This window comes from Jatropha curcas, chromosome 5 (assembly GCF_041381405.1).
Source record: "Jatropha curcas cultivar XTBG-Jc1 chromosome 5, XTBG_Jcur_1.0, whole genome shotgun sequence".
Taxonomy (NCBI): domain Eukaryota; kingdom Viridiplantae; phylum Streptophyta; class Magnoliopsida; order Malpighiales; family Euphorbiaceae; genus Jatropha; species Jatropha curcas.
In genome coordinates this window covers 19227102-19332723 of record NC_143155.1, presented here as the reverse complement: position 1 = coordinate 19332723, position 105622 = coordinate 19227102, and the positions used below count along the sequence as shown (strand labels likewise).

General features: G+C 30.8%; 9 protein-coding genes and 1 long non-coding RNA gene across 23 annotated transcripts; 4 read left to right on the top strand and 6 right to left on the bottom strand.

The window, feature by feature from the left end:
- Positions 1-12836: 12836 nt before the first annotated feature.
- Positions 12837-17979, bottom strand: LOC105639137 (cyclic nucleotide-gated ion channel 1). Of its 5 annotated transcripts, XM_020681327.3 has the most exons (10): positions 17544-17979; positions 17350-17412; positions 15836-16079; positions 15539-15676; positions 15099-15311; positions 14716-15002; positions 14488-14602; positions 13860-14096; positions 13434-13783; positions 12837-13140 (listed from the first exon to the last, which is right to left on the bottom strand). In XM_020681327.3, exons 2-10 carry the CDS (start codon positions 17373-17375, stop codon positions 13044-13046), a joined length of 1707 nt encoding a protein of 568 aa, XP_020536986.1. In that variant the 5' UTR covers positions 17376-17412; positions 17544-17979; the 3' UTR covers positions 12837-13043. The 5 variants fall into 5 exon arrangements, with proteins under 5 accessions (XP_020536986.1, XP_020536985.1, XP_012078487.1 ...); XM_020681326.3 differs by having other exon boundaries at positions 15539-16084; XM_012223097.4 differs by having other exon boundaries at positions 15539-16079.
- An 8218-nt stretch (positions 17980-26197) lies between these two features.
- Positions 26198-34880, top strand: KP1 (kinesin-like protein 1). The gene is made up of 18 exons (XM_089721849.1): positions 26198-26358; positions 26624-26789; positions 28555-28718; positions 28821-28964; positions 29049-29408; positions 30074-30142; positions 30266-30490; positions 30694-30775; positions 30867-30962; positions 31075-31254; positions 31377-31483; positions 32051-32229; positions 32320-32484; positions 32610-32863; positions 33029-33192; positions 33281-33475; positions 33594-34306; positions 34401-34880. Exons 2-18 carry the CDS (start codon positions 26636-26638, stop codon positions 34543-34545), a joined length of 3396 nt encoding a protein of 1131 aa, XP_089577975.1. The 5' UTR covers positions 26198-26358; positions 26624-26635; the 3' UTR covers positions 34546-34880.
- A 1170-nt stretch (positions 34881-36050) lies between these two features.
- On the top strand, positions 36051-37065 carry LOC105639169 (kinesin-like protein (DUF868)). The gene has a single exon (XM_012223142.4). The coding sequence runs from the start codon at positions 36065-36067 to the stop codon at positions 36986-36988; it is 924 nt and encodes a 307-aa protein (XP_012078532.1). The 5' UTR covers positions 36051-36064; the 3' UTR covers positions 36989-37065.
- Positions 37066-37741: 676 nt separating this feature from the next.
- LOC149496332 (uncharacterized) lies at positions 37742-39305 on the bottom strand. Its single transcript, XR_016320820.1, has 2 exons — positions 38719-39305; positions 37742-37913 (listed from the first exon to the last, which is right to left on the bottom strand). It is a non-coding gene; the product is annotated as an uncharacterized LOC149496332 (long non-coding RNA).
- Positions 39306-39593: 288 nt separating this feature from the next.
- Positions 39594-48723, bottom strand: DPB2 (DNA polymerase epsilon subunit B2). Of its 3 annotated transcripts, none has more exons than XM_012223094.4 (14): positions 48556-48720; positions 47162-47374; positions 46824-47016; positions 46246-46399; positions 46006-46137; positions 44982-45059; positions 41893-41997; positions 41684-41764; positions 41450-41580; positions 41257-41351; positions 41069-41168; positions 40669-40783; positions 40458-40568; positions 39594-40043 (listed from the first exon to the last, which is right to left on the bottom strand). In XM_012223094.4, the coding sequence occupies exons 2-14, from the start codon at positions 47325-47327 to the stop codon at positions 39903-39905; spliced, it is 1602 nt and encodes a 533-aa protein (XP_012078484.1). In that variant the 5' UTR covers positions 47328-47374; positions 48556-48720; the 3' UTR covers positions 39594-39902. The 3 variants fall into 3 exon arrangements, with proteins under 3 accessions (XP_012078484.1, XP_037492818.1, XP_089578037.1); XM_037636890.2 differs by lacking the exon at positions 48556-48720 and adding an exon at positions 47526-47619; XM_089721911.1 differs by lacking the exon at positions 39594-40043 and having other exon boundaries at positions 41082-41168; positions 48556-48723.
- Positions 48724-50964: 2241 nt separating this feature from the next.
- LOC105639134 (regulatory protein RecX family protein) lies at positions 50965-59498 on the top strand. Of its 2 annotated transcripts, none has more exons than XM_012223088.4 (6): positions 50965-51193; positions 51549-51781; positions 53048-53228; positions 55907-55999; positions 56169-56256; positions 58404-59498. In XM_012223088.4, the coding sequence occupies exons 1-6, from the start codon at positions 51120-51122 to the stop codon at positions 58680-58682; spliced, it is 948 nt and encodes a 315-aa protein (XP_012078478.1). In that variant the 5' UTR covers positions 50965-51119; the 3' UTR covers positions 58683-59498. The 2 variants fall into 2 exon arrangements, with proteins under 2 accessions (XP_012078478.1, XP_012078480.1); XM_012223090.4 differs by having other exon boundaries at positions 50970-51193; positions 53057-53228.
- Positions 59499-60439: 941 nt separating this feature from the next.
- On the bottom strand, positions 60440-64129 carry LOC105639133 (LRR receptor-like serine/threonine-protein kinase RGI3). The gene is made up of 2 exons (XM_012223087.4): positions 61163-64129; positions 60440-61072 (listed from the first exon to the last, which is right to left on the bottom strand). Exons 1-2 carry the CDS (start codon positions 63990-63992, stop codon positions 60582-60584), a joined length of 3321 nt encoding a protein of 1106 aa, XP_012078477.1. The 5' UTR covers positions 63993-64129; the 3' UTR covers positions 60440-60581.
- A 16215-nt stretch (positions 64130-80344) lies between these two features.
- Positions 80345-87913, bottom strand: LOC105639132 (Got1/Sft2-like vescicle transport protein family). Of its 6 annotated transcripts, none has more exons than XM_089721946.1 (6): positions 87591-87913; positions 86541-86627; positions 86037-86443; positions 82367-82634; positions 82132-82236; positions 80345-80881 (listed from the first exon to the last, which is right to left on the bottom strand). In XM_089721946.1, exons 3-6 carry the CDS (start codon positions 86231-86233, stop codon positions 80771-80773), a joined length of 681 nt encoding a protein of 226 aa, XP_089578072.1. In that variant the 5' UTR covers positions 86234-86443; positions 86541-86627; positions 87591-87913; the 3' UTR covers positions 80345-80770. The 6 variants fall into 6 exon arrangements, with proteins under 6 accessions (XP_089578072.1, XP_089578071.1, XP_089578070.1 ...); XM_089721945.1 differs by having other exon boundaries at positions 86037-86427; XM_089721944.1 differs by having other exon boundaries at positions 86037-86377.
- Positions 87914-92720: 4807 nt separating this feature from the next.
- Positions 92721-95943, top strand: LOC105639131 (heat shock cognate protein 80). Its single transcript, XM_089722074.1, has 3 exons — positions 92721-92950; positions 93650-93791; positions 93894-95943. Exons 1-3 carry the CDS (start codon positions 92828-92830, stop codon positions 95726-95728), a joined length of 2100 nt encoding a protein of 699 aa, XP_089578200.1. The 5' UTR covers positions 92721-92827; the 3' UTR covers positions 95729-95943.
- Positions 95944-96686: 743 nt separating this feature from the next.
- On the bottom strand, positions 96687-103849 carry LOC105639129 (WW domain-containing protein). 2 transcript variants are annotated; one of them, XM_012223079.4, is made up of 10 exons: positions 103521-103849; positions 102732-102824; positions 102088-102209; positions 100667-101394; positions 99171-100534; positions 98623-98702; positions 98420-98515; positions 98267-98340; positions 97614-97740; positions 96687-97150 (listed from the first exon to the last, which is right to left on the bottom strand). In XM_012223079.4, the coding sequence occupies exons 1-10, from the start codon at positions 103606-103608 to the stop codon at positions 97067-97069; spliced, it is 2856 nt and encodes a 951-aa protein (XP_012078469.1). In that variant the 5' UTR covers positions 103609-103849; the 3' UTR covers positions 96687-97066. The 2 variants fall into 2 exon arrangements, with proteins under 2 accessions (XP_012078469.1, XP_020536973.1); XM_020681314.3 differs by lacking the exons at positions 102732-102824; positions 103521-103849 and adding an exon at positions 102488-102627.
- Between the last annotated feature and the right edge of the window lie 1773 nt (positions 103850-105622).

The following is a 105622-nucleotide window of genomic DNA, read 5'->3' as shown; positions in this document are numbered from 1 at the left end:
TGTTGTTTAAACATTCTAAACTCTCACAAAAACATATGATTGTAAAGTATATTTTACCTATATTATTTTTTGTATACAATAAAATATGTTTGAAAAGTCCCGAGCAAAAAAACATCTCCATCTCAGGCAATAGAATTCCAAAAGAGTATGTACACATCTATAAATTAAACCAAATAATAATATATATAAGAGATAGGAAAAGTTTTTTAGAAATAATAATGGTTGTTTTGAGTCAAAAGAAAAATACATGTTAAAATGTGAAGTTAAAAAAAGGCTATTTATATGCAAAATAGTCAGATATTCTTGCTTGTTTGACAGTATATATATAAGGTTAAATTATTTTTGTTCGTTTAATAGCCTTGTCAGTTCAAAGAATACTCTTTGTAATAAAAGGACCTAAAGAGTGTATTAGAATGATCATATGAATCTCCACCTAAGCTTAAGGATAAATTATTTTTGTGAATATAAATTATAATTTACCTTATCATTGTTTTTAATATACAGCAAAATGTCACGGGCCTAGAGGGAATTTGTCCGTGACAAAAATGTATCTGGGAAGTCATTGGCGTAGTAGATTATTCACATCCAAAAAACTGTTACTCTTCAAAAGTATCTACATTCAAAATGTTTTTTATATTCAAGAAAACTATTAGTTCAAAAGGATTATTAGTTTAAAATTTGAAAGGTGAACATTTTAACAGGGTCTTACATGCAGAAAGTTACTGTGGAAAAGCTGACTTAGCTAATTCCTGAAGTTCTCTGATTGTCTGTTTAACAATGCTAAACATAACACAATAATGATTAAAATTTAGATTTAAATAGTTATATCTAAAGGTTAATTTTAATGAATATAAATAATAAGTTACCTGTATTGTTCTTCAATGTCCTCTCTCTTTCTTTTTGCAGAAATTGATGAGCTGTAAGAAAATTTAGGACAATTGTTGACAATTAGAAATTTTTATTAAGTATGAGGAATTTAATAACAGAGTTTGAATTTACTTGTTTAAGCACTGTTGTTCAGCATCACTTGGCAAATTTTTTTTTTAAAAGATGGAGCTTTTCCAGTAATTGCAGTGAAGTATCTACCATAGGTGAGTCAACTGTTATTGGAGTAGTTGATTTAAACTCATCATCAAAAATTCTATTTACTAACAATTTCAATTTTCTGGAGTTTGCAGCTTTAATGTTGAATAAAACTTGAAAAAAATTTTTAACACCCAATAATGCATTGACTGATGGTGGAAGAACTTCAAGATCTGTATATCCTTGCAACATTGTCAATGCTGAATAGGACTCTCCAATAAGCATTTGTGCTTGTTTTCCAAAGATAATAATTTTCACTTGTCCGGTTTCATCTTCTAGTATGCAACTTATTTTGAACATATAAGCAATATTTTATTACAAATTATAAGAATATAATTAAGCAACAACATTATTATAATTGATTAGCTCATTATTTCGCAATGTTTTATTATAAAAATATAATAGCAATGTTCTTTAAAATTTAATGTTTCAATCAGCAATTTTTTTAGAATTTAATGTTCCAAATAAAAAATCTTTATGCCTCTTTTTTCTTTTACAAAATGTCAAAGAAAGCTAATTTAGAATACAAAACAACATACCCAAAGATAAGTAAAACAACATGCATAATTTTTACTCAGTATTGTATTTACCAATTGATTTATATTATGCTATAATGGAAGTATAAATTAATTTAAAAGTAATAAAATGAATTTCTCACCAAGAAGTTGGCATGTTTGAAAATTCTCCATCTTTATCACACCACCATATATGTTGGACATGCTTTATACCACCATCCATGACTTGTATCAATGTGAATGATTGTTCCTTTACATATAAAAAATTGTATCTATAGTAATAGTAATCATTTGTTTGTATTTTTTTAATAAAATAAATGTAATTACCAAAATTAGAAACTAAATGAGAGTACTAACCTGATGTTTATGAGGATCCATCGACTTGAAATCAGAATTTTTTTTTCTATTCATCATTTTTTGTTCATTTGGATGCACAAGAGTTTTTTTTTATGCAGGTAGTAACTCAATATTTTTTTCTATTTTGTCCAATCTGCATGTGTAATATCTTGAATTTTTATTTTCAAAACTTTTGAATTTTTATTAAATAAAAAATCATAAATTTTGATCGTGTGGGCTGCAAGTATAAAACACTCTCAATTCAAGCCCAAATTGTGAGTTGAGCCCAAGCCCAAAATATATTATTGAAATTTTCGATTTGAGAACACTTAAAACTTTCGAGAAAGGATATGGAACTCTAGCTATTAATATATTATAAATATATATATATATATATGTATGTGCATACTATATAAATTAATTATCCTAAAACCAAATGCCATTACTATTAATATTTTATTATTATTATTATTGAATAAAAATGAGGAAATGTTATGTAACCTAACTGGAATAATTAAAATAAATGAAACCGGACTCAAAAATAAATTGATTTTTGAAAAACACAGAAAAAACCCGAAAACCAAGCGAATCGAGCCAAATTATCAAATTGGGCCAAATCAATTCGGGTCGAACTGGAATGGTCTAGAAGCTCTAGATTTTTCTTTCTTTCCCTTCCTTTTCTTTTCTTCTCCTTCTTTTCCTCCAGCGCGCGCCACAGCCTCTCCTCCATCTCCTTTCCCGTTTTCGGCCATCGTTCAGCGAGAACGAGGTGGCGGTCGACTCGCCTGCCACTGCGGGTCGCGTTTCCAGCCTACGCGGAAAGGGCCTCCATTGACGCGATAGGGGCTCAGATTCTTCGACATCTTCTTTCTCCTTATCTCCGGCGAACCACGCCGTTTCCGACAGCCTCAACGCAAAGGATGAGAAACGGTCAACTCCCCTCACCTGCACGTCGGTTTTACCTCTATCAAATCTGTCGACGAAGCTCGAATGGTGAAACCACCATTAATGGAGGCACCAAGCGGCTGTTGGGCCCATTCCGGCCAAATGGAGGGCCAATCTCGTGCAACCAATGCCAAAAACGGGCTCTTGGCAGAAAAACGAGTCAAATTGTGTAAAGAGTTCTCAGTTTCAAGCAAGCCTGGTTTTCCGGCAACCGTGCACGTTGGCCGGCAGCCGCAGTCCGGTGACCGGCTAGCGAGACTCCGGCGAGGCTCAGAAAGGCAGAATTCTCCTCTCCTCACGTGGATTGTGGATTCGTCGTCCGATTTTCAATCAGTACACTCTAAGACTCAATTCGCAATTTTATAAATTTCGAATTAATAAATTAATGAATTTAATTGAGTATTTAAGTAAATTAAATTGAATATTGTTAAATATATTTTATGAAGATTAGTTATAACTAGAAAGTTGATATCGAAATAAGAATTTTTAGCTAATAATTATGTAAGTTAATTTTAGGAATTTTAATAAATATTGTTAGGAAGAATTATAATTTATGGTATAGACAAGTAATTAGTTATAGTCTCTTCAAAAAAAAAAAAAAAGTAATTAGTTATAGAACAATTAATTATATCATGGGGATATGCTTGTAGGTTAATATAAATTGTTAATTGATTCTAGGATTATTAAATGCTTGTATGTGTGTCCTAGATAATTATCCTTCGAATAGGAGTGAAGGAGTAAATAGTTAGTAACTATTAAGGCAAGTTTTTAGGTAGTGAAGAAAAATAATAAAAACTTAATGATTGATAAAAGAATGTAAATTATTTGATATGCAGAGTATATACGGGTATGAAATGGATTTAATAAATAAATATTTATATGATTGATGAATATGGTTATGGCGGACGGGAATTTAGCTTGATTGAGAATGTACCTGATGGATGGGCTGTGTGTTGATTTGTGCGACATATAAAAATCTGGATAGTCTGGTTTATAGAGGAAATGCTGCCGAATTTTTGGCAAAACGCTTAAATTAGACTAAATAAATAAATAAATAAAGGAACATTATATATATAGTTTAGTTTGATAAGTTAGTTAAGCGACTAATAACCAAAAACTAATAAATGAATGGGAAATACATTTCTTGAATTAGAACTCTTATTTAGAATTTCCTTTTTGTTAGATGCTTATAGAGTTCCAGAATGTGAAGACAAAAGCTGGAAGCGTGCAGTAGCAGAGATAGTGTTAGATAATTCGCATCATTCACTTGCATTTTTGCATTCATGCATGCACGGCTAAATGTTATCATGCATTACTTGGTGAATTACTATACTGTGTTGCACTATTTGTTGCGATAAAAAATTGTTTGATTACCTGTGTTATGATAATATTGTGCCTTGTTTGTGTGGAATTGGGATGAAGTGGGTCACCATGGGACTGTGAGGGCAGTCTACGATACCGTCGGCCATGTATGGGGAGATCGGCGCCCCCGTGTGCATCCGATGATATGATATAGATGATATGAAAAACCCCAGGGTGGCCTCCAATTGGTATGGAAAAGAAAAGAGAGAATGGAAAAACAATGAGAGGGCTGGTCAAGTGAGGATTAGAACGGTCGGGCATGTATGGGGGATCGGCTCCCTAGTGCACACGTTATGAGGGGATGGGCCATGTGGGAGGACAGCTCATCGGGAGTTTCGGTGATGCCACTAACTAATTTCCACGTGATGTGATTATATGAAGATGATATTATTTGCGGTTGCTGCTACATTGTCATTTGCGTGTGAACTGCATGATCATATAAGTAGTCAGAGGACTAAAATGATTTATGTTAGCATATGTGTGATTGTGTGGGGTGAGAGGAATTGGGATGAAGTGGGTCACCATGGGACTGTGAGGGCGGTCTACGATACCGTCGGCCATGTATGGGGAGATCGGCGCCCCCGTGTGCATCTGATGATATGAAAAACCCCAGGGTGGCCTCCAATTGGTATGGAAAAGAAAAGAGAGAATGGAAAAACAATGAGAGGGCTGGTCAAGTGAGGATTAGAACGGTCGGGCATGTATGGGGGATCGGCTCCCTAGTGCACACGTTATGAGGGGATAGGCCATGTGGGAGGACAGCTCATCGGGAGTTTCGGTGATGCCACTAACTAATTTCCACGTGATGTGATTATATGAAGATGATATTATTTGCGGTTGCTGCTACATTGTCATTTGCGTGTGAATTGCATGATCATATAATTAGTCGGAGGACTAAAATGATTTATGTTAGCATATGTGTGATTGTGTGGGGTGAGAGGGCTATTTAACCCTACTCACTGAGTTTGGGGCTCACCTCTACCTACTATTTTTTTTTTTAGGTAATAGGAAGAAAGAAAACTCCTATGGAATTCAACTGAGTTGAGATAATATTTATGAAAAACTGTTAATGATTGTAATAACGATGTAAATGTAAAAGACTGTAAATTATAGAGTTCCGCAATTGTATTTCAAATGGGCTGTAATTGGATAATAGGAGCACATATATTAATATTATGGATTGTATTTCTGATATATTGGAGTAATAAATTATTGGGCCTGAAGCCACATTTATGAATAGAATATGAATTTAACTAATATAGGCTTACTACGGGCTTCGGAGACCTTAAGCCCACCCAGGTCCTAGTGCCAGTCCAGCTTGCGAAAATGGGTGGTGACAGCATATAATACAAAGCATATGTAAAAAATCGAGATATTGTAATTTTTTTTTTCACAAAGAGATCTTATTAGATGATTAGTATGACCTGATCTTTTATTCATTAACTTCTAGAATGTTAGGATTTATGAAATACATCGTTGATGATGAGCTTCCAAGTTATGCTTCTCCTATATTGTATGATAAGTGTTATGAATATATATTTGACGAAGACAGAAAGGGTGTTTCCATATTTAAAAAAATGAGAAGACAAAACTTACTTTGGTACCATCTAGCTACCGTTTCTGCGAAAACGATAATAACAGGTGACGGTATAAACTTTAATTTATCTTCACAAAATTCTCTAGCAAGATCACCCCACAGTGTTACTCGCATTTTTTTTTTCTCTGCAGATAATACAAAACATATGTTTATAAGTTTATACATTTATAAACATAAGTGTATAAGTTTTCAAATAATAATAAAATAAAAGATTTTGATACCTAAGATCTTGAATGATAATATTTGTTAGCACCTCTAGTCTGTCACCAGTATACTTCTGCTCGATGTCTTTTATAGGTGACCAATCAACTCTATCACATCTATAGAAATATATTTATTTAGACAGAATATTTGATTGGAGAATTGTTAATGCATTTATTGAAAATAGTTATTTGTTTATTTACCTATGAGATACTGTTTTTATCAACTTTTTCCTCTAGGTCATCATAATCAATAAAAAAAAAAAAAAACAAATTTATGAAGAGGAATTTCAGGATGGTCATCACTTAGCTTTATGATGTTTTTTCTTCTTCTAGAATTAAAGAGAGAATGTACATATTTATTTCTTCAGTTATCTGATTTGTAGGACAAATAGTTATTTCCTCATAATCTAATTGGAAGCGTTTGTCTAAAATCTCCTTTGCTCATTCATTGGTGCCCCATCCCATATTATAAGAGTAGTTTCTTTTATTAGTTTGGCTAATTTTGTTCCTTTATGTATATCTCAAATTGAATGTTGATAAAATATTAAAGGAATTTTAAAATGTGAATGTGCAGTTCTACCTCCAGGTAATAATAATGAAGCTATTCCTGAAGATGGATGCAATTTTGTAATTTTTTTATATAATTTTCTACTCTTAACAGAAGCAAAATTCATTATCAAAGATCTGGCTTTCCAAAGATGTCTGGAATATACATTATTCATGCCTAAAAATTGCATCACGCTAGCCATGCTTGGCCTAGCTGCAGCTACAACATATGAACACAACAATTCTAATTTCAATACCAATTCAACTTCATGTGTAACAAAGGAGAGGATAATGAAGAATAAAGTGGCTTCGATAATTATATTTATATACTAAAATTTACAAATTGAACAAAACTAATTATTTACATAGTAAAAACAGTTCAGTGGTCAAAACTAATTAATTCTTACTCCTACTAATATCAATTAATTATTTTTTTGATGTAAAAAATATTTCAGAATTACAATAATAAATTCACGCTCAACATTTACACAAAATTTTAATCTTGATATTAAGCTTTAATTTGAATTAAATCAATTTTACAACTCTAAACTCTTAACTTGCACTCAAAAATTATCTTGGAGCATTTATTGAAATTTTGATTTATAATAAGAAAATTTTGAGAAAAAAAAAAAATTTATTTCCCTGTCTGCACCAAGGAGAGAATGTACCGTATCGTTTTCCTTTAAGTGGTTGACAACCTTGTACTTATTTTGCAAGGCATGAGGATTTGGAAGGTACATCTTTTTCTTTCTTTCCTTTTTTTTTTTCCAGTAACGATTTTAAATTTCGATTTGCTTGAAATTTAATCAACATCCATATGTATAGGCCTATTTAGAATTAGATCAAGTGTCGTAATTGATTGTTTGGTTAGTAATTAAATGTTGTCTGATGATAAATTATTTATTATACTAATATAATCTAAGATTATTATCTTTACAATTTGAAATTATGCTATTCTATAGAAATTTATAAAAGTAGGTAAATTTACTATTTAAAATCCCTATATTTTGTTAAAAAATACTAGTACCTCCTTACATTTTTGGAAAATATGTTTTCTCTTATGTTTTGTATTTATGTATTATAATGACCTTCCATCACTGTTTGTTTGTGCTTTTTCAGTTAAACGCGGAGATATATTAGTTAATTTTGCCAAAATATAAGGATAAAATAATATTATTTATAGTACAAATTTTGTTAATTTCGGCAAAAGTAGAAGGGTTGTTCGTCTTATCAAAACACATTAAAAGGGAAAAATATAAAAAATTTATAGAATGACGTACTAGATCAACAAAATCAAATATTAGGAGAAAATTAGTATATTTTCAAAAAATACAAAGACATATTAAGGTATCTTGACAAAATACATAGACGAAATAGTAATTTTTTAAAATTTATTGTTTTGCTTAAAATTTTTAATAATTAATTAAAATGTTAATTTTAATTAAATAGCGAGCTCCATAATATATGGTTTAATTGTATGGCAATAAAAGATATTTTTTAATTAAATATTTTTACAACATTACTAAATTCCATCGTTTTTTTTAACTTAATAGTTCATTAAATAAATAATATAACATGAGCAAATAATGATATGGAATAATTATAGTTTTTAGTGTACGAACTTTTTTGTTTTTTTTTTTTTTCTATTTTAATGTCTGAAAGGAAATCGCTAATAATTGGACACTTAAACTTTTAAAAATTTACAATTAGGTGTCTCTGAGCTGATTAACCAGAAAAGTGATTATTTAACTGTGGAACCTAATTTTTTAACAGGTGTGAGCTGACATGGAGAAAAAAAAAAAAAAAAACTCAAAAAATTGCCGAATAAGCTGAATATGACTGAACATGCTGGGAAATATCATTTTTAACTTTCATTTAGTCCAACAACCGCATCTCCGCTCTCTTGTAGAATCCATAAACGAAAAAATAAACCACGATGAACTGAAAGCAATAGAAGGAGGAGTAAATGATACTTACTTATTGCTGGAAGCTAACAGATCCACACAGGACTGCTGAGGATCTTGCTTTTACTGTTGTTAGATTTTTCTAAACTAGAGGCACATTACAAAATTACTACATGGTTAGTATTTAATTAAACTATCATTAGAATTAACTTAATTGAAGATTAATAATCTCAAAGTGGTAAAGATCGGGAGTCCGATATATCGGAGAGGCATCAATGGCCATCTGTGAGAGAAGGAGGAGTAAATGAAAGAGAGAGACTGTGTATAGGGTTTAAAAGGGATGATGGATGGATGATTGAGGCCTTAGTCACTTGATAAGATTGGGTTAGCGGGCAATAACAAATGAAGGTTAAAAATGACATTTCCTATCGTATTCACATTACATTTGGCTTATTTGGCAATTTTAGAGTTTTTTTTTTTTTTTTTTTTTTTTTTTTATATCAGCTGCGGCGTGTTATCAGGTCTCACGATTGTACAATTATGTTTCCGGTTGGCTAGCTCAGTAGTCAGAAACACTCAATTATAAAATTTTAAAAATTTAAGCACTTAATTGCTATCTGCAATAAATAAAAAATAAAAAATTCAGACACTAAAGATATATGTAGCACAAACCTTATATGTAGCACAAAAACTCTCATATAGAGATTAGAGGAGTAGTAGTTGTTTTGTATGGATGGAGAGTATTTAAAAGTTTTTGAGGATGAAGTAAGATAAAGTGAAGTTAAATTATTAAATTGTTGAGAGTTTAAAACCTTCAAGACTCTCAATTTCTCAAATTGATTTCCCATTTTACCTATATTTATTTTTCAAACATTCCATATTACACTCTTTATATTTCTTTTCGATGGATATTTTTAGTTTAATGTCATTGAAATTTTAGTTTAAGAAGAATTGTTTTAAATAATCTATAAATAAGCACAAAAATGGTAGCAAAATGTGGCAATAATTTATAAATAAATTTCATAAATGAGAACTACTCAATATAAGGAATCAACAAATTACTTTCTTCAATTAATATTAAAAAATAATGTGCACTGCTCTCTCTCTTTCTTTCTTTCTTCATTAAAATTTTCTTTCCTTTTTTCCCCATTGAAACACAAAAATTAAGTATGTAGATATGGGAAGGGACCGATTCTTGTCTTTTGTGATAGCCCCTTCCTCTTATTTCTGATTTTATTGCAAATTTTTATGTTTTTTTATTAATTAAATTACAGATCTATGTCTATTTGGTATAGATCTATGTTATTTATGTTTCTATTATTTTTTGTAATTTATCTCCATCTTGTGTGGAGTATTTTTTTTGTTTTTGCATTTTTTTTTATTATTTTATTTGGACAGATGTATAATTTATTGAGAATTTTTTAAATACATTACAATCTTTGTCTTTTAAAGCTTGACAATGCGAAATGTCTTTCTATTGGATTTAGTGGTTTAAATCTTTTGTGTTCGTCATAAGCAACTAGTTCATGGATAATCAGGCTATGTACAGACGATTCTGAGAGTTTGTCTAGCCAGTCACTTTGAAGATCTTTTTTTTTTTCAAGTTTACTTTTCAATTTTCATTAGAATTTCGTATTAGATCAACGGACAATAATCATTTTAGTTATAATAATTTTGCTCTCTATCTGGTCTTCGAGAGAGGGGACATGTCCTCCATGAATTATTTGTATTAATTTAAAATTTTTAATGAAATTCTAATATATTATATTAAAAAGCGACTCAACACAAGGATTGTATAAAGAGAAAAAGAAAATAAAAAAAATAGAAATTATCCACGGGAGGAAGTACGTTACCAATCCCCAATTCCCAATGTTAGAATTAAAAAATGGATTGGAGGTGAAAAACAAATTATGTTGAAGGTAAAGCAACACTTAATCATTATTTCTCAAATACAACTAATGAAGGAATATATATATATATATATATATATATAACGTCATTACTACTTTGAAGCTGGACATGCTTCTAGTTGCCAACATCACTAGCTCACTCAACTTTTAAATCCTTATGGATCTGAAAATGAAAGAAACATCCATTAAAAAGTTGTTCAACTCATTTTGTGATTTTTTAGATTTACCCTTTGTATTTTGGATTGGGCTTGAATGTTTAATTAATTAGGACCCAATTGATATTATTTTATTAATTAATTAATTAAAAAGAAAAGGATAATAAAAAACGTGAGCTGCAGTTGGAAAAAATGAAAGCACTCCTCAAGGGGTTGTTAAAGTACAAAAGGTGGCGATCAAGGAAGCCAACGACGGAAACGTGTGTCAGTTGATCCTTTTGGTAACTTGATGGAGGTCCATCTAGCCTAACCTTACAAGCTGTCCTAAACATGGGCCTTGGTCTTGATTCCATTAGTGAAATTGATGAAGACACTCCAAGTGAAGATGGGCTTAGTGGAGATGACATGTTCAATCTGAAGCTACAACTCCTTTTGGGGCCATTTGGGTTTCTTCACACCATCATCTTTGAAGACAACAATCAAAGATCATTTGGTTGATCATTGACTTTGCATTTTAGCCCATTTGTGCTATTTTCAACCTTAGTTATGTGTCCTTTGAATTTGTGTCTTTGAAATTGTTTATGTTGTTTTCAACCTTAGTTAGGTGTCCTTTGAAATTATATCCCTTGTTTTCCTTATTTAAAGGGATTTTTGTGTACTTTGAAGGCAGATTTTTGAATAACAAGAAAGTGTTAATTACATTTGGATTTTATTAGTTTTCAAAAACTATTGGGTTTTGTTTATTTCCAAAAACAATCATCTATCTTTGTCATCTTAATCTTCATCATCAGTCACCTTAGCCTTTCATCACGTTTTCAATCAAGTCAGACCCTAGCACGGCTAGGGTGTGCACTGTAGCACGGGCACTGTACCACGAGCGTGCTTTTCTCCACTACAAGAGTCAGACTCTAGCACGACCAAGGCGTGCACTGTAGCACGGGTACTGTAGCACGCGTGTTTCTCCATCAATACCATAGCCTTCCTCCACCACGCCATCATAACTGCTTGTGGAACTTATAAATGGAGCAAGTAAACATGGTAGAAAGACCAACAAAAACAATCAAAATTCTTCGACGAATTCAACCAAACTCTCCAACAAGTCAAGCAATTTAATTTCAAAGCATTGTCTTTATTTTTCTTAAGCATTGTCTATTTACATTTCTTGTAATTACAAGCTCTTTTCAATATGAGCAAGCAATTTATATTTAAAGCAATCAAACTCTCTTTACAATTTCCTTAGTTCAAATTTATTTTAAATTGCACAATCGGTGAAGTGTTTACCGTGGATCCAACCTACGACCTAGAAGTCAGATCAAGTGCGATATTAATTCCAGTTGGTGTACTTCATATACCTGGCACGCCCATAATTAATTCACAAACCAAGTTGTCTGCCAGTGAATTCGTTGCTCTTCTTCGAAAAAAAAAACCAACAAAAGTAAAAAAAAAAAAAAAAAAAAAAAAAAAAAAAAAAGCACCATCAAAAGAGCATAATTCAATTTCATAAGTGAAAAGATTAGAGCATATTTTTTCAATTCAAAAAAAAAAAAAAATTAGTTTTGACTTTAGCGTGTTCTGGAGGAGAAAGAGAGGAAGAAAAAGAGGCAATTTGGCGAAAAAAATTCTCTCTTTATGATTGTATAATTGTACATTTTTTAAAATACAAGGATAAAATAGTTTTTTTAGACGAAATATAATGGTATGATAATAATTTTTGCTATTTTGATTCATCAAATAAAAATTACAAATGTTAAACATTTCAACCTTCAAAATTATTTCATTAAGCATATTAACTTGCAAAATTAAATCAATTAAATATTTATTAAACAGTCTAAAAAATGTGAAAATTATTGTTTTAAAAGTTATAGTAATTACAGAGCAAATAAATATTTTACAATAAAAATCAAAAGCCTCACAAATTATTGTTGTTAATGTGCAAAGACGTACAAAGTTACTAGAATTTATAAATTCAAGTAGACAATAGGTCATCCATGAAGTTTAAGATGTTACAAAATTAAAACAGTAAAACTCAGTGGTGATTCTATGTATTTGCAATTTATATATCTAAAATTTATAAATTCGAGTATACAATAGGTCATCACTTATTTCATAAAATTTTGCAATAAATGGTCCATTATTTTGTATATACAAATGAGTATTCACTTACTATGTAATAGTTGTCACAACTGTGGTTTCAAAGAGTAATAAAAATTTTTTTTTCCGTTTTTACCATTTGTATATGATCAATAATTATTACTTCAATTTAATGATTTTCTTAGAGAATTAGTATTAAAATTAAGGGTGATATAGTGAATTCACTTAATAATTTATTGTAATTTAAACAAATTTAATGTTTTTTTAAGGAATGTAAAATTCTAAATGTGACAAATATTATAGAATAGAAGTAGAATTTCATAAAATTTTGCAATATAGCATGTCAAAAGCTTGGCAAGGTTGCACCCTCACTTCACATTGCATATTTTCTTCTACTTAACATAGAGGTTTAGCTTGCTTCCTCCTACAGTGACGTCGCCAAGCTGCCTGTATGCAGCCTGCTGCCCATGTTCTCCATTGCACAGAAAAATACCTGACAACGAAAGTTCAGATTGTGACAACGAAAAATACTTGTCACATTTGGGCCATTCTAGCTTTGAGAATTATCAACAGAACTTTAGTGTATAAAAATTAAAATTTAGTAATCTTTCACGTCACAAATTAAAAAGTTATATACAATAAAAGATGCTGACCCCTAAATTGAGATAAAATGAACTCTAAATATTCATCATACACAACACTTCAAATTGAAATTTTTTTTAAAAGAGAGTTACAAATTCAGAATTCTTAAAATGACATTAAAAACAAAATATATCAGGAACTGACCTGAATGTGTGTTGGAATTGGGAGGCAACAAATTTCAAGTCTTGAGCTAATAAAGCAAAGGCTTCAACCTCTGACAAAGCCAGCACAGTTCTACTCGAAACATGGAGCTTGGATTTTGATCGAGGATCCAATGCCCATGTAAGAAGCCCCTCTCCATAAAAATCACCAGCCTTTAAATAAACAGCACCATTTGTGGTGACACTCACTAGATCACCGTTCAAGATAAATAGCATCTCATCAACTGCATCCCCCTCGCGAAAAATCAAACTATCCTTTGTATAAAGCACTGGCCTAAGATGATCACATATTGCATCCAACATTTGCTCATCCATTTTTGCAAACTTTGGCACCTAATTATGAAATTCAAGAATAACGAAGCAGAGAGGGAGTAGTGCGTATATTCACAAGGTTAAGGAGAGAACTCACTCTCATGATTAGATCAAAGTAGAGATGGCGATATATGTCCCTCCTGATGTATTTGGGAAGTGCATCGATGATATTTTTTTCATCCACACCTCTTGTTGTCCGCCATTTGTATTGCTCATACGTCCTAATCCTCTCCCTTAGGTCCTCTGGAAGCATACGATGGGACATCCATTGATTTACATCTCTCATTTTAACTCTCATTTCCTCTAGTCTAACTGTAAGGCTTTGCAGATACACCTGTACGATAAGCAAACGATTAACATTATCAATATATCACAAGACATCCCATATATATATAAAAGCAAACAATTCATATATACCTTTATTAAATGTATCGGAGTGCGTGAATATTTTAAAATACATGTCTCGCTTTTATTTCTACAAATATCTAATATCACAAGACTAAACATCTCTCCCACTCTAAAAAATAATTTAAATGCTATATTAACGAACAATATAAAAAATAGCTTTTTGGTCAAAACGTTAGTGGTCGCCGAGTTGCCGCACACAGCTCAAGTGATTGAGAAAAACTCCGGTAAAACATTGAAAATGAGAAAATACTAATAAAAGAAATGGGAGATATAAATGAAAGTAAATTAAGAGAGAATAAAAAGGATCAAAGAATTACCTGAATCATAGTGTTAATAAGCATTGAAATTAAAGCCATTCCTGTAACGGATACGACAAGAGCAAAAAGAATTTCTCCAATATAAGTGCTTGTCTGGAGGTTTTGGCCGAAAGAGCTGTAAAATGACAATAAGAAAATTATTTGGAAATCTCGTGAATGAGTCCTGCTCTGCTCTGCTGAGGGAAAATTAAAAAATTTTGATGGATTAAAATTTATATATCTACAGACCTAAGATTATGCAGACCCCACCAAAAGCAGTAGATGAATTTCTTAGAAAAATTCCATGATCCCACCACACCAGAATCAACAGCATCAGTGAACATTCCAAAGTTGAAGATATTTGAACCAAGCTGGATAGAAGGGCATGAATCTTCCAGAAATGTGCTTAAGGCGTTATTTGCACGGTGGTTTCCACAGTAAAGATCTTTACTATGACACGAAGCGGCTTCGCACGCTCTACGCCAGCAGGTCTCTTCACGTTCTACTGAGAAAAAGTACCAACAGGCTCCAATTACCTAGTGGAATGCCACATTTTTCTTCTATTAATCACAAAATCCACTTTAATAAACAGTTTAAGAAAATGTAAAGTGTAATTAAAAAGTCAAACTCACATGACTAAATAGAACACCCAGAAAGATATTATAACCAATTCCAACCCATCTTCTTTCCATCAACGGGCAAGAGCTTCTACGTAATTCTTTGAACAGAGGGTAGATTCTCATGAATCTTGGCACATACTGGCAAAGAATAACAAACTTCAACAAATCTGTAGCAGCCACTGAAACAGGACCATTCAAGCTGGGAATGACGATTAGAACTACTACCTGACCAATAATAAACAAAATTTTTCCTCAAATTTGCAAACAATATAGCACATATATAGTTATTATTATTATTATTATTATTATTATTATTATTATTACTACTACTAGTTTTTGTTACGACGTGGGTTGCATGTTGTCATTATTTGTTATTTACTTGTTTATGACGTGGACATTGACATGCATGTTTGCATCTGTCAATTAAGTAGCTATAATGAAACTGACTATACCTGAGGAAGTGGAAGAATTGATATGACATCAATGATCAAGTTGGAGGTCAAGTATCTTCTAGCTATAATTACAGGATCTTCAACCACTTTGCCTTTTCCAAATGAGTGAGAAGAAGAGGCAATAAACCCAGTACGAAACTGAAATATCATGCGAAGTGCATAAGACAAATCAAGTAAGGTGCGAAGAACACAAGTTATAGTTCCCAATTTCCTATCCAAATGAAGGCATTTTTGAAACCCATCAATCACTGGAATGTAAAAGAAAAAAGGATCTAAGGATAGTGCAAGAAGACAAACAAGCAAAAATATCATGTTCCATTTCTGGAGAAATGAGCTCTGTGGATCAAGAATCTTCCTTTTAGTGGCTGATTCTTTTGCTGGTATTCTCAACCCTTCAAACCTGTCAGAACCCATTTCCCAACTGTGGATACTATCCGAAATTGCGATTACGGTTTGCTTGTGCTTTCCTGTATAAAAACCAACATCTCTGGAATGTTGTCTTTCTGAACTGTTAGATTTCTCTGAAATCCAGTCTTCCAATCTGAACTAAAAAGAAAAGGGAAAACTTAATTAATACACTAACAATGTTTGCTACATCATAATTAAATCAAATATTATTAGAATGCATTTAAATAAATTACTTAATAATGGTTTACCAAATACATCCTAAAAACATTTTTTAAAACAATTCAACATCATGAACTTGGAATCGATATCACTAATTAGGCTAAAATTGAACCAAGATGCTTTTGTTGTGGAATTCTGGTTATTTTCCGGCAATAAAAACTTCCACATGAAGACGGAACTAGGAATTAAAGTTAGGGAAAGTTAAAAAAAAAAAATTTCAAGAGCTAAGGGGGTAAAATTGAAAACATTTACTATTTTAATTGTGAGTAATAAGGTCTTTGATCCACTTTAATATCAACATTTTATATTTTCACAAAATTAAGAAAAAAATAATTTTCTAAAAATAAATTATAAAATGCCTAAATTACCCTTCTTAAAATTAAAAATTCTCTATTTAATTTTCCTACAAAACAAATGCTAATATCATCTCATATTAAAACACCACATTAGAGTATCACTTCCATTTCATTAGCCAGAGCAACTGCTATCTTTAGATAAGATTTCATATCCTCGTCTGAAGAAACACAGAACAAATCTACACGAGAAGTACAATAGGAAGACATATGCTTGGCCTCATTGGGAATATGAGTGTCCTTTAATGAGCCAGGCAGTGGGTAGAAAATATCTCTAGTATTATGGCTTGGTATACCCATTGTTCGACTTATTAAAGTTAAAATCAATGTGGCTTATGTCGACTAATAGGATGAGGCAGACAATATCTCTAGTAATTAAAAAAACAAATAAAACAACCATGTCCAGAAGGGAAGCTGGACAACATAACTCAAGAAGTTCATAAATGCCGACCGAAATTAGAGGCAAAGAAGCGACCGATTTATGGGGAAAGAAGTGATAAGGAAGGAGAAAGGTGGATAGAGAGAATGGAGCCTAACCTCTAATGACAAAGACAAAAAAGATTAAAGATTTTATTATTGATATCGTTTCGTTTGATTAATTAGTTATCTGTCTTTATATACATATATATATATATATACACTTTTTTTCAAACAAAACCAAGTTGACTAAACCGAGTAAACAACAGAATGCTCATCCCCTTTCAACTAAGTTCATTGATTAGATTAAAACATGAAATGATTAGCGTTGATCTGTGTCGAACTGCACATTCATTGAAACAGTATAATTCACCGCAAACATAATAAAAAATGTTAAATAAGTAAGAAACTAACCTAACAAATTTATTTCCCCTTATCATATTCCTGACTTGGCTTGGTCCAATCCGAATTTCAGACCTGAAAATAGAAAAAAGTATTACATCGTTAAAAGGAAAAATGAAATTATTTGTTTGGTAGGTAAGAAGAGTCGTGAATTTGCTAACAAAAATATAAGAAACATTCCATAACAATTAAAAAAAAAGTCTCACCTCTCGGCAGTCACCACAATAAAAACGGGATTTTTAACTAGTTATCGTCGTCGTTCCCGTCTTCTCTTTGGTGTCTCTCTCTCTCTTTATGCTATTGCGATATTTTCTCAGAAAGCAAACAGAAAGTAAAGAGCAAAACCAACAGAAAAAATGGCAGCTGAGTGCTCTAGAAGCTCTTCATTTTTAGAATAGATGATTAGGGAGAATAAGAGTGTGCCTGTGAGAGAGACAGAGAAAGCAAAATAACGATTAAATGATCTGGAGTGGAAATTTCGTAGAGATGGACTTGCTAGGAAAGAAAGTTTCGGGACAGTGGACAGAGTAGTTAACGGCAGTTATGGTCTTCGCCTCTGAGGAATGAGAGGGGAAAAATATAAGAGCAGAAACGAAAAATGTAACACTTCGTTTGAATAAACTAAAATTGCCGACTGCAAAAGGAAAAGGACAACGCGTTAAGTATTAATATGAGAGAGATGGACAACAGTCAATTTTACCGTTTTTCATTTATTGCGTATTTCACTTTCTAGCTTGTATTGTGTTATTTCAATTACCTTCTTAAAGCTTGGAAGTAATATTGAACTTTTATAATCGAATTTTTTTATTTTAAAGAAGAATATATAGCAGTTAAAGACTAATCTTTTTGAGAAAATTATTTTATTTTTTTAATATATTGAAGACTTTTATGGGCCAAAATAAATAATAATAGAGGGTAAACCTTCCTTGACTCATAAAGTTGGTAAAAATAATTACGGTCGATAATACTCGAAGTCAAGATTTTTCACTTCTTATATAAGTGAGAAGACTAATCAGACCAATACCTGATTTACATTACTATTTTTTCTTTGTTAGCCACTTAGAGAGCTATTTATTATTACCAAACATTCAAATTACTGACTGTATCATTATTTCTTTTTAAAAATTGAGAATGCTTGAGTTTAAAGTTTATTAATTAAAATTTTAACATGTTCTTGCAAAATTTGTACTTATTTATTTTTTATCTTTTTATTATTATACATGTCAAAATTGAGACTTGTGCTTTTTTCCAAATTAATAGAATTCCATAGATCAATTTATAATTGTATCTATTTTCGGTTATTGCAGTTAAATCTCAACTAAAAAGGAATAACTTTTTTAAAAATTGAAATTGAAAGGTTCAAAGTCGACAAACGAAAGATTAGGGATACAATTGACAAAACCCTATAAGTTGAGGGGCTTATTTATGCGCTTTGAAAAAAAAAAGTTCTTGGTTTTGATAGCCATGATAATTATTTATTTGGAAAAATAATTATTTCGTTAGTTTGCCACAATTATCTTAGTCATATCTTTTGTACAAAAATATTTATAATATCCCTAAAGTTTATTTTTATTATTAATGGGTGACCCGTTTATGACAAGAACTCGTTTAACCTTAATCTTAACTCATGTAATTTATGTGTTAGGCGAATCATATTCGCCTGTTATAATCCATTTTGATACCCCTATAAATAGTGCATACCATCCTCATTGCGTGGAAATATTTATCATATCAATATATATTAATTTATTTTCCAAGTGATGACACTTATATCATTAAAATTTATTATATATATATATATATATATATATATATATATATATATATATATATATATATATATATGTGCTTGCATGTAAAAACTAACTTGCTCAATGAGTTTGCATTTGATTGTTCTACTTAATTAGCTGTGATGTGATAATGATTTTCATGTTTGTATAGAAATAGGATGACATGAGTCACCAATGGGTCTATAAGACAGCCTTCGATGTCGCTAGCCATATATGGAAAAATTGGTGTTCCCGAATGCATTCGATGATATAGGACATGAATTATATGTGATAATATACAATAATACAAAATATATAAAAATAATGTTTTAATAAATTAACAAGATAAATTAACAGAATATTAGATTCTTAAATAAACTCCAACTAACAAATCATGTAGGATTACTACAATCCTTACCCTAATATAATTATTCTTACTCCAATGTAAATATCCCGATTTCACCCAAAATAGAGGTTAATACACAATTCTCTCAATACCTAATTTCTGAAAGTATAACAATAAGGAAATTCGATAGTCTCTTGTTAGTAACGGAAGAATAATAGAATACGAAAAAAATACAATGGGTGGGTTGATTAAGTGAGGTTGAGATCGTTGGCATGTATGGGTCATTAGCTCTCTGGTACACACATTATGAGAGGACGGATCATGTGCGAAGACGACTTACCGCGGGTGTCGGTGACACCACATATCAGATCAATTTCCACTAATTTAATTATGTGAAGATGCTATTGTATGTGGTTGCTATTATTGTGCTACATGTATAATAGTGTTCACTTAGTTGCTTTAGGATTTATCTCGTATGAATGTATGAGTAATGTGCTATATATTATTATTTACTGAGTTGTAAAATTTACACCTAATTTTTATTTAAATTTTTCATAAAGTAGATTTTTCCTACTTATCTAGGTATGAGACCAAGCAGAGATTTTCACTCCTTCAACTGTTACTCCCTGATTCTCATTCGATTCCGATGATGGAACCACCACGGCCACCGCAACGGTGGATAAAATAAGAATATCTTGAATTAGGATCACTGAATGTCAAGGACACATAGCGAGTTAGAACAAAGAGACGCTTGGGCAAGAAAGATAAGGTTATGGGACAGGAGCGAGAAATCATAACAGAGTAGAGAAGGAGAGAGTCAGTGAAAGTCTAACTTGACAGGCTAACATAGCAACTTTTTATATTTTCAATGCTCCCTGTCAACTTTCCATCCAACGTCAAATAGATATTGCGACGGATGTCTTTTAGTGTAAATTAAAATTTTTATATTTTTATATAACAAATAGAAAATTTGATATCCCAATATAATAGGAGGTATAATTGAAGTACAAGGACTGAAAATAAGCTCAATTAAGTGTTTACACCTCAACTTCAAATCAAACAAAACGATAGAGTAATAGAATGCAGCCCATTCTTAAATGGGCTTTGAGCAAATCAAATGAATGTGGACTTTTGACCCAATTCATTACACTATTCAATTTTTCAAAATTGTGGTTTGTCAAAACTTCAAGATTGAATCCATTTCAATTAAAATAAATTAAATTGCAAGAAAATATTTTAATTTCTGTTAATAAAAATCTTGTATTAGAATTGGATTTATAATCTCAGAATAATTGTTCAAAATATTTAATTTTGTTAGTTTTAAAGAACAATTCTAAATAATATGAAATAGTTAAAATTGTTCCATTGGAGGTATTTCAATATACTTTCAATTTCATTTACATAATTTCGTCTATCTCAGTGAAATAATGTGAAATAAAATAAAAAGATGTAAAGTTTTAAAATATGTATTTAACAAAAATAGAGAACTTCCAAAATAAATATACTCTTTTTTTTTTTTTTTTTTGAGCATTATTTGCCGTTGGCAATGGCAGCTATGATGTGATGATAAAAGCAGTCAAAAGAATTGATTGTAATACTTTCCCTTCTGAAAGCAAAGCATTGAATTATTATATTATTATTATTATTATTATTATTATTATTATCCTTATTCCTATTAAATAGAAGAATTATTCTCTATAATTTTCTAAACTCATCTTATCACTTCTCCTTCTCTATAGTAAGAAAACCAAAACTTCGTTTTAATGCAGATTAATGGGGAGAGAAATATTGAAATTGGAGTAATTAGCTGCAATAGAGATAATTTAGTGAAATTAAATAATATTTTATTACAAATTAGGTTATTTCATGATTTGTTTAATCATTGTGCGGGTCTGTTCGGCAATTTTAACTGTTCTATTAGTTGTTAGCTATTTTAATAGTTATCAGTTATTTTACTAGTAGTTAGTTGTTATATATTCACTATTAGTGGTTAACTGATTATATAACGGTTTAAAATAAAAGTGTTTGTTACAAATAACTATTTGATTAACTATTTAATATAAAACGATAAAAAAAGGTATGAAAGGGACGAACAAAGTAAAAATGAGTGATGGGTATAAATGTCATAAAAAAACTATAAAACGCTAAACATTAATAAAAAAAATGTTTCATGAAACACTGTCTTGAACTTTAAACCCTAAAATATATATTGTATTACCGAATGTTATGATTAATAAAAATAGTATTTCAACCCTATCAAAATACTAAACACTACTTCAAACGCGGCTACAACCATGATCAAATAATTGTTCTTAAGCAACTAATATTGGATGATGAAGTATAAACATATGAAATTAAATGAATTTAAGTTTTTATCAAAATAGAGAGGGCTAATTGGACTGTAGAAGGTTACATTCGCGCACAAAATAATTTTTAATTAAATTTTAAATGAATTGGGTACAAATGATGTAATTTCAATTTTTTTTTTCTATATGTCAAAATTGAATTAAACTATATAGTAGAAGATAATTCTTTCCATCTCATTTCGAGTTTAAACTTGAAACAAAATGTTATTCTATATAAATCTCAAATCATAGTGTCGTTTTGGGTATTACTTAAACAATTGTCATTCCCAAACTCAAATCAATTAATTTTTAATCTAAAATAGCCAAAATTGGTTACATAGGTATGTTTCCTCCATTAAACTCTATTAAGGACTATATTTAAGGTTATATATAAATCTTTGATTACTCTTTTTCCCATATTATTCAAGGTCTATTCCAAAGTCTAATAAGCCTTTTTTATGTTTAGGTCTAAAGTTCTCCTCAATTAACTTTTATAATTTTCTTTTTTACAAAATTGTTCAATATTATTCTAAAATGTTTAATATTAAATATTACTTATAACTATATTTTCTATTCACTTAACAAATAGATTCTCCTTCTATTTTATTAATTAGAATTTTGAACTTCGATGATATTTCTATTTATAAATTTGAAATCCATGCCTATTATTGAAGTTGAATGATCTACTCTACAATTCTTAGAATTATAACATAAATGCATTGTTTTTCTTTAATATAAATGCATTATTTTCTGAAAAAACATGAGTGAGATTAAGGCCTTATTCGGGAACATCTTTTTAAATAACTTTTAGTATTTTGAAAAAGCTATTTGTTTTAGGGTATGTTTGATAAAATTAACTATTTTAATAGTTGATAGCTGTTTTAGTAGTATTTAGCCGTTAGTTATTTGAGTAGTTTTGCATAAAACGTTAAAAGCTAAACGTTAAATAGGTTAACTTTTTACATATAGCTACCTTAAAATCTAAAAGTTGATTCAAATACTACGTTACCAAACACTATAAAAAATAGCTTTAGTCAAAAACCTGAAAGTTACTTAAAAAACTGTTGTCGAATACAAAGTATTTAGTAACGTATCGTTTGAACTAGTTTTTAGAGATTAAAGTAGCGTTTTATAAAACATCAACTCCTATAACGTTTAACTTTTTGTGTTTTATGAAAAACTATTCAAACAGCTACTAGTCATTTAAATAACTAAACATTACTAAAATAGTTAATAGCTACCAAAACAACTAATTTTATCCAGAGGACTCTAAATCAAGAAAAGAGTATAAGTCATTGAATGTATAAAAAAAAGTGAAAACAATGTTGTTGGCCTTTGACTCTAACTATTTTGACCACCAAATATAGACATGCTTAGAAAAGAAGTCTCCTCTAGAAAATACCCAGCTAATCCAACAAAAGCCACTAAAGCAAACAAAGCAACAGTAGCAACCTTCCCTTTTATGGTCCACTAAATGGGGTACAAAAGAGGCATAAAAAGTTCTATCTCCGCAATCATTTGAATTATGGGATCCAACGTTCCACAATTGAGGGCCGAACTCTCTTTGCCTCTCCTCCATTTCAAAAATATCTAATGTGTTTAGCTTCTTCAACTGAATATATAAATATTAAAAATTTATGACGTAAAAATTCCAATTTAATGCTATTGAAGTCATCTTTCAAAATTAAAAAAAAAAAAAAAATTTCTAGTTTTTTACCCATACATAATACGTTGGAAATTTTCAAGTGACTAATAATTGGAGTCCTTGGTTGTACATTGATGGATTTAAATTTATTCAATATTAGATTATATCATAAAAATTTAATAATATAAAACATGCTCAATTTTGCACACTTTTTAAATTTTCAATAATTATAATTTTTATAATTTAATTCATAAATTACTAGTTTTATTTTAGTAGCATATAACAATTATCCAAGTATATGTCCATAGCTAACATTGTCCCAATAAAATTAAAGGTAAATATAGACATCAAGTTAATTTAAAAAGATTGTATTTCTTTTCGACTTTAAAAAGAGTTATCTGGATTTATTGTTATTCATTTCTTAAAATATTTTATCAGATATAGTTTCGAGTTATTGTTATCATTATTACGGTGATCTTATCTAGCATTTTTTATTATTTAGATAATTATGCAAAAAGAATAGTGCATATTTCCTCTCCAGTAGAAGGAAGAAATTTGAAAGTAATCAGATCGGACTTATAGAAAGACCATGAAGTCGAACAATGGCTATTCATGTTTTTAATTTTTTGTATAAGTGGTTTATTATTAGACTTCCTATACACAAATAAAAAAACACATTTATCTGTATCTCATATTTGTATACAGTTTTCAATTAATAAAATTTCTTTCATTTCTTCTAAAAAAAATTTTGCAAAATTTGTTAATAGGCATTGATTTCTTTAATAGTTATCACTTCTTTAAAATCAATAAAGCAGTGAATCACAAATCAATGATGAGTATTGAGATGAATGGTTCGATAATTTTTTCTCTTAAATGAGATTGAAGATTTAATTCTCATAAATAAAGTAAATATTCGCTACGAGCACTTTATATTTTAGTAAGCTAATCCGATGCGAGCAGAATTTAATCTCAGCCGAGTGAGCTGAGATACTTGATATATATATATATATATATATATATATATGGTTTGAATAGATGCTATCGTTTGATTTGAAATGAAAGTGTATTTAAATATTTGAATTTTGAAAATGAAAACGGACAAGGTTGTTTTTTATTAAATTGAATGAGAATGTGACGTTAAATTTGTGTGGAGAATCTATTGTCGCATCCTACTTGCCATTTTGTTTTTTCATCAAACACTAAGATCCTATATACAGAAACTTAGATTTGGATTTAATTTTTGTTTTCTTAGATTTTTTAGAGGCTAATTAGGATATTAATGGACACATCTTCTTTTAATCATGGCAATTGGCATATACCCAAATCACTCACGGGCCAATAGGACTCGCAAAAAAAATTTATAATTCCGTTAACTCTCAACCATGTCTTTAAAATGTGCTTTTATTTCCTCAAAGAGAGTGTAAGTTTTTTTTTTTTTTTTTTTTTTTTCTCTTTTCACAAAAACAGAACACGTATATAAAATATGTCTTCCATCGAAACTACCATACTTATTTTATCCAAGCACGTTAACTTATACATTTTAAATCAATGCATATTCTCCTATGATTGATGTAGAATCTTGAAAGACAAACTATAAATGAACGAAATTACTCGATGCTCAACTCAAAAGCAATTCATTCAATAAGCTTAATAGGTTAAACACGGGTTCGATTCGAGCATATGAAGGGTGTAATTTTCTTAATTATAAATTATTTGATTGATATAATTTCCGCCTCGAATCATAAAAATGGGTTATGATTTATGACCAAAACACAACCTAATTATCTCCAACATCAATCAGACGGTGTAGATCTACCCAGCACTGTCAATGAATGATCAAAGCTAGGAAAGTGAAATAGTATACATTGTGTTGTGTATATATCATAACGGCCACTTAGGAGAGACACCATTAAACAAAATCATAATCCAAAAACCCTTTATAAAGCACCTCATGCCCAATACCATCATATCTTTGGGACCCACAATACTCCACACTTGGCATTAACTGTTTTGGTCCTCATTGGTTGCCACGTGGCAACCTTTTCAAGTCAAAAAAAGACCCGCTTATACCATACCATTCTATGTTATTTGTTACTTCGTATCCCTCTATTTACATACCCCTCGTTATACCCTTTAAATTAAATAAGAAAAATAAAATGATTTTTAATTTTTTTTATTTATAATAATAATTTTTTTAACCATTTTATATTTCTATTTGTAGTAATTATTGCTATTTATTTCGTTTAGTGAGTAGTAATGAAAGGTAACATAATTAACTGCATTTTAATATTAACATTATAGTAAAAATATACTTAATTGTATTACATTATATTTCCATTCAATAAATAAATTTGATGGGTCGCAAGTAAAATTTTCCTTTTTCATATTTATAGATAATACATTTACTTAGAAAAAATTTTTTGTTATTCATTAGGAGATCTAATGGGCTGGGCACACCGATATAATAGAGTATTACTCCTTATGACTCACCAAATTAGTAAAATTTTTTTTGGTCGAGAGAATTTGAATTCGAGATTCATACTTTTTACACTAATGAGAAGATTAATTAGACCGCAACAGAAAAATAAAATTTTTATTTGGGCAGATAAACTAATAATTAACTACATAATGTATCAAAATAAATTAAATAAAAATTTCTTACACAAACGGTGCTGACATATATTATTTTGTTTGATCTGTAAATAATTTTTGGGTCCAACGCCAAGTAAGCCAGAAGGCATACAAAGGCAATAGCGTTTCAAAATTTGAAGTGTCTTTTCTTCTCTCTCTCTCTCTTTCTGTACGTAGTGATTAGTAAGGCATTTAATAAGGCATAGGGTCTTGTTTATTTTCTTTGATGCTCAGCTCATTCACTGCACACGAGAAGCTTGTTTCCTTCAGCTCTGCCATTTCTGGGTTAGATTTGGATCTGCTCTTTCTTCATTACCATACTATATATTCTCTCTTTATAACCTTCCATTTCTTGCCTCTTTTTGCCTCAAGATTATTTTTGCTTTTTTTCTATTTTCTAAATTTTCTCCTCTCTGCAAGCTTCTTGTCTGTAGAAACATATTTCAATCTTCCTTCTTTCTTTCTTCTTTTTTTTCTTAAGTTTATGTATTATCAGACAGAAACAGGAACCATTACTCTTTTTATGTATTATTAATTTTTGTTTTTGCAGGGTAATTAAGAAATGCCACAAGAAACCAACAACAGTTCATTTTTTACCTCTCCTTGCAAGAACTTGAGAGGACTAAAGTCATTAATTTCTCATAATGAGGCTTCTTCATATAATGAGGAGATCATCAATGACCATGAATTAGCTCAACGAAAAGCTGAAGAAGCAGGTACATACATACCTATGTAGTTAGTATTATTAACTACCTCCTTCTTTAAATCCAATTTCTACTGAACAACATGGGTATAAAATGTAAAAAATTGTATTTAAATTGCATAAGAGGTAAGTTTATAGATTCCATCTTATTCCTACCTTCAATGAATTCAGTGTCCGAAACATCCAAATATGAAATATTTGTAAATCCCACTTTATTCTTATCTTCAATTAATTAATTTAATTTTATTAAAGATAATATTATTGTAGTAGTAATTTTTATTATAAAAGCTCTTCCTCCCATGTCTCTTGGTTTTTACAGGGGTTTATAGGATCTAATGACATTTATTTTTATAAAAAAGCTTTAATGTTTGAACGGTATTTTAATTATTTTTACTTTAAAAAGAAGCGTTGATTTATTAAAGATTGTGCAGTCCATTATGCTGCGCAGACTGCGGGTGAAGGTGAAAAATAACATATTTTGGTGTGGGCTCTCTTTAGAGACGTGGGCCCAATCTAACTAACCCTATTTTACTTTTTTCTTTTAATTTGTTCTAGGGTCTAGCCCAATTGAGGTCCAGATAATCTTTGATTAATATATATATTTTTTAATTTGACTATAATAGGTTTTGGAGTCTGTTATATATGTTTTTGGGAGAAAAAAAAATTCAAATATAGAAATTGAGTGAAATTTTTTTTAAGGAATTGATCATAATCAAATTAATTAAAATAAAGAAATTATGCAGAATTTTATTATATTTTATGTTAGAAATAGATAAAATATTCAAATTGGGAATTTGTAGCCTTATTTAGTAACTTAATTTAATTCATAAAATTTTTATATTCAATCCTTTACATCATATTTGCTTTTAATGATTTTTAATTATTCAAAATATTATTCTATAAAATTAATCTTTCTCTCATTTATATAATTATTAATTGTTCCAAATTTTGATTTTCATTCGAAAGGTCAAACAGTATATATAAAGCTGAATAACCAAGTATATATATATATATATATATATATATATATATATATATATATATATAATTTTTTTCCCTTTTTCTTCAATTTTAATCAATTTTTTTAATTTTTCTTCTATTTTTTAATCAATTCTTTGAAATTGTAATGATATGAGTTATACAGTAGCATTGTTTCTTTTTGTGATTAAAAAAAAATTTGCATTATTATTATTATTATTAAAGGTTAAGAAAACTGAAAACCCTCTCCAATGCCCACATAGAGCGATTGAATTGGTATTTTTCACCAAGAACAGCGCACTTTAGCACCATAGCATTGGTTTCTGAAATGAGTACAATAAATGCGGTGCCTCTTTTTTGATAACCAGTAGGGTCGTTGCCATCATTAATGATTATTATTTTTGGCCTTTTACTTTCAATTTTAATTTTTCATTTACTTCCCTAGACTCTCTATCATAATTGAAATTTGCGTTTCTTTAGGAAAATTATTATATAAATATTTTTTAAATTTACCTATTTATGGTTTTGATTTCGATTTTGGTTCTTATAATTGGGAATATTTAATTCTACTTGCTCTAAATATATTTATCTTCAATACATTATAAATGAATATGTAATTTTTTTAAATAAAATATTCAGAGTTTGGGATTAAAATATACTTATTAGTTAAAATTTTTAAATTTCTTTAAATTACTGGTGAAATGTGTATAAAATTAAGTTCAAAGTTTAAAAATTCCTGTAGTTGGTTGGAATATGGGATTGAAAAAATATATATAATTAAAATCCTTTATGTATTTTAGCATCAAGGAGGTACCAAGCAGCAGAATGGCTAAGGCAGATGGACAAAGGTGCATCAGCTACTTTACCTAAAGAACCATCTGAAGAGGAATTTTGCCTTGCTCTAAGAAATGGTCTTATTCTCTGCAATGTCCTCAATAAAGTCAATCCTGGTGCCGTCCTCAAGGTGCTAAATTGCTTAATTTTAAGGAAAAATCAAATAATCAAATGGAAAAAATTGAAAGAAAGAAGACATTGTTGTCTGATTTTTGGAATTAAAATTGAATAGGTGGTAGAAAATCCAATAATTGCAGTGCAGTCAACAGAAGCAGCAGCACAGTCTGCAATTCAGTATTTTGAAAACATGAGAAACTTTTTGGTGGCTGTTAAAGACATGAAGCTCTTAACCTTTGAAGCATCTGACTTAGAGAAGGTTTCCACCTTTTCTTTTTTTTTTTTTTTTTTTTGCATTTGCAATTATCAATTGTTATTTGATTTCAACATGTTGGATACACAGGGAGGCTCATCAAGTAAGGTTGTGGATTGCATTCTTTGTCTGAAAGGGTATTATGAGTGGAAGGAAGCTGGAGGAATTGGGGTATGGAGATATGGAGGCCTTGTGAAGATTGTTTCTTTTCCAAAGGAGTCTCCATCTTCCATAGTTGGTAGTGAAAGTGCTGATGAATCCTTCGATGAATCCGAATCATCACAATATGAGCAACTGCTAGACTTTCTTCATCTTTCTAATGAGGTTTCAATTGAAGAATCCAGAACTGCTAATGCTTTGGCATTTCTTTTTGATCACTTTGGACTTGGACTCCTACAAGCTTACCTTAAAGAGAGTAATGGGATTGAAGAACTGCCTTTGAATGCAATGGTAGGTAAGATCTATCTGTAGATTTGAATGTGTTATATGTATGTTAATTTCCCATTTTCCAATGTAGGGTAAGTTAAATATTTAAATGTTTTTTCCAAGAACAACTCTTACAGCTAGGGCTGTAAATGAGATAAGCCGCCCGTGAGTTACTTTAGATTCGGCTCAGTGAAAGCTCACTCGAGCTCGTTCGATAAGGTTAGAGCCAAGCTCAAGGTTAGCTTATTAGCTGACGAGAGCCAGTTCTATCGAACCAAGCCGCTAGCTAGCTTTATCGAGCCAAATCTCACGAGCTAGATCAAAAGTCAAATTAAATTAACCCACATTAAAATAACGCCATTTGGTTTGATAGATTTTGAGCTAAGCTCGCTCATTTATGGATATTGAGCCGAGCTAAGCTCGAGCTTGGCTATTTCAAAACGAGCCGAGCTAAGCTCGAGCTTAGATTTTTAGGCTCAAATTAAGTATATCCTTATGGAGCCAAGCTCGAGCTCATCAAAGCTCAGCTAACCCTATTCACAACAATACCAAATCGAATTTTACCAACTTCCTTTGGTAATTGCTTACAAAGGGATAATAAAAGAGCTCAGGAAAGTAGAAACAAATCTTGCCAATAAAATTCTTTTTGTTTTACAGAATCTTATATGATTATGTGGGTGAAATTTCAGGTGATAGATGCTTTACTCAGTAAAGTAGTTAAAGATTTCTCTGCACTACTTGTTTCTCAAGGCACACAGGTAGTATTTTAGAGTGCACATTTGTTTTGCAAGATCAATTTCCCAAAAATTCCAAATTCTTTCACTTTGATTAATGCCTTAATTAAAAAGCAATTTTGGTGTCTTTTTTAACCCTAAATGCAGGTTGGACAGATTTTGAAGAAAATGCTGAAGGGTGATATGGGGTTTCTATCAAAGTCTGAACTTATAGAGGCAATTTCAGAGTATCTTAGGCAAAGATCAAAAATGGTATCAAGTGATTTCTCCAAGTTTTGTGTGTGTGGAGGGAAACAAGAACCTGTTCAGCCTTCTGTTAGTCACTCTTCTGCTCATATAGAAGTAATTGATATTCATCAGAGAGAAGTTGAGGTTTGAATTAAGCTCATTGGAACTTTTCTCTCTTGTTTTATCTTAGTAGATGCAAATCATTTAGTCTATATCTGTTGTTGAATGCATTTCTAATTTCATTGTTCATTGAAAATTGGGTAGAATTGCAAAGTTTGAAAATTGTTGGTGATTAGGCCATTTAGCTAAGAGAATAACTAGTTTGATTATGAAATTATTGTTTTTAGGAGCTAAGAATGTGTTATAAATTGACAAAAAGAGAAGTGAAACAAATGCAAGCAAAGTGGGGAGAAGAACTCAATAGAATTGGTAAGAATATCATATATTGTATTCTAAACTTATTTGTTTTTTTTTTTTTTCCTTAAAGAAAAATAATTACAATTAAATTTTATTGCCTTAGAGCACCACATCAAGGGCCTTGAAGTTGCAAACACTTGTTATCACAAAGTTTTAGAGGAAAATAGGCTACTTTACAATCAAGTCCAAGACCTAAAAGGTAAAATTATTATTATTATGTTTTTTTTTTTTTTTAATTTCATATTTAATTTAACTAGTTCTCTTTCTTTCTTTTTGGTAAGTTAATCACATTTTTATTAATTTGCCACTAGGAACAATTAGGGTTTATTGTAGAGTGAGACCTTTTCTACCGGGGCAATCAAATGGACAGTCCACTGTGGATTACATTGGAGAGAATGGAAATATCATGATTGTCAATCCTCTTAAGCATGGAAAAGATGCAAGAAGAATATTTTCTTTCAACAAAGTGTTTGGAACAACTGTTACTCAAGGTTTCATCTCTTTTAGTAAATGAAAATTCCATTTCAACTATAAAAAGAAAAAAAAATTAACTATTCTTTTAAAATTAATTTGACAATTTCTAAAGAATGATGGCTTTCGTATTTATTTGCAGAGCAAATATATGGTGATACACAGCCATTGATAAGATCTGTTCTTGATGGTTTTAATGTTTGTATCTTTGCATATGGACAAACTGGATCAGGCAAGACATATACAATGGTACACCCTATTTGACTTCTTAACAAGTAATAGTAGTTACTGACATCAATCTAAGAAAAGTAAAATCATATGTTTAAAACATATGATGATTGCCTTGGCAACTTTTGTTGTAAAAATTAGGCATTGAATTGATGGTTCTGGTTCAGTGAACTAGTGTTTCAGGGCCTTCTGAACTTTGAATTGGGATCAAAATCGATCCTTAAGGATTCGATTCTAGTCCTGGTTCAGCTGGTTCAAGGCCGGTTTCAGTCTTAAGTTTTATCAGGCCAATTCTAGTTTGGTTTTAGGTTGTGTTCGGCAACAGCTTTTTAAATAACTTTTAGCTTTTTGATAGCGCTAGCTTTTATAGTGTTTTATTCAGTAACATAGCGTCTGAACTAATTTTTAGGGATTAAAGTAGCGTCTATAAAAGGTTAAGATAGTTTTATAAAAAACTACTAGCTACTCTAAAAACAAAACGCTACTAAAACAATTAATATTTAATAAAACAATTAAATTGCGGAACAAGCACTTAGTCCAAACTTGTTACATAGGATAACAACTAATTCATTATTGAATCTTTGCCAGAGTGGTCCTGATTTGACCACAGAGAATACCTGGGGTGTGAACTACAGAGCGCTTAAGGACTTGTTTCAAATTTCAAAGACAAGGTCAAATGTCATAAAATATGAAGTTGGAGTTCAAATGATTGAAATCTACAATGAACAAGTCAGAGACTTACTAGTCAGTGATGGATCAAACAGAAGATATCCTTTCAGACATTAACATCTTATCTACTTATATAAAAAATTTTAGCTTAATTTCTTTCTTTCTTGACCTTAACAAAATGTATTTACGTTAGATGTTCGCAATAATTCTCAATTGAATGGACTAAATGTGCCTGATGCAAGTTGGGTTCCAGTTTCAAGTACTCAGGATGTTCTTGATCTAATGAGGATTGGCCAAAGAAATCGCGCTGTTGGTGCAACTGCTCTAAATGAACGAAGCAGCCGGTCACATAGGTAAAAGCTTTTCTTTTCGGAAAAACAATTTCAACCTCAATGCCAAACAAACTCAGAAGTTGTTCATTATAGTCATATATTTTGTCGAGTTATATGGTCAGTAAGTGTTCTAGGGTGAATTGCAGTGTTTTGACAGTTCATGTCCATGGAAAAGAGTTAGTCTCTGGATCCATACTTAGAGGTTGCTTGCATTTAGTGGATTTGGCTGGAAGTGAAAGAGTAGATAAATCTGAAGCAGTAGGTGAAAGATTAAGAGAAGCTCAACATATTAACCGGTCTCTCTCAGCACTTGGAGATGTTATTTCTGCTCTTGCACAGAAGAGCGCTCATGTTCCATATCGAAATAGCAAGCTTACACAAGTCCTACAAGATTCTTTAGGTACATATTCGTATACTGAAATTTTCTTTTTCTGTTTTTACTGGCATTTGGTCTGGTCAAAAGGTAAATCATTTCATAAAATGTGGAAAGCAAGACCTTTTACAAACTGGCCTAGTTATTTGGACTGCAAATTCTTGAACTTTTCTCATTTTTTTGGGCATTTAGGTGGACAAGCTAAAACATTGATGTTTGTGCACATAAACCCTGAAGTTAATGCTGTTGGGGAGACTATTAGTACACTCAAATTTGCAGAGAGAGTTGCTTCAATAGAACTTGGAGCAGCTCGATCGAACAAAGAGACTGGCGAAATTCGAGAACTTAAAGAAGAGGTTCATTTTCTTGGCTTTGTATCTACAATTTTTCTTGTTGTTAACTTAATTGCAATCAAAACTCAAAATTCTGACAACTTTTTCACAGATATCAAATCTTAAAGAAATGTTAGAGAAAAAGGAAGCTGAGCTAGAGCAAATAAAAGCAGGAAATTCTAAAACCACAGCAGAATCTCAAAGACCAAGAGCTGTTTCTCCATTTTACATGCCAAGATATGGTACAAGTGCAAATATAAAAACTGAAACATGTCAACGACCAAATGATGAGGTTAAAAACTCCGAGGTAAAAGAAACATGTCTGATGCAAAACTTCATTTTGTTATAATCTTAAATCTTGTTTGGTAGACATGAATTTGAAATATAGAATTTGGCAATAACCTGGTGTTTGCTTTTATTTCCAGCCTAGAAGCTGTTCTTCAGGTAAGCAAAGAAGGTCAAGATTTCCTTCAGCACTCACAGAGAAAGAAACATTAGCAAGAAATGCTTCTGGAATTGAAGAAAGACCAACAAGTTGTTCAAAGCCACGCTCGCCCTCTCCTCCAGTTAAACGGTCACTCTCCTCGGATAGAGGATCAGTAATTAAGAGCAGAGTCAAGGCTGAGACAATGGAGAGTCATTTAGTTGCAAAAGTACCATTTCCTGCTAGAGTACCTGTCAATAAATCCATTCCTGCAATGCCAATAACTCTATCAACTAATGCTAATACACAAGTACCTTACACCAGTCAACGAGACGCCGTGAAGCAGGAAAACATTTCTGATACATTATTGAACCTTCAAAAGATTAGTTCCAGGAAAGTATATCCTGAAAATGAAGAAGACCAATTTAGGCAAGCTCTTAATGTAAGACAGGGCGGTATCAGAAAAAGTAAAATTGAAACTAAGGTTAAGGCAAAGAATCAATTGCCTGGAAAACTTCAGAAATTTGATGTAGGAATTACAACTCTTTCTGTTTCTGATATTGATGCTGTTGAAAAAATTGAAGAGCCAAGAAAGAGTGACTTTTCAGAAACAGAAAATGACCATTTGCTTTCTGAGTCTCCATTACTAGGTGCTTTGAAGGTAAAGAAGGTTCAAAAAAGCTTTTCAAGGAGCTCTCAGAATGTTGAACCGAGGTATGATTCAAATTTATAAACTTTGCTCTTCAAACCCATTTGCAAAGAAGCTTGGAATTCTAACATATAGGCCAATAATTGCAATAATATGCAGAGGAGCCGTGCAAGCTGTGGAGAAACTTGAAAACAAACTTTCAAATAATGCCATTCGGAATGCGAAGGAAAGCGGCAACACATCTATGCCTGAATTCAGGAGAAGCCGATCCACTCCTCGTGGAAAGTTTTTCATCCTGCCTTGAGAATTCATCAAAGTATATATCTACATCTTTCTATATATATATATATATATATATATATATATATATTTATAGCAAAAGATACCCTATAGAGCCATTGATATTATAAAATTTTGTATAGGGAATGTTCTGTTGGTCAAATTCTGATTGCAAACTTCTTTAAGGGGATTTTGATGGTGTTAGTAGCTCTGATTGCCTTTCAATGTTACACTATATGGAAAGTTTTGTGAACTTTGTGTTTAATTTGTCTGTGATTTGCTATAGAGCAAACCAATTATATATAATATACTAACATTTTGCTAATATATTTGACCTGTCGCCTGTGGATGCTCTGATAATTATCCAGGAAGTGTTGCTGATGTATTTATGTTAAATATACTTGAAACACAGATAGATGTAATATATGTTTATAATTTTGACTTCTCAAAGATAGCCCAATTATCGTATCTCCTTTTAACAACACTCTTCAAATTGGTCGAGGAGAGTCAAACTTGAAATCTCCTATTTCCTATATCTTAAAGATTTAGTAAGAAGAGTATTAACCAGACTATACCTATTGATGTCAATGTTTGATGACCAATCATCCTATAAACATTTAAATGCAAGGATTTTTTTTTTTTACTGCTATAAATCTGAATTTCAGGATCTCTAGTGTATAAACATGACATTGAATTTTCTCTGCCACCTCAAAGTACTAGCTTGCCTGCATGGTTTATATATTGACTATAGAAACATGACATTGACTGTGTGTGTGTATATATATATATATACATATATATATGAAATTCTTGTTAAAACAACAAGAGAAATGGATTTATTCAACATTAATATCTGTCCAAATAGTTAGCCTAAAAATCAATTTATCAATGGCATGGATAATATGAAATAAAAAAAAAGTAACTAATAAAATAAATAGTGAAATTATTATACATAAAAAGGTATGACTAAAAGCAAAATATTACCTCAACTAGTTAGTTAGGCTTAGCTAATTAGTTGTTACATAAGACCAATTCAAAGGAGAATTTACCAAAGTCTTGTACTGATTGAAGATGCTCTCAAAGACAAATCAAAGGGTAGTTCCATGACCGTCAAATTTAGCCATCTAACCAGCCTGGTTCTAACTTAATAGCAACTACATGTAGTTAAATTAATTATTTAATTAACAAGTACAAGTAAAATTTCTGTTTCAAACGCCTTTCTGACAGACTTAGTCAGTGCATTTCATGTCAATTTCTCAAAACATCCATTTCTTGGTATTGGATTTTATTTATATGAGTCTCAAATTGACTTGTTTCTCAAAAACCATCTAATTTCCCTTTTCTTTTTCTCTTTTAGTGTATACATTGTCAAGAAATTAATGAGCTTCATTCAGCTTGTGGCATTTTTCAAGAAACATTTGAAGGAGAACTCAGGAGACAGGAGACAGAAACCTTTCCTCTTCATATCCTGCCCTTAAACCCTGATCAATAATTTGAGAGTGCGAACCAGCACCCACTTAACAAGAAGCTTTCTGAACTTGAAAATGCCTAATCACATTCTTGGACTCGACACATTTCACATTCCAAGATTTTCACAATCTGGAGAGAAAGAAAGTGAAGATAATTCAACAAATAGAGCTCCTCATATCTCTGTCACCCATGTCTACGAAGCCATTGTCGCTGGTTTCTCTCGCCATGTAACGGTAACATGGAACAAAACCCTAATGAACTATTCGCTTACAATAAGTGTGGAAAATCTTTCCAATGAAAATCATTATATTTGCAAGATTGATTTAAAGGGTTGGCAATTTTGGGGTAAAAAGGGTTTAAAATCCCTCCTTGTAGATGGAAAAAGAGTAGAAATTTATTGGGATTTCCGGCAAGTTAAATTTTCGAGGAATCCCGAACCTGTCTCAGATTATTATGTGGCATTGGTGTATGGAGAAGAAGTGGTTTTAACATTAGGAGATTTAAAGAAAGATGCCTACAAAAGAACTAAGAGAAAACCATCTTTAGAGGAACCTATCTTGTTATGCAAGAAAGAAAATGTTTATGGCAAGAGAATATTTTGCACCAAAGCAAAGCTAGAAGATGACAAGATAGAACATGATATTGTGATTGAAATGTCATATGGGTTAGATGAACCTGAGCTTTGGATTAGCATTGACAGCTTTGAGGTAATTCGTATTATGAACTTACATTGGAAATTTAGAGGGAATGAGAAAGTGACAATGAGGAATAATTTTGAGGTAGAAATTTTCTGGGATGTGCATGATTGGTTGTATAGTAGCTCTCTATCTACAAGCAGCAACCATGGATTATTCATTTTCAAGCCAATAAATGATAGTATAGACAGAGATGATACCTTCCATGACAAAAATAATGGTCTGAGATATTATGACTCGCCACGGGAGATTTTACCTACTTCAGATTATTTTCATGTTGTTTATGCTTGGAAATTTGAGTAAGGCAAGGTTGGAAAAAATTAGGTTTTATTTTTACCGTCTTATTCTACATTTATCATGTTTGAAATCGACAAGATACACACAGGGAAAATTTTGAACTTCAGGACTCTGTGATTGAGCTAGTTGTACTCTTTTATCCTTTATTATTCAAATTAAAGGCTCTTTCTTCTCATTTCTTTTTCCGTAATTAATGCTTCTGAAACCCTTTTTTTTTTTTTTTTTACTTTTCATTTCTTTTCCTATAAATTAAAGGTTTTTAGTTTTCTAATAATTATCTTGTATTCAGATATTGAATCACTCAAAACTGGGAGAGCTTGTAAGATAATTTTTTTTTTAATAAAAAATAATAAACCAAATAAAATATACTCCATCCATCGTTTGACAAGGCACGCATTATTTTGATATTAATAAAATATTTTCATTTGATAAACAATTATAAAGATAATTATGAAAAAAATAATTATTTAAATATATAAATTTAAAAACCTTAAAAACATTTTAAAATATTCAAAAAAAAAATAACAAGCAAACAAAAAAAAAAAAAAAAAAGGAGGAAATACATCTTATATTAAAGTGTCAATGCTTCATAGCCTTAAGTACAATAAAATTATATCCTAAAATTTTGTACGTGTCACGACCCATTTCCATGGACCGGACCGGCCCTAGGACCTGGGTGGGCTTAAGGCCCCCGAAGCCCGTAGTAAGCCTAACTTATTTAAATCTCACCTTCTATTCATAATTATAGATTCAGGCCCATTAACTCAAAATGCAGTTCATATATTTAATATGGACTTTTACTATTTATTTACAACCCAACTGGAATACAATTGCGGAACTCTACCTTTATATTTACATCGTTATTTCTATCATTAAAAGTCTTCTACAATAAGTGTCTCAACTCCACAAGGCTTTTATTTCTTTCTATTACCTAAAAAAAAAAATAGTAGGCAGGGGTGAGCGCCAAACTCAATGAGTAGGGTTAGATAACCCTCTCACCCCACACAATCACACAGAAGCTAAATATTTTTATCTAGTTACCGTTTAATTATATGATCATGCAGTTTGTCACACAAATGGCAATACAGCAGCAATCACAAGTATCATCACCTTCATATAATCACATCACGTGGAAATTAGTCAGTGGCACCACCTGAAACCCCAACGAGCCGTCCTCACACATGGCTCGCCCTCTCATACATGTGCACCGGGGAGCCGATCCCCCATACGGCCAACTGGTCTAATCCTCACTGACCAGTCCTCTCATTGTTTTTCTATTCTCTCTTTTCTTTTCCATACCCACAGGAGGCAACCCGGTGGTCTCCATCCAATCTAGATCATCAAGTGCTCACAACAGGAGGCCACCCTGCGGGCTACAATCAAATCTAGATTATCAGGTGCGCAACAACAAGAAGCCATCCTGTGGTTTTCCATACAATCCATATCATCAGGTGCACACGGGGGCGCCGATCTCCCATTTTCCCGGCCGACGGTCAATATCATATCATATTCAGGATCCATATCACAGACCGTCCTCACAAACCCATGGTGGTCCACTTCATCCCAATTCCACACAAACAAGGCACAGTATATTCATAGCACAAGTAATCAAACAATTTTTACTATCAACAAATAGTGCATCATAATATGGCACTTCAATAAAATAATGCATGATAACATTTAGCCGTGAATGCATGCATGCAGGCGGATGAAGCGAATTATCTAACACTACTCACATTTCTTTATTGTCCTTTAAAAGGACTGTCTTTATCACTCCATGCTTCCAGCTTTCGTCCTCGCATTTCGAAATTTTATAAACCTCCCAATATAATTTTTTTTGTTGAATTTCTGCTAGATCGGAAATTGCCACGTGTGCCGGATCGGAGAACAGTGGCTGTCGGTGGTCGGAGGCACGCTGGAGCGGCGGCAGAGGCGCAATCCGGTGGTCAGAGGCTTGCTGGAGCTGCTGCAGTCGCTGGCAGTGACGCAGACCCAGTTGCAGGGAAGAAGAAAAGGGAAAGAAAGAAAGAAAAAGGAAAGAAAGAAAGAAGAAGAAAAAAGAAGAAGAAAAAGAAGAAGAGAGGGAGGTGTGGTGGTGCGGTGGTGGGCTGGAGGTGGCATAGAAATGGTGAGAGTGAAGGAGATAGGCGTTGAAGATAAAGGGAAAAGGATGTTTCTAGATGGTTTGGGTCGAACCGGTTCGATTCGGTTCGATTCGGCCCAAATCTTCGATTTTCAACCGGTTTCGGCTTTTTCAATCGGTTTTCGATTCGATTTCTCATAGTATTCGCACTAAAATATTAATAGCAATTTCCAGGCTGTCGGTTCGTTAAATTAAATTGGAAAATGTTTTGAAAATAAAAATTCGGGGTATTTCAGTACGTTTATAGAGAAAAAATGCACTTGTCATCCCACTTACAAAAACTTGGGTTCTTTTTTGTTTTCATAAATTTCATTTTAAGAATTAATTTTAAAGATAAATTCTATTTTGTTCTTTCCATACAAGCTTCAATAACTCAATCATTATTCATTCAATATACACATAAAGTGGGACCAAAATATATATAAAAGAAAAATGAAAATAAACAAGATTTAGTGAATTTATTAAAACTAATAAAAATCATGAATATATATTAATACACTAATGATGTTCATTACAAAGGAATATAAGATTGGAAATACATATTGGCACAGGATAATTTTATCATCAAATAAACAAAACTATTTTTACCAAAAAAATTTTACTACCTATATTTTTACCGAAGTAATCAACTGCCTAGAAAATATCACAAGTGATTGGTGGGTAAATTAGCAAGAACTAGTTAGAAACTCTAGTCAGGATCATTCTCTTAAATGACTAGGAGCCAAGGTAGAATTCCAACTTCCCATTTAGAACATTCGAATCATTTTTCTGATATACTCACAAGGCTGAAAACTCAACTTCTTGAGTGCAAGGACGATATGCTACAAAAGTGTTGTCATTTGAGAAGGATCCAGGGTTGAAGCAAGTAATTCCTGTGTATTTGAATGCTTTCTGCTCACTTTTGTCCCCTAAAACAATCTGCAAAAGGTGCATGAAAATATGAAATTGGCCTCTAGTCCACTATATTTACATGGATTATTGTCAGTTTTTAAAAGGACGAGAAATTTTCTGGCTTCTTAGCAAACTATGGTTTGGGAAAAACCGGATTTTTTATTGCTTTTCCCAAACCATGGTTTGCCAAAAGAAGTCAATATGTAAAAGAAAAGGTCAAAAGTGCTGTTTTGAGAAGCAACTGAAAGCTCATGCCAACAGTGCCTAACTATTAGCAATGTTCAATCAAATGGAGCGTTCAAAATATTCAGTTCCTTTAGACATATATTAAAGTATGTATTATCCCATAGTTTCACAGTTGATCTTAGTAGAAATATAAATTTTCCAAGCAAAACATGATTTGAGAAAGAAAAGAGGACCAAAGAGAGATATCAGCAATACCGTGTGAGGAGATGGATAAAGATGGAGACTGTGATCATAATTCCAGATAATTGGTTGAACGACAAGAGGCAGTGGGCAGAGATGACTTTGATGGGTTATGGTAGCTACCAGCTGTAAAATAAGTAAGAAGGAATTAATTTCATTAACCAATAGACTGAAGTAATGAATTCATTTGAAAAAGAGAAGGATGAGAGAAGAGAAAGAAGAAAACATGTTCAAAGGGATCAGCAGTTTCTTCTGTAGAAGGAGGCATCAAGCATGACCGACGCATCCTATACAGCAGATCATAGCGAAAAAATACGATTTCTTGAGTATAGAACTTGACCCTGCATTGAAATGAGAAGCATTTGCAATATAAAGAGAGTTAAGCACATATCAAAAGCTATTTCCAAAAAAAATTGAAAAAACGCATCAAAAGCCATGCTAGTGCACATAACATCTCTTCATTTTTCATACGAATTGCATGTTATAAGCCCTTTGTTCTTAAAATTATCCTCAGAATTCAAAGTAAGATATTCTAAAAGCCAAGAAAAGAATGTCTATCAGAGGATGTCATAGGAGGATAAAAAGTTGACTGTTGTCATAATAATTTAGTGATTAGACAAATTAACCTGCAAGGATTACTTGAAAATATGGCGTTTGGAATATGCTTCTGAAGCCCTTCAGTTAGATACTTCGGTAAAGAGCAGCGGGGTAGAACTGTTGATGGACCTGAAGTAATCAAAGACTCAAGATGTTGATCATTCTCATGTAATATAAAACTACTTCTGAAAAGCCGGACAAAATTGTGATAATCTACCTGCATCATCAGGACCTGGAATAAAGAGAAACCGACTATGCTCTTTTAGCCTTGGATGTGCTGCAATCAATTTCCCTAGGTTTTCGAACTGTAACCTAACATGTTTAAGTTGTGCAATTGTGTTTTAGCAAGTCTGCTTATGCTATAATATTTTGTTAAAAACAATGCAAGTAAGATTCCAAAGATCTCTCACCTGAGACTTGAAAATGAATGAAAGGAAAGATTGCATGGATGAGAACAAAAATTTCCCATGAAAACAAATAAGGAAGGAACTACTTCTTGAACCTCAAAGCCATCAAGTACTGTCTCCAGCTTTCCCATAGCCTTCTCTTAAGAAAAGACAATATTATGATTAGGAGGAACTATTCATCAACCATTACCCCTCCCAAAACCCAGCTGTATATATATACCGAGGCTATTAAATCACCTCTTCATTGTCTAGCCAAATGTCTGAGAGTATGACAAACATGTCATTAACAGCTCCTTTTTCCAGCTCTGCAAGTCTTAGCTATTAGAGTTTAAGTAGGAAGATCACTATCAATTGTCATATTCTAAAGCTACTCCAGGAAATTTTCAACAATAGTTACATTTATTTCCTCCTCTGAAATCTGAATGACTGAAGACAAATAAGGATACAGTCTCCTCTTTTGTTAAACTACCGCCACCAAAGAAATCATGTTGCTCAAGTAATTTCATTGACTTATCTCTTTCCTCTAATGGAGGAAAGCCACACGTATATACCTACACAAGAAAGCAAATACTAATTGCCAGAAAAACATTTAGTAAATTTTCCAGAAACAACAAATGAGTCTCACAACAACATGGAACCTAACAAGTTTAATCAGTGATGAAGTTTGTCTATATTTTCCTTTAACAAGGAATATTTGTAACGTCTAGAAGTATCCATGGGTGGATACCAAGCCTCATAAGGTGACAGAAAAGAAGTACCCTAAATATCAAAACTTAGCAGTTGCATTAGAGGAGAAAGAGGCGCATCAGAGGCTTCTTGGGGACAAGCAACTCATGTCTATTCCCTACGTCTAGCATGAAAAAGTAAAATAAGAGGCTTTAGATTTATTTACCTAAACAGTATGCAGAATCATATGGAAATGCCTTTTAGTAAAAAATATTTATTTACAGTTGTTCAACTTATCTCAGTTTTTTTTGGCATGCAAAGAAAAAAAAAATGCAGTTGAATTAAACAATTAATATTATCCAGAATTCATAATGGAGATGGACATAGCTAGTTGCCAGTTTTTATAGCTTTATTCCAAATTCCACATTATGTCAAAACATGAAACTCATGCCCTTACATGCTTGGCATTAGTGGATAGGGACATAAATTTACATGAATGACTTATGTCATTAGTTATTCCACAATAAAACTTTTGCCTTATTAACAAATTTCAGAAATTCATTATTCCCCCCCTTTCTTTTTCTTTGGTAACTTTGACGGTATTTAAATGTTAGCTTCACTGAGAATTTACAAACACAAGATTTTGTATTTAGAAAGATATAGCACCTCTTTCACATTCAATCCCTCCCTGTCATGAACCTTCTTAGTCAAAACATGACACTTCTGCCCTACATACGTGGCATAAGTACATAAGTCTACACGAATAACTTAAGTCATTAGTTATTCCACAAATAAGACCTTTGCCTTGTGAACAACTTTTAGAAATTCATCATTCCCCCCTCTCTTTTTCTTTGGTAAATTGACGGCATTTAAATGTCAGCTTCACTGAGAATTTACAAACACAAGATTTTGTATTTAGAAAGATATATCAACTTTTCACATTCAATTCTTGCCTATGATTAACCTTTTTAGTTCATGTGATTGGATGTGTGGATTAGACAGGAATAAGTTCCATCACATTTCTGGTTCATATGGCATGATGATAATCCACAAAAAAGAAGCCCACACAGAAACACCATCAGGTGGCTCCAAATAGATTGTACTGTGTAGTCATATCCATACCACTTGCCATACCAATCCAGCACCATAAAAAGGAATCAGAATCATCACTATCAAATGTACAAGAACAACGATTGGGAGAACGATCGGGAGGATACTTCTATAATCACTCGTGGATCTTATGTGTCTAACACTTATTTTCTTGCAGAACAGCATCTTCAGTTACATTAGATATGTAAAACTAAGAGAGTTTATTAGTATTTATGTAATTTTCTTAAGATATTTACAACTGTTTTTATGTATATAGTTCATGAAAGCATAGATATCATGTCATGTCTAGATCTTTAGAGGCAGCTGAGTCTATCTGAACCTAATGTGCATGTCAAAACATGAATATGACAATGTCAGTTCGCAAACCATTTATCAAAAATAAAGAACTCAATCAAGGTTGAACATGCTGCATCATAAAAGGAACAAAGGAAGCCAAAACAGATAATGTCATTAAGTTATCAAGAATATTTTACACAGTAACGACATGATAGCCCCATAGCCCCGTCAAGAGATGGATTATAGCAATGCTGAGCATAGGTTTCAGGATATTTGAATCAGGAAGGCAATGGAATGTATAACCGTGCTAGTCACTGACACAGATAATTCAAGTCCAAATATGCCAATCGAGGCTTATAAAATCACTCACTTCAGCATTTTAAAACCAGAGCAGCCAGTTCAATTGATTAAACTGGGAACGATCTCCATGTCTGGAGCAGTTTGCAAAATCCTGTTGACTAAAAATGAAACCACTCAAAACACAAAACCTGGCGAATAGGAAAACCTACAAAGAACCAGGGAACCCAATCTGAATATAACTCTATATTTTAGCCAAAGAATTGAAAGAAAAAAATGACCTCAATCATTTTTTCTCTGCCCTCTCTGTGTTGCCATCTCTCGTTGTCTCACTATTTCCAATGCTAAATTGCGAAGACACTTTGAATCTTAATATATAAAAGTCTTTTTGATCTTAATATATAATGTCACCTAACTAAGGTTCCAATCAATGCTTCACTGGAGATAGCAGCTTATGGCGATTTCCAGATAGAGAATCTCTAAACCACAATTCAATTAAGAGGCTGGGACAATTTGACCATTGTAAGTCTAAGAAAAGAGTGTAAGGATCAAAATTTTGTGGGAAAAGGTTGGATCCAGAGCCCGGTTTTGGGATTACAATAGGAATTATGTAATCTTGGAGTTCCTTATACGTGTTTCATTGGATTGAGAAATTTTTCATTGCATATTATGCAAATCATTGTATTATTTCATTCCAGTTCTAAAAACAATGAATTATTTCAAATTGTTGAACCGCTAAAGAGAGTTGCTCGTATTTTCAAACTATTTAACAAGGACAAAAGGATAAGCCTAGGTTGAACAGAAAGATACTCCACTATAACTTCAAGCTCACAACCATTGAAAAAGTTTCCTTGCCACACAACCAAACCAACATGTCCCCGCCCCCCCAACCCAAAAAAAAAAAAAAATCAATTCTGCAACCTCTTGCTCAGGAATACCCTTTCTGAGAAACATGGCATCAGAAATAATTGATATAAATACCAACAAACAAGTAAAGCTATCATATTTTCTCTGAGACCTTCAAAGGAAAGATATCCAAAAGACGCTTCTTCAAAAGGGCACCAAATGATTATATTCTAATGTCTCAAGAACTGCTAAAACAAAAGCATGGAGAGAGTTTCTAGAGAAAGGAACTAACAACTAGTATAACCAAGTCAATTGAATACATAAAAGGTTTGATACTAACCTGAAAAATGCCATCCAAGAGCATCTCACCTTCTGCAACTACTATTGTATTTTCTGATAAGAACCCTGTAGTTATTTTGTATTTCTTATCAAGGAAACAAATAATTTACAAGTATTTGCATTCTAATAATATTAGACAATTTACAAGGAAAGTAAAAGAACGTGGCTTTGGGGTAATGGTAAAGTCATTCTACATGTGACCTAGAGGTCATGGGTTTGAGCCATAAAAACAGCCATTCTACCAAAAAGTAGGGGGAAGGCTGCTTACATTACCCCCCCCCCCCCCCCCCAAAAAAGCCCACACATGTGGGATGCTTCGTGCACTAGATTGCCTTTTTTTATTAGGAAAAGTAAAACTATAAATGACTTCACAAATTACCACTATCCTTAAGTATCACAAAATCACTTTGGGCCACCAAATTTATTGGATGTCTTATTCCCATCGTTTTGGACATTAGAAACAGCAAATGTAGAATTTGCTTGACATTGTTACTGAAAAAAAAAAAAGTATCATATTGAACACACAGACTTAAGCAATAATAATTTTAACTCTAATGTAGATTTGGGATGTTTTAAACTCCCAAGCTGCTTTTCCAGCAGTTTCAAACATTGTTTTGCAATATCTAAAGGCATGCTTTTTCGAGAAAGCCTCAACCACAATGCCGAAGAGACATCACTTTTTGACAATTTGCGAGTCATTCAGAATAAAGCAAGAAGATATCCAAAGACATACAGAGCAAGATAGTTCACTCTCTGATCTAGAAAGATCTTTTCAAATCAAAATGAAAATAGTCCACACTCAACACTAGTTTGGAAGGGTCATGTCATAATTTCTATACATGCTATTGCACAAATGAATTACACTGCATAAAAAAATAGAACAGTTCTATATATTGATTTCAATTTCACCGTATCTAAGAATTGTTTCTAACATAAAACTAGACCTAGAGAATTATGTTAAATGGTTAGTAAGAGAAGGGAAAAGATTAAAGGTTAAAGTCAGTAAGAAATGTTTAAAAGGATATTGCTTTGGTCAAATTGATTTCTACTGATGCAGTAAGATCCTCCAAGTAGAAATGACCATCCTCCAACTGAGATATCACACCCATGACCCAACGTTTTCCTGTTTGCCCAACCAAAGATTGAATTGGAGCTATCTGCAGAGATATAACACACAAATACATATCATTGTAAAACTAAAAGCAAAAAATTTATACTTGGGAGTTTGTTTTGAAGTGTATAATAGAAAATGCTTGAGGGAGCACCTCACAGCTTCCATACTGTGACATTCCTGTGTCGAATGCAGGCTTGGAAAAATGCTGATCACGAGAAATTCTCTGGAAGAGCAACAGATACCTATCTTTGTAGAGAGCAGCTTTTGCTGAAGATTCACCATGAATAGATAGCCCCCCTGTATGCCTTTGAACATCATAAGAGAGCAAGAAATAAAACAAGAATTAGTCAATGCCCCAACAAAGGAAAAAAGCAATTGCAGTTTCAAGTGAATAGTTGAGAAAAGATCAAACCAAATAGAAATTAAATTAGCCAAAAGCAACTTCAATTCAACTTCCCAATAATTTTATAATGGACAGGTGATTAGCTACTGGACGGCAAATTCAGTAAATTTACAATGGCTAATAATACTGTTTCCTTTTTCATAATTGGGAAACCATACAATGAATCAATTACCCAACTTCTTCTAGAACCTCCATCAAACTTGTTCATAGATACCATAGAATAACATAGAATTACGAACATCATGTTTTGTGTACATGTTTCTATAATAAAAATGAAAAAAAAAAAAGATATTTGAGAAGAAAAAAAAGAAATGAAACTGACATACTGATAAAATTGCTTCTTGATGGGATCAAAGTGAAATTTGGGGATTAAGAAGGCATCAATCACACGAATAGCAGAATGAGAAGAAACATTGTCACTTGGGCCTTGCTCAACTGCATCATCAGCTTCCAATAAACCACTTACAAGACGATGTATAGGCTCCTTGTCAATTATGGAAGATTTCACTCCCACTTTCTCTATATCCATTCATACATTTCAACAAAAGTCAGATTCTTGATTGATTTGAATTCTTTAATACAATTCATGAGATAAGAGGAAAAGTAATAAGAGAATGAACTGGATAAAAAATCATAAAAGAAAGGAAGAAAGGAATTCTTTTACGTGATTCATATTGAAGATGGTCCAGGAGGAGATCGATGGCCTCATCTTCAGCTTCTTGGAACCGGCTGACGAAGGACAGTATCTCTTCAAGAGCATCCACTTTTAGTGTATATCCTCTAATCTTGAATTTCTTTTGTATCTTTTTCCTCACCACTGAGGCATTCATTTTCTAGTCGTCAAAAGTGCAGATGCATATTACAGCACAACGGGTACCTGACAGATGTAAAGCCTACATTGAGTATTCACAAGCCCACACTTTGCAAAGAGAAAAAATATTGATAAGGTAAAAGAATTGCCTATATGTGGAAGGAATCTTGATGAAGTAAAATTATTGCACATATATGAAACAAAAATTCTTGCTTACATCTGGACATAAGGAAGAGCCAATCAAAAACTTCTGATACACAAAACAGTGTGTTAAAATTTATTTTTCTTCCTTAATTGCTGGGTGTATACACCTAGGGATAGAAAAAAAGGATTCATCAAAATATATTTTTACATTTTAAAAAATTGTAAACCTTGTTGGATAGGTGCTAATTGAAAATTGATTAATGCCAAAGAACTCAAAAAATAAATGAAATTTGCACTGAAATCTTAAAATGGATAAGGTAAAGAATCGCTTATATTTGTGGAAGAGGAATCATGTAATGCATTGTTGTGTCATTATATATATACTTTTTTTTTCCCTTTCCGTTGAACCTAAGATAAAATCTTAGGTTTCATAACACCACAAAAATTTTCATATAACCAAAACTTAAATTGTATGAGCATATAAACAAATTTCTATGGCTAATATCAAAAGCATCAACTTTTAAGTTATGTACTTTTTTTCCCAACAAAAGGCAACAAATATCACACAAAAATCAGATTCAAGGAAGTAAAAACAAAAGTCTAACTAGCAAACCAAAGCCACATGCCCAAAAATAATTCCAAGTTTCATTAATAAAGGCAATATGCACAAAGATTCTGACTTTATGATTCAAAAAGCAACAATCATATTCAGATTAAGTAGAGTCACAAGTTTATGATTTTAAACCTTTCAATGGAACCAAGGGAAAAAAAAACTCATAGCCACTCCTACAACTCGAACAACTAGAATCAAAACAAGTCCCTTTCCTCATATTATTTACTAGCTCAAACACCATTCGCATATAACATATTTTCTAAATTAAGCAAACTGAATTCTGAGGCATAAAGTTGCAAATCTAATACTCAAAAACCAACAGGCATATATTTTATGTACCGCCACAGGCATTAAGCAAACGAGATTAGAAACATAAAAAATGTCTAAAATTTTCCAGATTCAACAGACCTAAACTTCCACAGACTTGAAATTTCACACTTGCGTATACGATTTTTTAACCATTGAAATTAAAATTAAAATTCTTACTCACCAAAACGGATCTTAGGAGTAGAAGAGCTTTTTCGCTTGCCTTTGTGTTCCTCCTCACCCCAACTTTGCCAGTGTCTCCTATAGTCAAGCGTTTTTGAGTTCCCTCTCTTTTTCTCTCTTCTGCAGAGTTTATTGCAAGCGGGTATATTTTTCTCTTCTTTTTTCCCTTCAGGTACCTAAACTTTATCGATTTTAATAGAGTTACCAAATGAGCCGAGCCAAACTGATCTGAGCTATTGAGCTTGAACTAAAAAATCGGAGTTTTAAACGAGCAGAGCTCAGTTCCATTTCTAACTCTATGACCCTAAACGAAGTTAAAAATTAATTAGAGTTAATTTTTAAAAAAACTGGTATTATATAGTAAAATTATGAAATAAAGTTTGATTTGCACCCTAAATTTTGGAAATAATATGTGATTTGTCCAAAAAATTAATTATTTATGCAATTTAGCCTGTAAACTTACACAAAAAAAATAAAAAAGTCAATTTTAAAAAAAAATAATTTTTAATATTTTAATCTAAAAAAATTATTTAAAAGTTTAAAATTAGGAATAAATAATTATTTAAAAAATATCAATAGTTATAAAAATTATCGTCTTATGTTTGATTTAAATAATTAACAAAAGTATTTAATTTAAAATATAAAATTAGAAAATATTTGATTATATTAAATATTTGGTTTGATAAATATTTATTATTTATTATTTAGTTATTTTCAGTTATATTTGATTTTTATCAAACTGATTTTTTTAGAAAAAAAACGTGACTTTAACTTGCCATTTTGTTAATTATTAAACTTTAATTTTTATTTAGACGAGGGATCACTCAGAAAAAATTGAAAAATATTAATATGATAATAAAAATAAAGCACTAGATTTAAAAATCAAATTTTATTCTAATACACTAATTTGAAATCTATTTATTCATTTATTTAACAAATAATGTCATTTAAGAAGTTTTAAATAAAAATAAATAAAATGTTCACTCTACCATTTTTTATTTTATATTATTTTTTCATTCTCTTTCTTATATTCCTTCTTAATATTTTTTTTAACTATATAATTATTAGTTTCGTGTTAATATTCTATTAACGAATGATAAATTATAATTATATCACGTTTACAAAATTAAATTCAAGATTAAGTAACTATTAATATCTTCTAAAACAAAAAGTAACCACTAATATAATTTATCTGTTAAAATCCTCATTCTTGTATGAAAAAAAATTGCAAAAGGCTAATCTCAATCAAACAATATAAAAGAATTTATGTTTTCAAAATTTACAAATCTCAACAAATTTATATCAAGATTAAGATGCTATATCTTTTTTTTTTTTTTTTGGCTATATTAAAAGATATTTTTATTTTTAAATATTTAACAATAAAAAATAGCAATAAACTTTGAGACGACAACAACTTATTAATCCAATGGAAGTAAATCGCAAATTTTTTTATGTAATTATAATTGAGATTGAAATTACAAACTCAAATGGAAATTATAAGGTGAAATTGAAATTAAAGTTCAAGAGTCAATTTCAATAATGTTGGAATTATGAATTACTATAAACTATAAGAGTAAAATGTAATAATTAAAATCAACATAATTTATTTTTTTTAGATAATTAAGTAACACTTCCAACTTATAACACATATAGATAATTTGATGCTATTTAAGATTTATGTTATCTAATTAACTTTAGTAATTATTTAGTTGATAGTCTAAGTAATTGTAATTAAAATATAAACTACAAGCCAAATCGGTATTATAAGGTGCAATTGGAATTGAAATCCAAACTTCAATTTCAATAATGTTGGAATTGTAAATTCATGGAAATCATAAGAGTAAATTGCAAAAATTAAAATTTATATTTTTTTTTATTAATTGAATAACAACTTCAATCTGTGGTAGATAATTTGATACTATTTGGGGTTTCTTATTCAACTAACTTGTAAAATTACTTTAGTCCATAATTTACATATTAATTAAAATTGAAGATTGAAATATAGGGCACACGTAAATCGAGTTAGATCAGATTTATCGATCTAAAGTACCCAACCGATATATATAGGTCAATAATTTTTTTTAACCGCAATCCCACCTGTAAAAGTTAATATTTTTCTTTTTTCATTGGTATGTGGAAAAAAAATTTTATTTGCTTGATTTCAAAACATAGTTCAATCCGTGCTCACTGTGAATTTGTGATAGTTGCAAATTTAATAAAAGACTTGCAGTTTATGGGATAATATGGTTTAATTGGTTTAACTTCGCTTTTGTACAAATCGTTTTAATGATTTGTGAGAACTAGAGGGATCAAATAGTAATTTACCCAAAATAAATTTACAAAACTTGGAAATTTTTTAGTTTCCACAAGAAGCCTGCCTTGTTAACTAAACAAACCCTAACTGTTCCCGCCATAGACAATGACACTGTAGGAGTCGCTTTCAAATTGTTCCACCACGCTCCTTCACAGACCATCAAGCCACGCGCTGCTCAAACCAAACCGAAAAACAGTTCGAATTAGGGTTTTTAACTATTTGGTTTCTGGAGCTTGTCATTGACCTTGTTAATGGCTATGTTTGCGGGAAATCTGGCATCCAATATTTCTTTTCATATTCAATCTCGCGTCTTCTATATTCCGTGGTTAGATATCTCTCTCTATTTCGCTTCACATTTTCTAAAGCTTCTGTACGTTTGCTGACAAAATGAAGGAAAAGATTCGAAATTCCAAAATTTTAAAGTATTATTTGTGATAAATAAAGCTTGAAATTTGGTTTTTTAATGGACAATATAAAGAGTAGGTAGGACGCTGATTATGTGGAATTTGATATATTTAAGTTCCTAATATATATTCTCGAAAAAAAAAAATCCTAATAGTTAATAGTAAAGATTTTCAGGGTTTAAAGGTTTGATTTTGTTGAAATTTGGGTATTGTTTACTGAAACTTTTGATTATATGAAATTTATGTTATCTGTAGTAATGAAGTTTAAATTTTTAGGGTAAAGAGAAGTCCAGCAATTCTATATTTGAAAAGCAGAGATAATAGTAGCTCTTCACTTCCTATTAGATATGTTCCTAAGCAATCTCCAAAAGTTAATGAACTTGAGAAATCTTTGCCTGTAAAGGGTTATGAAAAAAGTATTAATGGAGTTGGAAGAACCTTTGTTTCTGGTGCGAAGGCTCAAAACAAAAGGCACAAGGAGAGTGTTGTATTTGATGATGCAAAAGAAGGTAACTGTGTCCTTAAGAGAGCTCTTAAAGTACTGAGACGAGTTATATGTTCTACACAAATTTTATTTATCAATTATTGGTTTGGCATGTATAATATGCATTGCATGATATTTTTTTAGGAGTTATAGTAATGATTTAGAAAGTTCATGATAACGAATTCATGAATGGCTTTATGACTATTACACTTGCTGATGAAAACTGAGGAAATGATAAAGGGTTATGTGCACTAATCAATGACCAAGAGTATGTCCTTCAATGAAAAAACTTGTTTATTGTATCTTGTTTGATGTTCTTTAAATAGTGATTCAATCAATTGATTCATAGGACTTTACAGGAATCCTTTTTCTCTCTGTTTTTCTCCTTTCCTTGCACTTATGGATTATTAGGTCTGATATAATTATAGTATTTTGGATGCAAAAGCATGATAAATTTTTAATAGTGTTAATAGTGTTGTTTAAGACAGAAATTGTAGCTAGTGCTAGTCAAAACTGCAGAAATCAGTACTGTGAAAGTTGCAAATGAACTTGTAAAACCATGCGATCTTGTGATATGGTTTTTTCCTAATAATTAAACCATATCTAAACTCAAAGCAACATGGGATATCTAAAATTGCAAGTCAACTCTTCAAGTTTCTTGCTGCAGATTGGAAATTTGTAGGCAGGACTTATATCATCTCATCCTCTTTGATGAGTTAAGAGTGTTTTTCTCAATTATAAATCTCTTTTTGTTTTATCAATATGGATGGCCACCCAAAGAATACCTTTTCTGTACAATAGCTACCCTTTGGCTTAGCCTAGATCATGTGGTTGTATCATTGAGTTGCTTGCAAAATTTGTGTTTCACTCATAACATTATAAGTACCGATGCTTAATGCTAATTGTTGCCATATATTGAAAAAAAAAATTCTATAAAATGCAAAGGAAAAGTTGTCTTATTCAATGGCATAAATGAGTGGTTTGCTGCTTTTTGATGATCCCATTAGGAATTCTTGTTTATGGCTTTCTAAAATTACATATATTCCTTTTGCAAGTTATTTTATAGCATTGTTGCAATTAAATTCTTTAGTTTGATTTTTTATGAATCTTCTAATCTATTTCTGTATGAAGAGATTAATGAATCTTGCACTTGATCCTAGATGAAAAGGTAATTTTTTTGAACATTGATGGTGACTATATGTTATAATATATTTTTGGTTTGCTTCTTTCTATCAAGTATAATTGTTCTTCTTTATGTTAATCAGTCAATAGAATGCTCAAAAAATTACAGTGTTTTCAGGGTTAGAACAGGAATTCAATAATGTGGAGATGATACAAACTGAACTCATGGAAGAACCTAGGGATGAGGAGTCAGGGATTCAAAATTCAAGGGATAGTACTAAAAAGAATGCGCAAGCGGGTAAAACTATGCTAGATGCTGAGAAGATGGCTATTGGATTTCTCGCTAAAAGGTTAGAATATGGTTTTCAATTACTCCATTATTTTAGTTTATTGAATCTTTAATGTAATATTCATCTGACTTGCCAGTATTTTGAGTTTAAAGACAATTATCTTGTTGCTACCATGTGAATGTATGTTGGTGGAATGACTACTCTGGTAATTGCAAGGTTCTACCAACATTAATAAATTGTTTACAATAAATTATATTGTGAAACTTACAATTCTTAGATGGATGTATATCTAAGAGTGAAGCTGTATATATATATATATATATATGAAAAAGGGCTGAATTTGAGACCCAACAAGTCCACTAGAGAATAGAAAGGACTGACTTTTATCAAGAATAGACTATCTTCTTCTTCGCACAAAAGATACCTATTGAAAAGAATAGAATTTTTATTTACACTTGAATATAAAGAAACTAAAACCTAAAATAATAAAATTAAATATACAAGGCAAGTATAATTAATGGAATAATCAACATAAAATACTAAAGCTACCTTGTCATACCCCTGTACTTAAAAAAAAAAAAAAAAAAAAAGTTCTCAAGTAACTGTTATGCGTGCCAAAAGAAAAAGCATTTCAACTATAACACTGCCTTCAATGTTTAAAAAAATAGTATTATAACAGAATAACGCTTTTCCTTGACACTCCCCCTCTCCCCCAAGACAAAAATAATAAAAAAAAGAAGACAGCAATTATTTATTAACCAGCGAAATAAATCTGTTACAGCTCACCAGAAATTTAAGATCTGTCAAGTTTATAGAACTTATGAATTATGGGCTCACTTTTGAACTCAATAACTCGATTTATTAATAATTGTTCTTGCCCTCTTTATTAACACACAAATAGTAGAATGAATATTCTTCAATTTTATGCTCAATTGTTTTTGAAAGTTCAGTCTCGATAGCTTTTATTTCCTTTGGTTTCATTATTCAACTACTTCCACAAAATTGTCAGCTTATGTTATTTGCAATTTCTTCAAATTCAACATTTTGCAAAAATTGGCCTTTCTCAACTTCATTCATCTCTGAATCTTCCTTCACTTTCTCACCAACATGTACAATTACTTTCAAAAACTCAATCCTCTGCTCACAGACCACTGATTTAAATTCTTGATGGCAAGTCTGGTTCATGTCAATAATTTGCTCCAAATCTTCCATTTATGAATTTTGAGCATGCAAAATTAATTTGGTTGGTGTCACTGGCAAAATTAGCATGGGTGACAACAAGCCAATGGGCAAAGCTTTCAGTTCGACCCCTCCCCACTCCACATAATGTCTCTTACCTTCCTTTACAAGTTTGGATCTAACTCCACATATATAACAACATGATGATACATAAATGTTTTCGCTTTTCATGCTAATTTCTTGTAAAGATCAATGCTGCCACTTCTATATTCTGAAATATTGTTCCTCTCACATGTGCTCTCTCTTTGCACTTTTTTATTCTCTTTACTATTCAGTTTGAAAATAAAAAGCACGTATTCCTCTTAAATTGTTTTCATTTTCCAAGTCCCTAACAATATCAATTTGCAATAATAGAAGGTCCGTAGTCTCAATCGGGACCCTCTACTACTCTTGGGGTCAATTCTTTTGGAGCTGTCATTCAAGTCTCAAATTCATATATTATCTAAAATAGATAAGTACTAAATTAAGCACAATTATTTATTTCCTGGAAATATATGTTGTATACATGTAGAAAAATCTCATAAATAAACTGTGTTCAACTTTTGCTTTGTATGCGTTAGTTCATGTCAAGACTTTGCCAATCTAGCATCAATTCCAATCCACTGCTAGCTGGTGAAGAATCTAGAATTAACCTTTTGTACATTTTCAACTTAATACTGTTGCTTAGATGATGAAATATCTATTCATGATAATTGAGTCTCAATAATTTTTCATTCTTGACCATGAACGAGTTTTAGTATATATCCATTGAAATTCATGCCACCAATCAATTGGCTTGTAGTTGAGTTTTGAAGAAGCAAAATTGACCTTTTCTCTATATCAAACAACCGTTGAATGAAGTCTTGTTTATAAAAATTACCATCATGATAAGAAATACCTTTAAAATTCTGTCCAAAAATATATTGGTTGCCGGAAATGATGTCCAATGTGATCTGTAGCATATTCACAATTCCAAAATTTACTCTTGAAAAAGTTTACCTTTTTTTATCATGGTTAACAAAGAGATTGCTCCTATTTCTGTTGTATTCTGTAAAAAGTGTGGAAACCTTGCTTTGACAGCACTTATGTAGGGTGGGAGTACATTAACAAAGCTTGATCATGTGTAGGCCTTGAACATCACTAATCATGGGGAAAATTAATATTTGAAGTCAATGAAAGAATAATAAGAGTTCAATTTTATTAACAACAGACTATCTTTTGTGTAGTACAAAAGATACCTATTTGTAAATATAAATAAATTCTAGCTATATTTTGAGAAGTTACTAAATTAGGAACTAAAATTATTAGAATGCTTGAATTAAAGGAACTTAAATCTAAACTAGTAAAAATAATAATGCAAGAGTTAAATTGTAATTAAAATTAAATAATAACAACATTAACACGAGACAAGTAATATCTTCCTTAATTTTTTTCCCTAGCAGCACATTTGTCTTCAATTTTTTCCATACCTGCAGATCTATTGTCAGCTATTAACTTTGAATTCATTTATTTTATTGCAGAGCCTTTACAGCAGTTGAGCTGAGGAAGAAGCTACAAGCAAAGAGATTTCCTCCTTATACTGTGGAGTCACTGTTAACTGATTTCCAGAGCAGGTGGATTACTAGAATGTCTTTCAAGCTATTCATTTTCTACGTGGACATTGCACTTTAAGCATGTGATAGAACTTGTTACTTTTATTAAGCAATTCTCTTACACTAGCATTGAATTGTATACCTTAGTGGATGCTGCATGCAAGATTTTGATATTTTCACTATATTGCAGGGGGTTGATCAATGATAGCTTGTATGCAGAAACATTTTCTCGATCTAGATGGTCTTCCTTAAGCTGGGGACCCAGGCGGATCAAACAAGTAAGCTGTCTTCTCCTAGTGTTAATTTTTCTTGTCACTCATGTTTGCTGAGTAACCTTGGAGAAAATACATCTGACAGTTTTGCTCTTTTGTTCATTATTTATGAGCTAAAACTTTACCATCCGGGTTAGTTGATAAAAATTCACTATAGTTATTTCTTTCCTGAGTTTAGTATGCTTGGGAACACACTTGCCTACACATGCACACGCGCGCACACTCTTAAAGGAGAGAGAGCAAGCAAGTGTAACCCAAGAATGTGATGAAATCTGGATGTATCATGTCATAACCAATATGATCATTCTTTGAATTAAACTTGGGGTGGGCAATTCAGGGCAGCGCGTCATTTTCATGTTATGTTGAGAGTTGGGCAGAACATTATATTGGTCAACATCCACAATACATAATTAATTTGTGGCTTAATTACAATATAATTCTGAAACTTTTCGCAAAATAACAATTTTATCACCAAATTCTTATTTTATCAGTCAAATGACTCAACTTGTTCAATGCTACAATCGTATCATGTAGCCGGTTGCAAGTCTTCGTGACCTGCTGTTTGACCCAAGTGTTGATGAACTTCAATAAATAAAATCAAAAAGTGAAAAGCCAGAAAATTAAAACCCAAATTGCACTGTTCAAGCAGAAAGCATCTAGTTTCTTGAGAATCAAACAGAAAATTAAATTTCAGAAGCCACTGTAAAAACCATGGGATTGCGATTTATCAAAATGTTCACCTCTTTTCCCTTGGTTGTTTTCTTGGGAATTAAACTTGGAAACCATAACAAGAAAACCATGAGACTGAGATTTACAAAAGAAATTCACTGTTTCTTATCTAAACCCTCTCTATCTCCTTCTGTCTCAACAAAGAAAAGGGTTCACTTTTCCTTTCGGCCAAATTATTCTTTTCTTCTATCGAGTCTTCTTTCCATTTTCACTCCCAAACCAAAGCTGAAAGAATCAATTTTTCCCCCACAAAATCAAATTTAAATTAAAATGCACAGCCACAAACCAACATTTCCTCCTGAAGTTTAACTGCCAATTAGGATGGCTAGAAGGTCACAAAGCCTTGTAACCGGTTGATGTCATTGTTCCAGTTTTAATAGTTCTCTCATTTTATTGACAAAATTTAAGTTTTGTGATAGAATGGAAAACAGATGTAAAATTCAGTTGTCTGTTTTTAATAGACCTACTCATGTATTAACACAAAACCAGTTGTTAAACAAGTAGTTTGCTTAAACTATTAACTTGCTAACACCCACTTGACACAACATTATCCATTTAGCATAATTTAGGTGATTGTATATGGATGCCCTTTCTTTATCTATTATCTGAAATTAGCAAATTTATTCTTGATATACATATTGACAGATTATTTATGTGAATCCTTTATGTGAGAGAGATTATTTATGTGAATCCTTATTATTATAATTTTTTGTCATAGGTGTGTCAATTGTGGATTGTCATGTCAACCCATGACTAACACAACTCAGTTATGTCCAATCATAATTATTTATGTGAAACCTTATTATATAATTTTTTGTCATAAGTGTCAATTGTGGATTGCATGTCAACCCATGACTAACACACTCAGTTATCTCCAATCAGAATTATATCAGAATGATTATGATAATAAACACGATAAAGCCAAACCCGATCCTTAACTTTGTTGTGTTTGTTTCGTGTTTACATTTTTCAAATAGTGTCCCTAGTAGTTTTTCAAACAACTTACCATCTAAGACAATTTTCTATGTTTGCTAGTGAATATTTTAATTTTCTATTAGATGGAAGAAAGTTTGTTTCATCTTCAAAACAGAAGACAGTAAAGGGAAGAATGATGACTGCAGACTGCAGACTGCAGTTAGACTTGGAACGCCTTGGTGTGAACATGTCATATAATTTGGTGGTTCAGTGTTACTCACTGCAGATTATATCATAACTGTTATTGATTAATACAATTAATATTATCGTGGTAATAAGCTGTAGATTTAGTAGATGAGCATTAGTTAGTGGGTTTTATCGTCTAGAAATGGGAAGAGAAGGAAATAGAACGAAAATAAGAAAGAAAATTAATGAATTTGTATTATATTGTGCTTAATTTTCAATGTGAAATGTCAAATAGTAATATTATAGCGGAATTGTTTAACCAGGCATTATTCAAGAAGGGAGTGAGTGAAGCAGATGCAGAGAAGGGAATAAAACTTGTCTTTGAGGATGATAAATGTGTGGCTCGAGAATCAAAACTTGGCATGTCAAAGATTTCTATGGATCATCTATTGGTTCAGGCTTCAAAACTGTGGCTTCGAGGTCAGGATGTTCCCGAAGAGACACGTAAATCAAGAATCATTCGATGGCTTCAGTACCGTGGTTTCAACTGGGGAGTTATTAGCTTCGTATTGAAAAAATTAGAATCTCAAAATTCTTCTTAGAGCATGATAAGGATCTCCCCTGATGCGATGCAGCACAAGGAATGTGGACATTCTCAGTTTTTGGCTAATGGTCCTGTCACTAGAATTATGAATTGCTCAACTTGGAGTAGTTGCTGTCTCCATTAACAACACACTGCTGTGGCCAAAAAATTGGCCACTTCACTCATTCACTGTGTTGAATTTCCTCTTGCGTCATCGTACCCCAGTGCTATCTAATCTTATGCAGAAACAAAGTCCATTCCAGTGCTATCTAATCTTATGCAGAAACAAAGTCCATTCCAATGGGAAAACATCTCCAAGACAAAGCATTAAGTGGTACAACTAGATCTTCATGATCGCTATTATTTTTACCGGTAATGGAAGTGTTCATGCATCGAGCTAGTGCAAGTATTTCAACCAAGATCTGATTTCTACTCAAGATAATCAAATATTCGGTTGGTGACAATATTTCGATTGGAGCTTTTTCTTGTTGATTTGATTAGGTATCAACTCTTTGGGTCTTGATAAAATTTAGCAAAATTATTGTACTTTATTGTACTAAATCACTATCCAATGGCTGCCAAGGGATACAATTATTAGGAACTTTAACACATGATTAATAATCTATTTAGCATCTTGACAAACCCTAAATTGGTTTGATGCTATCCAGAAATTAAAATTGAAATGGGTCCAAAACTTAAATACTTGAGAGCATGTGAGCAAGTTGTCTGCAGAACATAGTTATGCTAATGCTATTAATATGCAGGTATAATGGTCCTGGTAGTGCATGTGCCTTTGGATTAAGACATAAAGAGTCTTCTAAATTAAGGTTAGTAATGGCCATGGCTTGGATGTGTTTTTTTATACATTGTTGGAAAGTCTCTCTCAGACAGCACATGGACATGTGGGTGTAAGGAACGTGGGACCATGTGAGTCCTCTAGTGGAAAGACTGCCATATATAAATATTTATTTAAGATAGAAAGTAGAATAAAATTCCTTGCATTAATTAAATTATAATTGTATAGATCCAAAGCTACCAATGATTGGTCCAGCTTCTTGACGTTCTATAGTCATTCTCTTACCTTCAAAATGACAGGTGCTCTAACCCTACTCCGTAGATAATCCCTTCACCGGTATTTGAGATACTACCTCTTATCTAGTATATTTATCACATGTGGAACTAGATAAATATTTTAGAACAAATTATTTTCTCAAATGTGACAAGTATTATAAAATGGAGATAGTATCAAACAACTGTTTGCTTTTACTAAGATTGTGTTGTGTTCCGCAGCAGTTTTTTAAGTAATTTTTAGTCATAATATAATTTTTAGTCAAAATACTAAACGTTATTTTTTATAATGTTCGGTAACATAGCATTTGAACTAGCTTTTAGAAGTTAAAGTTTGAATTAGCTTTTAAAGATTAAAATAGCGTTTTATAGAGGTTAAAGTTTGAATTAGCTTTTAAAGGTCAAAATAACGTTTTATAAAAATTTAACCCAAATAACGTTTGGTTTTAGCGTTTTATGAAAAGCTATTTAAGTAATTAACAACTAAACACGCCAAAAATAGCTAATTGTGCGGAACATGGCCTAAATATTTGTAGTTAGAATATGGTTAATCATTTGCAATTAATGGCTAGCATTGGAAAGATCAAACATTATAAGACTAATTTCATTTTAGGATTGCACTTTCTTATGAGTGGCTCACTCAGATCCTCTGAAAATTCAATTATCTTTTCTTTTTCTATCTCTTTTAATCTTTGCTAATACTGTGCATCAGTAAACTGATTTTACTCTAAAATTAGTTATTACAATCTACAATACAAAATATGGTAAAAATTACAATTACTACTCTATTTATCTGCCCCATTCAAGTGAATGCCCATTCAAGTGAATTTTCCAATGAAAAATGTACAAATTACCCATGATACACCGACTCATCATCAGAGAAAGAAAAAGAGCAATTAGATGATCCCTGTGAAACTACAATCCTGGCAGGAGGGGCTGGTGTTGGTGATGGCGGTGACGGCGATCGGACTGTAGTTAAACCACCCTTTGACACGTCAGATTCCGGCCTCATTGGATCCACGTGGCGAATTTCCTTTAGCATAGCAGCCACATCTTTCATTGTTGGGCGATCATTAGGTTTGGGGCTGATACAAAGAAATGAAACAGCTATAGTTTGAAGCATTTCATGCATTGTAGGGTCAGCCCTTCCCCTAAGCTTGTGGTCAAGAATGTCAACTGGGTCTTTCTTGCGTGCTAAGTGGTCCCTAACCCACTGAACCAAGGGTGCACCACCGGGCAACGTTGGGTCTAATGGGTGTCTTCCTGTTAAAACCTCTAAAAGCACCACACCATAACTGTACACGTCACTTTTCTCTGTTATTCTCTGCATCGATGCATGCTCTGCAAAAGATCAAGAAAACTAAGCATCATTAAATAATTAAACTACTAAGGTTTGATCATTTAGACTTAAGTATACTCAGAAAACTATACCTGGAGCCATATATCCATAAGAACCAGCAAGGTGAGGTCTCTGACTTGGTTTAGCTAAATCATCATCAGAAGTACTGCTGACAACTCTTGCTAACCCAAAATCAGCTAAATAAGGTTCATAACCTGATCCTAACAGAACATTCATGGCTTTCACATCCCCATGTAGAATAGCAGGTAAACAATCATGATGTAAGTATGCAAGTGCATATGCAACTCCTAACACAATATCATATCTAGTTTCCCATTCTGCTCCTCCTTTACCAGCACCATGAAGAAGTGAGCTTAAGCTTCCATTTGGGAGATAATCATAGAAAAGAAGCTTCAGATTCCAATTCGAAGCCCACCCTAATAATCTAACAATGTTTTTGTGTCTGATTGAACCAAGTGTTTGAATCTCAGAACTGAATGCACCAGATTCTTCTTTTGACCACATTTTTTTTACTGCCAAAGACTCTCCATTAGGAATTGTGACCTTGTATACTACTCCTGAGCTTCCTGTGCCGATTACATTGGTTGTTGTGAGATTTCGTACAATTTCATCAATTGAGAAATCTAATTTCTGATACAAAGTCATTTCCCAGTTTCCATCTTCCATCAAAGCATTAGCATTAGCAATTCTGGTGCGAACAAGCATGTAGATTGCTAGTAGTACTAATACAGCACTTGCACTTAAGAAAACAGACATCATTAGCTTCATTGCTGACTTGGTCCGTGCTGCAGTCCCCATACTATCTGTAGATGATACTAGACCTCCAGAAATCAGAAGACCTGGGTTTGAAGCAAGGTCACTAAGTGGAAGCTTTCGAAAAAAGGGAGTGTTCGGTAATTCACCAGAGAAGTCATTGAAAGAGACATTAAGAGAAACAAGGTTTTGTAGATTTGTAAGAACATTTAAATTCCCTTGTAGCCTGTTGTGAGAAAGGTCAAGAACTCCTAGTTTAGAAAGACCAGAGAATTCAGATGGGATTTGACCGGAAATTTGGTTGCAGCTAAGATTGAGAGAGATTTCAAGTGCTGGAATTTGACCGAGCTCTTTAGGAATTTCACCAGATAAAGCATTATCTGCAAGATTAAGCAATTGAATCTTACTGCAAGATAAAATCTCTTCTGGAATTGTTCCAGAAAGTTGATTCTTTGCTAAAATAAGCTTGGTCAGATCAGTCAATAACCCAATTCTATGAGTCAATGGACCTGTAAGCCTATTATCAGAAACATCAAGAAACTGTAGGCTTTTAGGCAGAGAATCCGGTAAAAAACCACTTATCCCATTTGAATGAAGATCAAGAAACTCAAGATTTTCACATCCTGATATAGATACAGGGATCCCTCCAACAAGATGATTGATGCTCAAGTCAATGAAATTCAAGCTCTTCAACTTCCCTATCTCTGATGGAATAGTACCTGAAAATCTATTTCTATTTAGCCTTAACCTATAAAGGTTGGTACAATTCCCTATATCAGGAGGAATGAAGCCAGATAAATCATTAGAAAGTAAAAGTAACTTTGTAAGATTCTGCAGAGCAAAAATCTGCTTCGGAATTGAACCAAAAAGATTGTTATATGAAAGATCAAGAGCTTGAAGATTCTGGCACTCTGATAATGACTCGGGAATATTTCCTGTTAAATTGTTCTGCCAAGCATAGAATAAAGTCAAGCTATTTAACTTGCCAATATCAACAGGAATCTCAGCTGAAATGAAATTATTGTCTACTTCAAGATGAGTAAGAGCTATACAATTAGTGATTTCAACAGGAATAACACCTGTTAACTGATTTACACTTAACTGAAGCTCCTGAAGCTTGAGCAGGTTTTTAATACTGCTGGGTATTTTTCCTGTCAAAAGATTTTCTGATAAATCAATGACAGTAAGCTCTCTGCAGCTTCCAATCTCTTCTGGAATTGAACCTACTAAGCTGTTCTGCCATAAAAGCAGACTCTGCAGCTTAGTGAGTTCCTCTATCCGGCTTGGGATTGAACCTGATAAAGAATTCTGGTATAAGTACAAGTTTTGTAGCTCACTGCAGTTTCCAATCTCTTCTGGTATAGAACCTGATAAAAGAGTTGTATAAAGAGCAATAGTTTGGATTTTTTTAAGCTTTCCTATTGATGATGGTAAACTCCCAGAAATGCTCGTCTCCGCGAGGCCTAGTACGACCAAGTTGCTGCAGTTGCCTATCTCCATAGGCAATTCTCCTTTAAGATTTTTATTTCCACCTGCTCTAAAAACTTGTAGTTTGGTCAATGCTCCAATGCTACTCGGTATTTTTCCAGAAAGTTGATTATCAAAAAGAGTTAAATAGACAAGACTTGAAAGGTTCCCAATATCAGAAGGAATTTTACCTTCAAGAAAATTAGTATTGAGAGATAAAGTATGCAAATTTTTCAACTTGCATATTTCTACTGGAATTTCACCAGATAGAGAATTGTCACTAAGATCAATCAAACTAAGCTCAAGATAATCACCTAACTGTTTTGGAATGTTTCCTGTAAGATTTGTTGAAGAAAGGATAAGAGTTTTCAAGAATTTAAGTGAGTGAAAATTTGAAGGAAATGGACCTTGTAAATCCACTCCTTTTAAGCTTATCTCTGTAACCATGCCATTGGAATTGCAAATGACACCAACCCATTTGCATAGATTTGGGTTTGAAGGATTCCATGAAATAAGAGCATCTGTTGAGGTGTTTAAAGTGCTTTTCCATGTTAAGAGAGCTTGGGCTTGTTCATCAATGGAGAAACAAGAATGGAAAAGGAAAAGCGAGTTTAGTGAAAGAAAGAAGGTGAAAGAGAAGATATTAGAAGAAAGAAAGAGATTACTTAGAGTTGCAGACATTGTTGAGAGATGAGAACTGTTGATCTGTTTTGGGATTGTAGAGGGTGGAACCCCATGTTTTGTTTATAGAAGAAAAGCAGAAGATCTGGATCCAATAGCACACCTTTTTTATTTCATTATTCTTGTAATTGCTATAGTTGTTAATTGAGTGATGAGTATTCTTTTTCTATTTGGTTTTATTTAAGTGGATTATTGTTATCAATTTTTTTAATGGAGTTCTTCCTTTTCTAAAAAAAAACAAATATTTTATTTACCAAATAATTCCTATTTAAAACTTTAATAAACAAAATTAAAGGAAATCTGAGTTAACAACTGAGTTAACTTTTGTCATTTCGAAATATCACTGAATTAATGATCATTCTCTTATAATTTATGTGATATTGCCGATTCACATTATTAATTTATACACATCTATGAATGTAAAATTTTTTTTAATATATTAATCAAATTTGCTAAGTAATGGTATTTATTTATTAAAATATTCACCAAAATTTAATTTATTTTATACTGCCAAATTTTGTAGTGCAAAGAGAAAAATTACCATTTTATCCATCCTTTGGGGAGTTGTATTTTATCCGGTTTCCTCTTTATTGGTCATATGGAACCATCTGGTTTCCTCTTTTCGAGTCATGAAATGTAATTATTATATAAAGAAAATTATATATAAATGTTGAGATTTTTGATTGACTGATTTAGATAAAGTGAAATTCACCTTATCCTTTATCTATCTTCGTTGATATATTTATGTATATAATTTTTTTTATTTTTAATATGGAATTGAAAAATAAAGATAAAATTGTGTCTTACTCTTTTATAATCCAATACTGAAGTCTGGAAGTGGTCCATCAATTTATGTGGTCACAATTGTTGGACCATATGACTGTTAACTGTTGTACTTTTTGACTTTTCACTGTCTTAAGGACCATATTGTATTAGTTATTTTAATCAAGTGCCTATTTCATAATAATAATAATAATAATAATAATAGTACATCATTATTCATGGTATTTAAAAAATTTTATTTTATCTCTCTATTGTATATCTGTATAGAAATTTTGAGACCTTCGTATAATTTATTAATCCATTTAATTTTGACATCTTGTGAGATTAGGTTTGAATTTTTAATAAATTTTATGACTTTTTATGTCGAAATAACACTACGTGCTATAAATAATTCGAGTTTGAGTGAAAAGGACAATCAAACCATGATTGAAAATTGTACTTAAATATCATTAACACATATAATATAATTTATATATTAATCGATAAAAATTCAGATCCAATCCAAAGGAAAGTCAACTGAATTTTATGTAGTATGAAATTTTTAGAAGATAAAATTATAAAAAAAAAGAAGAATTATTATAATAATTTATAGAATTATTGTGAATTTTTACTATTTTTTTGGGATCCGCATTGAAGAAGAATGGGAATAATTCCCATTTATTTTGAATAATAATAATAATAATAATAATAAATTATGTAAGATCCATTTTTGTTTTATTTATATTATTGATGTGGGTGTAATATGGGAATCTGACGGAGACACATGTAAGAAAAGAATATGTGAAAATAAAATTATTTTTATAATTAATTAAACTGCAAATGTGGTAATGTTGTCTGTTTGTCTTTGCTTTAGAAGATTATTAAAATTAAAATTTTAATGGAGAAATTTAGAGCGGAAGGGACATTTCAGTTATATCACATCAGCTTCTAACATTTGTTAATTATTAAAATATATTTTTCACTAAAAAAAATATTTTACAAACAATTGATTCAATTAAAAATAGATGCAAAAAAGGTTATTTAAAATATTAATCAAACTAAATCAATTAGCTTATACATTTGAAATAAATTAAATCGGGTTGATTCAGTTTCTTTAATTTTTAGCTATTTTTTTAAATTTAACTCAATTTAATTTTAATTTTTATATATTTTTCAATTTAACAAAATAAAAATCAAACTAAAAATATTAAAGCTAAAATTATATCCATATTTTTAAAAGTTATAAACTTAATTTAATCAATTAATTATTTCAGGTTAAGAAAATGTGAAAGCGCATCTCTCTCTAAAAATATTATATTTTTGAGTGAATTCAGTTCAGTTAGATTTGGATCGTTTTACTCGATCTAATTAAAAGTTTTACAAAAAATCAAATGATGTATCAAGCAATAAAAAATTATTCTTATGAACTAAAGATTTGCTTTTATAATAAAAAATTAGTAAAAATTATATACCATCATAGGATTTAATTCAATTATATCGAGTTTCATAAAATCGAATTCACCCGTGATAGTGAACTAAAGATTTGCTTTTATATTAAAAAAGAAAATCTAGAATTTTAAATTAACTCTATCATCTATACAGACTTATTTTATTTTTTATATTATTTGATATATAAGGTAATTTTTATTTAATTATCTATTAGGAATAATGTTATAATGTTTTATTTAATTTTTAGTTTTCTACTTATTATATGAATTAAATATTTTATTTCTTAAAATAAAAATTTAATATTATTGATATTTACTTATTACTTTTTTAGCTTAAGCAATTTCGAACTTGAAGTGCTCATTATTTTCTGAGCTTAAATAGCTTCGAATTTTAGCACTCATCACTTGTCGAGTATAAGAAGCTTAGGATCTTAAGCACTTATTATTTTTCGAGCTTAAGCAATTCCAAACTTAAAGATGAGTTTAAGAGTTTTGCAACTTAATATTTCTTATGTTTTGAATTTAACCAACTTTGAGCTTGAAGCGCTTACTATTTTTCGAACTTAAACAACTCCAAACCTTAGCGTTCATCGGTTATTGAGCTTGAGCAACTCCAAGTTTTAGCATTCATCACTTTTCAAGCACAACAAGCCGGAGACATTAGCACTTTTTATGTTTTAAGCTTCAAGCTTAAAGCACTCGTCATTTTTCGAGCTTAAAAGCTTTAAAACTTATTTTCTGAGCTTAAATAGCTTTGAGCTTAAAGTGCTTATCCTTAACCAAGCCTTGTTACTTATCATTTATTGAGCTTAAACAATTCTGAACACTAGCATTCATCATTTAACTGAGTCCTAGCGCTTATCATTACCAAGTTTAAACAATTTTGAACCCTGACTCTCAAAATTATACAGCCAAAGATATATTGTTCATTAGATAAACGAGCTATCACACTCAATAGGTTCAAGCTATGTCTTTCATCTAAGATTCGAGTTTAAATAGCTCACCTAAAGCACAAAGCCAATTATCAAGCTTAAGTGCTCAATCAACAAGTATATGCATAAAAATCAAAAGCCAAGAAAAGGAAGAATCATGTCTTGAAAAAATAATTGTATGGTCAAAATCATTGAGCCTCCTAACAAACAAAAACAAAAATCAGTAAAATTAACACTAAATTTTATTAAATATTAATTAGGATTTATAACGGTCTCAAAGTTGTAATTTTGAAATTAGCTTTTGGCATTTAATAACTATAGCATGAAAATGGTTACAATTTGAAGTGACTGAACTTACTTATGGTGTGCAGAAAATAATGGGGAATTTTGGAAGCAAATTTCATTATGGTTTTGTTTGAAAATAATTTCCAAAAACATGTTAACAAGACAGCATATTTATTATGGATATTTAATGTTTTTATTTAAAAATAAATAAATAAATAAATAATAATAATTGCTAAGTAATTGATTGATTATTTATTATAAATAAATATTAAATGCCATAGACAAATCAAGGGTGGGCAATGAAATGAACAAGTACTCTTTTTTGCAAACTCTATCAATGAATTATAATGATGAGATCTCTTTTAATTTGGGTTGAAGATTCTTACCACAATAAAAACCCTGAATTGTTCATGCAATTTCCTGTTTGTATTGAATATGTCAATTAATGAAATGGACCCCCCCCTCCCCTCCCCAAGTGTACTCATTTGAAAGAGATTGAGAAAAGTTTTGAAAATTGTACTTTTAATATTTAGTAACTAAATACTTAGGCTAATACTGTATTTGGTAATAACTTTTAACTTCTTGACTTAAAAAGTTGTTTGGTAACATAGTATTTAAATTAGCTTTTTAGAGGTTAGGATAAAGTTTTGCGAAAATTTAACTCATATAATATTTAGCTTTTAGGGTCTATTTGACAATATTAACTGTTGCTGTTAGCTGTTTTGATATGATAGCTGTTAGTAGTTAGACAGTAGCGGTTAATTGTTAGTTGTTTAAATAGTGGTTAAAAGCGATAGTGTTCGGTAAAAGCAACTGTTTGATTTGGCAATTAAATTTAAAATGACAAAAAAAGAACATTGGACTTATAGTCATAGAATTAAGCTTATTATATATATATATTAGAATTCAATTCAATTTTATATATATATATATATATATAAAAGATGATTTCACTAAACCTAAATTTTCAAAATTTTAAGTGAGTAAAAAATTGAAAAGTCCACTATTTTATAAATAAAATTGAAAATTTTTAATATTTTAGAGATTAATATTTTTAATTTTTGATATTTGTTTGAGTTCAAATGCAAATATATAAATAAATATTTTCTTTTTCTTTTACTATCAATTATAAATAAGTCAAACATATAAAAAAATTAAAAAGATGTAATGTAATAAGAGAAGGATTTTAAATGAATTAAGGATAAGATTGTAAGAAAAATTTACTAAAAAGCTTAAAATACTAAATATTAGGTAGGATAACGTTTTAGAACACGCTATCTCATCCTCTAAAAGCTAGGTCATATATCTTGTTATTAAACACAATAATCTAAAGAAATAGTATTTTGACTAGTTCAAAACACTAAAAGCCACTTTAAATGCTCTAACCGAATGCATCCTTAGTATTTTATGAAAAACTACTAAATAAGCTAACAGCTTAACGCTACTCAAACAGCTACCAAAATAGCTAATTTTATAGAACATACCTAACTAAAGAGAAAAAAAAAAAAAAAAAGTTATTTGTGAAAAAGAGTATCTATGAGCCAAAAACTTTGAGGAGTAACGGGACAAGGACAATGTTAAAAGATGAGACAAGGATACCAAGATAAAAAAAAAAAAAATTAAAAATCAGCTATGGTCCCTCCCACCTTTTGTTGTTAACTTTCTTGGTGAAAGGCAAATTGGAAAAGGTATTGTTGTCCTACAAATAAAGGGTATATTTGTAAGATATTGAATTTCTTAAAGCACAAGTGGGGTTGTGATGTCATCTTTCACCTAGCAATAATGGGTATTATTTTAATTGATTTCTCATGCGAGAAAAGAAAATCTAACTTTCATTTCTATAATAATTTTTGAATTTTCAATTCTTTAGGACATGGCTAACATTAATGATTGTAAATACTAAGATAAGAAATACTAATAAATATTTCTTCTTAATTATAAAAATAGTGAAATTTATTTATATTAAATATGATAGTCGTAATATTTATATTTGTTTCTCAATATTAATTATCGGTGTTCATGGTTCGGATTCGACCCAATCCTACGTATAGGGTTTAGATGAAGAGTTTTGTCCTTTTGTCAGCCCACCTAAAATTGAGGAGGCCCAGCTCTTTAAAAGGGACCAGTTTGAAAATATCTTTTTTATAGTACCAAGATTGCCCCCATCTGCTCCAGCTAAATAATACTTTGTCGGTTTGAGTTTAACAGCAACACTTGATCTTTCGTAAGGATTGCCTTGTTAAAATTAGAATACACAGAAAATATCTAATAAATATAGAGTAAAATTGAAAAAAAAAAATAATATATTTTTAAATTCTAAATGAGTATTTAAAATGGAACAAAATAAAATATCTATTTATTTCTATTAAAATGAAATGGAGAGAGAGTAAAATAATATTTTTTAAGTTCAGCTAGTTAGTGAAATAAGCCAAATCTTGATGTTGCATTTTTACAAAAGTAACCTGTCTATTTTAAAACTAATTAGAAAATAGCTAAATCATTAAAAAAAAACTCTTAAACTGTCCGCGTTGATTTTATGGTATCCTAAATTTAACTTTATTCTCTTAATATCCTGAATTTTAACTTTAGTTACAATAACATCATAATATATTACCCATTATCAAAATTTTACTAAACACCAAAACTCATCAAGTAACCATAATAAGTCAATAACCACCAACTATTAACAAACGCTATCGGACAATAGTTATCAACTATTAACAATCATTATCAATTGAAATAAACAGCTAAACCAAACGAGCCTTTAGTAACTATTAATTATTTTAATAATTTTTTATTATTTTATTAGCGTTTTATCAAATATTAAAGGAAATATTGACATATAATTGAACACTATAAATAACAAAGACAGCGAGGTAACCTTCTTTAGAACACTAAAAATTCTAGAATTGTAGTACAAGGTGTAGATGGCAAATGGAAATTAATAAATGATCCTACCAAATAAATAAATCCCATGGAATGGATTTATAAATAATACTACAATCTTATGATCACATGAATATGATCTCATGCAGATAATATATATAATTTAAAACCTCTTTAGCTTGACAGAAATGAAAAATACAGGAATCTGCTCGTGATAGTAATGCCTAGCTTCAATATGAAAATGTCAACAAAGGCTATATATATATATATAGAGAGAGAGAGAGAGAGAGAGAGAGGAGGGCACATGACATGCTTGTTTTTTTTTTTTTTTTTTTCTTTTCTTTTCTTATTGTACATGTAGAAATTTAGCAGAAGTGGTGGAACGTACAAAGAGCAGGAACAATCACATGTTTTTTGCTTTTTGCTTAAATTATGGGTATTTTTGGTATATAGTTCATTTATTTATTTTGGATACTGAGGGAGGATAGCCTGGATTGTGTGCGTGCGTTGTTTACGACACTTATTTAAAAAATCAAACTTGGAATTGAAAAATATAAAATTTTCGACCTGTATATTTCTTCGAAAAAAAAAAGATTGTGGTTATTATGTATCAGGTTTAATACTATCAAATTGAAAATATGTTACATTAAACTGAAATTTTTTTTTTTTTTTTTTTTGCTTTATTTGCCAATTAGATGTAATTTAGTCGATCTTTTTTACTCACTTTAAGGATTTGAACAATGAGAATTTTTGAATTTTAAATATTTGTGTAAATAAATTATTATTAATTTGGTGAGTATTATCAATTAGATGTAAGTTATGGTTTCATTAAATTAAAAATCAAATTGCACAAATATAGATTTAATTTTGAGAATTCAATTTTATTTTATTTTTAATAATTTAGTTAGGTTTTGATTTTGAATTGTGTTATATTTGGATTGTTGTCATTTGATTTGATTTTAGTAGAAAAAATCAAAATAATTGAACCAAATTGAATTATATACATTCTTTTGAAATTTTGATTAGTTTTTTTTAGAGGAAAAACTCAAATTTCATAAATCAACACGAGCCACCAAATCAGCTATTATATAAGGATAGCTTTTTTTAATGGGAATGGATGTGAGTAAATCTATTTTAGTTCAATTTATTATTAACTCACTTTCTCTTGAGTTTGGTCAATTCCAGGTGAATTACAACACCCTTAAGGAAAAATGGAACATTCAAGAAATTTTAAGACCATCTTGATACAAGAGGAAGGGAGATTAAAGAAATTGAAGGAACAATCTGTCAATCTCACATTTCATAATGGAGCTAGTAGCAGCAACAACAAATCAGGGAAGAAAGACAAGAAAATAGACGGTGCCCCAATGAAGATTAATGAGGGTCAATTCTGTAAGGAGTTGAAGTGCTACTTCTGTAGGAAGAGTGGTCACTTCAAAAAGGACTGTCCTAAAAGGAAGATTTGATTTGAAAAGAAAAATATACTTTATGTTTTAGTATATTTTTAATCAAATCTTATTGAAGTGCCTAATAATAATACATGATGGTTAGATTCTGATGCAACTACTCATGTGTCTCATGTTATACAGGGATTCCTTTCGATCCAACCCATAAATGAAACTGAAAAGTTCCTATACATGGGAAACAGAATGAAGGCACGAATAGAAGGAATTTAAACTTATAGATTGATTCTGGACACTGGTTGTTATCTGGATATTGAAAAGTGTCTCTATGTTTCTGAATGTGCTAGAAATTTAGTGTCTATAGGAGGTTGGATAATGTTGGTTTCAGTTTTAAGATTCGTAATAGTGTTTTTTCATACAAACATAAGTACTATTATGGTTCTAGTACTTTGATTGATGGTTTGTATCGTTTTAATCTTGATACTAAATTTATTGAATCCCTATTTAATGTTGAGCACAATATATGTAATAAATGTAGTGCACACAATGAATGTTCTGCTTTCTTGTGGCATCAAAGGTTAGGTTAAATATTCAAAGAAAAAATTTTGAGGTTAGTGAAAAGTGAAATCTTACCTCAATTGGATTTCACTGATTAAGATGTGTGTATAGATTGCATTAAAAGTAAGCAAACTAAGCACATATTAAAGAATCCAACCACAAGAAGCAGTGAATTGCTTGAACTTATACACACTGATATATGTAGTCCTTTTAATGTTCCCTCTTGGAGTGGTGAAAAATATTTTATTACCTTTGTCGATGACTTCTCATGGTACAGTTATGTATATTTGCTGCATGAAAAGTCTCAATCAATGGATATCCTTGAGATATTCATTAATGAAGTAGAGAGGCAATTAAATAGAAAAATTAGAGTTGTGAGATCTGATAGAGGTGATGAATATTATGGTAAATTTAATGAAAATAGACAATGTCTAGGTCCATTTGCAAAGTTCCTTAAAAGTCGTGGCATATATGCGCAATATACAATGTCGGGTACACCTCAACAGAATGATGTAGCTGAAAGGCGGAATCGTACTCTTATGGAAATGGTTAGGAGTATGCTAAATAATTATACTGTACTTTTATTATTATGGATGCATGCATTAATGACTGCTGCATATTTACTTAATAGGGTTCCTAGTAAGGCAATTCCTAGTAATACAGTTCCTAAAACCCCTTATGAACTGTGGACAGAAAGGAAGTCTAGTTTAAGGCATCTTCATATTTGGAATTGCCCAGCAGAAATAAGGATATATAATCCACATGAAAAGAAGCTTGATGCTAGAACGGTTAGTGTATTTTTCATAGGATATCCTGAAAAGTCAAAATGGTACAAATTTTATTGTCCTAACCATAGTTTTGGATGGTTTAAAAAAATAATTTTATCTTTGTATTTTATTCCCCTTCCAAGTGCAAATAGGTCCTACTAAGACATCTGAAAGGTGAAGCTTTTAATTTTCTCTAAATGGAAAATCAGACTCTTCATTATCATCTTCTTTCTAGTTACAAAGTGCTTCACAGAATACCCACATTCTACCATAATTATAACAAAAGGTAGGTAGGCCCATATATTCGTGAATCCAAAGAGGTGTGGCATTAAAATAAATTTTAGAAGACTGCTCGTCTCCTACTACCTCTTTTAGTACCACTAAGTGCTTTTCAAATTTAATGGAATAGAGGATGTCACTTCTAAATTATTTTGTTATTTTCAGCAATGGTGCTCATTTTTATCTTGTCCTATCTATTTATTTGTAAAATCAATGAAGAATGAGAAAAAAAAAATCTTTAAGTAGGATTTAAAACAAATCATTTTTAAAGATGAAAAATTATTTAAATATTGTTTTTTCCAAATATCAATCTAATTTGATGTTATTTTTCAATTTTGTAACGATGACGAAAAGAGAAAGAAGAGAGATTAGACTTACAAATCTAGATGGACCCTTAAGAATGAAGAGAGATTAGACTTACAAATCTAGATGGACCCTTAAGAATGGTCTAACATAGACCCATCACGAGACTTTCTCCACGAATGTGTACTTGGACACACGTGCACTGAAGTTGTTAAATTGAAAGTGTTCCCAACAACTTCTCTTTTATTATCATTTAGCCCTTAATAATGCACACAATAATGGGAAATCCAAACAAAGATCCATCCATCACTTTGATTAAATGAAATTGAAAATCAATTAAATCCAATCCATTACATTACAAATCAATAGAAATTTTCCATCCAATCACAAGGATAAGTTGCAAATAATTTTAGTTAACTCCTAGTGGGCTTTTTCATCTATTCCTTCAATTATTTAAATTCATGTCAACACTTGTCTTTTAATAATTTTTCAAATCTATGTCCTACATTGACAACTTTGTTGTCCAATTATTATAATCATTTGTCCTAACTTCATCAATCTTCTCTTTCAAAAAAAAAAAAAAAAAAATTCATCAATGTTACTCAAGTTGTCTAATAACAATAATTAGTATATTACTCTTATTTGATTCAAAACACTTCAATTTTTAATCATTGCTTAGCATTTTCTAGGTTAAAAAACCATTATGTGTTCAAGTTTTCAGCATCCATATATATATATATATATATATATATATATATATATATATAGTTTCATTTGGAAATGGTTCCTTAAAGTGATAAAAAAAAAAAAACTAATCCAAAATGTTTCTCAATTTAAAATAATGCTACATGTTTTCTAAATGATCAATTTTAGAAAATTATAATTGTTTTCTAATCACAGTTAAATTGATCTTTCCACTAATGTAAAGACCACGGGTTCGAGTCTTACTCATCTCGAATCTTAAGAATAAAAAGCTTTTATCAATTTTATGAATCAAGGAAAGGACTTTTACTTATCATATAACCCATTATGTTATTTAAATTATAAATTTTATTTTAAAAGGCCTAATCATTTATCGTATAAGCGCTTATCATTTTCTGTGAATTTTATCTTAATTAACACTTTTAAATGGTATGTAAATAAATATTGTTAATTTTTCTTTCAAAAAATATAAATTTTACAATGCCTTGAAAAAATTTTATAGATAAAAGATTCTCATCATGAACACAATATTTTGATGAAATAAATTTTTTATTATTAATATTATGGAAGACAATTTTATATGTACTTTAAATATAAAAAAAAATAGTATCTTATGTAGATGTTTTGTAGCTAGAAATAAATAAAATAATTCTCTTGTGGTCAAAGAAAAAAAAAGTATAATCCATTTAATTATATCTAAAATAATGTAGTGGGGTGCCAAATATATTAGAAACAAATTTATATTTAATTACACAGTCTTTGTTGCTATTACCGGTCATATACTTCACAATTAAGTTATTTTCAAAGCATATTTCATAATTATAATTTTTTTATTAAAATTAAACTTAGAACCCCCTACTATTAGTGTATGAGCATTTGGTTAAAATTGATGGACTCTGTCTTAAATAAATTTTACGAGTAATACTTGTGTCAATTTAATCGAATCTAAAATTGAATAGTATAAAACCGAATCAAAATAGTTCAACTCTGTTTGAAATCAATTATTTCGCATTGAATAAGTTATTTTAAATATAAAAATAAATCTGGTTACTTATACATAATAATTGAATTAAAAATCAAAAATCAAACGGTTTTTCTCACCAACCGATCAGTGACTAAATTATTAAGTTCAATATTAGATTAGAGATTAAATATTTCTGACTCTAATTATTACTGGTAAAAGAATTTTACTTAAATACTATTTCAATCTAACTATGAAATGAGCATGAAAGGGGGGAAAAAACAGAGATAGAGAGGGGGAAATTGAATGTCTATGAAACTATTTTGTGCAATGAATTAGAGTACTTTATCAAGTTAATAAGGTATTGTTTTCCTTACATAAAAATTATAGAGTCTAGGGATTTAAACCTCATTCTATCAAAATACTGGATGGAGATTATTAATAAATCATCCGTTACATTATATTAATTATTAAGTATTTATTTTAAAAGCCAATCAAGTGCGGTCTGATTGGTCTTTTCACTTATGTGATGAGTAAGAACTCTCGACCATAAGTATTTTTACCAATTTCAAGAGTCTAGGGGAGGGTTACTCTTTTTACGTAGTTTAAAATATTATTTTGACTCATCAAGTCTCTCAATGAAAAAAAAAATCTTAAAAAAAAAAAAAAGTAAAGAAAAACATTAATTAGATTCTCATCATTAGCAATATTTATACTCGCCAATAATGAATCTTTTAGTTTGAAAGAGGTGACCCACAGTGACAACACACCAAACTAGGTACTTTGAATCAGAAAACACTCCATCCCAAGGTCAAGAATAAGAGATTTGATCCCTTTTGATTGCAATTAGTCACTGTCTAATAATCTCACTACTCTTTATCAAATAACATAAATTCAGATTTAGTCCTTAAATTTTATTTTAATTACTTAGATAATCCCATTTCATCTTTAGATAAATAAATTAAATAATATCTTATAGTTTTTTCATTAATAAAATAGTTTGTTTGGATTTATGTTAGTGAGGAAAAACATAATAGTGTACTTAAAACATCCTTAACGGTAAAAAAAGAATAAGATTTCATCAGACTTAAAACGCTTTTCCCCTTTTAAGTTATTTGAACTTTATTTTTATTTAAAATAAAATTATTTATATTTTAATGATAATAAATTTATATCTTAAACAATAAAAATTATTTATACATAGTAATTATACGAAAATTTAGATAATTTTTTGATAGAGTAAAAAATATATTAAAACATTTTTTATTGTTTAAATTAATAAAATTAATATTTAGGAAATCTAGATGGGCCAATTCAAAAGAGTTAAGGGTCATTTTGAACTTTTACATTAAAAAAATAAAATAAAACAAAATAAAAGAAGATTAAGGTAGTGTATTGCTAGAATTCAAATAACTTAATTACTATCTATATATATTACTACATCCGTTCTCTTGCTTTAAGAAAACTGAAAAAAGTCTAGGATTAAGAAAGTAGTTAAACATAAATTTTTATCATTTTTTTTACTAATAATATCCCTAATCAGCTTTAAATATATAATTAATTGTCAGAAAAACAACTCATTACTAGAGTATTTCAAAGGTGCATTTATTAATCAAAATCTTTGAAGATTACAAGAGTCTCCTCAACTTCAAATTTAGTAGATTTACATCATTTTAAAAAATAAGGCACTATTAAGCAGAAAGTTGTCCTCAGAAATGACGAACTCATTTTCTTCATACGATAAGTCTAAAAAGAAGGGCATTGAGTTTGTTCGCTATAATGAAAATTTTTGTCCATATTAGTAAGGTCCAGTGTGATTTAAAGACAATTTTTGGAGGTATGATAGAACAATACAAATCTGTGAACGTATTATAAAAACTTTTCAAGAAAAAATAGTCATAGTCATGTCCACATGTGTAAAGTTGAGACACTCTTCTGCCATAAAGACTTTTTTTTATTATTAACGTGCAATAATTAAAATGTGCGGCAATATTAGAGTACTTGGCTGATCCAATACTCTTATTCGTCCTCAAATTTGTAAAGTTGAACACATTTCTATTGAACTACTCATAAACGTAGCAATTATTCATGCTTTGAAAACATAAGCTCATTAATTACCCAACCCACATTTTTTTTTGCCACTATTCTTATTAATTAAACCAAAATAAAGGTAGTAACGGTGGTTATTGAAGGGCATTTTAGACTTTTTATTTTTGCATCATTTTTAAAATTTCCATTTAGAGTAAATTTCTCTATATAAAATAAACACCCAAAATGAAAATTTTCTCTAAAATAAGAGAACTGAGGAATTTTAGTATTTTTTTCTTGTACTTAACATAATTTGTTTTAGTTATTTTAGATATAATGATTATTTAATTAATGAAGAACTATTAAAATATTTGTTTCATTTCTAAAAAAAAAAAAGAAATTTTTACCAATAAGTTTTTGATTGGATGGTAAATAAATTTAATTCCCCGTAAGAATGAGAATACAAAATCGATCCCTAGAAATTACACTTTATTGAGAAAGCCAAAAACATTTACGCTCGATTAGAATTATACATTATGATTATATAAAAGAAAAAGATTTTTTTTGAAATAATTTAGACCAATTTATAAGGACTCAACAGTAATTTTCTTCTATCGAATATATTAATGTATGATTGCAAGGTATATATAAATTGGACCATACATTGTTTCTTTCTTTTGATTTTTATTATTTATTATTATGGATACACATTGATATAAGAATGAACACATTTGACAAAAAGTATAACAATATAATTTGGAGATAAAATAAAATAAGCACGACTGAGATAGTTTAATTAGACACTACACACTCCAACCGGTAATGGTGAAGAGTGTCAAATAGGGAAGAGATATGCGTAAAGCCAAAGAAAATAAGTTATAAACAGGATTCATTGTTTCTTGACATTATTGCGAATTTAGCTATGAAAAAAATATAATAGAAATAAAGAATTCATATAACCGATCATAATTAGTTCAACTTACGATAAATTAAATTCATGTATTTTTTATTTTTTGACGAATTGCCCAAGTTTAAGAAAAAAAAAAAACTTTATGATAAAATAATTAAAATTTCTCTAGTTTGATCATAGTTTTGGCTTTTGCCTAATTACTTACTATAGTGAATTTTTGTGATGATGCTATGAACCATTTCTTTTTGCCCCTTTTGTTTTTAGCTTTGTTTGTTTTCTTAATTGAAGGTTGTGGCCTTTTGCTTATATATATATATATATATATATATATATATATATATATATTGCTTTGTGATGTATAATTGTCTAAAAGGTCAATTATTTGCCCCCTTATCTCATTCTCTCCATGTCCTAATCTTTTTCCATAATTTCAGGATTGCTGTTCCCAAAGTACCTATTTTTTTAATCTCTTTAATGTAATATTATAAGATTAGTAATGGGTGTAATGTGGGTGGGATGATTCCCTTGGACTTACCTTTATATATTATATTAAACTCTTTCCTTCACCTAAAGTACAAGTGCACAAATGTTTGTTAATTCTTACATCCTTATCAAAGTCAAGGGTCAAAAATCCTTGTGGTTAGGCTTTTCTTTTCCCTAAATATTTAAAATTGAAAGATTCATTGTTTTAATCGGGTGCAATTTGAAATTAGAGTATTACTATAATTAAAGTTAAAATTCAAAATACTAGTTAAATTTACAGTACAATTAAAACTGCTCGTAAAATTTGAAATTTTTAATGATTTAGCCCTTATTTTCGTTAATGAGAAAGTAATCATTCTACTCACACACTAACCAATGAAGGATTAAGCAAAAGAGAGGTTAAAAAAAAAAACCTTTAATTTTGATGAGATTTACAATCTAAATAATTTAACAACTATAATAGTTTTGCTATTTTGGTAGCCTGATTATCTTTTTTATATTTCATGAAATTAATTTGACATAAAACTTGCATTTAATGGTTTTAATATAATTTACTAAATATAGGAGGGAAGGTCTAATTAAAATTAAATCTCTTTAATCATAATTAACATGTCTAATAATGTTGTCAATACATAAAATATTTGATACATGAGCAAATAAAAAATTTCCTCAAACACCTAACTTATAAATAGAATTATGTTAAGAAAATAGAGGACTTATTTCAAAAATTCTAGAGTAGAAATGTTTGTCTAAAGGATTTCAAATCGGAGAGGACATGATTTCATTTGGTATCAACTTTTTGGGCTTAAGTAAGCCCGTCTATGATGCGAAGGAGGCCCATCATATCTGTAAGCCTGCCTCAATCCAGAAATGGCAAAATGCGCTAATAGTTTTTTTTTTTTTATTGGAAGGTCCAACGGAACGAAATTGGTGCTCTCTCTAAGTTTCCACTTAGTGAGAAAACCAATAGATTACATCTAATTAGCTAATATAATTGTATTTGGATTTAATTGAATTAAGATAATATATAAAAGAAAAAAAAAGAGAGAAAAAAAATAAGGAAAAGGACAAATACAAAAGCTGAATATAAATAAGAAAAATAGAAAGTGTCTAGTAGATCAAAATGTATTATCTTTTTTTTTTTTTTTTTGAATATCAAAATGTACTTTATCATGATGAATTGAAAATAGCTTTAACTTATTTAAAGTAATAAATATTTAAATGCGAATATCCATAAATTTTTTTTATGGATTAAAATACAAAAAATGAAACGCGTAAAAATGATTAGTTTCAATACAAAAATGTGAAATTTTTTATTTGTAGCTTTAGATAATATATCATTTACTTGTCGATTTTATCATGTCCATTAACAAATAGTATTTGAAATTTAACGAATTTTTATGCAATTTATTAAAAAATATATAAAAATCTTTAATGATCACAAAAGAAATAGAAATAATAGCGAATATCCATACGAGTCCACATCTGTCGTTTCTGCTATGCTTAAAAAAAGGGCTGTTGCAATGAAAACTCGTAACTAATTCTCTCTTTTTGCTTCTCTTGGGGAGAGAAGGAAGCACAAAAATTCCAGTTTGACATGGAACTAATAGGTTGGAAATAAAAAGAGATAAACAAAAAGAGATAATTAAATATTAAAGAAAATTTCTTCATTTATTTTCTTTCATGTTGTTTGGATTGGAGGAAAATAAAGGGAGCATTGCTCCCCAATTTCCCTTCTCTTTCTGATTAAGGAAATCCTCTTATCCCTCATTTTCTCCTTCCCCTCGTTTTACCTCTTCCCAAATGAAGGCGTAGCGAAATGTCAGTACCGTGGACACCATTTCCCTTGCAATAAGTTTGGGATAGTTTACATGTTTCTCATTTTTATGTACCAAAAACAAATAAAAGGTAAGATTGAGAGCTGCAATTCAACAATATGACATGCCCCCATCATTTCCAAGTTTCTAACTATCTTTTGTAAAATCTAAAAACAGATAGAAAAATAAAAAATAAAAAAAAAGACGAGGAGAGTGAGAAAATTTACAAGCTAACTATAAACAGAATGATGATATCACCTCTCGAAACATCTCGTCACTGATGAGACAAGGGAAGACATGAGAAACTTCATCCCAGCAGACCCACCAGGGAAGTAGGAAATGGCATAATAAGCAAGTGCCAGAACCTACAGATTCCGTACAAACATTGATTTAGCCCCTTCTCTTAAGATAAAAGGTCAATTCAATTACCATTGCTTCTGGAATTAAAAAGTAATAGTAAGAGAGAAATTTTATGTTATATGGAGTTAAGTACATGGGCAACCAGTCGCACATTTTTGTTACCCCTTGTTTGGTATAAATGAAATTTTAAGTAACAGAATTTAATTTAGAAATGCATAATTTATGCTCTTTTCGTTTGGTAGACTTCATGGTATAAATGAATGCTAATAAAATTCATTTATTCATTTCTGAATGAATTTTCATATTTGGTATGATTAATTTAAAACACATAATGTGAATTGAATTCCACGTAATCATGTACGAAACAAATTAATAATTAAAAATTCATTTACTTTTGTTTCCTAAAATATTCTTGAAATAGTAATTTCGCAAAAATAAATAATAAATACCAATTATTTTTATGTTATACTATACAAATTTTTTTATATTTTTATTAAAATAAATATATGAAATAAAAATAATATTAATAAAATTGTTGCATTTAATTTAGTGATAAATGGCTTGCATCTCTCTCATCGATAGTAAAAAAATGCTAAAAAATATTAAAATAAAAGATGAAAAAATATTAAAATAAAAACACAATAATAAGAAATAAATTTTTTAAATGATTTTGGTCAAGTTTGATAAAATAAATAATTTAAATAAGTAAAAAATTGAAAAATTGACTTTGTTGATTGAAAATAGTAGTTTTGTCATAAAAAGTTGGATTGCTTAGTTTTGTGAAATTTATTTGGAAATTCCATCTATTTTTGTGAAATTTAATGTAGTCATGACCAATTTCATATAATTGAATTCCTAGAATTGAAATCTACATTTTTTTTATTCCAAACACGAAAATAATTTTCTAAATGAATTCCATAATGTTTCGTGGAATTCATTTGTTCCAAATATAGTTTATTTTATATTGAAATTCATAACATTGAATTTATAGGAATAAATAGAAGGTTTTAATTTATAGAAACATGAAAACTCAGAATTTGAAATGAATTTCGCAAAGTTTTATGAAATTCATTTATACAGGGCCTGAGATCAATTTCATAACTGTGAGACAGACAATGCAGAAACCACAACGGGAACACCATCTCAAGCCAAATCCAAGAAAATTGAAAAAAAAATGTACGTATATGTGTGTGTGTGTGTGAGAGAGAGAGAGAGAGAGCAAAGATCTACATAAGGCAAGCATAAAGTTTAATACCTGTATTACAGAGAAGAACACAGAAAGAATGTAGCTGTGGAGCACCATGGAGACATATATAGTACCCACCATACTGCCTAAGAATCCCAACGTAAAAGGAAGTCTCTGGATAAATATTGAAGAGAAAAATGGAAAGAAATAAAAGCATTAGACATAGCCAGTTCAAATTTATCAGCTGAGACAAGAGACCATGTAAATATCAAAGAGAAAAGTGTATCCAACTTCCCACAAATACCTCTTTTGATGTCATGTGAGCAAATTGATTCTTGGGACCCTTGAGTGCCACAAATGATGCAATGATAAAGCCACAGCCAAGCGTAAAACAGATTGCAAATTTCTGGGGCATCAGTACTATGACTGGCAGGAACATGGCAAATGCAATGAAAACAAAGAACACTCCAGTTGCCAGAAATAGACCAAAGTACATAAGTGACTTTCCTGAAGGAATGTTGCTTGTGGCAGACTGTAAATTCCCGGGTATATCTCTCACTCCTTTAGACACCCTGAACAAGCCACAAAGAATGAAGACGGAATTAGAGCATCAATACCCTGTGGGCTTCTTCACCTCATTTGAGACATGCTTTATTGCCATTATTTAATTCAATATAAAATTAGAAATAAAACAAGATGAATGTTTTCAATAATACATTGTATTATCAGATTATAAATGATTATTCCACATCACAAGAAGAATAATTCACCCAATAATGCTCATTACTCAAGCATGACTGACTTCACAACTTAGGATGCCAGTTCAAGAAGCTGGAGAAACTAAAAGATATGATACTGATCAGCTCACTCACAGATGGAAATATTAACATGCACTTAAGGGGCTGAGTGAGCACCAATGAGAACTTGTTGAGCATATTACAGAATTCAAAAACCCTGCATAAGCAAAACATGCTTGTTACCTATGCCAACTAAGATACAATCATGATATATTTTGCTTCCCACCCAGAACTTCATTAAAGACATCATTGAAGTTCTTGAGGTAAAAACTTCTATTTATTATTTGGGAAAAAGGCTCAATTTGCCTCTTGAACTTGGTATCAATATACAATTTGCCCAAAATTCAACTTTTTGCATAATTTACCCATTGAACTTGCACCAAAAGAACAAAAAGATATATATATATATATATATATATATATATAGCAATTTTTAACAAAAAAATAATTTCTTTAAATCAAATATATTTAAAAATATTAAACAAAAAAATAATAAATATTTTTCAAATCAAATATTTTTCTAATTCTATACTTTTTAATAATTATTATTTTGTTTAATTATTTTTTAAATCAAAGACAAGATGCTGCAATTTTTTTATAATTATTGTTATATTTTAAATAATTTTTTCTTTCTTAATCTTAAACTTTTTAAATAATTTTTATTAGTTAAAAATGTTAGAAGTATTTTCCAATAAAATATTTGGCTTTTTGTTCTCTTGGTGCAATTTTAGAGGGTAACTAGTAACAAAAGTTCATTTTTGAATAAATAGTATATTGCTCCCAAGTTCAGAGGGCAAATTGAATTTTATTCCTATTACCTTCTAGACCAACACTGTACCAGCACCACAAAAGTCATCAAATTTAATTTATTCAGCTCCTACCTTAGTATTAGATAGTTGGAGCAGTTTATTGCTCCTTTATAAATATAATACAAGGCTTAAATACCAAAAACTACAAAACTTTCAAACTTATTCAGCAAAAAAATGGATCTAATGATAAAGAAAACCTAATCTTATCACACATTTGCAAATTACCCCAACATTTTAATTCTGCTAATTTTACCCTAATTTAAGAAATTAGTTGCAATTACCTAAGTCAAAACTGAAAGAAAAATAACACTATTTTATTGTCAGTTAGGTCATAAGGTCAAATTGACTACTGAACTTGTACCAGATTATCAATTTTGTGTTTAAATTTTGATTGAAGCTAATTGAAATCATAAACTTCGTAAATTTGGTCAATTGAGTTATTAGTTTGATCAGTGATAATTAACCAAATTTTGCAAAATTAAGCCTAGTTGACTCCAATCGAGATTTAAGGATTAAATTGACAATTTTGGTATTAAGTTCAAATGCTAATTTGACCTTTTGGCAATTCAATTGATAATAAGATACTATTGTTCTTTAAAATTTTGACATGAGATACAGTTCATACTAACTTTTCAAAATTGTGTGAAACTGACAAAATAAGAAGGTTAGGATAAACTTAAAAATGTCTGAAAAGATTTGGGGTTCTATATATCAATAAGCCTAAAAATTAAGAGGTATAGCCAAATCTCTCTTTCTCCATCTCTCTGATATCTTAAGAGGCACTTCAAAATTATTCAAATGTTAGCATTGGGTATTTTCTAGACGAGAGTAAAAGTAAAATAGGAAAGTGCTAACCCCAGTAAATCAAAGAGTATCCCTAAAAACTGTCCCAATAAGTTTGGTAAAAAGAGGGCTGCCAATTGAAATCAGAATCTAGCAATCTGCCGAGTGGCCCTCGAGGCTAGTTAAAACAAATAAAAAACACTGGTGTGGCTTAAAATATTGTCTACAAAGCAAATGAACCAAAATTTATTTTGATATTATTCCTCTTCATTTCCACTACACATATTAAGAGAGAGAAGGCTTAGAGAGAATGACTTAAGTTTTAACCAAAGTGAGAAAAAGTGAACTTAGAACCACATCAATCACTGTAATCATCCATAAACAAAATCTCAGAAAAGTAAAAGGATAAAATGTATCTTTCGGTCAATTCGAAAAACCATAACTGAATGATAAGTATCAAATCTATTATTTAAAAGGCATAAAGAAAAGAAGAAGAAGAAGAAGAAGAAGAAGAAGAAGAAGAAGAATTTTCTACTCATTGCAAGATGTACAAATAAGTGACACTAGGATTTATAGAGAGCACCAACTATTAATTCAAAAGCAAAACTAATAAGCTTTTTATCAGCAAATAGAATTGAGAATAATTATTTTTCAAGGCAAGAATAACCACCTACTAGATTAGAGAAACCAGAGAGAACTCGGAAGCTCAATAGGAGCCAAAAATCAATACATCTATAAACACTTTAGTTTTACCCAACTGGGTAATAGCATTTAGGAATTTCTCATCGATGTATGGTCCATCAGGAGTCAGAGCTTCAAGCAGAAGCTGCCATGAAAACTCTGTCATTCTAAATCTGTGTTACCAAGCAGAACTTCTTTGAGTTGCCTAAGTGGACTTGTCTTGCATTGGTTTTTCATGCACCTTACAGACAACCTAAGAAACTAGCGTCAAAATTCAAGCTGTTGAAAGAAAACTTTCTGGCTATATGCACAATTCCTATGGACCAACAGAATATTTTTTGTATTATTATTTTAAATATGCATCCACTAAAAACTATACAACTTATGCACATAACTGAAATTATCAAGTTTCACCCAATAGACACTTTTAGACGCCAAGGACTTCACTTAACATACAAACAATTACAGGAGAATAATTCTCTAGTGGACCTCATCCACAAGGTGCAGCAAGTCTTTAGTTGATTACATTTTGCTTTTGATTTAAATCCTCCTAAGAGAGTGACCTAGTAAGTGCCTTAGCTCTATCTCCATACCACAGAAAGTAATTCATTAAATCAATATCAAGAAGACTGCATCAAGCTAACATACAGCAGATCCTATTCATTTGAGACGCAGAGAAATTGTTAATGCTATGAATGAACCATTTTAGATACAAAATTTGTCATTTTTTCATTGCACATCATAGTTACAGTAAGTTGGCTCATTCAACCAAACTTCAGCTTAAAAGATCATTATACAACACAAACCGATTTTCTAAATTCACAAATAAGGGAAAAACCAAAATCCCAAAAACCCACTAAGCGCAAAATCTCAAAGCCGGAAAAATAAAGGTCAAAGTTCTTACACATTGAAGGTGCCAGTAACGGTGTCATTTGCAGAGCGGACAGCGGATTCGAGATCGAACCCGATACCTGATCCGGTGCTCTCATCATCTCTCGACGCGGCGTATGAGTTCCAATCTGCCAATAGGGATGATGAGGGTATTTGCTGTTGATCTTCGCTACTGCCACTTGAAAACCAACCCTGTGCCATTTTCTGCATTTCTTTTTATTATTTTCTCGCACACCAAATGCAACTGCTTTGGAGATTTTCCCGGAAAGTTGAAAAAATATGTTGGCCTATCAGTTTGTTGAGCTCTCTAGGCTGGCTCATGTAGCTTGTTAGAGCAATGCTGCTTTTTCTTGTCTGTGCATTAGCTTCAAAATTAAGGGAGAAAAAGGAGAGGAAACTCTACGCTGCAAACGATGTCGTCTTATATGTGTAAACTAGTTATTTAAGGAGAATTACTATTTAATCCTTCAATTTTAATAAAATCAGTCCCTTCTTTTTACAAAACTCATAAATATACCTCTAATGTTTGCTCCGTCCAATTATTTAGTCCCTCACATAGTTTTGAATTTTGATGGGCCTTACTGATAAAATCACCTGCAAAAGACTGGAATACCATAATGTAAACTATACAAGGGCTAAAATATATTTGTATTCCTAAATTATATTCTAATGAACATTTTTAACTTTTTTTTAATTATCTTTTAGTTTCATAATAATGCTAGTTAAATTCTATAAAAAGTAACATTAAGAATAAGTACTTAATTTTTTTCCTTTAAACTTCAAATGATGAATTTTTAGTTAATTTAAAAATTAAAAATTTAGATGCAAGTTCAAATTAGTGTAATTATTTGGCAAAAATAAGCTTTTATATTCTAAAAACAAAAGAATATTTTAAAACACAAAAATCAAAATAAAAAATAGAGAGAATGAAGACCTCATGTTTAATTGGACGAAAGTGGATCAACCAATGAAAATGTTATAAACTAAGAAGATTTTTCTAATCAACAATGTCATTGCTATCTCAAGCCCTAAACTCCAAGTCCCAGTCCCGAAGTCATGAAGTTTCCCAAGATTCAAGTCAAAATCCTGAATAATATAATATTAAAAAGAAAATCATTCTCTCTTAAAGAAAATCAAAGAATTCTTGATTTATTAACAAAATAAAATATGATAAGTTGGGGTAGTAAGCAATTTTATTCTTTGATTTACGAAAAATTCATGTATTGAACGAGTAAAAGATATTTGTGCTCTATTATTCCTGATTATACTAAAAAAATTAAAATAAAATAAAATATTTGGTTCAAGCAATTTATCAAACACATGGAGGGTAACAATAGTAATAAATAGAAGACAGAATGTGATGATTTTATCCAATCTTAAAGCAACAATTTCTTCAATAGATAACTTCAACAAATTCCTTGCATTCTAGCATTAAACTAAACATTTTGTACCTTTTTCCTTAAACAATTTATTCAAGAAAGACATAAAAATAATAAAAATAATAAAAATAAAAAACTCATAAAAGTGACTCGAACAAGAAAACCACAAAACCCAGAAAATCACATACCACAAAGCCCTTGAATCAGACAAGAAATCTAGAAAATGAAGCAATCCCTTAGGTAGGTAGGTAGGTAAAGCTGATATGATATGATAACCGGCTTGGAGGAATAGATTGGTAAGCTAAAGGAAGGAGAAGAAGATGATGATTCGTGTAGAGATCAAGTAGGTGAAGTTGATTTATTATGGCTATTGTGAAAATAAATTGTAGGTGGAGAATAGAAACTGGAGCTGGTTAAAGAAGCGAAGGCCGAGGAAAGATGAATATGACATTGGTACAAGAGGGGCAGAGAGTGACGAGAACTGGGAGAAGTGGGTGGTAAAGGATATTTCAGTCACAAAAAAACACTTCTCTTTTTTTATTGGATTTTAGTGCCTTGACTCACGGTAAAATAGTCAAAAAATAATAATCTGAGGGACTAAACAGTTGGACTAAAATGTAATCATATTCAACAAGATGATACTTGCAAAAATAATAAAGTATTAAAGTATTTGTCATAACAATGGATTTTTAAGGAAAATAATATTAGTTGATTTTTAAGATACATATTATATTCTATTCTATTATCTATGTATTTTTATATTTTATTTTAGAAAATAGTTATTACTTTCATTAACATTCAAAGTTTTAATTCGAGAAAATAAATAGTTGAACATACCAAATCTTATAAATTATATATTATATTAAAAAAACATGTTGTAAAAACTATGAATTTAAGTGTTAATTTTGCATTTGATTAACTGTTTGGTCAAATCTAACCTTAAATAGTAACTCTAGGAACCCTAGCTATGGCTTAGCTTAAATCATTCCATAAAACTTAAAATTAGAAAAATGATTAATTAACAAGAAGATTAAAGATATACAAAAATTAAAATACAAATGAAAATAACGAATAGCATATAACGAAAAACATGCATATACAAACACAAAAGTCAACAGGATAATAATCATTAAATCAAATGAATCTACTATCAAAAAATTAGGAAAAGTAATAATAAGTTATGATATTTAAAATTATATTTAAAAAATAATAATACTATCTATTTATGATCTATCTATCTATTCATACTATATATAAATGTGAAAATATGGAAGAATAATATGATTTTCGAAAATCGCCCTAATGAAATTTGAAATATTCTAAAATAGCTTTAGTCATAGCTAATTATAAATTACATTTTATTAGTTGGTTGAATATAATTTATAAAAATTATTTTTTAAATAAATACATATAGATAATTAAGAATTTTGATTATCATTTAAAATATTTTATTTAGAAGAGATAAAAAGGTATATTTTTTTTCTTTATGTTTATATAATTTGATTTGATATATTTTTAAAAGCATAAATTTTCAAACAAAATACTTACATAATATTTTATTTAGGAGAGAGATAAAAAGAAAAAACTGTCTTTTTTTTTTTTTTTTTGATTGCAGAAAAAATTAAGGGTTTATTTTGAAAGGATTTAAAAAAATAAATTTTCAAATAGAATTTACATAACATTTTATTTAGAAGAGAGATAAAAAATAAAAATATATATTTTTTTGTGTGTGATTGTGGGAAAAATGTGGGGTTTATTTGGGGAGGATAGAACATTTCTTTTATGTAATTTTTTTTATTAATGAGCATATAGATAATTAAGAATTTTAAAATTATATTTTTAATATATTTTTCAACAAATATATATGATAACAAGGCATTTGAAAATTTTTATATTTTATTTTTAAAATATTTAATTTTATTTTGATTAAAATTTAAAATATTTTATTTAGGAGAAAGATAAAAAAGAAAAAAGTATATTCTTTTTTTTTTTTTTGAATGATTGTAGGAAAACTTGATGGTTTATTTAAAGAGGATGGAATGTTTTTATGTAGTTTTTCCAGTAATTAATTAACTTATTTATTAATTTTAAATTTACAACTTACAAGAAACAAAATACTATAATAAACTTATTAACTGATCAATATTGGATCTAGCATGATTTACTTTATAATTTGAATTTATTGACTTGGCTTTAATCTTTTTTTTTTTTTTTTTTTTGTCCATCAACGTCAAATTTCAATTATGGTCTTTTCAATTGAAGAATGGGTTAATTTTTGAAATTCAAATTGATAATTTTTTAATATAATTTGTTTCTTGTATGTTAAATATTCTTAATAATAATTTTTTGTTTTTTATTTTTTATTTTTTTTCATTATTGAATTAATATTTAACTACTATCATTGAATTAATTTAGTAAGCATTTTTAATTTTCTTAATATTTTTCTCTTATATTTTAAATTTGTTTGACTTGAAAGAAAATATTGTTTATAAATCTAGAAAAAAAAAGAATTATATATTTCTGTTTGGGTCACTATTTAAAGTTTCAAAAATTTGTATACATGTGCATATATTTATTTCTCTAATGTACTAGGTAAGTAATACCGTCATTATAACCAAAGTGATTGCCATTATTAATTTAGATCATCTTCTTATTTCTTTTTTTTTTTTACCTTGCAGTAAAAAATAATTTATTATTATTTTTCATTATATTTGTATATAGATATTGATTTGGGTCGAGGGCATGGGTTGAAAATTGAGTGATGATTTGATTTTCTTTTTGGGTACCTATTGGAGTTTTAAGAATCTACATTTATAAATTAAGGACCAAATGATTAGGTTTAGGGATAGAGTTGATATTTATTTTGAGACCATTTTCATTATAAAAAAATAAATTTAGTACATAAGATGTAACATTACAAGTAGTTTGTACCATAAAATCCAATACAAATTAAGTAATTGTTCTTATTTTAATCTAAATAAAAACTTATGCTTTAATATTATATAGATAATATAAATTAGATATTATATTTAGTTCAATAGAAAAATGAAATTATATTTTAATATTGTAAAAATTTAAACGATGTAATCTTATCAATACGTAATATCACAAAAAATAAATGTGTATAAATAATGAGTAAATATAGAACATGATAATGTGCAATGTTCGTTATCAAAACTAATATATATATATATATATATATATATATATATATATATATATATATATATATATATATATATATATAGATTTTTATTTTTTTTCAAATTGTTTTACTTTTTTTTTTTCTCTTCTTTAACCAACCAGATGGTTTTTTTTTTTTTTTCCATTTCATTCTAGTATATATTAATTTAAGTATAGATATTATTCGAAAACTATATAATAAATATATCGTATAATATTTTATTTTGTCCTTGGAAAAATATTTTGTGAAGCCACATATTCAAGAATAAGTATCTATTTCTCCAAAGATTTAAATACGAACACTAAAAATTTAATCTTCTCCGTCGCTAGAAAGAAAAAACATAAAAACGAAAAACTATGATTAGGTTAGTTACGTTTGTAAAAAATTAAATTGATTAGATTATATTGCGATTTGTAAAAAGTTCAATTGAATCAAATTGATTAAATTGTTCTTTAGTTTTTTTTTTTTTTTTTACTTTGAGCTTAGTTTTTAGATTAGAAGAAATCAAATTGAATAAAAAGATTTTGATTTTTTTTTATAAAATCCAAAATCAAATAAATGTGTTAAAAATCAAAATGAATAAACTAAAAAGATGGAATTCAATTTATTTAAATGAAGTATGCTCTTAATTCTTACCCTATTCATCTCAAAACATAAACCATTTAAAGGTTTTTATTCGAGAGTTAAATGAACCAATTAATTCCCTTAAATTATATAAATAAAGGTCTAATACATGAACTTGATTAGTGGGATAAAAAATGTCATATTTGACTTTTTTGGCTAATTATCTCTTGAATTTGTAAAAAATGATTAAAAGATCTAATTTTGCTTTATGATCCAATTTAACCCTTGAACTTATTTTAATTTTTATAAATTAATAATTGATTTAATTTAACATAATTAACTTTTTATCAATTTTTGTCTTACACTAAGAATATTCAGATTAAACATTTTCAACACTTATGAATATAAATTTAAAATTCATAAAAATATCATTTCTTGTAATATAATAAATTTCTAAACATGCATTATAACTTTAATTTATTCAACATGAAAATGTATAGATCTCATAAGCAATAACCCAGTAATGGAGGTTAATTTTAAAATATTCAAATTAATACATATTTATAAACTCAAAACTATCAATCAAAATAAAAAGAGATACAATATACTTCATATATTATTTTTATATATTTTATAATTAATTAATTTTTCAATGAATTAGTCAGCTCGATATAATTACAATTTTAATAAATGTCTATATAATGACTTCACATTGTAAGTATAGTGAAAAATTAGAAGTTAAATTGACTCAAAATATCAAATATGATTTTTTTAATCATTTTAAATAAGTTCAGGGGTTAAATTACGTTAAAAATAAAATCAGATTTTTTTAATCATTTTACACAAATTCAAGGGCTAAATTGACTCAAAAAGTCAAATATAGCTTTTTTGATCATTCTAAATAAATTCAGGGACCAAATTGAAATTTATTTCTAGATTATAATAAAATCAAAGAATTCAAAATCTAGTGTAATTTGTGAAAATAATTATTATATTCAATATAAGTAAAAGTAAAATTTAAAAAAATTATTTATTACTCAATTAAAAACTCAAAACCTCTTATATTTTGATAAAATAATAAATAATAATTTAAAATTTTTATATGAGAATTAAAAAAATAATTAATTTCTTTAAATTATAATAAAATTGAAAAATTCATCTCACAAGTTAGGATAATTTATAAAAATAATTATATATATTTTGAGATAAAATAATTATAACTACTTATATTTTTCGAGTGAGGAAGTAAGAGACCCAGAAAAAAAATAAAAAATAAAAAAAGGAGCATTCGATATGATAACCAAAGGCCCCCTAAAAAAGGGCCCAACAACGTCTTTGACCTATCTTCTCGTTTTCACATCCACGTGTCTTTTCCTAATGCCCAGCCCAACCCAACCCCCACCATCCTACTCTGGGTGTTCCAATCAAAACTCAGCTCAAAGTACATGATACAAGTTTCGAATTTTATTCTTTTAAAAAAAAAATAAAAATAAAAACGGAATAAAAATAAAAGGAAATGGAAGGATCTAGAAACCCTAGCAAAGCCCTCTATATAACCTCCATTTCACCAATCGGGCATCCTCACTCCCATTGCCTCTCTCTTTTTGAGTCTTCGTCTTCGTTTTTTGAAAAGTCTTTTATATTTAGATCTATACTAGAGAATACAGTAATCCAACAATGGCGGAGACAGAGACGTTTGCTTTCCAAGCAGAGATCAACCAGTTGCTGAGCTTGATCATCAACACCTTCTACAGCAACAAAGAGATCTTTCTTCGAGAGCTTATCAGCAATGCCTCCGATGTGAGTTTTTCTTTCTATAATTTCCTATTATTTCGGTGTAGGAAGCATCTCTACATTTCTTGCTTAGGTATTCGGTAGATATTATTATTTTGTTTTCCTATATTTGTAAATATGCGAGCATGTCTCTATCTCTGGTTTAGGTGTTCGATAGATATTTTTTGATTTGTTTTCCTACATATGTATATATATGACTTTGATGTTAGGGTTCATTTTCTTTATGTTTATGCGTAGATTATTTATGTTTTGATTTTTTTGTTTTTATTTTCTTTGACATGAGGTATTCTTGTTTGTTTATGGTTTGGAAATTGTGTATGTACTCACCCTATTTCGATGTTTACGGTTTAGGAATTGTTTATGTACTAACTCGATTTCGATTTAGTTGTTGAATGTCTGGGGGTTTGATTTTGTTTAAATTTCCATTAAAAGAAAATTCTTGTTGCCTGTTGGTTTTGAGTAATGAATGAGGATTCTAAAGAAACTATAGGATGATTATTACTTGTTTTAGTTTGTCAGATTTTTGTAGTATTAGAGTCTATTTGTGGATGGTTCTTCGTTGCCTGGGGTTTTTACACATGTCAATTATTACTTGGTCTAGTTGAACATGGTTCTTTTTAGTCTCTGTTTTTTGGTCTTAGAAGTGTTTGGATATATGTTCTGATGTTAATTCTTCTATTTTTTTTTTTCATTTCTGGCTTTTAGGCTCTGGACAAAATTAGATTTGAGAGCTTGACAGACAAAAGCAAGCTTGATGCTCAACCGGAGCTCTTTATTCACATTATTCCTGACAAAACCAACAACACATTGTCTATCATTGACAGTGGGATTGGTATGACTAAGGCTGGTAAGTGTCACTAAGGCATATTTATCTACTTTGTTAGATGACTTGTGTTCTTTCATTAATTACTTCCTGCGTATTAATTTTATATTTTGGTGCTAATGACAGATTTGGTAAACAATCTTGGTACCATCGCAAGGTCTGGAACTAAAGAGTTTATGGAGGCATTGGCTGCTGGAGCTGATGTGAGCATGATTGGACAGTTTGGTGTTGGTTTCTACTCAGCATACTTGGTTGCTGAGAAGGTTATTGTGACAACCAAGCACAATGATGATGAGCAGTACGTATGGGAGTCACAGGCTGGTGGGTCATTCACTGTTACAAGAGATGCCTCTGGCGAGAATCTCGGGAGGGGTACAAAGATTACCCTTTTCCTTAAGGAGGACCAGCTTGAATACCTTGAGGAGCGCCGTCTCAAGGATCTGATCAAGAAGCACTCTGAGTTTATCAGCTACCCGATTTCTCTCTGGATTGAAAAGACTACTGAGAAGGAAATTTCTGATGATGAAGATGAGGAAGAGAAGAAGGATGAGGAAGGTAAGGTTGAGGAGGTTGATGAAGAGAAGGAGAAGGAAGAGAAGAAAAAGAAGAAGATCAAGGAGGTGTCTCATGAATGGTCTTTGGTTAACAAGCAGAAGCCCATCTGGATGAGAAAGACTGAAGAGATCACTAAGGAAGAGTATGCTGCTTTTTACAAGAGTCTTACTAATGATTGGGAGGAACACTTGGCTGTCAAGCACTTCTCAGTTGAGGGCCAACTTGAATTCAAGGCCATTCTCTTTGTTCCAAAGAGAGCTCCTTTTGATCTCTTTGACACAAGGAAGAAGCCCAACAACATTAAGCTCTATGTCCGCCGAGTCTTTATCATGGATAATTGTGAAGAGCTAATTCCTGAGTATCTTGGATTTGTAAAGGGTATTGTTGATTCTGAGGATCTTCCTTTGAACATTTCAAGAGAGATGTTGCAGCAGAACAAGATTCTCAAAGTTATCCGCAAGAACTTAGTGAAGAAGTGCATTGAGCTTTTCTTTGAGATTGCTGAGAACAAGGAAGATTATAACAAATTCTATGAGTCATTCTCTAAGAATCTCAAGTTGGGTATCCATGAGGACTCCACTAACAAGACAAAGCTTGCTGAGCTGCTCCGATACCACTCCACCAAGAGTGGCGATGAATTGACGAGTCTCAAGGACTATGTCACTAGAATGAAGGAAGGTCAGAGTGATATCTATTACATTACTGGTGAGAGCAAGAAGGCTGTTGAGAACTCCCCATTCCTTGAGAAGCTGAAGAAGAAGGGATATGAAGTCCTTTTCATGGTTGATGCTATTGATGAGTATGCAGTTGGTCAGCTCAAGGAGTTTGAGGGGAAGAAGCTTGTCTCTGCAACCAAGGAGGGTTTGAAAATTGATGAGAGTGAAGATGAAAAGAAAAGGAAGGAAGAACAGAAAGAGAAATTTGAGGGTCTTTGCAAGGTTATCAAGGATGTACTGGGAGACAGGGTAGAGAAGGTTGTAGTTTCAGACCGCGTGGTTGATTCTCCTTGCTGTTTGGTCACAGGGGAATATGGGTGGACTGCTAACATGGAAAGAATTATGAGAGCTCAAGCTTTGAGGGATAATAGCATGGCTGGATACATGTCAAGCAAGAAGACAATGGAGATCAACCCTGAGAATCCTATCATGGAGGAGTTAAGGAAGAGAGCTGATGCTGACAAGAACGATAAGTCAGTGAAGGATCTTGTCCTGCTGCTATTTGAGACTGCTCTTCTTACCTCAGGGTTCAGCCTTGATGATCCCAACACTTTCGGCAACAGAATCCATAGGATGTTGAAACTTGGACTGAGCATTGATGAGGATGCTGGTGAAGGAGATGCTGACATGCCTGCACTTGAGGATGCTGATGTTGATGCTGAAGGATCCAAGATGGAGGAAGTTGATTAAGCAAGTTATCTGATAAGAACTTTTTAACATTATCTTCGGTGGTTCCTCTTTTATTTTTTGTTTTTGTTTTTTGTTTTTTTTAACTTTATTATTATAATATGTTATAATTGCGGTACTGTTTTAGTGGTTGGGTATTTTGGATAGTTTTGGTGGAACTGCCTTGGATGGAAAACATTATAGCTCTTTTTTCATTTATCTAGTAAGGGTTCAAACGACTTTGAGTTGCTTAGCTGGTGGCTGGTGCATAAGCCTGCTACTTCAAGGCTGTAACCAAAACTTGTTTAATTTTCTTGCCTGCCTTCTTCCAACAAGCATTAACTTCCCAGTGGGGATCTTGCTTTGGATTTTGTCCTCTAAGTATACTCAAAAAATGAATAGTTCTAAACAGATTACGGAAAAGATTACACTTGAATCCTTTATGTATAATTTAAAAATGAAAAATTTAATATCAACCACTCTTCTTTCAAAAGGTCAAAAATATAAAAGCTGATATTCATAAATTTCAATTAAAAAGGTTGTGCGAGTTAAAATCAAAAGAAACTGGAATGATTTTTGTAATTTGCAAACATATGTGTTTGATTGATAAAATGAGTAAATATGAATCAGCAGTTTAAATTCAGAGGCATTTATTTGCACTTATTTTTACTTTTTTTTTTTTTTTTTTTTTGAAAAGGAACATATTTTTAATTTATTTGAAATTATTTAATTAATTTTTCTTATTTTGATGCTAAAAAAAGGGGGGGTGACCTTCCAACAGTTAAAATAGAACTTTCACCTTGACGTGGTGCAAGCGAGTAATTTTTGATAACACTGAAAGTGGAAAGGAGAAACATTGGAATAACCAGGGTCCGGGATAATCATTGTATGGGCAAAGTCGTCAAAACACAATTCCTACGGGAATTGTTCGAGTATAAATATCGTAGTTTCATATTGATAAACTCTGATTATAATAGAGATCTATCAAGTAAACATTTCTTTAAAACCAAACAAAGAAAACAAAAATAGGCGACCTTGCACCCAATATGTAAATCTTTCCTGAAAGATTCAAATATTTCCAGAAAACCTTTCATTATTACACCAAAAACGTAAATCATTTACAAATGAGACTAGAAAAGGGATTTTGTGGATGCATGATGCTCGGCTTTCTTGAGGGTGCGGCCAGGATCCTCTTTTGACACAGCTTTCCGTTCTGCATTTGAATTTTCCAACCATTTTTCCAGAAAGGCTGCTTCTGCAATTGAAACCCATGACGTTCAGGTCACAAAGGAGACACCGTGTCATTGCACCAGGGCAAGGAGCCCTTTCATGTGATTGCTTCTATCTAAATTAAATGATGGTTCATTTTGTTGGCTTGCTCCACGTTGTCTCTGACGTAATAGCATTTCCATAGTAGACCTGCTTTGATGCTTCATCCCAATAAGCCTACATATCAAAATAAATAAATTTGGAAAATCAAAGAAGCCATAGAAACTGCAAACTTTGAAATTGAAACATTAGCCATCATAATAGATTAGGGTTTTAAAGCAGCCAACACTACAATAAACTCGCTCAAATGTTTGCTCGACAATTTGAGCTGCCATTCTCAACTTACATTTAGGTCATGCTTATATAAAGCTTAAATAGGGAAATGGTGTGTGGTCCATCCTTGCATCCACTACCATAATGCAAATTAAAAGACATCGGCTATTAATGATCCCAACCAATTAAAACACTAGGAAGGAGAGAAAATCAAGTGAACCTATGCATTTTTGCATGTGTCCTTTCTCAGGCCTCAGAGGATAATAAATATAAAAGTTCACAGCACATATTCCTGATTTGTTGCAAACAAGTTAGTTACACACATAACCTAGTGATGTTCCGCATGAAACAAAATGCCAAAATATACCTGCCAACCAGATGGAAGTCCCTTTGAAAGCTCTGCTAAATCAGGTTGCTTGTTTTCCTCAACAGGGGATGGTGTGCGTGCAGCTTCCTTGGCTGCTTGAGCTCTTCTGCGTTTAACTCGCTCACGCCTGTAAGGGAAAAATGTTAGAAAATCAGGAATAAGAAACAAACTTACATTTGAATACAAGCAATTATACATAAATGTGTGAGAGAAAAAGTGCACATAAAAGCAATATAAAATGAAATGTAGACGAGGCAAGGAGATGGAACTGTAAATCTCTTGCTCTCTCTCTCTCTCTCTTGAAAAATGCAAACAGGAAGAATTTCATAGTGTTTGGAATAAATCCATTTGCAAATGAATTTCATTAAAAAGAATTAATTTGTAGATGAACTTCCATATTTGAATTAACTATAGCTTTACTACCCCTTATATGTAGACTTAATTTTAGATGCTTGTACCATGTTAAGTTTACAGTTTATTTGCAAATTATATTCATTTTGGTAGAATTTACTTCAGGCACAACCAATTCTGTACAATTAAAAATGTAGAATTGAAACTGAATTTTCGTTTACAACAAGCATGAAAATGTGGATTGAATATGAATTCCAAGATAAATTTATGAACTAAAGGCTGAAAATATTAGGAAAACATACCAATCACCGCCTAAGGGCTGAAAATTGGCATTATCCTTGGCCTCTCCACTGGCAATTTGTTTAGCATGCCATTCCTGCAATAAAAGGAATGTCAGGTAAAGAAGGCACTGAAAGCAGTAAAAACTTATGAATTATATGCAAAGAATTGCAAACCTCAATTTCCCTTTGTCGTTTTCTCTCTAATATTTCATAAGCATTTTCAGGTTCATCTTCCTCGTTCTCATTCAACTCTTCTTTGGCCGCTTTCCACTAAAAGTAATACAAAAGGGATTTAATTAATTGTACACATATTCATGTGAACACTAGAGAAGACAAGTGCTCAAAGCAAAGCAAGAAAAAAGGGGTTAAAAACATACCTTGTCCACCAAACTTGAAACTTTCTTATTAGACCTCAGTGAAGGTGCAACAGCAACTGCCCGCTTTTTACTTCGTGTAACTGAGCAAAAAACAGAAATTAAATGAGCAACAGCACATTAATAAGCTAGTAATAGTTTGCAATAACAACAGACCTGTCAAGTTAACATTCATGTTCTAGACTTTAGAGGGGTCTCTTTGAATATATCCAACTGGGTTGCAGGGCATTACTTTTCAGCATGTGTTTATGTTCTTGTTTTTATTTGTTTTTTGAGTTATGCAAGAGGAAGGTTCCATATCCTCCGGTCTACTCCCATTTCTTTCTTTCTCAATAAAGTTTTTCTTATTGATATTCTGTTTCACTGGATTTTCCTTATTCGATAATGTTTCTAGAATATCAAATAAATCACGTCAATAGAACACTCTAAGAAATTGTAAAATAAAAATTAGTGTTTATCATGTGAGGAACAATAAAGACAAAGTGGAGTTAATGTGAAATATCAATAAGTTGAGTGATCTAGAACATTACAAAAGATACAGAATAAATTACCTTTAGCTTGACCCTTAGCAACTGTTGTTGTGGCAGGTACAGCTGCTGTAGCAATATTGGTTGAAGGTGCTGAAATGTTATCTTTCCCATCAAATGTTTCAGGGGTTTCAGTGATGACTGAAGTAGAAGCCAACCCAACCGATCTCGTGACTGTCTCACCAGTAACTGCTGAAACATCAAATTTCAAATTTGACACTGTCCCTGCAGCATCGTTAACACTTCCAACTTGATCAGAAGCAAAAGTATCATAATTTACAGGACCAGCAGTTTGTAAAGCAGAAGATTCTACACCACTGACGACAGGCATAGAAGGCATTGACCCATCTTGAAGATTATAATATGCTACTTGCTCAACAGAGCTCACTATGATTGGTGCAGTTTCAGCATAAGTGTTGGTAACTGCTTCATAATAAAGTGATGCATGGGGCAGACCAACTTGACTTCCATCCACATGTCCATAAAAATTAGTGCTTGGGATAGTAACATCGTGTCCATGATACTGGAAATTAGAATCTGGATAGGACAAGTACTGTTGTGGGTAAGGCAGAGGTTGACTTGTCTCAGAATAAGGTGGAAGTGGAGGATTTAATGACTCAGGAGGAGCATCGGGTGGAGGTGGAGGAACTAGATCATTGTCAGGAGGGGGTGGAGGAACTTGATAACTATCAGGAGGTGGCGGTGGAATCCAGTCCTCTTCTGGGGGAAGTGGAACAGTTGACTCCTCTCCAAGTGCCACAGTAGGGTACACTGCAGGTGTATTTGGCCGACTCAATTGCTTGGCTGGAGCAACAGCCTCGATGATTGAAGCATCTCTTGAAACTGTGATACTTGATGGAACTCCATCTTCAACTTCCATGTCAACATCCATGTCAACATCTTCCCCAGGGTGGAACACAGGCTCTGCAAGTGCAATTATTCCATTCTCTTTTTCACTACCCAAAGCAACACTTTCCAAATGTTCATAAGGGATATGTTCGGTGTATATAATTTTATGAGGATCATTGCGTGAATCATTCTCAATATTTGTAGCAACTTCTGTAAATTCAGATTTCTGGCTGTTCTCATGTACATCTGTGTCAGAATCCTGTCCCACACCTCCCTGAGATATTTCCTTCTCTTTGCAAGAAGTACCAGTGGTTTTCCCAACATCATCATCATCATCCTCCGTTTGCGCAGACACAGCAAGGTGGTAAATTTCATTGTTAATGACATCTTCTAATTGTTTAAGCTGCTTCTGAGAATGGATCCAAAATGGAAGCAAAGATGAACCATGAGAAACAAGTGACTTAATATCGGAAAGTCTGATATCTACTTCTAAAATATACTTGGACATCCGTTCATGACATTGCAGGCGACTCCCATATCTGCACATATTTTTAGATTAGCAAGTGAAAGAACTGTTAAATAAAAATAATTAATAAGGTTTTTATAACATCATATAAAATCTAAAAGCAAAACAACAGATGAAAAACAGAGGCAAAGCATAAGTTTTCTACCCTTTCAATGACTTAAGTCTCTCCATCAAACATTCGCATTGTCTTATGAGATTAGTTGAAAGATCCTTCCCTTTCTCAACTTCATTGTCGCTTACCTCACCAACTACACTATGGTTACTCTGTGATTCATTTTGGTGGACATCAACTGAATTTTTGTCTTCCAAGGATTCATTTTTACATCCTTCAATCCCTTCATCAGTTGGGGGCCCATTTCCGTGCACTTCTTGGCTTTGATGCATCAAATTGACACCAGTTGCGCCAGCTATAGTAAGTGTGGCAGAAGAATTATCCAATTCGACGCCTAATGATTCATTATTATTCACAACAGTATTTTCTGCACTTTCTGTGAAATTAACTCTCTGGTCAGAGATTGGTAGAGTTGTCTGAGCCAAAACATCAGGTACTTCCCATGAAGTTTCCCCAGTTTCAGTATTCCAGTAATAATATTGATTACTCTCCTCATGCATAACTATCCTCCATCCTAAACTCACATCTCCAATTACTTGTGTATCAGGAGTTTCAGCAACAGAAATTTTCTTTGTAGAATCAATTTCTTTGTATTTATCAGCAGATGCAGCAGCATCACTTTCTTCAGATTCACTGCCTACCACACTCTGAGAAACACTAACTGGAGTAGAATCTCTCTCCATTCCCTGTTGTTCAGTCTTGGGAGCAGCATCTCCAACTGTATTGGCATCTACCTCTTTTATTTCATTTGGTGGTTCCTCCTAGCAAAAGTGAAGCATTTTTTAGCATTGCAGGCACATGGAACACACAAACAATGAACATATAAGAGTTTAAAGGAAAGATAAGAAGAAAAAAAGGATCAAGGGTGTGGTCAATTGCTTGAACATTGTAACTGGACAAAATCAATATCAGACTAAAAGTAAAGAAACAGACACTGACAACTTCACAGATGTGATAGCAATCAGATTCTGTTCTAAAGGATGAATTAGAACACAAAACACTGCTGCATTGATGGCAATGCCAGAAACTTTAATAGGTTAATTATCATGTAATGGGTAACAGCTAGTCGTTAACATGATTACTGAACTTCACATGGTACTGATAGAGGCATAACAGCGAAATCAGAGATGATCATTCACCAGGTCTTATAGCCAACAGTGTGATCCCGCAGTAATAGCAACAATTTCCACTTCCGCTCAAGAACTTGACACCAGTTAATATTCATAAGCGCATGTGCATGTACTAATAAATATGTAAGCAGCAGAGATCTGAGCTGTTAAGCCCTAATCATGACCATTTACAGAGATAAAAAGCATGGCCATGAAATACATCTACTGGCTGAGCATTGTAAACATGCTTGCTGTTGGTTCAAATGGCTTAAAGTAATCCCAAACTTCACATTTACAACCATAGATATTTTTCTCTGCGTCTTCACATTTACATCGCCGAATTACCTGATCAATAGGGTCTGAAGGGGGATTTTCTGCAACAACATGGTCTGACCTTCCATTTGATTCCTCATCCAACTCATCATCACTATATTGCCCAAGTAACATAAGAGGATTCTGCGGTTCACCTGAAGACAATATGTTAGAATGTCAGATACTAAAGAACTATAATGTTATTCTCTTAGCAGTAACTATATATATGAAACTAAGCAAACAGATGCAATGGAATATTCAAGAATAATAATGTAGTTTCTGCCAGAAAAAAATATAAAGAGGAGGACAATTTTCAATAATTTGACAATAAATCCCAAGGAGAAATTAGGAATCATTGAACAGATTCACCTGTCACAAATCAAAGAAAATGTCAGTGAAGGCATAAAGCAAATAAAGCCAGAAACATACGAACCGATAGAAAAATATTCCAGATGAAATCTCCAGAATGCTTTGATGTTGTCAAATAGCGGATTAGAGAGCGGAAGTCATTCAAAAATTCACTGTGGCAGGGCCCGACCTGGTCTGATCTGTATATTCCCATGACCACAGCCAATCTAAAATCTGAAAACAAATACTTGGAGGCAAACAACATAACATGCCACCAAAACTCATGCCCTCTCTACATAATCCTTTTGAAGAGAACTGACGGAACCCACCTGAAGATGATGGTGAAGTGGGTAATCCAGCACGATTTGTCGGATACATGTCCCCTCCAACGTCGCCATTCACAGAGGAGCCACCCAAATCTCCTAGAAAGTATAACAAAATGCTCATACAGTTATCAAGTAGCATGTCATGACACTACCACATACTTTGTCAAATGAAAAGCTACCAAATTAACATATCATGAGGAAGTCATTGACAATAATCGATAGGCATTTATGAAACCATTGGCCATTACTAACTATAACACGTAAACTTCCAGCACATAAATCATAAGCTAATTCAGTGACTGATATCACTCTCAATACAAATTACTTTTTACCCAAAAAACGTAATTAATCCACCTCCAGTCCTCAGTCAAAAACTTAATAATAGAATTCAAACAAAAAGGAAATATAGCCAACTAAATTAAAATCTTAAATATTCACTTGTAAGACTCCAATTTCAGAATTCTTAGTATTTCACCCATGAGCAAGGAATTCCAGCTACACTAGCAAACAATCACAGCCAATTCAACAATAATCCAACGGCGGTGCTTCTTCAACACAGAATAGAATAAACAAAACCCTAAACTTTTATTGACGAGCGAAGCTTAAGAAAAATCACCATAAATCACTATAAATCATTTACACATCACTATAAATCACCATAATGGAAGACGGAGAAGCTTAAGAAAGTAAAATGATTACCAGGATTCCAATAACAAAACCCTAGCAAGTAATATAACATACAAAGACAAAATAAAAATAAAAAATAAAAAAAAAGGACCGAAGGTACCATACCAGAGGGTTCCGCGAAGAGATCGAGCTTGACGCGACGGCCAGCGTTGCTAAGAGCTGCGAGGCGACGGCGCTCTTTCCTCTTCCCCATCGATTAATGTCAGTGGATTTCAATTTCAAATTTCAAAATTTCAATTTGATGATTTGTTATTATTATTATTATTACTATTACTATTATTAGGTTTAACAGATTCTTCCTTGTTCACGCTGTATTGGAGTTTGTGTTTGAATTGAAAAGCTGCTGCCATGAGAAATAGGGCCGTCTTCTTTTTCTTTACCGGAAAAACTAGAAAATAAAAAATAAAAATTTTTCCGCGGTTTTACGTAATGGGCTGGTCTGTATAAAATTGGACTTACGGAGGTTGTAATGAACTGTTTTCAAGATATACAGGGATGTTTGTTCAACGTTAGCAGGTGTAAATGGTAATCACGAATCAGTTACCACTCGGGTGAAACTTGAAATTACAGTTAGACGACAAAATAATAAAGATCTCACACAGACACACACAACATATATATATATATATATATATATATATATATATATATACACACTAATGTTAGAACCTGCGCAATGCCCAGAGTAATATTAAAAAATAAAATAATTTTTTATAACTTCGATATAGACGTAACACGAAAATTAGACAGTTGAACACAACATATTTAACTCGCTTAATATCATAAACATATTAAGTGGATCGTGTTGACCTATATAAAACTCGTATAATATTATAAATAAATTTGTTTTTATGTCATTGAAATGAGAAATTAAATTTTTTTTTTTGTGTTTATAATTTATTATAAATAATTATTTATTTATTTGAAATATTAATGTATTAATTATTTCGTGTACTGTATCCTAAGTATGGATGTCCTGTGTTTATGCAACCTAGCTCCTGGCATATGAGACTACTCCATACACTAAGCTAATCAACTAAGATTTTTTTATTACCAATAAAAATAAAGTTTTTTTTATTTGCTTTTGTGTCATTGAAATAGGAAATTTAGTACTTTTTATTTTATGTTTATTATAAATGATTGTTTATTTATTTGAAATATTAATGTATTACTTATTTAGTGTAGTGTATTTTAAGTGAGTGAATGCGATATATTTTTTAAAAATTATCGTATCTCGTACATTCCGTATCTCGTGTCCCGTTTCCGTGCAACTTAGCTCCTGATATATGAGACTACTCTATACACCAAGTTAATGAACCAAAGTTTTTTTATTACCAATAAAAAGTGAAGTATTTTTAAATATTTTTTGCGTCATTGAAATAAGAAATTAAGTTTTTTTTTATTTTATGTTTATAATTTATTATAAATTGTCATTTATTTATTTGAAATATTAATGTTTTACTTATTTAGTGTAGTGTGTCCTAAGCGTGTGGATACCCTACTTTTTTTAAAATTGTCGTATCTTGTATGTTCCAATTTGTATTTTTAAAATTACTTTATATATTGTTTATTTAATAGTAATATATTATTTATTCACTCTTTTTTAATGTGTGGATTACTAATTAATTATTTTGTAAGAAGAAATAAATTTATATTAATATATTAAATGCTAGAGATAATTTTTTTTATACATATTATCTTGATAGAGGGGTTATCTAAAAATATATGACAACTGATCTTTTTACAATTCTTACAATTATACTAAATTGTGTGAATTCTAACATCTGTCATTCTATAATTCAAAATAATGCAAAGTAGCAAACTGTGCTACTTACACTGGCTTTCATATAAAACAAACTACCTTACTTTTATATATTATATAGATATATATTGATTTTTCAAAATAATGATAATAATTTTGAGAATTTACTAAATTATATTGAACTAAGAAATTAAGTATTTTTTTATTTTATACTTATTATTTATTTATTATCATATTTCGTATGTTCTCGTATCTCATGTCTCATGTATGTACAACCTGGCTTCCGGTATATAAGACTACCCATACGTCAAGGTAATTATTAAAATAAAAAATTATATATTTTCTATTTTATAGTTTGGGTTATATGTATTTTAACTTAATTTTAATTTAAACTAATTATATTAAAATAAAAATTAAGAATTTTTATTTTACATTTTTTATTTAT

Excerpts from the sequence above, each read along its gene's own strand:
- LOC105639137 (XM_012223097.4), bottom strand. The coding sequence starts at position 17,375 with ATGATAAGGGGAAATAAATTTGTTAG. Across the intron at positions 16,080-17,349 it reads AGGGGAAATAAATTTGTTAG|ATTGGAAGACTGGATTTCAG; the intron begins GTTAGTTTCTTA and ends TTTTTAGTTCAG. Across the intron at positions 15,003-15,098 it reads TGGGTGTTCTATTTAGTCAT|GTAATTGGAGCCTGTTGGTA; the intron begins GTGAGTTTGACT and ends GCATTCCACTAG.
- KP1 (XM_089721849.1), top strand. The coding sequence starts at position 26,636 with ATGCCACAAGAAACCAACAACAGTTCATTTTTTACCTCTCCTTGCAAG. Across the intron at positions 28,719-28,820 it reads ATCCTGGTGCCGTCCTCAAG|GTGGTAGAAAATCCAATAAT; the intron begins GTGCTAAATTGC and ends AAAATTGAATAG. Across the intron at positions 31,255-31,376 it reads TGGAACAACTGTTACTCAAG|AGCAAATATATGGTGATACA; the intron begins GTTTCATCTCTT and ends ATTTATTTGCAG.
- LOC105639169 (XM_012223142.4), top strand. The coding sequence starts at position 36,065 with ATGCCTAATCACATTCTTGGACTCGACACATTTCACATTCCAAGATTT.
- DPB2 (XM_012223094.4), bottom strand. The coding sequence starts at position 47,327 with ATGAATGCCTCAGTGGTGAGGAAAAAGATACAAAAGAAATTCAAGATT. Across the intron at positions 41,998-44,981 it reads TCTTGGATGGCATTTTTCAG|GTATATACGTGTGGCTTTCC; the intron begins GTTAGTATCAAA and ends TTTCTTGTGTAG. Across the intron at positions 40,784-41,068 it reads TTTTCAAGTAATCCTTGCAG|GGTCAAGTTCTATACTCAAG; the intron begins GTTAATTTGTCT and ends ATTTCAATGCAG.
- LOC105639134 (XM_012223088.4), top strand. The coding sequence starts at position 51,120 with ATGGCTATGTTTGCGGGAAATCTGGCATCCAATATTTCTTTTCATATT. Across the intron at positions 51,782-53,047 it reads ATTTGATGATGCAAAAGAAG|TGTTTTCAGGGTTAGAACAG; the intron begins GTAACTGTGTCC and ends AAAAAATTACAG. Across the intron at positions 56,257-58,403 it reads GACCCAGGCGGATCAAACAA|GCATTATTCAAGAAGGGAGT; the intron begins GTAAGCTGTCTT and ends TTGTTTAACCAG.
- LOC105639133 (XM_012223087.4), bottom strand. The coding sequence starts at position 63,992 with ATGTCTGCAACTCTAAGTAATCTCTTTCTTTCTTCTAATATCTTCTCT. Across the intron at positions 61,073-61,162 it reads TTATGGATATATGGCTCCAG|AGCATGCATCGATGCAGAGA; the intron begins GTATAGTTTTCT and ends GATCTTTTGCAG.
- LOC105639132 (XM_089721946.1), bottom strand. The coding sequence starts at position 86,233 with ATGCAGAAAATGGCACAGGGTTGGTTTTCAAGTGGCAGTAGCGAAGAT. Across the intron at positions 82,635-86,036 it reads GTTACTGGCACCTTCAATGT|GGTGTCTAAAGGAGTGAGAG; the intron begins GTAAGAACTTTG and ends TGGCTTGTTCAG. Across the intron at positions 82,237-82,366 it reads CTCACATGACATCAAAAGAG|AGACTTCCTTTTACGTTGGG; the intron begins GTATTTGTGGGA and ends ATATTTATCCAG.
- LOC105639131 (XM_089722074.1), top strand. The coding sequence starts at position 92,828 with ATGGCGGAGACAGAGACGTTTGCTTTCCAAGCAGAGATCAACCAGTTG. Across the intron at positions 92,951-93,649 it reads TTATCAGCAATGCCTCCGAT|GCTCTGGACAAAATTAGATT; the intron begins GTGAGTTTTTCT and ends TCTGGCTTTTAG. Across the intron at positions 93,792-93,893 it reads GATTGGTATGACTAAGGCTG|ATTTGGTAAACAATCTTGGT; the intron begins GTAAGTGTCACT and ends TGCTAATGACAG.
- LOC105639129 (XM_012223079.4), bottom strand. The coding sequence starts at position 103,608 with ATGGGGAAGAGGAAAGAGCGCCGTCGCCTCGCAGCTCTTAGCAACGCT. Across the intron at positions 98,516-98,622 it reads TTTCAAGTTTGGTGGACAAG|TGGAAAGCGGCCAAAGAAGA; the intron begins GTATGTTTTTAA and ends TATTACTTTTAG. Across the intron at positions 98,341-98,419 it reads AACGACAAAGGGAAATTGAG|GAATGGCATGCTAAACAAAT; the intron begins GTTTGCAATTCT and ends CTTTTATTGCAG.